We start from the raw sequence: 117,214 nt of genomic DNA on the forward strand, positions 1-117,214 counted from the left end.
ATTCAAGTGAAATGACAAATTCCTAAAACGAATTTTCTTTTGACGCATTGTAAAAATGATCAATTATCTTATATGCAATATATTCCCTCTTGTCAGATTTACTCCACGAAAATGTTCAGTGTGAGCTCAAAATGTTTTAGTTCATGAATTGCAAAACAGACTACTAGAACACATTTGTCAAAAAAATTGAGAATAACTCTTTCCATTTAGCTGTAAATTTTTGACGTCTTTCTTTCGAAAATATCCGTGAAAATATAATAGAGCTCTTAATGTGAAAGCTTTCAGCAATAAAAAAAAATTGGGAATTTGTCTGATAAAAGAAATATGAGCGTCCATGTAATTTATCATAATGCTTATCACAAGCAACATTTTTAGACTTTTGACCTAAAAATGAATAACTGAAAATTTGGCATTACAGCGTCATTTCATTTTTATTTCTAAAATAAAATTTCTATTAATGTATACACACCCTAATCTCGACATATGATCTATGGAATTTATGATCATGTAATACTACAAAAAAGCTTCAAATTTCAAATTAAAGCATAATTTTATTTTGTATTTTGTTTAAAGTACATGCAATAGAGAAAATTTTATGATTATTTCGCATTATGTGCAACAATTATGCGAACATAGATTCAATTTTTGAATATTTAATTTTATGCGCACTTTTTATAACTCGTCTAAATGAAAATAATTATGAAAAATGTAAATCCAGCATGCTACCTATCAATCAGAACGGAACTCTGTCGTATGTTGACAAGGACCTGTACTGCCAATTTTAGAATCAGCTGAAACAATATGAGACTGTTTTGAAAAAGCTGTATTATTTTATAAATGAAGATTTATTTGACAAAAAGATTGAGGTATTTACAAAGTTTTTTTTTGAAGTAATATCTGATTTAAACTTAATTGGTGCTTTCCAATGACAAAAGGAATTAAACTGTAAATTAAATTTATTCTTAAAAAATAACTTGATCTTCACTAATTAAATTGTCTTGGTATCAAAATTATAAATTTTTATTAATATTAATTAACATAAATAAAATTTCTCAGGTTTAAATAAACATGGAATTTAATAATATAAAATACCTTAAAATGTTTTCAGATTTTAACTATTTTAATAAAATTTTTCCAAAGTGCTACAGCGCCATTAATCTTATGACTAAATGAAGTCCCCCCCCCGTGTATATTTTTGAGGATTTTTCTAGAAGTTACATTCTGATTATCCGAGAAAAATTGCTAATTGTTTTTAGAAGATAATATTAGATTTCGGATTTATCCAGGTTTGAAAATTCTGTAATTAAGACGATTAGATTAATGCAGCAAATTAAAGGAAGAAATTACATAAAATCTCCACTGAATAAGATTCAACAAAATTCCTCTGCTATTTATTTTGAATAAAAGAAAGAAATTGAAACAAAATAAAAATTATAAGACAAACTGAAACCAAATCTAATTTTTTTCAGATTTATACCAATAGAATTTCAATGTTTATTTCACTTGCAAATTAACAAGTGTCATACTTTCCTCTGATTTCTTATAGAGTATAAGTTTGTAAAGTTTTAAATATCACTACAATAACTTTTTTATTGAATGACATTCTAAATTCCTTATATGTTTTGTCAAAATTTATTTTCTTTTTTGAAAGATATAGTTAAAAAAATCAGAAAACCATTTTAAAAAAGGAACAGCACGTAATCTTTTCCAAGAAAATTAATATCAGTACTTTCTTGCTAATTCAAGAATCCATTTCACGATTTAAAAACCAGTTTTGTTTTTATTTTTCGGAGTATATTTCCGCAAATTTTAGTTTGACTTATCAATAAAAAAAGGCATGCCATTGACATAACATCAAAGTGATGTATGTCAATCATTTAAAACTATTACATTACAGATAAAATATCAAACAACATATGGAAGCAATCATATATCACATATAACAATTTGAGATTGGATGTTGTTAACCAATACGAGCGTTTCCATTAATAAAACGTTTAAACAAAGTTAATAAACCATATTTCGATATAACAGTGATAATGTAAGATGTTTCAAAATACCTTTATTTGAAATTTTATAAAATAAAGCCAAAAATGCAAATCGAATCGTTCAGAAGATTCTAACGAACAATAAATCACCAATTTTCATGAGGAAATTGAATCATTATGAAAAACATTTTATTGATTATTCAACAGCAAAACAGCTTTCCGCTCTAATAAATTATGAGCATATGATGGCCTAAAACAGCCCGAACTTTTATTATAGGGTCAATCATTTCTGCATGTCTTTAAACAATCTATATCTTAGGCTCCCTATTTACAACTGGCCTATCGGGACATCCATATTTTAATATCTAATAGAATGATTGTTTTAAAAAATACTAAAGATTTTATTCGGAGGAAAAGAATTTTGTATACACTTCATATCTAAATCCTCTTTATTTCTTAAATCTTCATATATAAGTTAGATGCTATTCAAAATCAATTTATTTAAAAAAAAATTCAGTTGTGAATATTAAGAATGTCATCTGAGTAGAGGTAGGAACACATTACCAAAATAAATGTGAAATTCACGAGGGAATTTCAAAATAATTCGCTCGCGAATATTAAGAATGCCATCTCAATATAGGTAGAACACATATTATCAAAATGAATTTAAAATATACGAGGGAATAAAAAAAATCACTTGTGAATATTTAGAATGCCATCTTAATAGAGGTAGAAACACATTACCAAATTAAATTGTATCTTATGACGGAAAATTTTTGAAAGAAATTGAATGCGTCAGTCTACTAAAATTTTAAAACCCATTACATTTCTTTGAAGATTGTAAAGAAAATGACATTAGATTACATCTCAGAGTAAAAATAATGTGCAATTAGATGTTTTGTGATATGCGTAATTAAGTTTGTCATGTGACTGTAATGTCGCAAGAATCTACTCCTTCAGTTAATGAAGGAAATTCGTACATCAGAAGCTAATTAAAAGTTAATAGCTTAATAAAAGCATTCAAAATTGTATGTTCATTGCATTACTTTCCGTTTACCAAAAGCAGTTTCAAATACAAGTTTAAACTGACAGAAAAAAAGTAGTGCTTTTCAAGATTACTTTTAAATATAAATGTTTGTCTGGAATTGAGTCTTCGGAAAAGTAAAGACGTTGCTTATTAAAGATGACTGCTCTTTTGGCCTTTCACATTATCAAATTATTTTAATGTCAAGTAATATAAAAACCGTATTGATTTGTAGACATTTCCGAAAACAGAAATCCAACTTCTAACATTCATCCTTTCGAACTGCCATCTCTGAACAGAAAAGTATGGAAGTTTGCCAAATTTTGCGGATAACCAATACCTTCTTTACTTCAAAACAAGTTTCTGAAATAGAAAAATCCGATTTAGAAGTGAGCAGGGTTTTTTTCCCTTCTCGCAGAAAGCATGAAACGTGTGATAAATTAGGGACAAAGAATGGAAACGTTTTTAAAGCACTGTTAAATATTACAGAAGTTTCTTTTATACTTTTCTTCCTGACAGCAATAACTCTGCGTGAGATATTTTATTCAATAACAAACTTCTAAAGGAAAATTTTTCAAAAGACTGGCGGAAAAAAAGGTTGATTCATTATTCATGGAAGACTATTATTTCATTGATACTTATTCGGAAATAGAATGATAGAGTTAGAGAAAAAGTTTGGCCGTTTCGTATTTTCGAATATTCAGTTCCTAAGAATCTCTAGGATGGATTGAAGTTCTACAAGTAATAAGGGCACGTTATGACGAGAAGAAGCGATGAGATGACTTTTGCGAATGATCATTGCGAAACGGATTATATTTCACGTCGATATATTAACAAAAATGGTATTTCCAAATTTAAGAAAATAGAATTTGAATGAAAATATTTTTTTTTAACTTTTTGTGTGACTAAGCAAAAACAATTGTTATGCTTTTCAGATATTTTTATTTTTAATTTCTTTTCTTTTTAATGGCAAAATCATCTATTATTTTGAGTGTTTTCTTTGCTATATTTTAGACATACATGACACATTATCTTCTATATTTCTCTAGGGAGATGCGTTTTAAATAAAGGCGAAAAAGAATTGTCCCCAGGAAAATAATGTTTCCGTTAAAGGATAAATTTCTGAATGGAGTTACTAGAAAACTATAGTTTTGGAAGTTGTGTATTTAGAATTTTATTCATGTAATATACGGAACAGAAAAATAACATCCAATAACTTATAACATACTTTCACAGAATACATAATCACGGAAACAAGATGGTATCTCTATTAAATTTGAGTTTAAATAAGTAGCTGCTTAGTGTGTAGCTATAAGTTTGTGAAACACAAGTGAATTCACTAATATTTTATAGTTTTTACAGACAAATATGATAAACAAGTGATTCAAAAACTCTTTGTAGTATTTTGTACAGATTTAAGCCAATATAATGCTACAAATGTTGCTAAAAAGTGTTTCAAGATATGCTTGCTTTAAAAGGAATATATTTGTTACATTTTTACTATAATCCATAAAATTATAGGCTTATAGTGTACAGATACATACTGCTGATAGCCATTTATTCATAAATCTTAGAGTAAAATAAGAAGTTCTGGGAGGCAAATATAAGTAGAGAGTTAAATAATTTACTATATTTCGTTTTAAAACTTATTTTGGACTAATTGTACGTCATCAGTTTATAATGAAAATTCTATTTCTAATCTCTTTAAAATATAGTTGACTTAAAAAGTTTTTATAAGTTTTCCAAAAATTAAATAATTTATCAATTTAATTAAATTTTATAGAAAACTAGTGGTGCCATCTGAATTCGAGGAAAATATTTAAGATTTACGATTATTTATAATAATGAATGAGAAATTAAAGAAAGCAAGAAGCATTTTGAAAAATCTAATTCTTAGTACTGTATAAAACTGTATGTTTAAAAATGTTTTTTAATCAATTTATTCCTTATTTTATCTGCAGAGAGAAATTGTCATTTTTAGATACTTGTTTTGATATTTTCTGTTCTCTTAAAGTTTCTGCAAACTGATTAATTTCACAATGTATTTAAGAATTTTAAATACGAATTAAGATTTTTATATATCAGATGTAAAATATAAGAGCATTAGGAAAAGCTTAAAACTGATATAAATGATTAGACATTTACCAAATTATTCAGAAATTAGAAAAGATATTTTTTTTTTAAATAAGAAACGAACAGTATAAATGGTATCGAGTTGACAGGCATTACTTCATTGAAAAATGTGTATGCGTAAATTGATTGATGTGTGTTAAAGATGTTGAAACAAAGCAATAGAACTTTTGAAAATCCACCTGAAGCTATGTCAACTCAATGCAAAAGAATGTTGTAAAATGAATATATGTATCTAAGAAAGAGTTTGCACTAATAAACGCTAAAATTCTAACTATATTAAATTTAACATATACTTATATACAAGGTGATTATAATCAAAATAACAATTTCAAAAGGCTGTAAAAAAATCATTGGGCAAAATGGCCTGATATGGCCCTCATCTGAGTTGACTACACGAGAAGCAATAGGAAATTGTTTTGATAAAGAAAAAATTTCAAAAGTTGATCTGAGACTTAAATAGGCTTGTTTAGCAAGATTTGAAAATTACTTCTTCAAATAATTTAGACCATTTTGATGGCCATCTCGAAGAAATCCACCAATCAACTCACAAGAGAGATAGCCATTAACCGATCTAAAATAATAAGCTTCAAAAGCAGTCAGTTTGGGTCTCAGAAATTTGTATATTTTTTTCCCTATAAGGTTAGTGTGTCAAAGAATATTTTACTAAATATGGTCAATAGGACTGGATGACTCTTTGCTTCGTAATTTTTTTTCAGAATTGCATTTATTAGCATTGCATTAATGCATTTTTTTTAGAATTGCATTAATTCTTTAAATTCCTTTTAAAGCATCTTTCCAGTTTGAAATAGTTATCTATTTCTAACTATTTAAACTTAGGTATTAGAAAACAATCAGTGTGATAACCGTATATAAAATTTCAATGAACAAAGTACTAAACTAGAAACCGAATTTTCTATTTGAATGAAAAAAAGCAATAAACTAGAGAAAAATAGATTTATTTATTTTTTGCAACTCTTAAGATATACTAAAATTATTTTCTTTTTTTTGTTTAAAATAAAACTGTAAAAACTTCATAATCCAAAAATTTTACATGCATCCCAATTAGAAGCCATTACCATAGTTTGAAAAGGTATGACGTTAGGATAAAGTAAGGCTAAAATATGAGATATAAAGTAAGAATGAAGAAGAATTAAGTATAAAGTAAAAAGTAAGAAGAATTTACTTCCTTCAGTGAGCTTTCCCTTGTTCCCTTCATTTGGATATAGCAACTACCACGAACCGATCCTAGAAATGTGCTTGGGAATACTTTGAAAGATTTATCTTCTTTTATCCTGATAAAGAAAATTTAAGTCTCATACAATAAAGATTTTGTATTGAGCTTATTTTCACAAATTACTAAGTAATTTTTTTCTGCTATTTTCTCAAACACGACTTACTTTCCCCTTCCCCGTTTATCCGTCCCTGATTATTGGGAATCTTCATGTTTCCAGGTGTTTAATCAATTACAAATTCCCATGATCCCTCGATCACAAGGTTTGATTCCAGTTAACTTCTGATTGCAAGAATATTTGAAACCGTATGTATATTGATTACAACCTTCTACTTCGCCGAAATTGAAAAATGCTATTCTCCGGAAACTGATATCCGTGCACCTCAACAGTCTGAACACTGTTGTTACTGGTACTGTAACTCGAATGCAATGCCCTATACCTTGTGGTGGAAACAAGTCTAAACGTTTGTTACAATAAAAATGTTAAATGTGATATTTGTTTTGAAAAACCATTCATTCGCTTTTGTTTGCACCATCTATAAGTGATTTTGTGTTCTAATATTTTTTCTTCAAAAAATAATATAAAAAATAAACTATGTGTATATAATGCTCACTCAAAGAATACGAGCTTTCACTTCGAGAATTTTTTTATGATTCTTTTTAATTGTCTGTGGATTTACATCCACTATGTAACATTGCAATATACATTTCCAAATTGAATTTTTGAACTTTCTGGATTGAAAACTCAAAAAATTTCTCCTCTTATTCTGTTAAATGTAACCAATGAATGTAAGTACGCAGGATGTAAATTGCATGCATATTTGATGCTTCTAAAGAGCTCTCACTGTATGAACGTCTGTTACAAAAACAAAAATTCCTATGAAATAACTTAAAATAAATTTTTTCATCACATTTTTTTGAAAATTGTATTGAAATATTCTTTTTATCTATCTTTATGCTAAGAAAACAATATTTTCATTCACATCTTTTCTCATCTAATACAGAAAAAAAACCACACAAACAGTGCTTTTTTAGTTTATGATGGGATAAATATGTAAAAGCAACAATGTTGATCACTGGAAATAATGATAAAAAAAAGTATTGTGTCCCCGATAAAACTATTAGTGGCAAAACTGCTGAGAAAAAAAATGCAAATTTACAAGAATATTTGTAATCTATAGGGGAAGCATAGGAAAATATTAATCTTGGAATTCAGTAGTAATAAAAATTAAAATACAGATACGAAAAACATTCGACAGATCGGAGAATTTTTGAATAACTTTTGCATCAATGAAGCTTATCTTGCATAACAGAAATTCACCAAAGGCCAAAACCCTGAATTTTGATATTTATTCTTTGAGAAGTCTATGTTAATCACACATCTGTCTGCTGTCTTGTTGCGTCATTTCCCAACTGAATTTAATATCAAACAACTAAAGCCCAGAGAAACAGAATATGGAAAACAACACAGGATTTCTGCGGCAATTCCTATCTGAATTCTGTTCAATATTTAAGACCTGAATTTCATACTAGTTCGTTGGATTTCTTTAATCAGTGATTTACATAAATTTCTTCAATCTTTTATTAAGCGGGGACTTCTCCTTATATCAAAATCACTTTCCTCAAACCCAAAGAGACAGAAATAACTTAAGCAACACGTTATTTTCATATCTGTTCTATTCAGAAAATAAATAATCTTTCCCATGTTATCGAGAACACTGCGCAAAGAAATTAATCATCCTTTCCTGCATATCAACTTCGGATTCGTAGATGACACAGCGTTTTGTTCCGTAGGGAAAGTTTTTTATTCATTTCCTCTTGTTGATCAATTATTTATTCATGGATGGATGAATCCCTTCATAGAAAATACCATCTTTGGTAACATTCGACCAAACTGCAACTATGCATATCGAATAAAAAAATGCATTACAATTGATATGGATTTATGATATTCATATAATAATAATTAATACGCTTTTATCAAAAAGTAATACATAATTCATATTACCTATTATACTAAAATCATAAATCGCAATCAAATTCTGATCATGGGAATAAGTAAATATATTTTATTTTAAATAAACTGGTATTATATATTTCGTTAATTAGATTTATTAATAAGAACACTTATAATTTTCTGAGTTGCAAATATATTAGCTTATTATACAGATCATTACTTTCTGCACATAATATTGTGTTTCTTATGCGTTTTCATTTAAAGTTTTCAATGCATTATGATATTGGCAATATGGATATTTTCTTGCTCTCAGTTTACAGGTGATTTAAAATTCAACTCACTAACTACTGGGAGGAGGAGGGGGCAGAAAACACAAAAGCAAACCAGAATCCTTTAAGAATTCATGACAGGAAACTCCACCAAGATGGAGCAGAAATTCGAATATTTAGAAATGATAGTTCAATAACGGATTAATATTTTTTCGGTTAATGGGTTAAAAGTGTAAAATGATATACGAGTATTTATATTTTAGACTCAGGCACTCTATGCAACTATTTAGTTTAATAGTAATTGCTCAAGGTTCTTACATGCTCCACAGCAGAAGTCATGGATTCGCGAACCCATTCGAAAATATTCGAAATTGAACTCAAACCTTTTAGTTAAAATGTTATTCTCTTTAAAAACACTGAAAAAAACACGATGAAATATAAAACAAGTACAATTTAATTTTGTTCCTACATTCAGTTTAAGTCATCTACTTCCCCCTAAAGAATCTTTTCACTTTAATATTTCATTAATATTAAAGAAATGGTGCAAATTTTTACAAATAAATTTAAAATAATATAAAGTAGCGATTATACTTTATAAATCCAAGTTAAAGTGATTTGAACTATCTTGATCAATTAGTAAAATATGCAGAATTAAATTGATTATTTAACTTTTTGGTCTATTATCAACAACAAGTGGTGTATAAATTTGCACTTTTACTGTAACTTTAAACAGTTTTCAGAAAGAAAATTCTTCCACTAAATATCATTCTGAAAAAATAACAAATAAAAATATTTCTTTTAAATTACTGTTTTATTTTTATATGTCGATTTACTGAAAAAGTTTTAGGAGCAAATATTAAGAAGTCATTTTTCTTAATAATGTCCTTCTTCTTAATGGCAATAAACATTGTCATTTATCTTTACACTCTTCAATTCTTCACAAAAAGTTTTTTTTCCCCTTTCTTTCTTCTTTTTTGAAAAAAAAATACTCTTTTGTCTTCTTTCTACTTTGCCAGATAAGGTCGTAGGTTGTGCGAATTCAATTTCTCAGAAACATAATGGAAACAAAAATTGGAAATTTGCCCACCAGTAGCACAGGGAAGTAAAGAAAAAGAAAAGAATCGACAACTTTTACAAAATGACAGTCATAAAACATTTTAAGTTACTCAATACGATAACTTTCAAAATCTTTTCTAGAAACTGTAAAAGTGTTAAAGTTTAATTACAGGAACCTTGAGTTTTCCCTAGAAAGTTCGTGAGAAATTCACAAGCTGCTTTATGAAATGACAAGATGAAATATCAGAAAACTAAAACTCTTTTCAGATTGAATATTTTATGGAAAAGGATTATTAAGCAGTAACTTTACTACTGTTTGATCTGCTTCTTATTACTCAAAGAATTACGACTGATTTTTTTAAAAAATTGATTGAACACTCTGAAAAATTATGACAAAATTTAATTTTCTTGCATTTTTATACGCTTTCATTTGTTTTATATTTGTAATGATGGAATTTTGCAATCAATTTTTCTCCCACTTCCTGATGCGCTAGAGCTTTGAATTTTTTTACATTTGCGTACTCCCGATGACATTATGTTTACTATTGCAAAATATTATAATATTGTTTATATTTATTTAATTGTCAGTTAATCCTTGAATTTAATCATTTTTTTTATGTAAATGGCACCAGTCTGGAACTGATTTCGGAAAATAAAATATTTATTATAAAATTTCAAAATATTAAAAATAATGAATAATAAAGTGAAAAATATATTTACTTTTTAAGACCTAATACACTTTTTTTGATGAATCTATTTAATTATATGTTTCCTATATATTCAATTATCAAATTATTATGTTTCGTTAAATAATTTATTAATTGAGCTCTTGATATAAAACATTTGAATTAGATTAAACAATTAATGCTATTCATTGATTTATTTCTTTTTATTGATTTTTTAATTGTTTATTTATCTTCGCATCCTTTTTACCCACCAGTCTTTTACATTTGAAGTTTTATATTAAAGTTCATTATAGCCAAAATGAGGATATCAAAATTTTAAGAAGCTCTGACTAAAACAATTAAAAGTGAACGAAAATGGTATAGCATTTATAAAATTAACTTAAGTTTTAGCTACTCAGGCATCAAATTTTGAATGCTTACAGCAATTTTATTTTTCTCTTTATTATTTTTTCCTTAAATTTGTGTGCACATATAAACGCTGATAAAAGAAACGTTGTAGCACGAAAGCACATCAGTCATGGTTCAAAAGAAATGCATGAACACTAAAAAATTAATTTCGATCCAAGAAAGGTGCTGAATTAGCAGAAAATTCTAGGTGCTTTCCTCATATCAAGGCACAAAAGTGGAGTTTCTCAATGTCAATGAAAAGAAATATTAAACCTCAAAAAGATATCAAAAGATTTCATTATCAGTTTCATGGTAACTAAAACAATCCCTATGTATTTCCTCTTTTCCGATCATTACCAATGTGAATTTAATTCGAAAATTCTGTGAATAAATCTAGCACGTGATTAGGATTAAACTATCCCTTCTCAGGATTCTGCAAGGAAGCACCACGAGCACGAAAATAAGAAATGGCCCGATTCCTTAAAACAGTTATCGCTTCCCTTGGTGAAGTCATTGCCACTGATGGGACGTGCCTCCTTAAGATATTGATACTTACTTTGTAATGATATTACTATTTAAGATATATAATCATTCAGATTCTCCAAACGGCTCAGGCTAAATCAGAGAGATGTTTTGAATCATCTCTTTCCACCATGCTTTTTTTTGTGTGTTTTTTATCACCTTTTTTTTACTTCAGTGTTCTGAGTAGAGCTGTTTCAATTCTACCCACTCTGCATTTGTGAAAATTGGGCTGTACTTCTAAGCATGGAAAAAAACAACTATATTATTTATTTTACTTCAAAAACAAAGTAGCAACTTTTCTAGTGCTTATTCTTTTTCCAAACATTAAGTACCAAAAATTTATTGTAAATGTTATACAAACTCTTGATGGCGCGAAATAAATATGAAAGCAAGATCGGCTTCATGAAAAGTCTTGATTCACAAGAAAAAAGTTTAAATGTCAAAAGTTTCAAAATTAGATTTCTGAATATTAGATATAGATTTGGAGATCAAGATTTTATTATCTTTGTTAAGTTCATAAATCATCTTATTCTAATTTAGAAAAATGGGAATTTAATTACTAAAAGAAACTTCTTGTAGCTTTAACCTGAATTGAATTATCATATCTATTTAAAGGCAAAATGACAAAATAGAAGTAGGGCATTTTCTTTTGATGATAGCTATCCGGAGATCCAAGTAACACCTGAAAAGGGAATAATTTGGGAGATCAATGCTATGGATGGGATGGGAGATCCAAGTAACTCCTGTATATGGGAGTAATTTGTCTTCTTCAAAAATATTCAGGAAGATCTGGCCCACATATATTTGCAGATTAGAGGAAAATCAGGACCTTCAGTAGAAAGCCCAACAGCAATGAACTATTCATTGCTAAAGCACCGTAGTATCAGTTCTTAAATAATGCTAACTGAGAGGAGAATCAGAGGACAGAACCCATAATTTTTTCCCTCTGATTCATGTTCCACAATCATTCTGTGCCATGATATGACATGGTATCAGAAATGGCGCTTCAAACATTAGATGTCGATGAAGCATACATAAACAAGCATTTTTGCGATAGAGTTAGGGACAGGAAACGGAAAAAGGTACTTCTGCAGGGCAATCTTTGTTAACGAATTAAGTAAAAGAAAGTGATTCAAAATATAAAATACACAATACAGATTTCATGGAACACCAATTTAAAATTTCTTAACAACCCACTAGAATGAATAACAATATTATAAGCATTATATATTGCATGACAAAAATGATAATGGTGTAAGTAAGACACAGTATTCTGGAAGATTAGTATGAGCGAGGATAGAACCTGGGACCTCGTGGTTCGCAGCCCAGTAACATGACCACTATACAAAAGCAATTGCTCGTTCAGCGTAGTTAACTGGCTTATACGCTTTCACCACAGTATCAACAACAACAATTTGCAGTATTTAAAGTAAGTGTTCAAAAGACTTGCCATATAAAACGATATACATTTCGCATTATGTTATTTATGCAACTAGGATGTACTATTAAAAGTTACGGTTTCGTTAAATCTGTGTTGTGCATTTTAACTGTTATATCATTTCCAGAAACAAAGATTCTCTTGTAGCGGATACCCCTTTGCGTTTCTGGCCCCATGCTCAATTGGAAAATTTATTATTTTCTGCTTGCTTGACTTAATTATAAAATTCACAAATAAATTTTCAGACACGATATAGAGTATTGATAGCAATAAAACAAACATATCTTTTTATGATATAAAATATAATGATCTTCAATAGATTTTAAAATATATGTTGCATTTTAAATAAATAATTTTTTCAACTAAAGTAAGCATAATAAGAAAGAGAATAAACGTAATAAATGAGATTTTTTTTTTTTTTTTTTTTTTTTAAATTAGGAGATCCAGGTTTTCAATATGGTGATGATTTTTTAAACAGCTATAACATTTATCAAAAATTAATATTATATTCTCTTTTTCCTTGATTTCTGAATTCATATTCTCATAATTTTTTGTTGCTTGTTTTAAGTACAATTGCACAAAAACAATGATATTTTATCTATTCTCTGGCCAAGTAAAAATATAGGATTATATTCCTCACTTTATTAATTACTAGCCGCCTTTGGCGACCAGCCGGTTCGCCAATCTTAATGTTCGTTAAAATTTTAATAATTAAATATTTTATGCAATTCCAACTTTAATAGATTCTTCAGCAAAATATTTTAAAACTTCAAATTTTGATAGTCATATAATTCACTCATAATATTATAAAGGCATTCAGTCATAACGTGATATGTATCTCTCTCATTTTCTGTTGCCCCTCGTAGAATTTATGCTTTAAATTAAAGTGTAAATGATTAATCTGCAATTAATATAATAATATTTTTTACTGAAACAAAGCATTTTTTTTAATAATATGATTACTGATAATAGAGTCACTGAGCGTTTAAACTTTATGGGCACTAAAAAATATCTTTCTTAATTTGTATAATATCTCAAGAATTTGTCAACAAAATTTTCTCAGATTCATCATGAACGGATCGATTCATTAACAATGTTTCATTTTAAATGCATCAAACACTAAGAAAATAAAATGAATCGTTTAAAATAATCGGTCGAAAACAGATTTAAAAAACTACTTAAAAAACGATGTACTTAAAACTATAAGCATATATCAAAAAATATATAATTAACATAAATACAATTTAATTACAAAAGCATGCAACTAACCTAAAAATAATTTAAATCATTGAAAACAGGTTAAAAAAAACTACTTAAAAAACGATGTACTTAAAACTATAAGCATATATCAAAAAATATATAATTAACATAAATACAATTTAATTACAAAAGCATACAACTAACCTAAAAGTAATTTAAATCGTCCGTTGATAATGGTTGCCATGCCAACAATCAGAACACAGTGCGCATGCGTGAATTTTCTTCGCCTTTTACGGTAACGCAAATGCGTGATTTTTTCTACGCCAGTTGGGGTAACGCTATGCAGATTAGACATTTTTAATTTCCCTTATTCTGTGTTATTTTAATTCAAAAGTACTTCAGAATGAATCTGAAACATGGATTAATTAACAATGTTTAATTTTAAATGCATAAAACATTAAGAAAATAAACAGAATCGTTTGAAATAATCCGCCGAAAAATCTTAACCCTAGCCTCATTACTGTTAGGAGAAAAAAAGAACTAAAACCTAAATCATTTGGCGTTGGGGAAAATGGAAGATTATTTTGGCGGAAAAGTTGGCGGTGGGGAAAATGGAAGATTTTTTTGGCGGGAAAGTTAGTTTTTAATTAATAATTAAAATTCTAATTAAAATTTCAAAAAACGGGACCCCAGGTGCACATTCCCGACCTCTAAGGTATACATGTACCAAATTTGGTAGCTGTATGTCAAATGACCTGGTCTGTAGAGCGCCAACACACACACACACACACACACACACATTGAGCTTTATTATAAGTATAGATGATAGTATCACAGATATTGAAGCTTATTATTATAAAACAATATTGTTTTGAAAAATTCCGAATATATTTATCTATTATGTGATTTAATGACAAAATTTAAAGATTATATGACTAAAAAAAGACCAGATAGAGTGAATTTCTTTTAATATAGCATTTGTGTCATGGATACAATTTGATCGTTTATAATTTTAACAAAACTATCTCCATTCTTATCTTATACAGCAAACTTCAGATGTAAAGGTTAAATTTATAATCAACAATATTTTTTTTATTTTTTCATAAAGTACAGAAAAATAATACTTCAGAGATAATGAATAATTTTGAAAATAATATAGAATTACTTTTCTGAACACTTTTTTTGCATAAAAGCATTATTTAAAAATATTTGCCACAGAAGCTTAATGTAATAACTTTTTAATGCCATAATAATTTTATGCTGGCAAACTTTCTGTAAATTGTGTAATGCAAAAATCGTTCAAAATATTCTACAAGGCAGATTTTTGGACACAGAGATACCAAATTTGCCATGCAATCACTTCTTGGGTAGAGGGTGCTGAATAAAAATTGTTTTTTCAAAATTTCTATAGGATTTTTAATTAATAAAAATTCCTTAAAATTTTAAGGCGTTTCCTCAATAACTTTCAAGAATATTATCTCACGAAAATTATTTTCAGAACACTTAGAAATTCAAAATATTAGTTTTTCATCTTTCTTTTCACCAATATTATTTTCGAATAATCTCTTTTTTCTCTTATTTCAATAAATCTTTCAAAATTAGTTTTCAGAACTATTTGTAATAATTGTTCCAATGAAATTCAAGTCAATTTTGCGTTTTCATCAAATCTTTCCTTCGTATTTTTTTTTTTTTTTGCAAAATTTGATGCTATGATTTTTTTTTAAATCTTTTTTTTTTTTAAATATTAACCTCAAACTCGAATTTTCACTTCCGTTTTTATTTAGATGTAATATTTTTAAATTGCCATTCCTTCTGTAAATTTCGTGGCATAAAAAGTTTTACGATCAAAATGCGACGGCTAATGCAATCAAGCTAGGTAAAGACAAGAGAGATTATTCAAATCTAAAATATTATCATGTATTGGCACTTAAGACTATAGGAATATGCACAAAAGTGTAGAAAATAAAAAACAACATTGTTTGAGTGCCAGTATATTTGTTAACAATTTTTTTATTTATAAACTTTAAGGAACAAACAATAAAAGTAATATTTTATAGATATCGAGGGAAAATTGCTTTGTTTTTAAACTTTTCTATAATAAAACTAGAAAAAAAGGCAATTTCACCAAAAATAAGGGTACCAGTTTAAAGATTGATCATACTGAAAATCTGAAAATTGGATTTTGCTTTCGTCTAACGGATATACGTTTCTCTGACTGGTCTGCAAATAGATTTAGTAAGAAAAAAAGTCTCCAGCCATAACAAAAGAACTAATAAATTTTCTGCTTACTGTTCCTTGATTAATTTTAAGAGTTTTCGAAAAAATGAAAAGATTAAGCTTAAGGGTAGATAAAAGCAGACAGCTAAACACCGTATTTCTACATTAAATTCCTTGAAATTTTAAAATTCTGAAGACAATGTTAACATTGAATAATATAATTGTTAAAAATTGTCTGATGCCATATCTCAATTACTGTGTTCCTAAAGAGAAATTTCAATAAAACACTTCTTTGACTTCATTATAAATATTATTTTAAGAATTTGACAGAATAATAAATTATTCAAATATTCATTTTGTGTATCGCAATCAGTTATCACTAAATGCATCAGTGCAGTTGATTTCTTGGTAAAATTAAAGCAGATTTGATTATTTTTATTAGTAATTCTTTATATCCATCATATAAACATGCAAGCTGTCGCCTTTTTGCACATATAAGCGTGTTTTTCTTATAAAATTAGCTTAGGTTATTTTTCTGCTATGTGTTAGCAACTGTTTTTAAATATTTAATAGAAATTTACTATATATTTAATGCGCAGTGTAATGAATTTTTCTTAGATAAAATATCATGTGCTGTGAATACACAAATAATTTTCATGATCACAAGCATGAGGAAATATCTTCTAAAACAAAATCTTATTCCTGTATTGCTAAATTTTATTTATTAAAATTTTTTAAGAAAGATTTTATTTTAAAGACAATAATAGTTTCCAAAATGCTTTATTCTCTAGAAGGTGAGTGAGTTTTCGATCTTTCTAAGATTCTATTAAATGATGAAACTTTACATATAATTTCTTCGGAAATTTTTTATAAGAGAAAGACTGAAAATGAAAAAGGGAAATCCTATGTCATAAGAAAGACAAACACGTTCGATTTCGAAACTCCAAACAAATGAATAGTATTGTTTGACAACGGATTCTAAAACCCTCCGCGGTTTTGCGCATGCGTTAAGATGGGTTTAATTCGTCAAAATAGGGGTGAGAGGAAAGATAAAAGGAGGAGATGTTTACATTTAACTATAAAATAAAATCGGATTATTCGCGGATTGAATTAAAATAATACTGTCGGAAACAATATGATACTCACATACACGTGAGAGAAAAAATTGAATAAAAAAAAAGTATCTAATAGAACAAAAATCAAAGTTAAACAATGACGAAGAATTATGGAAATGCTCTCATCCTTCCGCGTCTCTCCCCTTAACGAGATAAAATCGTCGAAAAGTGGTCGTCTCAGAATACTGAAACGAACAGTAAATATTACGAATCAAGAAAAAATCCCCACTTAAACTGTCGATCTGAGGTCTTTAAAAACTGGTTTAATTCATAACATAGTATTTAAAGACAAAGCAATAGCATTATCCTTTTTAATAGAAGAATCAAAGCTCTGCTACAAACACTTCAAAAATATTTAAACGAAGGCTTGATTAAATTTAATAATTCATAAAACTGGAATTTAATACGATGAGAAACAATATCAGCTCTATGACTTCAAAACAACTGATGAAAATCAGATGATGTAATTTATATTCTTAAGCAATGATCTATGAAATCTGGTTTAAATTTCAGTTGAGAATTGAGATCTAAATCAAATGCCTTCTCTTTCAAGTAGAAAGAAAAGCATTTTCCTTGCAAAATAGGAATATTCTTTGTTGAATAATAAAATGGATTGAAAGACTGAATAGACTGAAATCAAGGATAATGTAAATTAAAACATAAAAGTTACTTTTCTAGAAAAACAAAAGAAACTTTTCATTGTAAGAAGTTACCATCTTGTGTTGAATAATAAAATAGATTTATTGAGTGAATGATGTAAATTAACGATGTTTTTGATTATATTCCATGGTATATGGTCTATAAATACTGATTTCATTCGAAATAAAGAATTTAAACCTAACCTGGTCTTTCTAGGAGAATAAAATTCTATTTTAATGCAGAATATTAGCATTTCATGCTGTGGGATAAAACGAATAGGATAAATGAAAAAGGCGAATCAAATATGTTGTATGTTTATCTTACCCAGCTAACTGGTTCCGTTAACAATAGAGAAACTAGAATTGAACGAACGTCCTTCCCGTTACAAGAGAAAAATAAAATCTTTAATTATAGAAGTTTAGTATTCCCTGTTGACTGATTCAGCGAAATGAATTAACTAATTAGTTTAATAAAAATAGGTTTTAAAAACACTCTTTCAGCTCAGTTCACACTATTGCTTTGATCAGTTCTTTATCAGTTTTCAAAAAGTTAGTTTCTTTTTAATTCCAATTATTTTCTACTTTGTAATCTTTAGTTTATAATTAATTCATTAGTTTGTATAATATGGAGTCTTGCAATATTTTTATCAAACTACCCACCAGATGGTGTCACCAGTATGGAATTAAAATTTGTTTAAAATATTCTATTAACTGATAATTAAATTCTGAAATATTATTGAATTATCATTAAGAATGCTCAAATGCACAAAATTTCAAAACTGTAGTTCACAAAGAAGACAATGAAAAATCGATTGCAAAACTACAACTTAACAAACACGAAAAAAATCCAACTGAATAAAAATAATGTGTATCAACTTTTATGTAAATTATATTCTCATAACGAAATATAAAAATTTAATTTCATTCACAAAAGAAAATTTAACTTAAATCGACAGCAATCCCTTTCTAACAGAACAAAAATTTATTTCATTATAGTTTGGCTTTCATGCTGAATGAAGCGAATTAAATAATAATATCAACCAACATTAACGAAAATTATATTACTATACGAAGGTATATAAAAACTTATTTTATTTACAATATAGAACGTTTAAACTTAAACAAACAATCTTCCCTTTCTAGAAGCACAAAAAAGTATTTCGTTGTCGAAGATTAGTGTCTCATTTTGAATCAAGGCACTCCATTTATTCTGAAGATCCTCGTCTTAATTTTCTCTATCCCTATCCATATGCTTTAATTCCTTGGTAAGAAACTTCTCCCCTGCTCCCCGCCTTTCAGTGTTTGATTTGCCCTGGAACCATTACTATCTCGCGTATTTAATCAGTCGTAACGGAGCTGCAGGACACATATATAGGATTCATTTACACAGGATCTTTACCGAGATTGAGTCGATCTGCGGTAATGCATTTATTTGTAGAAGGGGAACGGATGATCGGGGCAAAACCTATGTATGCTCACATATATGAGGCGAAATCAGATTGGGCAACTGAAATGAAAAAAATATATATCGGATTTGGAGACGCTCGTATGCATAATAAATCATTCGAGCTAGAACAAAGATGACAATTTAAGTATTTATTGGGATATTTCGGTGAAGGGTGCTTTTCAATAATGAATAAGCAGTTTAGCGGGGGCTGAAATGTTTGTTCTCGATAATTGGGTAGGAAAGAAAATGACATCTCGGCACAAGTGAATGAATTCTAAGTAGAGAAGGGCATTAAATAAAAAATTCACTTGTCTGAAACTAAAGGCGAAAACAGACACGTGGACAAACAAATGAATGTTCTTTTGTTGCACTCGGGGGGGGGGGATTCTGTGAGTATGGGTGTAAAAAAAGGCAAGAGAGAGTAGAATTTAGTATTGAATATTGAAAAAACAGTTCCTAATGGCTAAGAGACATAGCATAGACTTTTGATTAAGTTGAAAGTTAATTTCTTATTCGGTGAAAGGAATAAATCGATTTCTGACAATATAATTTAATTTTCCGAGTGAATGTCTCTAAAAGAGAATCACTAGTGACAGATCTCAGAATTTTCTCTGTTCTCATACAACAAAAACGTTGCCAAAACCAGTTGCCCACCCTCCAAACTTCCATGTCATAGAGTGCGGATATGTGAGCCATAACGTCATATTTAACATATAACAGATCCTCTTGATTCTTTAGCATAATTGTGACTCGATTTCACAAATCTCGAAACCAAAACTTTGCCACCAGGCCCGAGAATTTAACATCCTTTTCAGGTTCAAAATATTTATGAGTTTCAATATCTAAACAGATTCTTAGCTAAGATGGAAATAATGGAATAAAATGGATTTTAATAATAAAACGGAATAAAAATAGATTTTGCGATCATGACGGAGAAAAATGTAAGCGTTTTTTTTTTTTTTTTTTTTTTTTTGTTGTTGTTGTTGTTATTGTTAAAGTGGAGTGTCAATGGAGTTGGCAGTTATTCCTTCATGTCGAGTTTTCAATTATTCATTTGCGTATACAAATAATTGTAATGCCATAAACTGATTGCTTAAAAATATACAATAATCAAAAGTAAACTATTGGTTATATCTAAGGAAGGCAATGAGACAAATGAAAAATTTCATATCTATTTCATTGAGTTACATTTGATGGCATAAGAGTCAGTTGTGGTCAAACTGTACTGAGCATATGGTGGAAGGAAACCACCATTTTATAATCGGAAGAGAAACGACAGATTCATAAAGTAAATTCCTTGTTATTCATAGTTCCACATAGGTTCGTTCTAATGTATAGTTCTTTTTTTTTTAATTTCGTTTTAAAATATACTAACTTTTAATGTACTGATCTTTTCAAACTTCGTGGTCACATGAATTTGGTGACATTTTTTTTTAATTAGTAAATTAATTTCAAAGATAATATAGGTGTAAAAAGAGATTTCCTATCAGGATTTCGGGATTTCACAATTAATTTCATGAACACACGTTTTCACAAAAGTTCAGATTTATTTTAGTCAAACTATGCCTAAGACTGACATTATGAGGAAATTTATTTCAGGTCCAAGAAAAAACAAACTAGAAAAATTTCAATTAATATCTATAAAATCAAAGATACTATTTTTCCGAAATAAATCTTAGTTAAGGATACCGTCCCACATCACTTTCCCCTTTGAAATATATTTTTCAGAAAAAAAGATTCAAAAACATCTTTAAAAACAAAAAAAGTACAAATTTTAAAAGAATATAATTAGCTGAAATATCTACATAACCGATTGAGCATCAAATTAATATTAATAAAATGGCAACATAAATTTTGCCTTTAAACAACAAATTTTTACTTATTTTGTTTCATGTTTTAGCTAATTTAATTTAGTCTGATTGGCTGTTTCATTGTTATGTATGTGTGATATTGGAGTTAAAAATACTGAATATCTCCCAGCCTTTTTATATTCAATGAAATTATTTGTTATATTTAATATGCAATTATATTTAATTTAAAATTTCTGTATGACATTTGAATTATAACACATTGTTGTTTTAGAGGTTTGATTAAACAGATTTTAGACCTAATAAATATATAAAAAATCGTAGCAAGTTAATTAAAAAACGGAAACCAATTTATTTAAAAATTTCCAGTTGTATTTTGTCAAAATAATCGTAGTCCACGGTTTATGCGTTTCTCAAATGCCGTACGATCGGCAAGTGCTGCCAACAGAATAGTTTCTGTTTCATGCAAGGATGATTATCCAAATAATCTGTGCGGACATTATCGAAAATTATTTTAGTTAGCAATGAATTTTTCGGCCGAGGGAAATGATCAATCAATCAGATTCACATCAAGAAATTTAAAAAAATGGTATTCCAAAAACGAAACAACTAATCAACATGCTGAAAACTGGGGCTAAAGAATTTATGCTCATGTGCAGAACTACTACATATGCGCATTACATTTGGAATAATTAATGAAATTCGTATCTCTGTATCTCTCAAAATATGCATTTGACTTCAAAAAGCCTTAAACCGTGTGAAAGTTTTCGATGAAATTTTGTGCTTTGAAATTTTGTGCTTTGATAAATGATCGAATTTATTACAGATATCTAAACACATGTATCAAGATACATATCTAGATAATTACTTCTAAATAATATGATAAATTCACAAATTCTTTCGTCAGACTCCCTTGATTTTAACTTGATAAAGTAAACTAGATACAGTTTAAATATTGCGCAAATCTTCCCGCGTAAAAAACAAACAAACTAGTGCTATAAAGCGCTGTTACAAGGCAGACAGACAATTGGATTGACTGATAAACAGACGGATGGACGAACGAATAAATGTATTCAATCTGATATAAAACCAAAGAGCTCTACTGTCAAGGCCGATAAAGATAAAATAGAAGAATCAAGATTAATACATTATCATGTCACTATGGTTCGGACGACAGGTTTGAAACTATTTCTATAGATAAGACTTGAAATTCTCTTGTTACGAATAATGAATTTGGACTTGTTTTAAATTTAGACCATCATTCTGAAAAAAGCCTGGACCGTTCTGTACAAAAAAAATCGACAACATTGATTCCTTTTTTAAATAAAAAAAAATGTTAAATCTAAATTTTGAGAAAGTTGTTTCTGGGATCAGTAGAGTTTCCAACTATATTTTCTTTTCTCTTCAAAAGAATATTTACGGAATTACATCGTTCTGATAAAAAATAATAATAAATAAATAAATAAATAAATAAAAAAAAATTCTGAAATAAAACTTTGAAGGATTTTTTAAATTCAAAAAAATATTCACTTAGAAGTCATTGTGTTTTTATCCACTTATAATCACGAATTGACTACTCCAATTCGTCCTGAAGCACGCAGATAAAACTAAATAACCGGACCGCCGTGACAACATTGGCCATGTCCTAAAGGCCATCACCGGACGCGACACTCTCTTTCCCGCGGGCAGCACGTCCCATCATCGGTAGCAGGTAGCCGATCCTCGCCATTTCTGTACCCACCAAGGTGGCGAGAACCAACCACCATACTGGAAGCTTCTCAGCCTCATTTCTGAGGTACCCCCGGTGGAACTTCATCCACTTATGAGTTCAAGTTTTCCGTATCTTATTTGTATTTTATATTCATATGAAGAATGAGAGAATGCTTATAAATTATTTTATTTTTCATATTACAATTAATTTTCTTGTTTATTTTGTATCAAATTTTTGTTACGTTTTACTCCTGTAAAACAGACACTTTTAAGTAATTCATAATATATATTATTTTTGACATGTAATTTTGAAACTTAAACCATTTTAAAGCTTATTAATTTCAGTTTCTCTAAGAAGGTTTAGCAATTCCAATAAGAAAATCTATAATTAAAGATTCAATCATTTCTAATCTTTCAAAAGATAATATCAACATTCAATAACAAAATCATTCGGAAGGTTATTTAAAAATAAAAGCATTGTATCTGCTTCTTTGAATTTTAAAATTAACGTAAGAAAGGAACAGTTTAAAAATAAAATTCTATTTAAATCTCTTAGACGACGTTACTAATAATTCAATTTCAATTCGTAAAATGTAACAGAACGTATAGCATTTGCTTTCCATGTAGAAAAAAATACACTGTATACATAAAAAAAAGGCTATAAACTAAATTTCATGGAACTCTTAAGATTGAAAGTTTTCAGTGATAAATAACAAAATGATTATAAGAAAATTGCAGGAGAGAGTAATAATATTTCAATATCAGATCCTAAATGATATCAATAAAAAACATTCAACAATAATGTTTTATTGGTGTGCAATAAAACAATCATCGATGCCTTTGAATTGCTTTTGCCAGTGCTCGTGCGTATTCATATTTGAAAAAGCAAAGCAGTAAGAGTAAAATAATAAATAAATAAATAATATAAAAATAATATAAAAAATAATAACATAATATTAGTTGTGTATGTTTGCTTCTGCCATTTCCCCCAAAATTTGACTCTTTATTCTTTGAAAATGTTTACATATTCATGATTCAATGTAGTGTCCGTCGCTAACTACTAGTTTTAATCATCTTTTTGACAGTTGTCGGATGCCATGCCAAAAAACCGATCCATCTTTTGAGACGATGCAGGAATCAATCTATTTCCCGACTTCTTCATAAGAGTAGAAATGCTGATCAACCGGGTCATGAGCCATCGATCGAAACAAACAATAATCGGAAGGAGCAACGTCTGGAGAGTATAGCGAGTGGGGTAAGAGACTACCAAATACGTCTTGACCGGTCTCGAGACACGTGTCTGAATATTGCCATGCTGGAATATAACTTTGTCGTGTCTTTCTGGGTACTGTCGTCAACAAAACACCTCTGCGACATTTTTTATTTATAATTGCATCTTCACAAATTTAGGTGTCGATGGAAATCACTCGAGAGGACAGGTTTATTTCAATCAACAAACTGATTAACGAATTAACATATTTAATTAATTACTAACTCGAAATTTTTCTATTACGGTTATCCCCCCACCACCACTTCTTCCTCTTCTTTGCTGAATCCTCTAAGCATCATGAAATTAACCTTTCAATAAAACTTTATGGAATTCTGGAGATAATTTTGAGAGTTATAGGGCTTCGAAACATAATACTTTCAATGTTAAATGAGTCTTACGAACTTTCGGCGATATCTTGGAAACTAATCTATATTTATAAAAAAATTTGTTCACTCATTTACAGAAAATTATCGCATTTCATAAAATCATGAAATAAATCTATAAATAACACAATAACATTTTTTTATGAATTTTTAAATATGAATGGGGGGGGGGGTGAATTATAATATAGAAACATTTTTGCTCTGTTCCCATGCAGGGCAGCTTTGTTCTTATGCTGAAATGCTGGGAGTCAAAACTACTATGAATTCCGGATTGAAATTTGATACATATGTAAAAATGTCTACAGAATCGAATTATTAATAAAAAATCCCGATTTCCATAATGGAAAAATTTCGAGACAGAAATTAGTTAATTATGTTAATTAACTGCTATCTGTTGTTAATTAACATGGTTAACAGAGTTAATTAACTTGGTTAATCAATTCGTCTATCTCAACAAACTTATTTCTTTAAGCCTTCTACAGCAGTTTTGTGTAGATGCGATAATAAATAACAAAGTCTCAGAGATGTTCCTTTTTTTGTTGCTGTTGTTGTTGACGACTGAACTTTCAGCATTTCTATTTCAATGCTCAGCTCAAACGCATCACTTGCTTTCGATACCGAATCCCTTGTGATGTTTCCACTCGATTTCAACAGCTCATTATATATCACACCTACCTGGTCTTACTAAATTCAGAGTATAACCATGGCATTGTGAACATTCGGTATGAAGTGTTGAAACCACTCATGACATATTCTTTCACTAAAAGCAAACTCTTCGTAAATATATGAGAGCATTCGATGCGCTTCTGATGCGGTTTTTTACAAATGGAAGCAGAAAATTAAAATTTCCCGCAAATGACCAGAATTTGTCTCGAAAACTGACACCTTCGTTCAAGGATAATGATGCAAACACAAAATCACTAATATGGTGCTGTTGTTAAGTTGACAGATGTCCAAGCTTATTGTGTGACATTTTGATCTGCCTTCGATCTGCACTTGCCGCTGCAGCCATCTATCGAAAAACGGCGGAAACAAAACTGTACACTTAATAAAATAAAAGTAAATAAAGAAATTTAAAAAAAAAGAAATAGTAAAGTGGATGCAGTTTTAAGAAGGAATAATGCGTTATGGCTAATTTAGCTGTATTAATAGTCTATTTTGAAACAACGCAAGATTTGGCTTAGTTTAATTATATTAACGTAGCATTTTGAAGTAAGTTATTTTGTAATGGACTTCGTCATTTTGAATAGGAATTAGATAACGAAGACAACTCTGAAAACAACCTCCTCTTCAAACTTCTGTGCCACACGGGGCCAGAGAATGTTTGGCCTTCAATGTCAGATTTAACATTCATACGATCCTTATGCTTGGTAAAATTGGGTTTAAAACTTCGAATCATCTGGTACTAATGTCGAGGCCTTATCACTACTGTTGAAATCTACAGATTTAGTTGTAATTCCATATACCAAATTTCAGATATCTAGCTTAAAGCGTTTTTCAGTTATCGTACTCACAGATAGGCAATCAGACATAATGTAAAAAAATGTGTTTTTCGGACTCTGGGAGATCTGAAACTTTAAAATTCGTCAAAATCTCGAATTTGAATTTTTTGATGACTACAATGCTTCCTCTATACTTTCTATACAAGAAAAAAAAAAGACAGACAACTTTGAACAATTATCAATTCAATATAAAGATAAATTTTTGATTAAAGAAGAAAGACAAGAATTTTTTGCTTACACTTCATTGCATAAGTAAAGCATGCCAAAAAAAGATGATTGATAATTAAAGATGAATTGGCCGAATAATCTATTTCCGGCTTACCACAAAGAAATGGACATATAATGACAAACCGATTGATTCAAATTTTAAAAGGATGTCTTCAGGAGGCTTCAGTTCTTTGATATTACATGAAGATCTCTTGAAAGGTCATTGAAAGAACCCTTAAATAAGTTTCTTTTATTTGAATAAATAAATAACTTCCAAATACCATGGCAACAAAGAAGTTCTAACATTGGAGGAAACGGGAAGCTAATTAAACTACTTAATTCGTTTGCGTACAGCAAACATTTTGATTATGTACAGAAATGAAAAAGAAATTTTAATGCTGCAAAAGATGTAATAGAAGTATTATAATACTAATTTACACGTGCTCCACTAAAAGGAAATATTTCAGTACAGAGAAAATACAGAACAAAGGAAAATATTCAATAAACCAATTACGTATTACTTTTAAGTGTATAATAATTTTGGAAGTTCAGGATTTATAGAATTAGATGCATGATAATGCGGCTTATAAATTTGAATGTTATAGTAATCTTGTCAGTGTGCCTCACAGTGAAAATTAATGGCATACTATTCATGACATTTTGAATCACAACGAAAAATAATGTTATAGAATACGTATCATTTTGTATCACAGTGAAAATTAATGTTATAGCATTCGTATCACTGTGCATCACAATGAAAATTAATGTTGTAGCATTCATTTCATTTTTCATCCCAGTGAAAATTAATATAGGCAAATTATCAGTAGGCCCGCTCATAAGTTAAAAGCAAGCAATCAAACGGTGAAGATAATCAACAACAGCAGGTGCAAGGAATTTTACAAATAAAAAAACAACTCTTGTCAAAATTTCGAAAACTCAAACCATTAAGAATATTAATTTTAAACACACTAATTAATTAGTTAAAATTCCATATTAGTTATAGCATTTATCCTTATTTGTAAGACATGTATAAAGCATTCATTTCAAAATTCGTCAATAATTTGGATTTGGATAAAATAATTTGATTAATTAAATGTATTTTGATTAATAAACTTTAAAAACAACCACATTTTCTATTTTACAGCCCATGATAAAATTTTTATTTTCATTCTGAAAATGAGTAAGACTATTGACAAACATATCCCTGCCGATTTCTCGTGTATTCGATACCTCTCGCATTGATTAAATCACCATAATCAGTGAATCCTGAAAGGTAACGTTTATCGGAAGTTAAGTATATACGAAAAGAATAATGAAAAAAATTATCTCAAGACTTGGAAAAAAAAAACTTGCGTGCAGTATCATTTGCAATCCACTTGAGTTATGAGAGGATGTTTTCTAACAATTCTTTCTGTTATCCTTTTTCATCCGAGTATTTGATTTGTTTTTCTTAAAATAATAGAGAATGGCGAAAAACATATTTACAAATCACTTTTGATATAACTATTTCCGCGGTATATGTACAGATTTTTGAAAGCAGAGTAAATTCAAAGATGAATAGAAATTATAAAGCTCACAAGCCTGGAAACATCGCTGCTGTATAATGGAGTGAAGAAGAACATAAGATTATTATTAACGAATAAGAGGAATTTTACCTTCTCATTAAAAATTTTAAAAGAATTTAACGTTGAGGTTTTGTTGAATATATATGTTTTAGACCTCATTAAGTCTTAAAAAAACGTTTTTGGAATTATGCCTGTCTGTAAAGAAGATAATCTTAAAACTGCAACTTCAGAAAACTTGGAATTTAGTATCTGGTCTTTAAAAGAAAATGGAAAAGTTTTATCCAATTTTTGAAGAAATTCCGTGCAAACTGTCTGTCTACTCGCTTCATGTAAACAGAATTATTAATCAACGTAATGAATTAGATTAATCACATATGGTTTTATGACTAAAATTTTATATTCAAATCAAATTTTGAAGCAAATCTTATTAATAGTTAGCTGTCTGTAGAATTGTTTATTCTTGTGCATATTTATGTGATAACTAAAAAACACAACAAGCAAGATATGTGGTTTTTAGTATATACTCCAGACTTGTATAACTGTATCGAATTTTAAAATAAATCCATCAATGGATAGATTGTCGGATTTCTTGTAGCACATGTGTATGTCGACATAGTAAGTCAAAAACACAACAAGTAAGATAAATGAAATTTGGTATGTGATCTTGAGATCAAATTGTCCGTATTCCGTCATTTAGGAACTTATCTGGTAAATCAGATATGCATGTAGAAGCTAACTTCAGCTTGCTATCAATTCTATTTTTGCTGAATATAATATTACGCTTTCATATCCAAATTCATTTGCGAGAAAACTTCTCAAAATGAAATTAAGCATGCGCTATATAATGATTTATATTTGCATCATTAACAATTCTGATTTTGAATAAATTAACACTTGCTTAACGAAATTATTTCATTTGCTTACTATATTTTTTCCTTGAATAAGGGGAGTTTTCAAAAAAATATTTTAAATAATAATTAATTTTTTCAATTTATTAGTTTTAATTAAAATAGAAGAATTAAAGCATTTTTATTATTTCTATATTCTTTACTTTTGCTTATGTAGATGTAAGATTTTATGTTGAAATATAAAAGAATCACGCAATGTAAAGCTCAAATTTTCACATTTACTAAATGAAAAATCAGACAGTCGTATATAGAACGGCTTTTAAAATAAGTCTGTAGCAAATTCTGCTGAAGAAACAAGAAAACTCTTAAGCTTTCGAAACACCTTTGTGGGTTGAAATAACAATTTATAAAGAGAAAATGGTTTTCGAAAGATCCTGAAAAAGCTATTTCACTGAATTTTTCTGAATAAACTTTAATAAGACTTTGAATAAACATGTCTATATTTGTTTAGAAAGTTTTAGGGAAATCTTGCACTTTTTTACATATTTCTAAAGACAAGTGAAAAATAAAAATTTCAAAGGGATTCTGATAGCAATTTCCAAAGCATTAGCATAATTGCCTAACGATTTAGAATAAAACTTTCTGATGCATGTCCCACATGTTTAAATAAGCAAAATAAAAAATGCTTTAGTTTGTATGGGAAATATAATCCAAAATGAGACGAATAACGTCTTCTAACAAAAAACGATATTGCGGTGTCTCTCTCGTAGATTATTTTCAAGCAATCTTCAGTCATAAGTTTTAAACAGAAATTATTGGTGTAGGTATGTCAAAAGAAGTAAAATTAGAAATTCAAATAATTATTCATAATCAGTTATCAAATCAGAATTCTGAATATAAGAAAATCTCATACAGTCACAGACATAATTATACAAAGTACACATAATTACAGCTAACCAATTCAGATCTCTCTCTCTGTGTGCATATATATATATATATATATATATATATATATATATATATATATATATATATATATATATATATATATATATATACAGGGTGTTCATTCATTATTGTCGGAGTTTCCGTAATAACTTTCGAATAAATATTATGCAAAAATCGATTACGTATTCGTAAATTCTTTCAGTTGTAGAATTTTATTAATGATATTAAAGTGTAAAGCAAATGCGCTAAGATCGCATTGTTGCCAAGTAAAATTCTTTGAGTTGTAATTTATGAATACATAATCGCCTTCAGCTGAATGCCTACAAAGTGCAAATTGTGCAAGCTTTACACTTTAATATCATTAATAAAATTCTTTGAGTTGTAATTTACGAATATGTAATCGGTTTTTGCGTAATATTTTTTATTCGAAAGTTATGAGGTACGGAAACCCCGACAATAATTAATGAACACCCTGTATATCCATGACTACTTATCTAAAAATTATGAAATTTTTTAGATAAATAGTTCCTTATCTAATAGTTAAGGAAGTAAGTTCTTAACGAAATAAATAATTCGTTAAAAAGTACTTACTTCGTTAAAAAGTTTGGCAACAAAAAAATGCGAAACACATCAAAGCTAAAAAAAAATTAGTCGTGAAAATCTCCCAGAGAGCGTATTACGGATTGTTAAACAATTCAGTATTGTTAAAACAAACAAACAATACTGATTGTTAAAGCAACAAACAAGATTACACTAAAATATATTGCAGTATACAAAACTTTTGAGATTCATGAAACAAGAACTCTTTGAAATTTCAAAAAAGAACGTTCAGTAGTTACGCGCAGCAAATTCCCGGAAATATGGAAATATTGCGAGCATGACAGAAAATACCGTCTTTGAGTTCTGATAAAGTGTTTTGAGCACGACCAATCAACTCTTTTAAGTAGATCTAGAGCCAGAAATCACAGGGACTCTAGGAATTTCACTGACCAAAAATGGCGAAACCGGCGGCTGGTTACACATTCTTTCATAAAAACTCATTTTAATAAAAGTGGCAATGCGTAAGAGAACTCCATCCTGCATGAAAAAGGATTCTGTCAAGATAGTCATGTTTTTGTATGGAGAGAATGATGTTATTTTCTAGAGGTCATACACAACGCTTTCCAATCATGAAGCATGTCACTAAGGTTTCGAGGATTAATTTTTAGAAAAAAAAAATTGGACCGATTATATAATTCACATTGATTTCTTTAGGTAACCAGATTAATGGATTTAGATTTATCTAGATAACCTAATTACTATTTTTATACAGACTACCTTTTCTCTAAAAAAATTGATACTTTTATTACACTTAAAGCTGTACTGTCTTGAAAATAATTAGATAAGAACCTTTTCTATTAAAAAATGTATTCATTCCAACTACCTTAAAATTTATTCTTTAAAAAATTTGTAAAGTGGTATCAAAAAGTTAAAAACGAAAATTTTAACTCCATAAATAAGAAAAGCCTTTTAGAAAAGGAAGTGATGTGCTTAAAGAAGACTTTAGTTATTATGTTGATAAATAACAGGATAACACGATGGGTTTGTAGTTAAGTTTAACCAAAATGGAATGTTGCAGATCTAAACCGAATAAAACTTTTTTAAAATAGCGTATTAGTTATATCTAATAGAGTTAATATAATTAATACCTCATAATAAATTAAATACAATTGAATTATCTCGAATTCTCCGGCTCCAGTGCCTTTTCCGATTTAAAGTAAGAATTATCTTTACGCATTTATTTAAATCACAAGCAAGAGCTAAAGCAATTTAAAAAGGAATGCCATATGAGCAACGCTAGTTACACGCATATTTTGAATGATAACTAAATAAGATGACACTCAACTAACAAATAAATATAACGAGGAAAGATATTTGACGTAAAAGTCTAAAATAGAACAAATCAATATATTTATACTTAGTATAGCCTAGTTAGAATAATATTTCATTTTAAAACATCACAAGAACTATTTTGGTATGGATCTCACAATTTTAAAGAGAGATCGGATAAGGAAGACGACACTTTCCAACCTTCACGCCAAAACACCGTGACAACGTTTGGCTATTTAACTTGCACCAGGCTCACATAGACAATGAAGTTTCTGTGGAGTCGGATGTTCGAAGCCGAAATTCCAACAACAGGTCAAAAGTAAAGGTCATGAAGTAAATTCAACGATAATCGAAGCTCTTAATAAATTTGGATATTTACGTGTTTTTGACTGATACTCTTTACAATATGTTTTAAAGATTAAATATCCGGAAGTGAAGCTGCGAAAATAGAGTTGAAGGTGCAAACTAAAAGCAAAAAATTCGGTTCTGCTAAAGATTGGAGAATGAAATATGGAAGAGTGATTAGGTAAAAGTGTAGGAAAAAGTACACAAGGCTTCTCCGCCCGCCTAATTAAAGGCATTCGGATTAAATTTGAATAATCGGACCGCTGTGAGAGCAGTGGCGGGAACTAAGGTTGAGTTCTAAGGGCCAACTTTTTTTTTTAGTATACAACACTTCCTGTGGGAAACCCGTCGCGTTATCGGAAGGAAGTAACCGACTCCCTACCATTTCTGTACCCACTCGGGTGGCGAGAATCAACCACCATGCCAGAAGTTTCCCATCTTCATTTGAGGTGCTCCCTGGTGGGAGTAGGTAAAGGGTAAAATAATTAACATGTAAAAATTATAATATCTTTGTCTACTGTCAACAAATAACAGCAGAAAAATACTATTTTATTCATGAGATGTAGCAAAGATTATTTAGAAGGTAAAATTATTTATGTTTACAGGAAAGAAACCCCTTTGCTAAGAAAGGATGCCATTGATTATCAATATTCAATTAGGACAAAATAGTTTGTATTCTTATGAAAGATGAAAATATAAAGCATAGTCTAGTCAACTACTTATCAAGCTGAATTGTTACCTGAAGTAAAGTCGTAAAAACTTTCATTGTTCCTGCTTCTTTTATATTCAATTAACCTTCATAAGCAAATATTCTTCAGAAAAGCGTCTTGATTCCAAACATTTCAGTAGCCCTCCTAAATTATTAACTTACTAAACTTTTGAATTTATATTTAATTCATATATAACTTTATTAGTTTTCAAATTTAGGGCACAATTAAACTTTTTGAAATGAAAACAGGGTTGACATTTTTTTTTCACTTTCATATAATTCGGTAGTTGAACAAATCTAGCCTCTTAAAAATTATATGCAAATTAGATTTGCTATATCCCTAGTGTTTCTGAACAGAAATGGGAATAAGAGTGTATTTCTATAAACTTTTTTGGGGTGTTGAATGCTATATCTTTCACAACTGTAATGGAGATTATGCCAAACAAATTTATGTATGACCGGCAGAGAAAATGATTTTCTATTTAATTTTTTTAGATCAATGGTGCATTTTGAAGCTATTAGGAATGGGTAATAATTACATCTTGATTCTCCATATTGCTGCATTTATTGCTTAAACAATAATGGACATATTTTCTGTTCTTAGATCACAGCTGAAAGCTTTAGATGAAATTAAGACAATAGTTTCTGAAGTAGTTAAAAGAAAATAGCGCCCGCATCTCAGTATTTATTTTTGCACACACCCCTCATGTCATTCATTGGCGCTTAAAACTTAAAATAAATGCAAAAATATCGACTTTGCATCAGCTTCAGAAACTGATACCAGTGACATCTATCCCCCTTGGAAATTTAGCAAGCATTATCGAAATAAAACAAGCAGTTGGTCAGGTTAATGCGTGTGTGGATACATGCACGTGTTTAATATTTTAGCACAATTCGTGGCTAATTAAAGAAAATTATTATGTTGAAATCTCTTTCAACAGGACTCTTCTGATATCTTCTTTGCAATTTTAAATGTTTGAATTTTCAGTAGTTGGATATTTTTCTACATAGAAAGAATTTACTCCAGAATGAAAGGAAAACTGATATCAGGTAACGTGGAAGAAATCTCCAAAAACATTTACTAGAACAGAAATAAAAATGCTCTTGAAACTCTTATACTACAAACTAAGCAAAAATTTATATTTCTCTTAATTACGGATTACTGGAATTAAGGACACTACCAGGATGATCTGCCTGCGTTTCTTATATAATGCAATAGTAAATCATATTATAGTGAAATATATTATTACGAATTTGTAAATTTGCTCCCAACGCAGTTAGTTCCATCGAAAGGAAGAGTTTTACGGACAGCTCTAATGGATATCCATCAGAGCTATCCATAAAAAAAAATATCCTACTATGGCATGGAAAAGTATCCTACTATGGTATGGAAAAATATCCTACTATGGTATGGAAAAGTATCCTACTATGGTATGGAAAAATATCCTACTATGATATGGAAAAGTATCCTACTATGGTATGGAAAAGTATCCTACTATGGTATGGAAAACTATCCTACTATGGTATGGAAAAACATCCTATCCATCGTATGGATGGAAATGCAGTAACTTTGAACGAACCTCCTTGCAAATCTTTCAACATGTGAAAAATGAGCGGGAAAATATTTTGAATAGAGATAAGCTTTATTCAAATTTATCAAAAGCAATTTTAAATAATTCTTTATCACTAAGTATTTTTTCATCATTTATTTTGCAATTCCATCCCGCGAAAAAAAATTTTTGCAATGGAAAAAAACTCTTAAAATCTATTTTATCAAACTGTTAGTACCACCAACTATTGCAGTACTTTTCTTAGTTTAAAGCCATATTAAGATGCACATGCATTCTAAATGCCCAAACGCCAAATGCATTCTAAATGCCCAAAAAGATGAAAAGTGGAACAAAGGAAATTCATAATTCTCGAACAAGAAAAATTCCAGAGTAAACTAGGATTTTCCCTCGTTTCCCTTCGAAGTTATTTCCCGAGTTTCAACTAAAGCATCCATATAAAATTTCGTTAAATTTTTAATGAATTTAGATATTATATGCACAGCAAAATAAATGAGTAATTTGTATATTGCTGTTCAGAAGCTGCAGGAAAAATTCAGGAACTGCAGATCCTCGGTCTATATGCACATGGTATCCTAGATCCAGAGAATGGTACAGCCATGAAAAAAAAAAAGCCACTAAGTTTTATTTAGGCATCATTCATCATACAAAAAGTAACATTTGAAAAGAGTTAATGTGGGTTTGGTTAGATTTCAGAACAAAGTTTTGTCACCTTTTCATTTTCTTCCGATTTAAAATGAATGCAGAAAAAAGCTTATAACTTTTGTGAGCGCATAATCATGTTATGAAGGGCCCATTAAACAATACTTTTTATCCCAAATTAATATATTAATTAACCAGTCTTAGCTAAAGTAATGTTCATAATTACACAGGTATATTTCCAACTAACGCAGAAATTACTGAGTAACTGGAAACGTGTTGTGGCTTCTGATCATAATAAAGAAATTGATTTGAAGAGAATATATTTGTAATGATAGAAATTACTGCTTACTGCCTCAGAATTTATTTTTCCACCCCTTTCCCAGCTACCCAAATGTACTGTTTCTCAGTAAAAATATATTCTATTTCATAGAATATTGCATATAAACTTTCATAACTACTGAAAACCTTCCAATTGAAATATTTAATATTAATTCTACTTCCAGTTTTGTTGAGGAAAATCAGGAAACGAAAATTTAAAGAAAGAGAAACGACTGGGTATTAAAAGACTCAAGAAAAAAATATGTAAAACATAAAAACGCACTTTAAAATGATTGAGTGCTACTAATTTTATTTAGTAGCAGAATATAGAAATCCATTCCAAATAAAGCGTTATAATTAAAGACTAGTAATTCAATTTGAAACAGAGATCCCATTCTAAATAAAATATTGAATCTCATATTCAATTCTTATTTTTTTCTCTCTGACATATACGCTTCCTGGAATAAATCTATCCAGCAATAAGAACTGGTAGTATAGCATTTATCTCAATATCAGTAATCGTAATCCTTAATCACCAAAGCAAACTTTGATAAAGTCAGATTGATGATCTTCAAACATTCAGCTGACCATCGTCACCTCCATTAATCCCTAAGATGACCGAATAACGGTCATTAATTCTGGAAATCTTCAACATAATATATATATTTATTGAAAAATTAATCATATATGATTTGCGATAAGCTGTCTTTTCCATCTCCAAACCTTCGTTTCTTACTGAAAAAATTAAAATCATCAAATTTCTCAGTCCAGCACTCCCCCCCCCCTTGACGTCAATTTTCTTCTGTACTTGACACCAAACAGCATCAAATCATTATTAATGATCAACTTCCATATATGAAATATAATGTGTATATAGTGTATGTAGTGTAGTGTATATGTGTATAGTATGTAGTATAATGTATATAAAATATAATGTATGTGTGTTATATTTTTAAAAATTTCATTTCTTAATGCTTTCCACTCGGATGGTGTCTCTCACTCACCATTCAAGACGGTGCACTTTTGAAGTTTTATTTTTCATTTTAATTGTGAAAAATACCTACAAAATGGTAAGAAGATGTAGAAAATAATTCGGGAAAATATAAATTAAAATAATTATATATATATATTTCGAAGCAATGAACAAGTCCCTGTCTTAAGTGAATAAATATGCATCGAATTACTTTTCCCAGTGCAAAAGCTTAATAAAGAAAAGTAATCATTATCAACCGAATAAGACACTACCGAGCACTTAGCTTTAATATCACTTCCTATCATATATTAACTATTAAAAATAAATGAAAAAACGTTTTTCTTACATTAAAGGTCTGTTTCTAATTGCCTCAAGATGAAAATTGTCATGGGTAATTGAGAACTCTCTCCTGGTTTTCAAGAGAGCATCTAAAAGTGAAAATTAAATCATACTCGTAACCGTAATCCTTTAGACCCATAAATGTATAACTTAATAAATTTCCAAGGAAATAATCGATGTAGGGAATAAATAATAACACTCAGAAGAATTTTGGGCTCATTTTTAAACGAAATTCAATTAAAGAAAACAAACGTTAGAAAATAACACTAAAAGAAAGCGATAAAGAAATAATCGTCTTCCTTTAGAATGCCTTGAAGAGGACATATGTTTCCAAGCTTGATTAGGCTTCACTGACATATATAGTAGGATCCCAGTTACCCTTTCTGACACTACTCGTAAAGATTTTAGATCTAAAAATTACATAAAGAGCACTCCATATCTTGGATAAAAAACAAACTTCATTCAAAACTATCATTGGCAGTAGTCATTTTTCTCTATAAATTTCGAAATGACAACAAAAGTCACAGGCGGAAACCAAATTTCATTAGTCTAAGTCTATTCCTTTTGAAATTGTGAGCAAATAAAATTTGGATCCTCTAATGTTAAAATAAAATTTCAAATTTTCATTCATATCTTGAAAAAATATATAGTTATCCTTTGGGGGGAATACAGGGTACTTAATAAATTTTGCTCACTTTTATTTTAAAGTAATTTTTCAGAGGTGAAAACAAAACCAGAATTTAAAAATTCTGGAATGACAACACATATTACATTTTGGCATAAATCGATTCATAATGCAAATTTATATGGACATTCCAAATTTTAACGCCATTCCCGTGAGTAGTTTTTCCATTATTTTATTTTCTTAGTTCCCCTAAAATGATGCATTTAGGGAGCATTCCCAAATTTCAAACTATAGACAATTTTATTTTTTATTATTTGACATTCAAATATTGTTGATCATGCATTATTTTCTACTTAGTTATGTAAAAATGCTAAAAAAATTTCGACAGCGACAAAAAATATCACTTTCCATTACTATAATACTTAATCAATAGTCAGTACTTATAAAGTTAATAGTTTCTATCCGTTTTACTCGTCTGATTAAGGATTTTCATTCAATGAATGCAAGTCAATGAAAATAGAGAATTATACTTGTTGCTGAATACTTTAATGGATTGCAACTATGTAATTTTACAAATATGTAGATCAAATTATTTCTATTTATAATTGATGCTTAAAAAAATCCATATTTTACAATAATTTCTAGTTAGAAATTTTCTTGTTTATTTTGTTTTTGATGTTTATTTCATGTGTTCCAAAATTTCTAACAAAAATTTCAAATATTCTAAAATAATTATACCTTCACTGTAATTATTATAATGCATTATCATAAACAGAATTAATTTCAGGCATCAATATATCATTAGATGCATTAAGCGTTAATTTTCTGGCATCAGCATTATTTTTTTAATGATAAAAAATCTTAATATGATATCACACATGATCCTATACACATACGAAAACTATTAAGTTAAAATACTTTTGTCAGTGTAAAATCATGCATTTCTTACTTTATGTCAAATGAAATAGAAGTGGATCAAATAAATTTTTAAATTAATGCATTCTAATGTGCCTGAATGTCGAGATGAGTAAACTTCATAGTAAAAGAAATTTTGCAAGATGTTTTTTTGAGATATGCAAGATTATCGAATGTAATTAATTTTAAAATTATTTCTGTTTAAAACATTAATTATTTATAGAGAAGACGAGGTTATAAGTGACTTTCAAATTTTAAATTATTTGTAGTTACTTTTTTATTTGACCTCAATTAAATGAATAATCCTATTTGTCAAATAATTCACTAACGAATTAAAGCGAATTTCTTATTATCTTTGAAAATGAATTTAAAGCTTTTAAAAACCAAAGTAAAATTTAAATTTATATCTATTCTTAAATTTGAGTATAATGCTAATACTTCTTGTAAACTACATTTCCCCCTCTAATTTAATATTAGTAGTTAATATATTTTGAATTGATAAATGTTTTAATTTTCTATGTCAATTTAAGTGAATTTTTTGAGTGTGTTTCTCTTAACATAATTAAAAAATATTCAAATATAATTTTTCAAATATTAAGGTAGTTGTTTTTTAAAGACATCATGCAGAATAATTATTCTTATACCCGATTCTGAATTTCTCTTGATATCTGAACTTGAAAAATATGTGGTAAATTACTAATTTAACTGCTTAAAACAGTGTAGCATTCATTTATCCTTAATAAAGGCTGCACAATAAATGAAAAACATTCAGAGTGACGACCTGCGATCTACATTCAACATTTGTAACACTCATTTATCCCATATCATATTTTAAAAATATCTTCATATTATTCAAATATTTTCATATTTAAAAAGTACTTGCATAGAAGATTGAATAATCAGTAATATAAGGTGAAAAACTGGTTCGCATTTACCAGTGAAAGAGGTATACCACCACTTTATTAATACGCTTGCAAATTAAAGTGGCGTATCGTATCGTAAGTGTTTCAATAAACAAGTACTAAGCAATAATAATAGAAATATGATGCATTGATAAAGAAATGCAGAAATAAAGTGAAAACATCGGATAAATTTATTTCTCTATCAGTTAAGTTATTAATTTTAAAACTAAAGCGAATATTTTTTTAAACAATAAAAGTTCCAATTAATTTTATTTCATTCATTTTACAACTAAACTTACTATAAATTTTTGTACTTTAAGCATAATGACGGCTCAGACACGGGCACCATTTTGATATAACTTGCAATGCTCTTGAATATCTTTTGGTAAGACAGAATGAAACTTTTGCCAAAAATTTACAAAGCAATAATACTTGGCCATGCATCAAGTAATAATCTACATATTACAATCGATAACAACCATAAAAATACCTTTAATATGTCATGAAAAATGAAAATGCTGTTACACATACCTAGAGAAAAACAGAGATCTTAAATATCTTAATAGGAAACTGTCTCTCAATATAATAATAATATTAACCAAAATTTGTATTCTGATAATTTATTTTCCATTAGAAATTTATGACATAAAAAAGGGTGTTAATATAGGAATATTTTTGAAAAGGCATGTGATTTTAAACATTTATATATGTAAAATAATAGACTTATACAATCTTAATATGTAGACAATATCTTATGAGCATTTTATGCACAAAATCTTTTAATAGATGCTTTATATTTAAAATAGTGCTTTCAATTTCCATATAAGATGAATGACTGCAAAATCAGGCAGGGTGGTCCCCCCTCCCTTGAGACAACAACAACAAAAAATGCAATAAAGGTGAAAATAGGCAAAGAAGTGTTTTCACATTTTAAAAATTAAAACACATTTTTATTTAACTTTTTAAATAAAAATCATTAATCATGAAGTAATTATGAATACAGATTTTTGTTCACATGAATAATATCACACATAAATGTCTTATAATTGCAAAAATAACAACAAATGGTTTATAAAATGAAATCTTAACAAATGGCACATAATTTACAATTATGGAAAAAAAAATTTCAGTCAGAAGTAGTGTCATTTCTACAAATAAACATGTCCTACTCTTTGGTATAAATATAACAGAATAAGTATTCTCAATATTACATCGTATATGATAGTTAATACATAAAATTTTTTACACAAACAGTTTTAGCACATTAAACACAAAATATTACAGGAATGTACAGAAAAATTATACACACTTTCTAAAATCAATCATTAGTTGGAATCGGGAAAAGTAGTTGAATTTTTGTCAGCATCGGTTGTAAAATCTTTTTCAGTATCAACAGGACGAAAGAATTTATCTTCTTCTTTTGCGGAATAATGACTAGATGAAAAGTCAAACATAAGCCCAAGAACTACATTTAATGCAGACATATCATATCTATGGCATCCTGAATAACGATAAAGTGGTTTTTTATCAAATCTACAACCAGAATTTTGAGCACCAATAGGTGCAATGCAATTTGGAACAAGAGCACATTTAACCCAATGAAACATTATTTTAAAATGAACTGTGTCTGTGTTGTATAATATAATAAAATTTGGCTGAACCATTCGGTGGAAAAAGAATTTTTCTTGTTTTGTATTGAAGAAATCAAACATTCGAGGATGTGTTAAAGCTGATGTAGGTTGGTTTATAGGCCATGCAACAATTCCATCCTTTTCAGCTCTGCTGACAATACTGTGTATTTCGTTAGATGTGAAGACATACTGGACATCAATCATAATTACAGCACCAGCTTGATTAAGAACTTCCTAAAATAATTTTTTTAAATTATTAAATTACTGTACATTAATAAATTCCAATGTAAAAGAAAATATCATTAAGAAATTCTAAATTCTTTCTATCATTTCATCAATACAAAAACAAGACATGGAATGAAATATATATACACTACAGGTCAAAAGCATTGCATGTTTGAAAAATTTCACGCTTTTTCAAGAACAAGCCCCCCAAAAGTAATATTATATATATATATATATATATATATATATATATATATATTCATTTAAAGTGATATTTTCTAGTATAAATTTAGTGGAAAAGTTTCAAGCTACTGTGTCATCCATTGTGAAGCAATGTAATGTAATGATTGGGTTATCCCGGTAATTCATTATTATAAAATTGCTCCGACTGCGAAAAATTTCATTTCGTTTGTTGCACTGTCGAAGTGCGTTCGCTTTGCATTGCTTTTCAACTTAAACTATTCATTTCTTTTTAAAATGTGTGAATTAACTCTTGAGAAGCGTCAGACTATTATTTAAATGCATCAAGAAAGCATTTCAAATGTTAGAATTTTTCATTGGTGAGACTACAATGAGTCGTCTGTTTCACGCCTCATAAAGATTCAAAACCGAAGAAACCGCAGATAAAAAGCTGAGAAGTAGTCGCCCAAGGTTATCTTCTAAACGTGCTGATGTTACATTGACACTATTATGCCGTAAAAATAGATTTGTAAGTTCTGCTACACTTGCAAGAGAATGGAATGAGTCCACGTATGACATTGCCAGTCCCAGAAAATTTCGCAGGAGACTCTTTGAAGCTGGTTACACAACACAAGTTCTAGAAATAAACCAGTACTCACGAAAATAATGCGGTAAAAACTATTGGAGTGGATCAAGGTGCACAAAAATTGGAGTATTTCGGAATGGAGAAAAGTTATATTCAGCGACGAAATTCACTTTTCCTTAATGTCTCACAAGCTTGATCACGTTTGGCGTAAAGCGAAGGAGAAAATGAGACCAGAATATCTGGTTCGTACATCAAAACACCTAAAAAACGCAATGGTGTGGGGGTACATGTCATATCAGTGAAATGGACGAATTTATTTTGTACAGGCAACCATGAATGGTGACAAGTATGTTGATGTGCTGAGGGATCAATTGCTTCGTAGTGCTCGTGATATGTTCCTAAAGCAGAAATGGACATTTCAGCAAGATCTAGCACTATGCCATATATCGAAAAAGGTAATATAAACTTTATAATTAATTTTAAATTTCAGTTCAGTTCAGTTCTGACCTCTATATCGAAACATTCGTTATTTTAGGTTAAGGCTGCATTTGCAAAACATGGTATTAGTGTTCTCACATGGTCAAGAAACTCTCCAGATTAAAAACATATCGAGAATTTATGGATTATAAAGGGAAAGAAAATAACTGAGAATCATACCAGAACAAAACAAGAATTTCAGGAAACAATAATTAAAGTTTGGCACCATGAAATACTGAAGGAAGTGTTGCAAAACCTTATGGGTTCCATGCTTAACAGAGTGGCTGCTGTGATCGAAGCCAGAGGCGGCCTAATCAAATATTAAATGCTTTTCAGTTACTTGAACTCTTTTATTATCTTTTCTGATCAAAAGAACTTGAAATTTTATCTCTACTTCATTTTATTCTGGGGAACCAAAATGGATTCCGATACTGATAACCTGTACATTTTATTTGTGTTTTATTCTTTTTGAAATTAAATATTTTTTTGTTCAATAACTTAATTATATCTTGCCTTTAGACTAATTGAACATATTGATATAAAAAATATTATTTTAAATGAAAAAAATATTACTTTAGGGGGGCTTATTCTTGAAAAAACATTAAATTTTTCAAATCTGCAATACTTTTGAACAGTAGTACATATTATATAATGATATTTTAAACTCTTAATTTCAATTTAATTAATTTCCAGGATTTTATCTTAATTTAGTCCATAGTAAGTTCATTCTCTTATTTCTTGATCCAATTCCACTTTCTCTACTTAATTAATTCAAGAGAAGCTTTATAAAATTGCTGAATGCGCTAAACGCCGACACATTCTCAAGGTCCGCTTGAAGTGATAGGAAAATGTCTAGTAAGAACATTCTTTTTTAAAAGATCCCTGTGTTTCCCTTACATGTGATTGCCATGCGTCAGAAATCCCTATCAGAATCTTAGCACTGTGAAGAAATATTTTCCCTATCAAAATCTCAGGTTATATAAGAGGAGGGATAATTTATTTCGCGCTTCTTTCCCACTTCCGCTTTTGTGCTGCGCTGTGTCTTTGCTTGTAAATAATTATGCTTTCCCGATGGATTAAAAAGAATTTAAAAATGTAAAAAGTCTTTTCACTGTCTTCAAAACTGAATCCTGCTTCACATAAAATAATGCTTATATATATATATATATATATATATATAAGCATTATTTTATGTGAAACAGAATGCAGTTTCGAAGACAGCGAAGAAACTTTCGATTTCGTGACGTTGTTTTATTTCATCTTGGAGAAGCAGGCATTATCTACAAGCAGAAGCGACGAGCAACACACACCACAGAAAGAAATGAGGAAAAATCTCTTGAACATTTTATCCCTGGTATTATATATATAACCTGAGAATTTGATAGGGAAAATATTTCTTTAGAGTGCTAATATATTAAGATTTCGATAGGGATTTTTTTTAAAAAAAGGAATGTGCTTATTGGACATTTTTCTAGCCCTTCAAGCGGAGTGTGGGAAAGTTAGGCTTTTAGCCAATTCAGCAATCTTACAAAGCTTCTCATGAATTAATTAGTGAAAGTGGAATTAGATCAGGAAATAAGAGAATATTTTAGAACGAAGTTACTATGGACTAAATTAAGATAAAACCTTGGAAATTAATTAAATTGAAATTAGAGTTTAAAATGTCATTACATATATACATACAGCTAAATAAATCAACATATCACTAATTTGACAATATACAGTTGCATAATATCATATCAACAACAAAAAATTAATTCCATGTATATCTATTGATTGACAGCGAATGCAGATATATAAATTTTAAGATTCTGACTACTTCAAAGAAAGTACATTCATTCAAAATGTGCTTGGTTGGTAGAATACAAAATATTAATTAAATAATCCAAGTTTTAACAAGTGACAAATAAAAATTGGCATTGACTTTATTACATTCAGCAATATTTTTTACCACCGGATATTTTTATATTAGCTATTTTTTTTTACACATTTTAGAATTAAATATGAAATGAAGAAATCTCGTTCCTTAAGAATATATTTCGAATTAAAACTCTTTTCACAATAAATTCCCCTTCCCCTCCATTTTGCTATTATATGGTGATGTATTTAGAAACTGCAAAGAAAGAACACAGAATTATAGACGACACTAGTATGATTTACATATGCAGTTGTGAGTATTTTCATTGCATGCGGCGTTCAGGAATGGTATCTTTCGTTAAAAAGTGTCTCTGCCTAAGTTGGTGTACTGAGGCAAAACTCATTGCTTTAGTCCTACGAAAATTTTATTTCCCATTCATCTTTGAATAATTCAAAGTGACATAGAAAATTTTTAGAAGCTGAAAAGTATTGTGTACAGAAGAAATAGTGGCTGGTTTACATGTATATATGTGCTGTACATATTCAGCATGCATTTGCTGCAATTACCACATCTGAGGATCATGATTATTAAATAACCCTGCCCATGAGTTTTTCTTTTTAGTTGTCACAGAAGATATGGATCATATGCAATCCATAATGAGTTCTAATGAATACATCAATTAAATTGGGGTACTTTTTGGATGTGGCTCTAGATACAAGATGCTCATAAATTAAAATACATTAATGGACTGTACAGGACAAATGTTGTGATTTCTGTTTTGTGCAATAAATGTTCTGTAATTAAACATCTTGAATTTCATGCTATTTTTAAAGTATATCTGCGAAGCAATATGTTTGGAAAAAATTATAAACTTTTTTATTAATGGGACTTTTTTTATTGTCATTTTATTTTTATCATTTTAACAGTACCAATATTAGTTCTCTCCTATGCAAATTACTTGATTTCATACTTAATTTTAAAATGCATTAAGAATGCCCATCCTTTACCTTTGGATGTAACCTTAAAGAAAAGAAAGAAAAAAAAAAAAAAAAAAAAAAAAAAAAAAAAAAACGGGCTACTCTGTCATTTATCACTGACTGATCAACAGGAAATAAATTGATTTATTTCATAATTATATTCACAAGTATCCTAAGAAAATTTGAAATTTAATACAATTTCTGAATAAAATTCATTTGAAATATATTGTCAAATGTTAATCATATTTAAAATTTGTAAAATCCATTTAATTTCAGAAAACTCTCTCACACACATCATATATACACAAAAAGATCTTACAAGAATATTTCTGCAGTCACTTTTATTTATAAAAAAATAATCTAACATATTTCTTCAATAAAGTCACTAAAAGTGACTGAATAGATATCAAATATCAGGTAGCAGAAACATGAGAAAGATTATCGATTTTCTTAGGCACCAAAGTACAACAGATACTCGTACATCAATTTTGAATTATTAGTTGTAATGCAGGTCAATGTATAAAGTAAATTCAAAACAGAAAATTTTGAATTCCTATAGCATAATAATTTTTAACCGGTATCTTAGTTCAAGCAAACTTCCTATTGTATTAGTTATATAAGCATATACTAAAAATTTTAACAAGTTTTCCTAAGTTTATTTTATGTTGATATGTTTTTATACTAAATTTATTGTGTAACTATAATTCTAATCTCATTTATCAAATAATATACTCTACAAATGGAGTACATTATAAATCAACCGAAAGCATTCTGTAAGAGGAAACAGCACAGTCCACACCAATATGTTTAAAAAATCGACAATTTAACTCATACATGTATGTTTTATCTTTAAATAAATAAAACAAAAGTAGCTCAATATATTACCGAAGGATATGATTTGAATTTGTGAGACAATATCGAATTCCTTTTAAGAAATTTGGAACAACCTAATCAGCAGTTTCAAAGGCCGAAATCTAGTTCGATAAGAATAATCTCTTTATCTTTGCTTTTCAGTAAAACACATTTAAAAGAATAAAGAGAAAGGGATTTTATTTAAAAGTTACAATCAAAAATATATGTTTTTCATTCATGAATATGAAAATATACAATAAAGCCATTAGTAAACGACGGGAACGTGCAGCTTGCAAAAGAAATGCAAAATGCAGATCTTACAATATATAAATCTACATAATGATGCACATCGATATGAATTATATTAAATTGTTGGACTGCATCAAGTAATAAGTTAATTCAAAATTCACAAAGCATTAAACCCTTGGCTGTTGTTTTATTCCATTAAACCATAAAGACTAACTTTTACAGATAAGCACAAGCATAAGTCATTATACTTATTATCTAAATGCATAGTTATTTAACATTAAATTACCTGGATTATAATTGGTCGATAAGCAAAAAGTTGTAAATTCCGAACGTGAGAAGGATATGCATCAAAATCGAAGGTTCTTAGGTTGCAATTAGTTGAATTGCAAATACCACTTATCTGAAACAGATCAGAGCTTTAATTAACTAAAAAAAATAAGAATTAAGCTTATTGACATTTTAATTTTAAAAAGTTTTTTCCAAAACATGAAAAATCTAAGGGAAGAATAATAGATTCCACATTTGCTAATAAAAATTAAATAGAATTAGAATTAAAATATTGCATTACCAAATATGAAAATATTTAGTTTCTCACTTTCTGTTCAATACTTTATATTTATATATATATATAATCACTATATGAACAAAAGGAATAAAGTTCAGAAACTAAATGTATCTCAATAGCAAATTAAATCTGAGTAAACCATTGGAAACATATTAGTTTTTGAAAAGGATATAAATTTTCAGAAATTAAACTCAATATTTAAATTTAAAATAATTCAAACCATTTCTGTTTTATTGAAAGCTGTTTAGCTTCAGTTCAATAACATGTAAGTTGAACATGTTTAATTTCATAATTTTGACAATTATTTACTTATTGAAATTTCCTTTTAAAATAAGCAGCCTTTTCATGTCATTTTAATATCCACACAGATTTATCAAAGTTAGTATTCATTTTCTAAATTAAATTTTCAAAAAACATAAATATATATTCTTAAAATACACAATTTTTGAAGTAAAGGAAATAAATATGCCTTTAAGAATCAGTCTTTAATATTATTCATCAGTTAATGTTGACTATATTAAAACAAGCATTTAGCTAACTGCTCTGAGAGCAAAACAAAATTTGCAATTTAACAACAGTAATAAATCAGCATTCAAAACAAAATTTTTTACACCCTATATCGGTGACCAAATGGCAATTTTGAGAACAAACAAGCAAATTATTAATTAAGCAATCAGGGTTCCAGAAAAATCCCACCACATTTTTTTTTAATTAGCAGCTTAAAATTCATTTGATCATTAACCTATGTTTTTCCTATGGACTACTACCAACATCCAATTCTTAATTTTACTATCCATTATCTTCCCAACTTTTTCTTATATAATTATTTGAAAATAAATACATACCGCTGAATACTCTGAAGGATTTAATCCTAAATCATAGATTATGAGAAATGAATTTCCAAAGAAATGCTGGAAAGACTTCAGGAATCCATTAATACAATGACTGTCACATTCATATAAAGCTGTAGCAAAAACAGGTAAAGTAACATTTAGCCATCGATCAGCTGGATATATCCGAGGTTTATCAATATGAAATCCAAGACGTTTTAAGTATTTTTCTTCTGGATCTGGTCCTTTGGCAACTTCTTTATTGACCTAACAAAATATAAAAACATGATCATAATACTCAAAATGCTTTGGCTACTATTTTTATTAACCTAAAAAAATATAAAAATATGGTTATAATACACAAAATTACACATATTGCAATATAGCTTTTTCACTTTTCCAGTGTTTTAAATTGGACAGGAATCATGACTAAAACATGGGACAGAAATAACTGTGAAAAAGAAATCAATAAAGGACTTATACTTTTACAATTACTAGTTTCACTTATATATGACAATAGTATTTTCAAAAACATAAAGCAAACAAGTAACCGTAGTATTTAAAATAAACTACAATATCACTAAGCACAAGCCATCCAAGCTTCAAATACTAACAAACACACAAACGAGAAAACTTTCTAACAGCCTGTTTTCCTCTTAACCTGGTATTAAAAGCAGATTCTTTTAGCATTTTCTTGCAAAATGTCAAAATAACACTATTCACTGCATCTTATATTTTAAGTTGCTTTGGGCTAAATATTTATTTCGGAATTGTTACTGCAACACCAATTAAATATAAAACTTATAAATGAATGACAAGCTCAGTAGTGACATCAGCAAAAAATATTTCTCAAGGGCTGAAATATCTACCGAATCCAAAAGGAATCTTCTTTTTTTTTCTTCTTCCTCCCACTCTTCTGAATATTTACACAATCTGAAACGTTTCTTTTTCTTTAAATCTTATACTGTGAAGAGAATCAAGTATGCATTTCAGACCTTTTCTTATCATCTTAATGTATCCAAAATTAATGATTTTAATGTCAAGATCCCATATCAAAATTCAAGTACCATGCTTAGAGTATTTTGTAGTTACCATTTTCACATACACAGTGACAATTTGTCCAATTAATGGATATGATCAAAAACTAGAGAGATTAAGTCATTCAGCTTAGGATTACAAGTTATTACATTCATTTATTAAAGAATCGATAGACTGGCAGACAGTCCAGCAAATTTGGTCCAAAATTTGAAACAGATATTGAATTCTAGTAACAAAACAACATGGAGAATTTCCTCTACATAGCTCACGGTATCTTTGAGTTATCAAACTGGCATAAACACTGACAGTTATATAGACAAACTTTCCTTCAAAGAATTTCAATCAAAATTTGCTGGAAATGTATAATCTTGGTTTAAAAATCATACAGCAAATTTCACCTATCCACTTCACAAAGTTTCTGAGTTATCATTTACAGACAGGAATCTTTTATATTATATATATATAGTTAATCAGCAAAACAAACAGATTTATCAAAATCTCAAAGATGAACATTTTAATTACTGCAATGCTCTTTGTAACGAGAAAGCAAAAAATGCTATTAATTATTATTAAAAATTCTTAAATTCAGTTTAAAAGAATATTTTGCAATTTAAATAAGCAGTTCTAAGGGCCAACTTTTTTTTTTAGTATACAACACTTCCTGTGGGAAACCCGTCGCGTTATCGGAAGGAAGTAACCGACTCCCTACCATTTCTGTACCCACTCGGGTGGCGAGAATCAACCACCATGCCAGAAGTTTCCCATCTTCATTTGAGGTGCTCCCTGGTGGGAGTAGGTAAAGGGTAAAATAATTAACATGTAAAAATTATAATATCTTTGTCTACTGTCAACAAATAACAGCAGAAAAATACTATTTTATTCATGAGATGTAGCAAAGATTATTTAGAAGGTAAAATTATTTATGTTTACAGGAAAGAAACCCCTTTGCTAAGAAAGGATGCCATTGATTATCAATATTCAATTAGGACAAAATAGTTTGTATTCTTATGAAAGATGAAAATATAAAGCATAGTCTAGTCAACTACTTATCAAGCTGAATTGTTACCTGAAGTAAAGTCGTAAAAACTTTCATTGTTCCTGCTTCTTTTATATTCAATTAACCTTCATAAGCAAATATTCTTCAGAAAAGCGTCTTGATTCCAAACATTTCAGTAGCCCTCCTAAATTATTAACTTACTAAACTTTTGAATTTATATTTAATTCATATATAACTTTATTAGTTTTCAAATTTAGGGCACAATTAAACTTTTTGAAATGAAAACAGGGTTGACATTTTTTTTTCACTTTCATATAATTCGGTAGTTGAACAAATCTAGCCTCTTAAAAATTATATGCAAATTAGATTTGCTATATCCCTAGTGTTTCTGAACAGAAATGGGAATAAGAGTGTATTTCTATAAACTTTTTTGGGGTGTTGAATGCTATATCTTTCACAACTGTAATGGAGATTATGCCAAACAAATTTATGTATGACCGGCAGAGAAAATGATTTTCTATTTAATTTTTTTAGATCAATGGTGCATTTTGAAGCTATTAGGAATGGGTAATAATTACATCTTGATTCTCCATATTGCTGCATTTATTGCTTAAACAATAATGGACATATTTTCTGTTCTTAGATCACAGCTGAAAGCTTTAGATGAAATTAAGACAATAGTTTCTGAAGTAGTTAAAAGAAAATAGCGCCCGCATCTCAGTATTTATTTTTGCACACACCCCTCATGTCATTCATTGGCGCTTAAAACTTAAAATAAATGCAAAAATATCGACTTTGCATCAGCTTCAGAAACTGATACCAGTGACATCTATCCCCCTTGGAAATTTAGCAAGCATTATCGAAATAAAACAAGCAGTTGGTCAGGTTAATGCGTGTGTGGATACATGCACGTGTTTAATATTTTAGCACAATTCGTGGCTAATTAAAGAAAATTATTATGTTGAAATCTCTTTCAACAGGACTCTTCTGATATCTTCTTTGCAATTTTAAATGTTTGAATTTTCAGTAGTTGGATATTTTTCTACATAGAAAGAATTTACTCCAGAATGAAAGGAAAACTGATATCAGGTAACGTGGAAGAAATCTCCAAAAACATTTACTAGAACAGAAATAAAAATGCTCTTGAAACTCTTATACTACAAACTAAGCAAAAATTTATATTTCTCTTAATTACGGATTACTGGAATTAAGGACACTACCAGGATGATCTGCCTGCGTTTCTTATATAATGCAATAGTAAATCATATTATAGTGAAATATATTATTACGAATTTGTAAATTTGCTCCCAACGCAGTTAGTTCCATCGAAAGGAAGAGTTTTACGGACAGCTCTAATGGATATCCATCAGAGCTATCCATAAAAAAAAATATCCTACTATGGCATGGAAAAGTATCCTACTATGGTATGGAAAAATATCCTACTATGGTATGGAAAAGTATCCTACTATGGTATGGAAAAATATCCTACTATGATATGGAAAAGTATCCTACTATGGTATGGAAAAGTATCCTACTATGGTATGGAAAACTATCCTACTATGGTATGGAAAAACATCCTATCCATCGTATGGATGGAAATGCAGTAACTTTGAACGAACCTCCTTGCAAATCTTTCAACATGTGAAAAATGAGCGGGAAAATATTTTGAATAGAGATAAGCTTTATTCAAATTTATCAAAAGCAATTTTAAATAATTCTTTATCACTAAGTATTTTTTCATCATTTATTTTGCAATTCCATCCCGCGAAAAAAAATTTTTGCAATGGAAAAAAACTCTTAAAATCTATTTTATCAAACTGTTAGTACCACCAACTATTGCAGTACTTTTCTTAGTTTAAAGCCATATTAAGATGCACATGCATTCTAAATGCCCAAACGCCAAATGCATTCTAAATGCCCAAAAAGATGAAAAGTGGAACAAAGGAAATTCATAATTCTCGAACAAGAAAAATTCCAGAGTAAACTAGGATTTTCCCTCGTTTCCCTTCGAAGTTATTTCCCGAGTTTCAACTAAAGCATCCATATAAAATTTCGTTAAATTTTTAATGAATTTAGATATTATATGCACAGCAAAATAAATGAGTAATTTGTATATTGCTGTTCAGAAGCTGCAGGAAAAATTCAGGAACTGCAGATCCTCGGTCTATATGCACATGGTATCCTAGATCCAGAGAATGGTACAGCCATGAAAAAAAAAAAGCCACTAAGTTTTATTTAGGCATCATTCATCATACAAAAAGTAACATTTGAAAAGAGTTAATGTGGGTTTGGTTAGATTTCAGAACAAAGTTTTGTCACCTTTTCATTTTCTTCCGATTTAAAATGAATGCAGAAAAAAGCTTATAACTTTTGTGAGCGCATAATCATGTTATGAAGGGCCCATTAAACAATACTTTTTATCCCAAATTAATATATTAATTAACCAGTCTTAGCTAAAGTAATGTTCATAATTACACAGGTATATTTCCAACTAACGCAGAAATTACTGAGTAACTGGAAACGTGTTGTGGCTTCTGATCATAATAAAGAAATTGATTTGAAGAGAATATATTTGTAATGATAGAAATTACTGCTTACTGCCTCAGAATTTATTTTTCCACCCCTTTCCCAGCTACCCAAATGTACTGTTTCTCAGTAAAAATATATTCTATTTCATAGAATATTGCATATAAACTTTCATAACTACTGAAAACCTTCCAATTGAAATATTTAATATTAATTCTACTTCCAGTTTTGTTGAGGAAAATCAGGAAACGAAAATTTAAAGAAAGAGAAACGACTGGGTATTAAAAGACTCAAGAAAAAAATATGTAAAACATAAAAACGCACTTTAAAATGATTGAGTGCTACTAATTTTATTTAGTAGCAGAATATAGAAATCCATTCCAAATAAAGCGTTATAATTAAAGACTAGTAATTCAATTTGAAACAGAGATCCCATTCTAAATAAAATATTGAATCTCATATTCAATTCTTATTTTTTTCTCTCTGACATATACGCTTCCTGGAATAAATCTATCCAGCAATAAGAACTGGTAGTATAGCATTTATCTCAATATCAGTAATCGTAATCCTTAATCACCAAAGCAAACTTTGATAAAGTCAGATTGATGATCTTCAAACATTCAGCTGACCATCGTCACCTCCATTAATCCCTAAGATGACCGAATAACGGTCATTAATTCTGGAAATCTTCAACATAATATATATATTTATTGAAAAATTAATCATATATGATTTGCGATAAGCTGTCTTTTCCATCTCCAAACCTTCGTTTCTTACTGAAAAAATTAAAATCATCAAATTTCTCAGTCCAGCACTCCCCCCCCCCTTGACGTCAATTTTCTTCTGTACTTGACACCAAACAGCATCAAATCATTATTAATGATCAACTTCCATATATGAAATATAATGTGTATATAGTGTATGTAGTGTAGTGTATATGTGTATAGTATGTAGTATAATGTATATAAAATATAATGTATGTGTGTTATATTTTTAAAAATTTCATTTCTTAATGCTTTCCACTCGGATGGTGTCTCTCACTCACCATTCAAGACGGTGCACTTTTGAAGTTTTATTTTTCATTTTAATTGTGAAAAATACCTACAAAATGGTAAGAAGATGTAGAAAATAATTCGGGAAAATATAAATTAAAATAATTATATATATATATTTCGAAGCAATGAACAAGTCCCTGTCTTAAGTGAATAAATATGCATCGAATTACTTTTCCCAGTGCAAAAGCTTAATAAAGAAAAGTAATCATTATCAACCGAATAAGACACTACCGAGCACTTAGCTTTAATATCACTTCCTATCATATATTAACTATTAAAAATAAATGAAAAAACGTTTTTCTTACATTAAAGGTCTGTTTCTAATTGCCTCAAGATGAAAATTGTCATGGGTAATTGAGAACTCTCTCCTGGTTTTCAAGAGAGCATCTAAAAGTGAAAATTAAATCATACTCGTAACCGTAATCCTTTAGACCCATAAATGTATAACTTAATAAATTTCCAAGGAAATAATCGATGTAGGGAATAAATAATAACACTCAGAAGAATTTTGGGCTCATTTTTAAACGAAATTCAATTAAAGAAAACAAACGTTAGAAAATAACACTAAAAGAAAGCGATAAAGAAATAATCGTCTTCCTTTAGAATGCCTTGAAGAGGACATATGTTTCCAAGCTTGATTAGGCTTCACTGACATATATAGTAGGATCCCAGTTACCCTTTCTGACACTACTCGTAAAGATTTTAGATCTAAAAATTACATAAAGAGCACTCCATATCTTGGATAAAAAACAAACTTCATTCAAAACTATCATTGGCAGTAGTCATTTTTCTCTATAAATTTCGAAATGACAACAAAAGTCACAGGCGGAAACCAAATTTCATTAGTCTAAGTCTATTCCTTTTGAAATTGTGAGCAAATAAAATTTGGATCCTCTAATGTTAAAATAAAATTTCAAATTTTCATTCATATCTTGAAAAAATATATAGTTATCCTTTGGGGGGAATACAGGGTACTTAATAAATTTTGCTCACTTTTATTTTAAAGTAATTTTTCAGAGGTGAAAACAAAACCAGAATTTAAAAATTCTGGAATGACAACACATATTACATTTTGGCATAAATCGATTCATAATGCAAATTTATATGGACATTCCAAATTTTAACGCCATTCCCGTGAGTAGTTTTTCCATTATTTTATTTTCTTAGTTCCCCTAAAATGATGCATTTAGGGAGCATTCCCAAATTTCAAACTATAGACAATTTTATTTTTTATTATTTGACATTCAAATATTGTTGATCATGCATTATTTTCTACTTAGTTATGTAAAAATGCTAAAAAAATTTCGACAGCGACAAAAAATATCACTTTCCATTACTATAATACTTAATCAATAGTCAGTACTTATAAAGTTAATAGTTTCTATCCGTTTTACTCGTCTGATTAAGGATTTTCATTCAATGAATGCAAGTCAATGAAAATAGAGAATTATACTTGTTGCTGAATACTTTAATGGATTGCAACTATGTAATTTTACAAATATGTAGATCAAATTATTTCTATTTATAATTGATGCTTAAAAAAATCCATATTTTACAATAATTTCTAGTTAGAAATTTTCTTGTTTATTTTGTTTTTGATGTTTATTTCATGTGTTCCAAAATTTCTAACAAAAATTTCAAATATTCTAAAATAATTATACCTTCACTGTAATTATTATAATGCATTATCATAAACAGAATTAATTTCAGGCATCAATATATCATTAGATGCATTAAGCGTTAATTTTCTGGCATCAGCATTATTTTTTTAATGATAAAAAATCTTAATATGATATCACACATGATCCTATACACATACGAAAACTATTAAGTTAAAATACTTTTGTCAGTGTAAAATCATGCATTTCTTACTTTATGTCAAATGAAATAGAAGTGGATCAAATAAATTTTTAAATTAATGCATTCTAATGTGCCTGAATGTCGAGATGAGTAAACTTCATAGTAAAAGAAATTTTGCAAGATGTTTTTTTGAGATATGCAAGATTATCGAATGTAATTAATTTTAAAATTATTTCTGTTTAAAACATTAATTATTTATAGAGAAGACGAGGTTATAAGTGACTTTCAAATTTTAAATTATTTGTAGTTACTTTTTTATTTGACCTCAATTAAATGAATAATCCTATTTGTCAAATAATTCACTAACGAATTAAAGCGAATTTCTTATTATCTTTGAAAATGAATTTAAAGCTTTTAAAAACCAAAGTAAAATTTAAATTTATATCTATTCTTAAATTTGAGTATAATGCTAATACTTCTTGTAAACTACATTTCCCCCTCTAATTTAATATTAGTAGTTAATATATTTTGAATTGATAAATGTTTTAATTTTCTATGTCAATTTAAGTGAATTTTTTGAGTGTGTTTCTCTTAACATAATTAAAAAATATTCAAATATAATTTTTCAAATATTAAGGTAGTTGTTTTTTAAAGACATCATGCAGAATAATTATTCTTATACCCGATTCTGAATTTCTCTTGATATCTGAACTTGAAAAATATGTGGTAAATTACTAATTTAACTGCTTAAAACAGTGTAGCATTCATTTATCCTTAATAAAGGCTGCACAATAAATGAAAAACATTCAGAGTGACGACCTGCGATCTACATTCAACATTTGTAACACTCATTTATCCCATATCATATTTTAAAAATATCTTCATATTATTCAAATATTTTCATATTTAAAAAGTACTTGCATAGAAGATTGAATAATCAGTAATATAAGGTGAAAAACTGGTTCGCATTTACCAGTGAAAGAGGTATACCACCACTTTATTAATACGCTTGCAAATTAAAGTGGCGTATCGTATCGTAAGTGTTTCAATAAACAAGTACTAAGCAATAATAATAGAAATATGATGCATTGATAAAGAAATGCAGAAATAAAGTGAAAACATCGGATAAATTTATTTCTCTATCAGTTAAGTTATTAATTTTAAAACTAAAGCGAATATTTTTTTAAACAATAAAAGTTCCAATTAATTTTATTTCATTCATTTTACAACTAAACTTACTATAAATTTTTGTACTTTAAGCATAATGACGGCTCAGACACGGGCACCATTTTGATATAACTTGCAATGCTCTTGAATATCTTTTGGTAAGACAGAATGAAACTTTTGCCAAAAATTTACAAAGCAATAATACTTGGCCATGCATCAAGTAATAATCTACATATTACAATCGATAACAACCATAAAAATACCTTTAATATGTCATGAAAAATGAAAATGCTGTTACACATACCTAGAGAAAAACAGAGATCTTAAATATCTTAATAGGAAACTGTCTCTCAATATAATAATAATATTAACCAAAATTTGTATTCTGATAATTTATTTTCCATTAGAAATTTATGACATAAAAAAGGGTGTTAATATAGGAATATTTTTGAAAAGGCATGTGATTTTAAACATTTATATATGTAAAATAATAGACTTATACAATCTTAATATGTAGACAATATCTTATGAGCATTTTATGCACAAAATCTTTTAATAGATGCTTTATATTTAAAATAGTGCTTTCAATTTCCATATAAGATGAATGACTGCAAAATCAGGCAGGGTGGTCCCCCCTCCCTTGAGACAACAACAACAAAAAATGCAATAAAGGTGAAAATAGGCAAAGAAGTGTTTTCACATTTTAAAAATTAAAACACATTTTTATTTAACTTTTTAAATAAAAATCATTAATCATGAAGTAATTATGAATACAGATTTTTGTTCACATGAATAATATCACACATAAATGTCTTATAATTGCAAAAATAACAACAAATGGTTTATAAAATGAAATCTTAACAAATGGCACATAATTTACAATTATGGAAAAAAAAATTTCAGTCAGAAGTAGTGTCATTTCTACAAATAAACATGTCCTACTCTTTGGTATAAATATAACAGAATAAGTATTCTCAATATTACATCGTATATGATAGTTAATACATAAAATTTTTTACACAAACAGTTTTAGCACATTAAACACAAAATATTACAGGAATGTACAGAAAAATTATACACACTTTCTAAAATCAATCATTAGTTGGAATCGGGAAAAGTAGTTGAATTTTTGTCAGCATCGGTTGTAAAATCTTTTTCAGTATCAACAGGACGAAAGAATTTATCTTCTTCTTTTGCGGAATAATGACTAGATGAAAAGTCAAACATAAGCCCAAGAACTACATTTAATGCAGACATATCATATCTATGGCATCCTGAATAACGATAAAGTGGTTTTTTATCAAATCTACAACCAGAATTTTGAGCACCAATAGGTGCAATGCAATTTGGAACAAGAGCACATTTAACCCAATGAAACATTATTTTAAAATGAACTGTGTCTGTGTTGTATAATATAATAAAATTTGGCTGAACCATTCGGTGGAAAAAGAATTTTTCTTGTTTTGTATTGAAGAAATCAAACATTCGAGGATGTGTTAAAGCTGATGTAGGTTGGTTTATAGGCCATGCAACAATTCCATCCTTTTCAGCTCTGCTGACAATACTGTGTATTTCGTTAGATGTGAAGACATACTGGACATCAATCATAATTACAGCACCAGCTTGATTAAGAACTTCCTAAAATAATTTTTTTAAATTATTAAATTACTGTACATTAATAAATTCCAATGTAAAAGAAAATATCATTAAGAAATTCTAAATTCTTTCTATCATTTCATCAATACAAAAACAAGACATGGAATGAAATATATATACACTACAGGTCAAAAGCATTGCATGTTTGAAAAATTTCACGCTTTTTCAAGAACAAGCCCCCCAAAAGTAATATTATATATATATATATATATATATATATATATATATATATTCATTTAAAGTGATATTTTCTAGTATAAATTTAGTGGAAAAGTTTCAAGCTACTGTGTCATCCATTGTGAAGCAATGTAATGTAATGATTGGGTTATCCCGGTAATTCATTATTATAAAATTGCTCCGACTGCGAAAAATTTCATTTCGTTTGTTGCACTGTCGAAGTGCGTTCGCTTTGCATTGCTTTTCAACTTAAACTATTCATTTCTTTTTAAAATGTGTGAATTAACTCTTGAGAAGCGTCAGACTATTATTTAAATGCATCAAGAAAGCATTTCAAATGTTAGAATTTTTCATTGGTGAGACTACAATGAGTCGTCTGTTTCACGCCTCATAAAGATTCAAAACCGAAGAAACCGCAGATAAAAAGCTGAGAAGTAGTCGCCCAAGGTTATCTTCTAAACGTGCTGATGTTACATTGACACTATTATGCCGTAAAAATAGATTTGTAAGTTCTGCTACACTTGCAAGAGAATGGAATGAGTCCACGTATGACATTGCCAGTCCCAGAAAATTTCGCAGGAGACTCTTTGAAGCTGGTTACACAACACAAGTTCTAGAAATAAACCAGTACTCACGAAAATAATGCGGTAAAAACTATTGGAGTGGATCAAGGTGCACAAAAATTGGAGTATTTCGGAATGGAGAAAAGTTATATTCAGCGACGAAATTCACTTTTCCTTAATGTCTCACAAGCTTGATCACGTTTGGCGTAAAGCGAAGGAGAAAATGAGACCAGAATATCTGGTTCGTACATCAAAACACCTAAAAAACGCAATGGTGTGGGGGTACATGTCATATCAGTGAAATGGACGAATTTATTTTGTACAGGCAACCATGAATGGTGACAAGTATGTTGATGTGCTGAGGGATCAATTGCTTCGTAGTGCTCGTGATATGTTCCTAAAGCAGAAATGGACATTTCAGCAAGATCTAGCACTATGCCATATATCGAAAAAGGTAATATAAACTTTATAATTAATTTTAAATTTCAGTTCAGTTCAGTTCTGACCTCTATATCGAAACATTCGTTATTTTAGGTTAAGGCTGCATTTGCAAAACATGGTATTAGTGTTCTCACATGGTCAAGAAACTCTCCAGATTAAAAACATATCGAGAATTTATGGATTATAAAGGGAAAGAAAATAACTGAGAATCATACCAGAACAAAACAAGAATTTCAGGAAACAATAATTAAAGTTTGGCACCATGAAATACTGAAGGAAGTGTTGCAAAACCTTATGGGTTCCATGCTTAACAGAGTGGCTGCTGTGATCGAAGCCAGAGGCGGCCTAATCAAATATTAAATGCTTTTCAGTTACTTGAACTCTTTTATTATCTTTTCTGATCAAAAGAACTTGAAATTTTATCTCTACTTCATTTTATTCTGGGGAACCAAAATGGATTCCGATACTGATAACCTGTACATTTTATTTGTGTTTTATTCTTTTTGAAATTAAATATTTTTTTGTTCAATAACTTAATTATATCTTGCCTTTAGACTAATTGAACATATTGATATAAAAAATATTATTTTAAATGAAAAAAATATTACTTTAGGGGGGCTTATTCTTGAAAAAACATTAAATTTTTCAAATCTGCAATACTTTTGAACAGTAGTACATATTATATAATGATATTTTAAACTCTTAATTTCAATTTAATTAATTTCCAGGATTTTATCTTAATTTAGTCCATAGTAAGTTCATTCTCTTATTTCTTGATCCAATTCCACTTTCTCTACTTAATTAATTCAAGAGAAGCTTTATAAAATTGCTGAATGCGCTAAACGCCGACACATTCTCAAGGTCCGCTTGAAGTGATAGGAAAATGTCTAGTAAGAACATTCTTTTTTAAAAGATCCCTGTGTTTCCCTTACATGTGATTGCCATGCGTCAGAAATCCCTATCAGAATCTTAGCACTGTGAAGAAATATTTTCCCTATCAAAATCTCAGGTTATATAAGAGGAGGGATAATTTATTTCGCGCTTCTTTCCCACTTCCGCTTTTGTGCTGCGCTGTGTCTTTGCTTGTAAATAATTATGCTTTCCCGATGGATTAAAAAGAATTTAAAAATGTAAAAAGTCTTTTCACTGTCTTCAAAACTGAATCCTGCTTCACATAAAATAATGCTTATATATATATATATATATATATATATATATAAGCATTATTTTATGTGAAACAGAATGCAGTTTCGAAGACAGCGAAGAAACTTTCGATTTCGTGACGTTGTTTTATTTCATCTTGGAGAAGCAGGCATTATCTACAAGCAGAAGCGACGAGCAACACACACCACAGAAAGAAATGAGGAAAAATCTCTTGAACATTTTATCCCTGGTATTATATATATAACCTGAGAATTTGATAGGGAAAATATTTCTTTAGAGTGCTAATATATTAAGATTTCGATAGGGATTTTTTTTAAAAAAAGGAATGTGCTTATTGGACATTTTTCTAGCCCTTCAAGCGGAGTGTGGGAAAGTTAGGCTTTTAGCCAATTCAGCAATCTTACAAAGCTTCTCATGAATTAATTAGTGAAAGTGGAATTAGATCAGGAAATAAGAGAATATTTTAGAACGAAGTTACTATGGACTAAATTAAGATAAAACCTTGGAAATTAATTAAATTGAAATTAGAGTTTAAAATGTCATTACATATATACATACAGCTAAATAAATCAACATATCACTAATTTGACAATATACAGTTGCATAATATCATATCAACAACAAAAAATTAATTCCATGTATATCTATTGATTGACAGCGAATGCAGATATATAAATTTTAAGATTCTGACTACTTCAAAGAAAGTACATTCATTCAAAATGTGCTTGGTTGGTAGAATACAAAATATTAATTAAATAATCCAAGTTTTAACAAGTGACAAATAAAAATTGGCATTGACTTTATTACATTCAGCAATATTTTTTACCACCGGATATTTTTATATTAGCTATTTTTTTTTACACATTTTAGAATTAAATATGAAATGAAGAAATCTCGTTCCTTAAGAATATATTTCGAATTAAAACTCTTTTCACAATAAATTCCCCTTCCCCTCCATTTTGCTATTATATGGTGATGTATTTAGAAACTGCAAAGAAAGAACACAGAATTATAGACGACACTAGTATGATTTACATATGCAGTTGTGAGTATTTTCATTGCATGCGGCGTTCAGGAATGGTATCTTTCGTTAAAAAGTGTCTCTGCCTAAGTTGGTGTACTGAGGCAAAACTCATTGCTTTAGTCCTACGAAAATTTTATTTCCCATTCATCTTTGAATAATTCAAAGTGACATAGAAAATTTTTAGAAGCTGAAAAGTATTGTGTACAGAAGAAATAGTGGCTGGTTTACATGTATATATGTGCTGTACATATTCAGCATGCATTTGCTGCAATTACCACATCTGAGGATCATGATTATTAAATAACCCTGCCCATGAGTTTTTCTTTTTAGTTGTCACAGAAGATATGGATCATATGCAATCCATAATGAGTTCTAATGAATACATCAATTAAATTGGGGTACTTTTTGGATGTGGCTCTAGATACAAGATGCTCATAAATTAAAATACATTAATGGACTGTACAGGACAAATGTTGTGATTTCTGTTTTGTGCAATAAATGTTCTGTAATTAAACATCTTGAATTTCATGCTATTTTTAAAGTATATCTGCGAAGCAATATGTTTGGAAAAAATTATAAACTTTTTTATTAATGGGACTTTTTTTATTGTCATTTTATTTTTATCATTTTAACAGTACCAATATTAGTTCTCTCCTATGCAAATTACTTGATTTCATACTTAATTTTAAAATGCATTAAGAATGCCCATCCTTTACCTTTGGATGTAACCTTAAAGAAAAGAAAGAAAAAAAAAAAAAAAAAAAAAAAAAAAAAAACAAAACGGGCTACTCTGTCATTTATCACTGACTGATCAACAGGAAATAAATTGATTTATTTCATAATTATATTCACAAGTATCCTAAGAAAATTTGAAATTTAATACAATTTCTGAATAAAATTCATTTGAAATATATTGTCAAATGTTAATCATATTTAAAATTTGTAAAATCCATTTAATTTCAGAAAACTCTCTCACACACATCATATATACACAAAAAGATCTTACAAGAATATTTCTGCAGTCACTTTTATTTATAAAAAAATAATCTAACATATTTCTTCAATAAAGTCACTAAAAGTGACTGAATAGATATCAAATATCAGGTAGCAGAAACATGAGAAAGATTATCGATTTTCTTAGGCACCAAAGTACAACAGATACTCGTACATCAATTTTGAATTATTAGTTGTAATGCAGGTCAATGTATAAAGTAAATTCAAAACAGAAAATTTTGAATTCCTATAGCATAATAATTTTTAACCGGTATCTTAGTTCAAGCAAACTTCCTATTGTATTAGTTATATAAGCATATACTAAAAATTTTAACAAGTTTTCCTAAGTTTATTTTATGTTGATATGTTTTTATACTAAATTTATTGTGTAACTATAATTCTAATCTCATTTATCAAATAATATACTCTACAAATGGAGTACATTATAAATCAACCGAAAGCATTCTGTAAGAGGAAACAGCACAGTCCACACCAATATGTTTAAAAAATCGACAATTTAACTCATACATGTATGTTTTATCTTTAAATAAATAAAACAAAAGTAGCTCAATATATTACCGAAGGATATGATTTGAATTTGTGAGACAATATCGAATTCCTTTTAAGAAATTTGGAACAACCTAATCAGCAGTTTCAAAGGCCGAAATCTAGTTCGATAAGAATAATCTCTTTATCTTTGCTTTTCAGTAAAACACATTTAAAAGAATAAAGAGAAAGGGATTTTATTTAAAAGTTACAATCAAAAATATATGTTTTTCATTCATGAATATGAAAATATACAATAAAGCCATTAGTAAACGACGGGAACGTGCAGCTTGCAAAAGAAATGCAAAATGCAGATCTTACAATATATAAATCTACATAATGATGCACATCGATATGAATTATATTAAATTGTTGGACTGCATCAAGTAATAAGTTAATTCAAAATTCACAAAGCATTAAACCCTTGGCTGTTGTTTTATTCCATTAAACCATAAAGACTAACTTTTACAGATAAGCACAAGCATAAGTCATTATACTTATTATCTAAATGCATAGTTATTTAACATTAAATTACCTGGATTATAATTGGTCGATAAGCAAAAAGTTGTAAATTCCGAACGTGAGAAGGATATGCATCAAAATCGAAGGTTCTTAGGTTGCAATTAGTTGAATTGCAAATACCACTTATCTGAAACAGATCAGAGCTTTAATTAACTAAAAAAAATAAGAATTAAGCTTATTGACATTTTAATTTTAAAAAGTTTTTTCCAAAACATGAAAAATCTAAGGGAAGAATAATAGATTCCACATTTGCTAATAAAAATTAAATAGAATTAGAATTAAAATATTGCATTACCAAATATGAAAATATTTAGTTTCTCACTTTCTGTTCAATACTTTATATTTATATATATATATAATCACTATATGAACAAAAGGAATAAAGTTCAGAAACTAAATGTATCTCAATAGCAAATTAAATCTGAGTAAACCATTGGAAACATATTAGTTTTTGAAAAGGATATAAATTTTCAGAAATTAAACTCAATATTTAAATTTAAAATAATTCAAACCATTTCTGTTTTATTGAAAGCTGTTTAGCTTCAGTTCAATAACATGTAAGTTGAACATGTTTAATTTCATAATTTTGACAATTATTTACTTATTGAAATTTCCTTTTAAAATAAGCAGCCTTTTCATGTCATTTTAATATCCACACAGATTTATCAAAGTTAGTATTCATTTTCTAAATTAAATTTTCAAAAAACATAAATATATATTCTTAAAATACACAATTTTTGAAGTAAAGGAAATAAATATGCCTTTAAGAATCAGTCTTTAATATTATTCATCAGTTAATGTTGACTATATTAAAACAAGCATTTAGCTAACTGCTCTGAGAGCAAAACAAAATTTGCAATTTAACAACAGTAATAAATCAGCATTCAAAACAAAATTTTTTACACCCTATATCGGTGACCAAATGGCAATTTTGAGAACAAACAAGCAAATTATTAATTAAGCAATCAGGGTTCCAGAAAAATCCCACCACATTTTTTTTTAATTAGCAGCTTAAAATTCATTTGATCATTAACCTATGTTTTTCCTATGGACTACTACCAACATCCAATTCTTAATTTTACTATCCATTATCTTCCCAACTTTTTCTTATATAATTATTTGAAAATAAATACATACCGCTGAATACTCTGAAGGATTTAATCCTAAATCATAGATTATGAGAAATGAATTTCCAAAGAAATGCTGGAAAGACTTCAGGAATCCATTAATACAATGACTGTCACATTCATATAAAGCTGTAGCAAAAACAGGTAAAGTAACATTTAGCCATCGATCAGCTGGATATATCCGAGGTTTATCAATATGAAATCCAAGACGTTTTAAGTATTTTTCTTCTGGATCTGGTCCTTTGGCAACTTCTTTATTGACCTAACAAAATATAAAAACATGATCATAATACTCAAAATGCTTTGGCTACTATTTTTATTAACCTAAAAAAATATAAAAATATGGTTATAATACACAAAATTACACATATTGCAATATAGCTTTTTCACTTTTCCAGTGTTTTAAATTGGACAGGAATCATGACTAAAACATGGGACAGAAATAACTGTGAAAAAGAAATCAATAAAGGACTTATACTTTTACAATTACTAGTTTCACTTATATATGACAATAGTATTTTCAAAAACATAAAGCAAACAAGTAACCGTAGTATTTAAAATAAACTACAATATCACTAAGCACAAGCCATCCAAGCTTCAAATACTAACAAACACACAAACGAGAAAACTTTCTAACAGCCTGTTTTCCTCTTAACCTGGTATTAAAAGCAGATTCTTTTAGCATTTTCTTGCAAAATGTCAAAATAACACTATTCACTGCATCTTATATTTTAAGTTGCTTTGGGCTAAATATTTATTTCGGAATTGTTACTGCAACACCAATTAAATATAAAACTTATAAATGAATGACAAGCTCAGTAGTGACATCAGCAAAAAATATTTCTCAAGGGCTGAAATATCTACCGAATCCAAAAGGAATCTTCTTTTTTTTTCTTCTTCCTCCCACTCTTCTGAATATTTACACAATCTGAAACGTTTCTTTTTCTTTAAATCTTATACTGTGAAGAGAATCAAGTATGCATTTCAGACCTTTTCTTATCATCTTAATGTATCCAAAATTAATGATTTTAATGTCAAGATCCCATATCAAAATTCAAGTACCATGCTTAGAGTATTTTGTAGTTACCATTTTCACATACACAGTGACAATTTGTCCAATTAATGGATATGATCAAAAACTAGAGAGATTAAGTCATTCAGCTTAGGATTACAAGTTATTACATTCATTTATTAAAGAATCGATAGACTGGCAGACAGTCCAGCAAATTTGGTCCAAAATTTGAAACAGATATTGAATTCTAGTAACAAAACAACATGGAGAATTTCCTCTACATAGCTCACGGTATCTTTGAGTTATCAAACTGGCATAAACACTGACAGTTATATAGACAAACTTTCCTTCAAAGAATTTCAATCAAAATTTGCTGGAAATGTATAATCTTGGTTTAAAAATCATACAGCAAATTTCACCTATCCACTTCACAAAGTTTCTGAGTTATCATTTACAGACAGGAATCTTTTATATTATATATATATAGTTAATCAGCAAAACAAACAGATTTATCAAAATCTCAAAGATGAACATTTTAATTACTGCAATGCTCTTTGTAACGAGAAAGCAAAAAATGCTATTAATTATTATTAAAAATTCTTAAATTCAGTTTAAAAGAATATTTTGCAATTTAAATAAGCAGCATTTAATGCTTTTTCTATCAAATTAATTTCTAATCAATTTAATTATTATTTAAATTATAAAACTGTTTTTAGGCAAATGCATTCTCATAAGGCAATTTCACTAGCATTTGCAAACCATTATTCTTGTTCTCATTAACAACAACAAAAATCTTCAAAATATTTTCCCCAGTTACATTAAATAATTTTATGAGATCAACTGATTAAAGAGATATAACACTTTCCTTCCTAGATATTACAATGGAATTTTTTTAAAAATCAAGAGAAACAAGATAGGTTGAGGGAAAAGGAAGCAGGAAAAAAAGATGCCTGGTTATTGATTTTTCCTAAGGTCAGAGCTAAGGAAGTCTTAAAAAAAAAAAAAAAAAAAAAAAACTCCCAAAAGATCCTCTTCAAAGATCCTCCTAGTTTAGAGATATAATTTGCACTGGACATATATGATTATTCAATGCTGGAAGCCTGAGGATCCTATGGTTTCAATTTTGAGACACTGCAAGGCTTCAGGAAGAGATAGATTTTCTTAACTGTGATAATGATAACTCATTCAATTTAATTAATTTACAGTTGGTCAAATCATGAATTATCAAGGGGAGATTGATAAAGTTAACAAACAGGTTAATAAACAGTGTCTTGAAAAAAAAATTTAGAGTAGGCTGCAGCTCCTCTAACAGACAAGCTGCTATTGTTTAAATAGTTCAAAGTCTCAAAAAAAAAAAAAAAAAAAGAGCAAGCATGGAGGCATTTCTTGAAATGAAGGAATTAAATTCTTTAATTTTTAAGAAATTAAAAAAGAAAAAAAAAATCAATAAAAATGTACAATAAAAACAGGAATGAAACTCATAAAATTCCTTTTATTATTTCCTTAAAGAAATTTCAGTACAAACCTGAGCTGCTTTCCAATTCGAGAGACGAGAGTGGGTTTCTGAAACAATATTTTGAAGTGAGGGCTGAACTGATGGGTCTCCATATAGGAGAACAACAATAGTAGTACATAAAACACAAGCAAGAAGAAGAGCAAACCGTTTCGTTTTCATCTGTTCCATTCAAATGAACCAAAGATCAAGCATAACAAGAAGTGGATACATGACTCAAATATTAACAGAAGATAGAAGAATCATGTCAACTTCTTAAATACCTAAAACAGAAGTATTTATATAATCATATACTATATTGTCAAAAGGAAGAAAAATTTTAAAGGATGAAATAAAAGTATTTGAAAGTAGAATATTATAACAAATATTAATTCATAAAAAGAGCATAAATCAAAAGGTAAAATTAAAAGGATAATTTATTATTTTTAAAGAAAATGGCCAATAGTTATATACTCAGCACTAAAAATAAAGGTGAAGATACACCAACTATAAATGTTCCATAAATAATTTCTTTCTGTACAAGTAAAATATAAATTTCAGTTAAACAATTGATTCGGTTAAATTCAACGTAGTGTACTAAGAGTTATATACATTTACTTAATATTGATCATATTATGAGAATTGCCTAATTTTTATTTAGAAAATTCACCTAAAATGTAATATTAACTTTTAATTTCAACTGACTCATCTTTGTTAAAAATAAAATCTTGTAATCAATTCTTCACTCACTAACTAGTGAGCTGCAATTCTAAAATTTCAACAATTGCATCTTCTTACAGTTTCCACAATATTTTAAGATTCAATTAAGAATTTACATTTAGATTCTCTATAATAAGATTTGAAAATACTCCCAAATTTGTGTGAAAAGGAATATAAACTTCTCAAAAGAAAACATCCAATTAAAAAAATCAGTTAATATCTTTCCAAATTAGGTCCTAAATCAGTTAATGCTTTTCTAAATACGATTCCAGAAAAATCTACAATCAATTGCATATCTTTTTTTTATATAAATATTTTGAATATAACTTTTAACTAAATTAAAATTGATCACTTGTAGAAATCGCTACAAAGGCTCGATCCTTAGAAAAGAATTTTATTATTACTATGCATGTGATTCTAGGTGTTCTAGTCTTGTGAAATCCACAATAATTATTTTTTAAATTTTTTTCTTACCATTTCAGTTTGAAAATTCTAAATGCATCTTTTGGTGAATCTAAAATTTTAAAAATTTATAAAAAAACTATTAGGAAACTTTTTTTCCATGCAGCTTTATTAGCATACTACAAATTTGAAAATAACAAAAATCTGGAGGTTCAAAAAAGAAGGGAATAAAAGTGAGGCACTTTATACAACATGATAAAGAAAGTAAATCATATTAAGGTATCAAGAAAATTTTTAAACATTCATTAAAAATTTGATTAAAATTCCAGTTTGCTTAAATTATTTTTATCATGCTTCATAACTATATATTTTAGTTTTATCTTCTATATTTTTGATAATATTATTCCTTACTTTTAATACTCTAATGAAAATATGTTTTTAAATTTTTATTAATTTTCAATGATCATTTGCATGACTTAAAATAACATTCCCCCATTAAATATTCAGAAATATCTGTATTTCATATATTGTACAAATTTTTTTATGCATTTCTGAATCATAATAAGTGGATAATCATAATAAGCAAGACTTTTAAGACATTTCAACAAAAAAATGTCAAACTCCAAGTCTAATTATTGATGAAAAGGATATAACTAAGGATAAAGATAATAACATTTTTATAATATTAACACTTAATTTATATTGTTTTCGTAAGAGTATTATTCTCTTTCTCATCCTTAATCATGGTATGTAAAAGCATTCTAGACAAAATTCTGAGAAAAAATAACAGTTTTAGGGAAATTGATAAAATCTAATTCTTTGAAAGTGAAAATATATTATTTGAAAAGTTAATATTACATTGTAGAGCTTCAACTTTTTGTATTAATAATTCTAATTTTTAATTTTATATGGTGGCTATAGAAACTGTGAAAAAATTTTCTTGACTTAACTTGTACAATTTCCCTTTTACAGTTACTAATTATATTAGTGTCCTGGCTTTTTCCCTACTCACAATTACTGTATTTGCACAATATACATTATGAAAAACTTTTATGAGTTATTTAATATAAAAAAAACAGTATATTACATTTATATATATAAAAGTACAGGAAATTTTAACAAAATACTTTGCTCCTAAAACTGCATCTATACAGCGCAAGTTATATTATGTTAACAGTAAATATTATTATGTTTGTTCAAAATTTTTAAATTAGCTCAATAATTAATTAGAACTTTTTGCATAAGTACGAAAATAACATGTTGCAGAATAAATATAAAAACAGTTTAGTTATAAAAGAACCAATCCTACTCTGCCTTAAGTCAATTAAAAAGTTTTAAAAACTTCTTTTACAAAATTTTGAGGTCTGAAAATTCTTTCTAAACTCTCAAACTCTCTTTTTGAACTTTTCAAGAATTTTACTTATTTTATTTTATTACTATTTCTTTTGCTCTGAATTTTTTTAAAATTATACTCTCTTTTTCTTTTCAAATAGTTCCTTTCCTTACTTTTGCTTCTTCTCTTTATACTTTTTCATATCTAGCTTGTGAATTCCTCGCAATAAAAATCAATAGCTTTTACAATTCAATACTGATTATTCCACCATTTACTTGAATGCAGTCATAAGTAATTCTTGCAATGAGTGATTGCTCTTTCATATTCTCCTATAGACAATCTTTATGGATCGAAAATTCTCTCTCAACATTACTGTTACCATGGTAAAGTGCCATCATCATTTTTAACAATTATATAACATCACTGTAAGAACAAGTCGAACCAAAATTATTAATGCTCTCTGTTCTTTGTAAAGTGAGAACCAATCTTTTGGAAAGTTTCATTACGGTTGTTGTTAGTCACATTCATTAGCTTATTGTTTTTCTTATTGTAATGAATTTCCAAAAAGTCACTATACCCTTGAAAGCCAGCTGCCACAGGTTACTGCTGCTATGACTGTTTTGGCAACATTAGGCTTCAGATACAGAGAAATTACTGATCACACCCATGCTTGATGTTAAAATTTCATGATCTTCCCCCAATATTCTAGTTCTGTAGCCAACCTGTTTTAAGTTTTATCACAGAATCAAAACTGGAATTTAAAAAGTGGATGAAAACTGTCTCAAAATAAATACAAATAACTGGATGAATAGCTACTCATCCACAATTTTCAGATTAAAACAAGCCTAATGATAATGAAATACGAAAATAGCAGTGTTAAAAAGAATTCATGCAAAATCTTATTTTATTAATAATTAATCACTAAAACATGAATTTTTATAACATTATCTTAATTTTTTAAAAATATTTCTTTTCCAAAATTAATATCAATTCCTTCCAAATCAGAAAAAGTTACTTAAAACTAATTATTTAACCATTCATTAAACAACCAGTTTATATTAATTATATTATTTGAGGAAATTATTAATATATATTTTCTACTTCCAACTAAAAAAAAAAAAATTTCAGTCAAGCACAACTGATTCTGAAGTAAAATAATGAAGGAATAAAAAACTAATATGGTTTCATTTAAATAATTTCAAAATATATTAAACAAACAATTTTATTAGTTTTATAAAACTTTATGAAACTATAAGATTTTAAGGCTGGTTCCATACATTATATTTTAGCAATTTTGCAAAAAAGCCTTCCTTCATTCCAGCAGAATTATAATATTTTTTATCTCGTGGCAAGTGCACATTTCAAATTAGAGACAAAGCAGCTGAATAAAAAATTTCAAAGTTCAAAATTTATCTCAAATTTATATTATAAATATTTTCAAGTATATATACGAGTAGTTTTTTTACTGTGCATTCTATGAAATATCAATCAAAAGAATAAATTATTTAAAAAATCTTTTTAAACTGAAAATCATCAATATGAAATAGATACTGGTGACTTTCACACAAAAGGCAAATTCCTTAAGCAATAACCAGCTTAATGGTTTGCCAGCATAGCCTCCTCAACAAAATATCTTTAAGCTGCAAATTTTGATAGATACATTGGCTCCCAAAATTGAGTATACACTATACTCTTTTTTCTTTAATTTTATTCTTTTTGATCTTAACATTCCTATTTATGGCTAATATTTGTAAGAATGACAAAATATACATTAACAAAAGTATTAAGCTAATAAACAAAATGGAGGAATCAATAATATTTTTATTACAGTAATTTTTATGTTAAAGTTGCAAATTCCAAAGCCACAAAATTGAGTATATATCGAGCAAAATCTGTCAACAAAAAGAGAAAAAGATAAAATATTGTTACATATCGTTTTGCACTTAGAACAGCTTGTAAACGGTGTGGCATTGAGTTGACAAGAGTTTGAGTTGTTTCGCCGGATATTTTCGACCATTCTTCTTGTTATACACTTTTTAAGCATTCCTTGCCCCCAATATCGTGTTGTTGAACCGATTTTCCTAATTGTGCCCACAAATTTCCAATCACATTGAGATCTGGAGATTGAGGAGGGTGTGTAATTGCATTTTACAACTATACAACAACCATAACTTAATTACTTTAGCTGTATGTTTCGGGTCATTATTTTGTTGAAACAGAAAACTTGACCCTAAACCCAAATTCTGGGCACTTTGCTTTAAATTGTTCTTCAAAATATCCAAATATTTAATTTTATCCATGATTCCATCAATGAAAACTAAATTTCCCACTCCTTTTGCAGACATACAGCCCTATACAAGAAGTGAACCACCTCCATGCTTGACAGAAGGATTGGTATTTTTAGGAAGAAGTTCAGAATTGGGCTATCTCCAAACATAACATTGACCATCACTATCAAAAACATTGAACTTACTTTCGTCACTGAATATTACTTTATTACAGAAGTCAGGAGGCTTTGAAATATGACTTTTAGCAAATGAAATTCTTTTCTCTTGATTTACTTTTGAAATGAATGGTTTTGTTCTGGCTACGCGACAATTATAATTTGCTTTTCAGATTACTCTTCGACTTGTTTCTGCAGAAATATACATTCTAATTGTTCTCGAAGTAGATGTAGCATTTTTTGTAGCTCTCACCTTAGGATAGTTTGCTACCTCTCGAATAACTCTTCTCTTGATCATGGCACTGAGGATTTATTTTCTTCCTCTTCCAGGTTTATTAGCAATTTGCCCATACATTTTATACTTCTGGATAATTTTTTGAACGCATCCTTTCCTCTGTTGAATTTTCCTTGCAATTTCTTGTAGAGATTTACCATCGTCAGACAATCAAATAACAAGTTTCCGAATTTCAACATTTGTTTAATTTCTAAAGCTCATTATGATGACCAAGACGTTTGTTTTCGCTTGGAAATCAATAATTGCTAATTAAAGTAAGAAAATTGTTTTACTTATTCATTTGGAAATAAATAATGGTAGTCAAGTCGCATATTTTATAAGGTGTATACTCAATTTTGCGACTTTGGAATTAGCAACTTTGACATAAAAATTACTGTAATAAAAATATTATTGATTCCTCCGTTTTGTACCTAATACTTTCGTTAATGTATATTTGGTCGTTCTTATAAATATTAGCCATAAATAGGAATGTTAAGATCAAAAAGAATAAAATTAAAGAAAAAAGAGTATAGTGTATACTCAATTTTGAGAGCCACTGTATACAATTCATACTATTTTTGAAGTTTTATGGAGTTTTGTTCATTTTATTATGCATTTTTTTTTCTGCCAGCTCTCACAAAATTCATAAAAATATTGATGTACTTTGCTATTTTTAGTCTTTTTTTTTTTTTTTTCTTGTAACCTAACTTCTAACTTAAAACAATATAAATTTTAGCATTTTTCCCCCCTTCAAGTTTAAATATTTTATATATAAATTTAAATCTTTTACAAATACTTCTCAGAATTAGCATATATCGCATGCTTTCCCAGTAAAAAAACAGAAATTAAATTTCACTATTTTTCATATTTGGAATGTTTTGCATAAATATTAATACTGGACTGTAAAATAAAGAGAGAAAAAAAAATATTTGCAACTTTAATGACTTTTGTCAATGCTTTTAGTGTTCTTCTAGAATTCTAGTGTATTTGCATTATCATTCATAGTACACTTAACATTCATTAAGAATTCTTCAGTATATTTCTATTCTTATTGCAAAATATGCTTAAAATTCGTATCATTGAAAATATATTATTTAAATTTTAAGATGATTTTAAAATTATTTTTGTGCTGCAATATTTTTGTTAAGTTATCAAGATAAAACACTAAAATTTTTCACTAGTTTTCAATTAAAATTTTAAAAAGTTAGTCACTCCAAAATGCACATTCCCATTCTCCAAAGTATACATATACTAAGTTACATAGCTCTAGGTCAAATGGTTTAGCTTTCAGAATGTCAATACACAGATACACATCCATCATTATTATAAGTAAAGATTAGACAAAGCAGGTAATGTTTTAAACTGCATCCATCAATACATATTCTATTTTTATGGAAAACTGGTACTTTAGCTCACTAAACATTATCTCTGAATAATTTACCATCTCATAGCGAAACATTGAATTAATTCATACAATTATCATTGGCATTTAGCAGAAACTTGTTATTTACCATTCACAACCTATTAATGTGTGTGGTTTAAAACTGTTTTTCTACATAAAATGTAAAATTTTTAAAGAATTATTTTGTTTACAAGCTTTAAGAATAGTTTAAGCATTTTCACTCCATCTCAATTTATCTATTGTAATTTCATACATAAAACTACATGGAGCTAAGTTCAAACATAGTTTGGAAATATTATCAAGAGTTAGAATTATGAACTGTCATCTTTTTTATCATGGATCACTGATGCGAGATTATAAAATTAGTTATCCTGGTCTTTTCTATGTTATATGACTACACATGAAACATGATGATGGAGGGAGGAAAATAAAAATATTAACCCAAAAGCTATAAAAATGCAGCTGAAGCTGTATGTTTTGAAGCAGAAGAAAAAATTTCAATTAGAGAGTTATGTAAAGTATCTAACGTAAAATTAACAGCATAAATTGGTATTTGATTGTTTTCAAGAAATTTGAGTACAAAAAATTCAAACATGTTGCTTGATACACCACAAGGGAAGTATTCCCGAAACAGAAGAATCCTGTTTAGTAGAATACATAGATGAAAATGATAAAGATGAAATATGCATTAATGAAAGGAATCTGGCTTATAATTTTGCAGTGGCCACTTAACTAGTCAAGTGAAAGAAAGATATTTTAAAAAATAGCCAATGGCAAATGAACTGAACCTATTACAAAAGCAAGCTGCAAAATTATCTTTTAGCAAGCAAAAAAACACAAGTTTGTCATGAAAAAATGTTTTCAACTTTAACAATACTGAAAACTTCTTTAAAAACCTTAAAAATGCATAATTAAAATTAAATGCCCTTCCTCTTCAATGCATATGGAATATGGAGGGGAAAGGAAATAATAACAGTCCAGAAAACAATATGATTCAAAGTACAAGAGAGCATGATATCTAAGGTACAAGACCTCATACAGTGGATCACTTTGTGTGCAATTATAATTTATTCTAATTAATTTTCCTTATTTCACTATTTATAAATAATGGATATTAATATTGAATATATATCACATAAAATTAGATACTTATTACTAAAATAAAAATGTAAATTTGACAGTTTTTAGCTGTATAATAGAGAAAGTAATCCAAATACAAGTCTTCCCTATCAAATATTTGAAGGTTGTATACATTTATGATTGCAGTTTTCTATTGTGTATTATGTTAAATATCAAAATAAATAAAGAAATGTTTTAATTGAAAATGACCAGTAACACAGTTTAAATTTTCTCAAAAAATATAAGATCACTGCTCATATTAAAATTAATGAGATAGTTGGAAATTATCTCATTTTAATAAAGATAAATAATTACCATTACATTTTTACAATATTATTTAAAGTTTTCCTAGTTCCTAATTCCTAGTGTAAATGATTTGGCAGAATCCTCTTAACATATTTTCATTAACAATCTAGAATATAATAAATTACACCTCAATTAATGCACACACCTGGTCACAAAATATTGCATATTTTACATGAGTACGAATAAGTTATTATAACAAATTATATCACTGCAGTAAAAAGTAGTATAGTAATAAACGTCAAAATTCTTTTACATCATTTTTTTTTTCTTCATTCTCTCTCTTCAACAAGTGCATCATTCAAAAACGGACAATTTTTTTTTTTAATGGAAAAAAAAATATTTTCACCAGGAACGTACAAAGGGCAATGAATATTGTGAAAGGATTACATGCATGTTATAGGATGGTAGGGTCTTAGAAACAATTCACTTACATGAAGGTGAGTCCAAAATGAAAGATTTTAATATTTAACAGCCAGTATCTCTTCCTACTATCAATTTAAGGATACTAACATATAGGAGGCCACGTAATTAAATATGACACAAGTCTTAGAAGTTTGACTTATTCTAAAAGTCACATAATTTGAACTTAAGAACCTTTATCCTGGATATAAAATATTACACATATTTTTTAAAGCACATAACATTTTAGAACTATAATTCTGATTTAAAACGATTGAATGAAGGCAGTATAAGAACCTTCATTCCACATCATGCAAATTTCAGATTGATATAATTAGATAAATGCAAATATGGAGTGTAAAAGAATTTAAAATTCCAAAGCTAAACATTCACTCTTGTTTCCATTCTCATCAATTTTAATTTGTAACTACTTTGATCCAAATAAAATATTATACATAAATTACATTCTTAAAACAGACTTTAGGAATCTAAAGTTCTAAATTTCATTACTAAGTTCTTTCCACAACTCTTGAAAAATAAATTGGGGAGGGTGGGACTCTTAACAATGAGCAAATTTATTGTACTTGTACTATTACATATCATTAAAAGTACATATATAATGCTAAGATTTAAAAAGAAATAGAGAAAGTATTTTTTAATACCTTTTTAACCACATACATTATGTGACTAATGAATATGGATAAAACTATTCTATTCATTTTTCTGAATTCTTCCAGAAATGCTAGAGAAACTATATTTGAAATTCAGCCATGTAAAACATATTCTTGAATTCACATTTTACCCCTAAAATCCCTTGTCTTTTAGCTTTCTTTAGAGAGCAATTGAAATTAAACATCGATGAAAAGCCAATACCTTTCTGAATTTGAATGGTAATCAAGAAGAATTTTTAAATGAGTTGACCTTTATACCTAGTTTATGAAAGGAAAAATATACTATATTTTACACATATACAGTTAAAATTTATTTACTAAAAATGCGCAAATTTCCTTACATATTAATAAAAATTACCTTACATTTCAACATAAATACTTCAATACTATTTGGTCTTACTTTCTATATGCTTATGTGCGATTTTATTAAATCCGAATTTTATAAGCAGAAATTTACAACAAAAATTTTAAGAATTTTTAAAAATCGGCTTTTTACTTTTCTAAATATGCACTTAATTTTTACAAAATTGCATATAATTACTATCCACAGCAAAACAAAACAAAAAAGTTAAAGTGAAGATTAGTGTGCCAACGAGTTTGTCACAAACATGGCAACCTAACCGGAACATTCTTCTAGTATCCCTAATGCTATTTTGTTTACTACTTTTTACAATGGTCGAGTTGTACATGAACTACAACTATCTTATGAAAAATGTTAAATTAAAAATAATAAAAAAATATCAATTCAAGATTTTAATTTTATTCTTTATTATAATTAAAAGTTTTTTTACAACTAATAAGACACTGCAATTTTATTTTTAATGAAAATACGAACAAAAAATATTCTTTTGAAACTTTTAATTGTCAGTATGCGCTTTAAGAAATCGCCAGAATTCTAACTTTACGAAATTATCTGCATTCCTTTTTTAAAAATCTTCTCAATGGAATTCTTCGCAGTTTTCAAATTCTTTTGGCGCTCTCATGGTTGGTTGCCTTGATAATTTATTGTATCATTAAATGTGCAAGAATAGATGTCTAGTGAATGGATAATAGTAAGTATTTTGAATCTGCAAAATGGATGAAAGGCGAGTGGAATATATATATATATTTTTACTTTTCTAATTGGAATATATATATATATATATATTTGAAGTTAGGAAAGGATGTTTGTTTGTATGTACTGTTCCTGTTAGCCACACAGTCCTTATGTTCAATTTGCTAGCAAAGCAACTAGGTTCCCGCTCCCGCCGCTATCAATGCCGTAGGATGGGTTTTTTTTTCAAGTTAAAAAATTCTGCCCGGTGCCTTCTTCATATGCCGAAAGGTATTGCATGCTCCAAATTTTGTTCTTTACACAACAGGCTGGTACAACCGGTTTGAAAAACTTCAAAATTGTTAAGATAAGCAGCGATACTGATCCCAAAGGTTAAAAAAAAGTGAAATAAAAATCTTAGATACAGATTAAATAAATCTCAGATTAAAATAAAAATTATAATACTTATCAGAAAAGATCATAATTTTAATGCATAAAGTAGTAGCTATAACTGTTTCACAGAAGTGTTTATTTTGTTCGCCATCTTTATTGGTGACTTGGCTTCCTTGGCACAGCAAGGGGCACACTAAACTTCACTTTTACAAAAAAAAAAAAAAAAAAAAATGTTCAAAATTTTAAATATCTGCTTTCTGTAAAATGTGAAAGGGGGGGGGCAGCAAATTTTTTTTCTTCATCATCAATTTCTGATGTCACCTAAATGCCTTCATAACTGAATTCACAATGTAAAATGCGAGTTCAAGCAAATTTTTCAAAATTCAACAATTTGTCCCATTTTTCTAAAGAAATTTAGAAAAGTTTGTTCATCTAAAATTATTTTATTACATAATGTATCATATAATATTTCCAAGAAGATGAATATTTTATGGAAAATATGGTTTTAAACTTTTAAAAGATTACATATTACTGCTTTATACAAACTCATAAAAGTAAATTTAAATCATACCATCTCTTCTAAATTAAGAGTTTATAAACTACACAAAAATTGACAATTCTATGCAAGTTTTTTTTATTAATTTCCACGATACTACTTTATACACTTATTATACTATTTTGTATCTGTGAAAAAAAAAAAAAAAATACTGAATTTTACATTATGCATTAAATAACAATTTTCAACCAGGTAAATGGATTGTGGTCACAAAGAACGTATAATGCTAGATGGCACAACCTGTTGCACAATGTCGTTAAATAAATTACGTTATGCAATATTCAACAATATATGGTAAAGCAGGAGAATCTAGTACCAGGCATCTTGCCAAGGTATGAAAAATTTTAGCCAAACCTATCAAAATTCTCTAAACTAATATAAGAAATTAAAAAAAAACATTTAGCAAATTATCTTTAAAAAATTACATCTTGGCACCATTTGCCGCCATATGCTCGATTCTCCAGTATGGACAATATTATACAATATTGTTTGCTATCACTGAATATTATACAAATTTGTGTGTTACTAAGGTTGCGACACAAAAATTCTTATTTGAAAAAATATCTATTACATTGTGATTAAAAAAAACTGAATACCTCAGTTCAACACATCCAACATAATCAAAACATTTCAATTCGCACATATCATCCTATAGCTTTTAATCATATATGAACAGCCAATTTCATGCTCATAAAGAAGTAATTACTTTTGCTTCAATAATAAAAGCAAGATAAATTAGTACAAATGACTTTTTCCGTCACTTTTAAGTTTCATAAAAATAATCTCATTACTAGAAGGCAGCAATTCATACTCCATAAAAATTTTAAAATTTATCCATTGAAAAACTAAGTGAAAGACGATAACTGTATTTTTACGGGGATGGGGGAGCACACATGGAAACGAAACGCAAATACGAAGCACCATAAAAGATAAAAGTTACGTAGTTAACAATAAACTCCGCTTACATTTCAGAAAAACACATAAAAATAACAAATCAACATGACCGTGTTTTCCTTGCATAACGCTAAAAATCCACCACTTCAGTGATTCCATGTAGAAACTACAAATAAATTACATGCACATCTCTTAAATATAAAGGAAACGAGGTAGGAAACAAATTTTACCACGACCCATGTTCTTTTACAATAAAAATCATGATGTAAATTTTCATGATTCGAAATATTATTAATTTCAATTTGTAATAATATAAAAGAAAAAAACCCCTACGAAATGAAAACTATGTATTACGATTTTTTACCTCATAAATCATTTTCTATTTGAATTCAAGCCGCGAAGGACAGAAAAGTTCTTTTATCACAACATTTTTAATAACAACAAACCCCGAGATCACAATTTAATAAGTACTCAATCCATTATCTTTCTGTTTCTTTCAGATTCAGATTACTCTTATATGTTGCCAAGTAGAAATTTAGGGGCTAAATAATTTCGTTTCTTCAAATTTTAGCTCATCCAGTAACATTTTTGTGTTTTATATAATTTTCAAATTAGAGAATGGTGTTGAGATTCGCTTTAAAACAATCAGGGAGATTGAAAAAGCATGATCTGTGCCTTTCGTTTCATTAAACTAGTATTGTTGCATTATTACAAAAATTGACATCTTTTTTTTCTCGAAGGTTTCCTTAAAGATCAAATGGTCACAGGAAAGACAATTTAAATGATTTATAAAGCAGTAAAAAGATTTCATCTGTTTTCAGAATACTTATTTTTAAAATCCAGTCATTTAGAAAGATCCAGAAAACTCATTTGGAGGCTTTTAAGATGTGGCAACTGTAACTGTGATAGCGTCGTTTGTTTTATGGAGAGTTTTTGTTTCGTGATGTCAGTATGAGAATTTAGGTTCTCATTTTATTATTGCGTGAAGAAATAGCTTCGTTCTCTAAAATCTGCCTAGTTGATTCAGGTATTTGCTAAGGAAATTTTCTTTCACGGTTGTGGTGTTTTTTAAAAGGTAAAAATGAAAATATGTTGCGATTAGTAATGTCTAGATGTTATGCGACTCATTTCTCCAATTTGTGGAGATAGTTTTTTTTTCCTTCTGTATTTCATTCTACGGCATAATGAAATCTTACCATTGATGTAAATTTATTGTGAGCTTTTGTAATTATTAATTTATCTTGTGATGCATTCCTTAGAACATGTTTGTTTAAAAGTACTTTTATAGACATAGTTGACATATGTTAATTATAATTAACGTATGTTGCCTTCAATTGCATAATTTTTTTCTGCTATTTTTTATGGTTAAAATTTTAATTTTTATAAAATATTGTATTATTTCTCTTTACTTAATGGAATTTGGATGGTATTTGGCTTTTCAACTGGAATTAATTCTAAAAATACTATAGTTTTTTTTTTTTTTTTTTTTTTAATTTAAAGGCTATGATAGTAACTGATCAAATGATGAATTAACTCGATTTCCTAAATCTTCTTTCCTTATCCTTGAATTGGTTATTAATTTTTATTTTATTTTATTTTTTCTTGTAAAAAATTACTTATATGATGATAAACTTTTTATATGCATATGGTGTCATTTTACAATGTTTTGAATTGAATCACTTCAACCTAATCCTATTAAAGCAGAGATTAAATTTAGAGATAATTCACTACTGAAGTATATTTAATTTTGAGTTTTTATAAGTATGAGTAGTAGTGTGAAAAACCTTGTTAACAGAAATCTTTCTGGTTTTTTTTTTTTTTTTTTTTTACAAAACATGTACCTAAATGTTAATTAACATATGGTGCATTAATTAGATTGCTTTCTTCTCAATTTTTTATAAGTAAAATATTCATTTTAAAGAAAAAATATTCAAATCTTCTCCTCGCTGTATTAGAATCAAAATGATACTTAGCTTTTGCATTTTAATTTGTTCTCAAAAATTATATTGTTTTGATTGTGCTAAAGATTTTGATAATTATTAATTAAATTTGGCCATAACTTCATTCGGTAAATCTTCCTCTCTTATTTTAGCATTGACTGCTAAAATGTCAAGTTCTTCTATTTCATTTATTTAGTTTATATTAAATTTTTGATATGCATAAGCTAATGTATATACAGTTATGCTTATGTTATATTTTCACATTATTGTCATGTTGGATAATTTGAAATATTTACACTTTTTTCTTAAAGTTAAATATGAAAATTTGTTGATGATATATTTTAATTCCTTAGTTATCATATTTATAAGTCTCTAAGTATTAATACTTTTCATCCAAAAAATTTTGATATGGTGTTGTGACTGAATCATTCTTATTGTATTTATTGTTACAATTTTTTTTTTTTTTTTTCAAATTAAATAGTAATTTTTCTCTTGACTGGATTAAAAGAATTTTTATAAAATGCTTTATTAAGATGTTTGTTATACAATTTTATTAATATAGTTTTTCATAATTAAAATTTTAATTTCCTTATGCTTGTTAGTATGGATTATGTTCATTAATATCAACTAAACGTGTACAATAAATAAATGATCTCAAGAATTTGTTACCACTTAAGGATCTTAAAATTAGGGCAAATTATTAAATAATTTTATTTAATTTTCTTATTAGATGAATTATAAAGAGGCTCTGGTGAATATTACTTTTTTAAATGAATATTTTCAATACAGTGAATTTTCTTTCTAAGTTTAAAAATTTCCACTTTGGGTGCATTTTAATTTTTGTTTAAACTTTTTGTGATGGTTTTTTAAAATTACATAAGTATTCTGAAAATGATTTTTTGATTTCACAACTTAGTTTAAATAAAGTTTAAAAATAAAAGCATGAAACTTCAATAGATATTTGTTTGCTTCCTGACAATTACCTGTCATTGACCATTGGTAAGTTGAAAAATGGGTATAATTAAAGAACAATACTAAGCTTTTTCTTTCTGCACCACTGGTATAAATAAAATAACTATAAGTTGAAATTATATTTTGAAAAATTTGTGATACAGAAAAGTTAATGTATATATTTATCAGAATCACTAGAGTATATTCTTTTTTTTTTGTGATTTGACCATTTTTTTTACTGCAAAACAAGAAAACATGTGCTTTAGTAAAAAAATTTGTGTTTCTGTTATGTTTCCCAAACTTGATTGTTAGTTCAGCAGTTTATAGTGGTCTAATAGAAACTAAATAACCAAGTATGGAGGGCTGTCATTATATGATGGTACATGAATTTTTTGACTTTATCATTTGTACCAACTGTTAAGTGTTTTATATTGCTGGAATAATTAGAAGTAGAGTTTTGAAAAAGTAATTCAAACACAGGATTGTTTACAGCTGAAAGAAATGAATAGTGATTAGGTTTTATTTCTAATGTGAAACATTTGGGGAATAAAATTTATTAAATTAGTTTATTTTCTTTGAGGCCTTATAAAAACTTTGTGAAAGTAATATGTTTTGCATTCATATTCACTTCTCTTGTATTTTCTGACATTTGTTCAACATTCTTCGCTTCATTAATTCATTAGCTCTTGAAATCCCTGGCAAAATTGAAAGGAAATAATAATATAATAACTTTCATAATTTTTATTTCAATGCATAAACTGGGCCAAGAAGATGTTTTTACTGAGGAATTTCGTAATTATTATTAAATATCATATTTGAAGAAAATTTTATACATATTTTCAGTTTTAGGAAAGGGTGGGGGGAGAAACTACAGACTCAACACTTCTATATTTAAAATTCATTAATTCAGTTTCAAGGAAATTTCAAAAGGAGAGTCACTGTCCTCAAATTTTTCAAGAGTCAGCATTTTGACAACATCAGTCAGCAAATTTAAAAAAAAAAATAATAATAATTGAAAATAATATTTTATTCTACAAATGATTAACACTTGGAGAAATATGATTACAATGTTAAAACAACAATGGTAATTTTATTTTAAAACAGTTTTTTAACATGCTTGAAGACCATTGTTATATATATATATATATATATATATATATATATATATATATATATATATATATATATATATATATATATACAATAGCTCAAAAAATTGAGAGTACACCTTACTTTTACTTGATAAATTTGACTTTCAATATGAATAACACATTACTGGGAAGTGCAAACATGTTTTTATTTTTACATATAACAAATGGTTTAATTTAGAGTAAAAATAAAGAAAAATCAACAAAAAAGTTATAAATTGAAAAGTTGCAGAAGCATTTTAAATAAACATATGCAGTATTTTGCCTCAAAAAATTGAGAATACACCAGTGAAATTTTTGCAATATCGCACATAGAAAGAACGAGTCAGTATTTAGTTGCATGTCGTTTGGCTCTTATAATGGCCTCTAAATGTCATTGTACCAATTTGACCAATTTTTAGTGGTATCTAAAGATATTTTACCCTATTCTTCTTGCAACAATTGTTTTAAATGGGTTTTGTTTCTAATATTGTGCTTTTGAACCACTTTTTCGAGTATGACCCACAAATATTCAATGGCACTGATGTTGGGGTACTGTGCTGGTGTGTGTAACTGCTGTTTACAATGAAAAAGATGCCTTATTTTGATGTTACTTGCATTCTTTTTGGGATCGTTGTCCTGCTGAAAAATGAAATTTCCAGCTAAACCCAAATTTTTAACACTTTCCTTTAGATTGCTGCGACCATATGGTTCTTCCAACTTTTTGCAGAAACTTTTCAAATCATGGGCTGAAGTGTAAGTGCGAAATGTCATTAGACAAGCTGGATATAAAAGTCGCATTATTAGAGAGAAACTGTTCATCAGCTTGCAAATTCAGAAAAAGTATGAAACTGCAGTTTGCAAAAACTCATCAATTGAAGACCAATAACATTTGGAAGAAAGCTATATTTAGCAATGAAAGAAAACTCAGCAATTTTGGCAGCGACAGCCATCGTACTGTTTGGAGAAAGCCTAATCCTGCTTTGGATCCAAAAAATTTACGTCCTTGAGTTAAATATGATAGTGACTCCATCATGATTTGAGTTTGCATGGTTTCATCCGGGATAGGAAATTTAATTTTTATAGATGGCATTATAAACGATATGGTTTACTTGAATATACTTCACAGCAATCTAAAGGAAAGTGCTAAAAATTTGGGTTTTAGGTGGAAATTTCATTTTCCAGTAGGACAATGACCCCAAACAGAATGCAAGTAACGTCAAAATATGGTGTCTTTTTCATTGTAAACAGCAGTTACACACACCACCACAGTACCCTGGCATCAATATCATTGAATATCTGCTGGCCACACGTGAAGCAGTGGTCCAAAAACACAAAATTAGAAACAAAACCCATTTAAAACAATTGTTGCAAAAAGGATAGGTTAAAATATCTTTAGATATCACCAAAAATTGGTCAAATCGGTACCACAACATTTAGAGGCCATTATAAAAGCCAAAAGACATGCAACTAAATACTGACACGTTCTTTTTATGCGAGATATTGCAAGAATTTCATTGGTGTATTTTTAGAAATTTCAGAATTTTTTTAGGCAAAATTCTGTGTATGTTTATTTAAAATGCTTCTAAAACTTTTCAATTTAGGAGTTTTTCATTGATTTTTCTTTATTTTTACTCTAAATTAAACCATTTTATGTGTAAAAATAAAAACATGTTTGCACTTCCCGGTAATGTGCAATTTATATTGAAAATCGGATTTATCAAGTAAAAATAAGATGACTCTCAGTTTTTTGAGCCATTGAATGTATCACTGGTCTTCAAGCGTGAGTGTGCATATATATGTATATATATAGTTTACTGTTGATATCGGAAATTGGCAGTCAAGGGAAACTTCCCTACAGTCATAAAATAAATAATATTAAAATTGCAACAACAGGGTATGATGCATTAGGTTACGAGTGAAAGGAAAATAAGTTGTGGCATTGAAAATCACTCATCAGCTCTATACCAAGGAGATGATATTGTTTTGCAGAGGAGGACAAGGTATTTTCATTTTCTGTCTGAACCCAGTTGGAGATGTTTACAAGAAACTTTCTCATCTACTTCCTAATTAAGGTACTATCCCCTTCCTATCTGCATGAAAATTGTGAACTCTGGATAAGGTCATGTATTCTATGATTACTCAGATTTCTATTATCTTCAGAATATGAGAGTGAGCTAAGACAGGTGAATGGCAATATAAGTGAAGTGTCCTACTTATTGCTTCTGGTAATCGCATACAATAATTGAGTCTTACTCGTAAATATTTTGCAGTGTATTGTGTAACTAAGAAAACCAAGTACATATTTTTGACTTTTTTTCTTCTAAATTTAAATGAAATTTGATGCAGATCTTCAATTTTATTAACTTGATTATATATAAAATTTCATTTGTGAAAATATTTCTGTTTTTGAAATATAACTTGATTTATTTTTTTGTTAAGTTTTGAAGACAATCAGTTTCTGAGATTCGAGTAAATTATAGTAGCTTTGTTTTTATTAAAGAATGTAATTAATTTCAGTTTCTGTATGTTTTTATTATTTTTTATTTTTCTTATAATTCTGTTTCTTAGAATAATTAAGTGTATAAATCATATAGTAATAATTAACCATCAGCTTATTTTTATATTTTTAAAATTCAGAAAGTATTTACAAATTTTTCTATTTTTTTTTTCTCCTGGAAATATATATAATTTTTAAAATATCTCATAATGAAATTCACCAAATTGCATGTATAAGAAACTTAAAGATAACTTTTTTATTAATAACACTCATTTCAACAACTTTAATGATTGTATGTATTTTGAAGAAATTGTTTGTTTCTTGATGCTATTTTTATGCAACAGATGAACAAATTTAATTCAGTGTGAAAAAATCTTTTTAAAGTTGTTATACATATATTTTAATTATGTGGTTTCTAAATTTAATTACAGCCAATTGTATAATTATATAAAAATCTGCACCTTTTAACTTTTTCTTAGTAGTTCTTATTTGAATAAGTTAATTTCTTTCCTCTCCAACTTTATTTGAAAAATTTTCTTCTGTCAGTAAAGCTTTAAAAAAAAGAAAAAGAAACTGACTGACATCATGAATGAATTACGTTTAATTATTGAATGCTAATAATTACATTGTGCAAGTCACAAATTGTATTAGGAAGTTTAAGAATTGTCACTATAGTATGCCGCTAACCTAAATAACAATGTTGCTTGATTTTAAAAAAAAATGAGATTTATTAATTTTTTTGTATTAAAATTTTGCATTCTGTGGATTTAATATGCATTAGATCACCAGAAAAAGTATAAATGAAGAAAAACATTTTGAAGAATTGCTTATAATTTTCAGTTTTTCTATATCGTCTTTTTAGTTTTTATGTATCTAATACTAGAATAATATATTTAACTCGGATTTTTATGGATATTTTTTTCTTTTATGAAAAATGTAAAAATTACTGTTGCAAAATTCAGAAATATGGAAGCCAAACAACTGTAACAACTGCATACATTTATTTCTTTTGGAAACATTTTTGAACTGGACATCTTGTGATTTGACGATGCCTTTTCAGATTACAGCATTGAGAAAGCGATTGCAGCATTTGAGAAAGCGGAAGTAGTCTGATCCTAAAAAATTATGAACAGGGGAAAGAGTAGTTTTTAACATCACAAAAGCCCCCAAATTCTGATTGGACAAATATCAAGTCAAGATTAAACAAATTCAAGATATTTAGTCAAGGTTCAACAAAGAAATAATATCAGAATAGAACAAAGATAATATATTCTTTTTCTAGCATCTAGAAATTAGCATCAGATTAGGAAAGAATATTGCAATCTGTATTGTGATTAATGAGCACTAAACATGCTTTGTAGAAGTTATTTATACTGTAGATCATGGGAAATTCGATAATTTTTTTATATGAATTCATCAGTGACTTGAAGAAATTTTTACTGGGTTCCTTGAATTTCCTTTTGCTGTCATTAGTTAAATATACCCACGCTTCGTGTCCTGGGTGATTGCAGCAATACAGTTCTAATAATAATACAGTTTTAAGTCTATTAATTTGCTTAACTGCTGCATGACATATTCAATCAAAACAATGTTAAATGTTTCACTTTTGACAATTTTTTTACAAATTTAAAAAGAAAAGTATAAAGTATTTTTAAATAAAGTTACTTATTTAAAAATAACTTTATGGAATTTTTAGCAATAAATATTATTACTTTATTTATGAAAATTCTATATTTATTAATCATGTGTTAATTATTAAAAATATTAAGTTTTAAAAGTAAAGCTTTGCTTGCTATTTTTTGTTTAAATATTGTTGTTTACTACAGCTTATTCATTTTTAGGCCTTTTTTTTTTAAAAAAAATTAAAATTTGGTTCAATTAAGTTCTTATAATCATCCTACTGGTTTCCAATTTTTCAATTTTCATTACAGTGTTTTGTCTCATTAATTATTAGTTTTTAAAAACATGATTTGTTTTACATACAGAGGGAGGGCACGGTGTTGAAATCTGAGTTCGTGTTGAGATTTAGTATAAAGATAGTATATAGATAGAGATACATTTAAAATGTTCATTCATGAAATTATTAAAACGCATGGCCAGTAAATTTCGAGAAAATGGTCCTCAGACTTTTGGTAAAGCTTATATACTGATAACTTAACTCCCGTCCGGATGATCCCAATGGCGTGGTTGTTTGGGTTACCATCTTTTATGCAGAAGTTCAGGGTTCGAACCTGGCTTGGATTTTTTTTTTTAATAATTCTTATTCAATTAAAAATTTACAAATACTTTTAGTTAATATAGTTTTTTCCAAAAATAAATATTTATTATCGAAATACATAATAATAAAATTTAAATTTAAAAAGAAAAAATTATAAATACAGATGCATTAAAAATTATTTAAATTTAATTAACTGTTTACATATAGTTTTAATTAATATGCTACTTATTTTTATGGAAGGATAAATGCTTATTCTTTTAATACTTTAATTACAATTTAATGTTTAAAGGAAAAATAATTAAAAACGTAACGTTAATAGCTACAGATAATTTAACTTGCTTGCATCATTTTCAAACAATTAAGTTTCAAATTCTTGGATTTTAATAATAATAAATTATCAATTCTAACTCAACAAAGCTTTATTTATTTCAAAAACTGAAGGGAGCAGCTGATATTTGTTAAATATGTCAGCAAATGTCCCCAACTGCAATAATAAAAAGAAATGGTAGAGAGCAGGTGTTAATTTATTGACTGCGCATGCAGATGATTCAAATTTTAATAATCATTTAAATTCGAACAAATGCAGAGAAAGTAAAGATTTTGGTGCGTTTTATATCGCCCTTTAACTAATTATAAATAATAGAGATATATTTTGAAGTTTAAATGTCTGTGAATACAGATACTGCAAATGTATCGGAGACTGAAGATGAAATTCCGTTGGATTCACTATACAGTGAAGTGTCAAAATTGCGATTAAAAGATGCAGTTATTATCAAGGATTGTTAACTGAAAATAATCTTATTGCATCGGAATATTCAGCTTCAATTTCTAGAGAAGCAGATTTGTTGGGTGAAGAAATTTATCAAAATTCTCTTGACATGCTCTCTTAAAAAATTGTGTGTGATGATGAACTTATTCATGCAAATGAAAGATGTGACGAAGAACTTTTTGAATTGAAGATAATGCTTCATCAGATGAGTATGGACCTGTTAAAAAAAAAAAGGAAAAAAAGTTTAATATATTTCTTTGGACTATAAAATCAAAGCCGTAAGCATCACAAGACTACATGGAATCTACAGTCATTACATGTAGTCGTTAAAAAAGGAAAGATTATTTATCCAAATGGGAAGAAGATGTAAGAAAGGGAGGAAACATATTTTATAAATATGCAATTATCGATTATTGGACTTTGCGATTATCGTTTCGTTGAAGCGAGAGAGTGTATTTTCAACAAATAACTACCAGGAATTCACAGCAGTGGGGTTTAACTGCTGCCGGACAATTTGCAGATTTTGAATTCATAGCTTCTGAAAGATGGGTCAAGAAGTTCAAAAACAAGCATAGCGTTTGACAACGAAAAGTGACACAATTTGTCTCGAAAAAAGAAACAGTTACAGTCGAAGAAATGTTTGCTTCTGCAACAACTTTCAAATGCAAACATTAAATCTTAGAAAAAAATTTCAGCAAAGACTATGTTTTTAATACTGGCCAGATAGGTAAGTTAATGCAATTAATTTTTAAATAGATCCTTAATTTCAATCTAACACTTACCCGTCCTATATATCTCATGTCATTCTCCCTTTTGCAGGATGTCAGTACCAATCTATATATAACAGAACTCTTTCTGAAAAAAGAAGCAAAATTGTTTTCGTCAGAAAACACGATTTGAAGAATGTGACCCATTTTTACATGGGGCAATATGCGCTCACATTATCTGGAAAAATACTGCCTAAAATATTTGTATGCCTTCATGAGGCAACCGGCAACTTTGGTCCTCGTGTTGAAAAAATAGTAAATCAATTTGCTAAGAAATATAAAAATGTGATTATTTAATCTTCAATGTCTGGAAAACTAACAGTAGAATTATATATTGAATACCTTAAAAATCGTTTGAAATCTTACATTGAAAAAGAACAGTTTCTTCTAATTATAGACTCTTGGACGGGGCTTGCAAAACCTGAATCATGCGATGAAATCTTCCAAGTTGACCAGAAAATGCCAACTTGTAAAATTAAAGTAATTTCTCCAAAATGCACTCCCCTTGTTCAGCCTTCCGACGTTTATTTTTATACACAAGTAAAAAAAATCTTATTAAGCATATACAAAATTCTTCTTATTTAATCGAACATGATCAAAAAATAAATTCTCGCGAAGATAGCATAAAAATTCAGTCAATTGTACACCTTCAATTGTCATTACCAGTTTTTAACAAGATAAGGTATGCATGGAACGCCGTCCAGCTTTTTGATGAAAGAGAAATATTTTTAAATGTAAATGAAGTTTGTTTTTCCATAGATCTCTTAAAAAAACCTTACTTTTGTGGACAATCATCATTTATCACTTGTGCAAGATGTGGAAATTTATTTTGTTTCCAATGTTTTTACTATAGTTACTATTCTGGTTCTTGTATATAATCGAAAATAAATGTATATAGGATAATTTTTTAGAAATATTGAATATTTTTTTTTTTTTTTTACTATGTGAGTATTTATAATGAATAATTATCACCATTTGTAATATTTATTACTATTTTTTAATATTAAATTAAAATTTAAGTATGAAAATAATAAACATTTATCTTTGCATAAAAATAAGTAGCATATTAATTAAAATTATCTGTAAATCGGTAATTAAATTTAAATAATTTTGTTTTTTTTAATGCATCTGTATTTATAATTTCTTCTTTTAAAATTTTAATTTTATTATTTATTTCGATAATAAATATTTATTTTTGGACAAAGCATTAAGTATTTGTAAATTTTTAATTGAATAAGAATTATTAAAAAAGAAAAGAAAAATTTCCTAGCTAGGTTCGAACCCTGACCTTCCGCATACGAGATGGTTACCTAGACAACTACGCCATTGGGATCATCCGAACTGGAGTTAAGTTATCAATATATAAGCTTTACCAAAAGTTTGAGGACCATTTTCTTGAAATTGACTGGCCATTGCGTTTTAATATTTTCATGAATAAACATTCTAAATTTATACTATCATTATACTAAATCTCATCCCGAACTCAGATTTCAACCCTGTGCCCTCCTCTTGATAGATCTCAATAAGTTCTGCAAATATATTTGGATATAAATTTTTAGCAGATACTCCTGATAAAATTTTTCAGAAATATAAGTATTGTTTTTGTTTGTATATTACACCAGCTTGCTAAATCATATTACTGATTAATTGTACATTACTGATATATATCAGACCCTTCAAAAAATAAATGTTATGTTGGTCGGCTAGATACATTATTAGAGTTGCCATTTTAGTTTTGTTTTATATTGCCGTATGTAACACTCTTGTCTGTTCAATTGATTTAAATTTAGATGGCAGTGTGTTGAATAAAATTATAAAATAAACTTTTTTTTTAAAAAAAGTTTCTTTATAAAATCTTTGATAGCTAAATATATAATGTGCCAATGTTTCACATTTTCTAACATTTGTTGTTTATTTACATTATTCTTCCTGAATGGAAAGATTTGAAATTCTAGATCTAAAAGAAAAATACATTATTGATAACATTTGGTGATGTCAATGGTGGAAAATTCAGAAGGCAAAGCAGATTTAATATTTGCTATTGTTCTTAAATGATTGTGAAATGTACTGTTCTCAATTTACACTAATTAGGAAAAAATGTTCACTTTAAGTGCTGTATTTTAGTGAAAATTTGCTGTGTTTGAGTATTAAGTTGTTTAGAAGCTGTAGTTAAAATTTCACTTATTTCTAGCTCAATAATTTTTTGATGGTGTCGTAATTTATGAAATTTCTAATTTTAAAATGTCTAGTTTTTAAAATTTAATAACATAATATATGAATTTATATTTCACTGAGTTGAGCATTATTTCAGAGTTAATAGCACATAGATGTTCCAAAATTCTCATCATGAAGACAACTTCAAAGTTGTTAGCTTTCCGAATTAATTGGATTTATGGATTTTAATTTAGGCTTTTGAAAATATGATTATTTTGATGTTGCCATTAATTGAATAAGACTTACAAAAGATTCTTCTAGAATTTTCCATAAAGAAATTTCGTTTGATGTGGTATGTTTTTCTCCCTCAGATTGTCATGGATAGTGAAGAGAACGTGCCTCCTTCTCAATCCAGGAGTTCTCAATCTGCTCTGAAGCCTCAGAAGGATGCACAAAAACCTATAGATTATTCCTATGAGGAAGAGAGAATAAAATCTTTTGTAACTTGGGAAGTATATTATCCAGTTGATCCTGTTCGCTTGGCCAAAGCTGGTTTTTATCATTCTGGCCGTGGCGATGAAGTTATTTGCTTTAGTTGCAAGGGTCATGTAAAAAATTGGAATTATGGTGATGTCGTTTTGAAGAAGCATGCTGAATTATTTCCAGACTGTGATTTTGTGAATAACAGGTCAAATAATATTCCTATTATTCCGCCAAAGAAATTTCAAAATCACTTGAGAGGCAATAATGGGAAAGTGCCTGTTTCCAACCAGGCAGCTAAAGTGTCTCAAGGTGTTGGCAATATTGATTACAATAAAATGCGATCTGTTCAAGAAAGACTAAAAACATTTGCTTGTAACTGGCCATTATCTTATGTTGATGTATCAAAAATAGCCCAAGCTGGATTTTTTTATCTTGGACTTGAAGATAAAGTTCAGTGTCCATTTTGTAAAGGTATTGTAAGTAACTGGGAAGATGCAGATGATCCATTAAAAGAGCATATGAAACACTTTCCATGGTGTGACTATTTGTCAGGGATAATATCAGGTTTCAATCATAAAAAAATGCCATGGTTCAAAGTTGATTCTGAAGATGTATGTGGCAATACAAATAAAAGCGTCAGTATAGCAGAAAAATGCAAACTTCTTGATAAGAATCAAGAACACATGAACCTTACGAGATTAGGGGTACACTTATACAGTGATCCAGCACATCCTCAGCAAGCATCTTATAGTGCTCGATTACGATCCTTTTCCTCATGGCCCGATACTGCTCCTATTGCTGGAGAAGAGTTGGCAAAGGCTGGATTTTTTTACATAGGTATTTCTTGTTTAAATTAATGTTGTTTTTAAATTTTAAGCTAACTTTTTTGTGCACCTAAAATTTTATGTTTTGTCAAAAAAAATTTTTTTTTATTTGCTTTATAAATTTAAATCTTTTAAGGATGTTGATGTACTCTGTGAAATGTTTTTTCCTAGCATGGTAATAGCTATTTAACTTTTCTCTATTCTTTTTATCCTGATTAATCTATTATAAAACAAATTTCTAACTTTTGGCAAACAATTATTTTGGTCAAAACATGAAAATTAAAAAAAAAAAATCAGTAATTTATTTAATAATGCACTTTATATCTAAATTCATCAACAATTTATTATAGTTTTCTTTTTAGAAATTTCAATTTTTAATCGAAAGCCCAAATATAAAGAACCCTTAAGTGCTGTACCAATTTTCAATACAGCATATATGCATTAAGAAAACGTATTTGCTTCAATTACATGGTACAGTAAGAGAAGAAATTGCTTTCAGAAAAACAGTCCCAGATATGTTAGAAGTGGTGTTTAACACATTTTTCCATTCCATTAAAAGTTTTCACCTAATTTATATGTTTTATAACTGTACTAATAAATTCCTAATTAATTTCAAAAGACAGAAAGTTATCTCAAAATTCATCCATTTGCGATGTAGTATAAGTTATAGCACATCTACAATACATGTTGTCACTGCTTTTAAGTTAGTTATTTTTTATATAACTTTATTTATCAACTTGTGGTATTTATTGATATAGAAATGGCAAAGGACTCCCACTGACAGCAGCACCAATATGGCATTTGAAAACTATAACATTGCTATTTTACTATCAGTTGTTTCTTGATATATGAAAAAGACATTTTTTATTTTAAGTGAGTTATAATAGATTGCATTTCTGAAATTAATTTCTCCGGATATCAGACTTTTTTTTTTTTTTTCAATTCTTATTATAGTCAATAATAATAATAATAATAAATGATTTAGGCAAAATTTCAAAAAATAAGAAATAAACAAAGAATCTATTTAAAACATATTCAATACATTGAAAAGAAATCACTGTTTGTAGCTGCTCTTCATTATTTTTGACCAATAATTACATATCCCTCATCTTTTGAAGATAAATTATTTTAAGACCACTATGCAAGCATTAAACATTTTGAAGTGCTTTCTATTGTTAAAAAATTTCTATTCTACTTTTTGTTGAAACTTTATGTATAAATATCATTGTTATGACAGCAAATAAAGAATCATTTAGCAAAAGTTTTCAGTTTAACATTAATTCATGTTTCTCTAATTTGTGTCCTTATGTATTTTTTATAAATGGATATTCATTACATAGTATAATTTATACATTTTTTTCCTCCAAAGCTGTTTTTTTTTCTTATAATAAAAGTTATTAATTTCACTAGTATTTTTAACTTATGATCTTCAAAATTTCAGGAATCAGTGATCACACAAAATGTTTTCACTGTAATGGTGGATTATGCAACTGGGAACAAGGTGATGATCCATGGATGGAGCATGCGAAATGGTTTCGCAACTGTGAATTTTTGCGATTCAATAAAGGAGAGGCTTTTATTGCAGCTTGTGTAGAAAAACAGCACTCAACTGAGAAACTTGAGGTATCTTTGATGATTAAATATCATTTTTTAAATGACTAATACATTTATTCTTCTGCATTTATTCTAATTATAACTTGATGTTGTCCTTGTTACCATAGATTTCAAATTGTGAGATTAGTTTTCTATTGTCCTCATGTAGCATTGAAACATGTGATGAACAAGCTAAATCAATCAAAAAGTAAATCTCCTTTTGAGATATTTAATTCTCAAAAAAGTATAAATGTTTAATATTGATATATATCATTTTAATTGAACCCATATTAACTTCATGTAAAAATGTTCTCTTATTTCCTGATCCAATTCCACCTTTTTTTATTTAATTAATGTTGTATGAGCTCTGTAAAAAAATGCTTAAATCTGCATTATACAAATCCTTTTAAAAGATATCTAAATTTGTCTCTCCTAAATCAACACGTGTAAAGATACCCCTATCAGAATCTAATAATATGTAATAATTGGGGAAAAACAATTTGCTCTTGTGTTGCACTGTAGATTGTTGTACCTCATCGTTTCTTGCTTGTGTATTAATTATGCCTCCTGGGATGGAGTAAAAGCGAAGTTTTAAAATTACTAAAGTCTCTTCTCTCATGGCCATGACTGCTTCAAATATATGTATTTACATTATATATATATAATCATAATTTTAATTTTTGCTATTCATTTATTCAGACATTTTTATTCATTTGATTCATTAAAAAGCCAGTTAAAATTTTTTATAATATTTCAGATAAAATGTAAATTAGTAATTTATTGATCTATTTTTTACCTAACATCATAAGTGAATTTATAATAGGGCCTAATATGAAGCTTTGAATTCTCTTCATATTTTGATCTTTAATCTTTTTTTAATTATTGATTAAAGTACATTTTAAAAACTGATGTGACCTGATTTAAAGTTTTTTGAATAGGGCATTAAGACTAATATAGAGCTTTCTTTTCTTTTCTTTTTTTTTTAATTTTTTTTTTTTTTTTTCAGATGTGAATTGTGTTATTGTAAAACTAAAGGCATCTTTTTACAATATTAATGTGAATTAAAATATTTCTTCTTTAATATGTTTATGATTCTATAAATTTACATGGCAGTAAAGAATATTGTATAATATAATGCCTATAATTTAACTGAATGTTAAAAAATTTAGAGAAATAGTTCAATTATAGTAATAGATGCTTTATTACTCTACAAACACAATGAACATAATAATAATTTCCTTTATTTTATGGGTTTTCTTTCTTTTATCTTCTGCCTTGTTAAATTTCTTATGCATTCCCTTCATTAGTTGGATATTCCTACACAACAATCTTCTTTAACAAGTCCCGAGTCTCTCTTGGCCAAAGTGGATGAATTGATGAGTTCGAGTATTGTAAAAAAAGTCCTGGAAAGCAGTGTTTTCCCTCCTTATATCATTAGAGCTGCTATACTCCGACAGTTGAGAGACACGGGGAATTCATTTTCTACTGTGGATGAATTGTGTACTGCTGCATCATACCTAAAAGATGAAATGTTGCAAGAACCATCGAGACAGTGAGTTAAAATTTTCTGTGTTTTTTTGTATTGAAATACTAACAATATATTTAATATAACAGTTCATATGTGGAAAAAATCTTAAATTTATTTATTATTCACTCAAATTGTTTGCTTTTCAAATTTGTTTACTCCAAGTTACATTTGAAAAAAATTTAACAATATTAATGAGAACTATGTATTTTTGTATTTTGTTTTTTACATAAAGATTTCATACTTTATCTCTATTTTTATATTATTATTTCCACATCATGCTGTCTTTATTCATGCCATTTCATGTAATCTTTTGATCATAAATTTACAAAATTCTTTTAATAGTGATGTTATCGATTGAGGTATCACAAGTCTTCCTAATTGAATTAAATTATAAATTTCTGAGAATTTTTAAGTTTAAGGCGAAAACTAAGTTAAGAATAATATTGTTCTTTTCTGATATTTGCCAATCATTTTTCTTTCAGCTGTATGAAATTAAAATTATTTACTAATGAATTGTAAAGTATTAACAAAGAGATTATGAAACTAATATTAGATAGATATGAATTTATTAAATAATAAATTATGTATCTAGTAAAGATATTTATTTGCTAATTTCTTGTTATTTCTTTGGTTTAATAATTATCGTGTTTATCGAAAATAATAAACTGAACAGACAGAATATTTCTCGTAAAATTCAAATATGTGGTGATGGATGTTACTCAAGTTTTTAATATCATACTTCTATTAAGCTTTGCTATCCTAACCTTCAGAACGTTTTTATAGATTTTTAAAATCCAGTCATTACATACAGCAATTCAGTTAGTCTTTGATGGTATGAAAGAAATAATTTCTTTGTATGTATATATATACTTCAAGTATTCAGTTATTTAGGTTTTTATTACATTATTTTATCAAAGAACCATTTCATATAACTGTTATTTTTTTAGTTCTATTTTAAATTGAAGATAGTAAGGATATTAACTTCACTTATTTCCTTTAATTTGTAAGGATAGCTCAGTAGACATTTCTTGTACTTAGCCCCATTTTTCAAATAAAGTTTCTTAAATCTGACACTGAATTCCTTATTTGTTGGTTGTTCTTTCATCATTGGAACAGCTAGATAACTTTGGTCAGATTTTATTTGACATCAGTGGTGTGTCATAAAGTGTTACGAAATTTTATAATGTACTTCATTTTGATGTGCAAAATATCTATAAATAATATCCTGAATTTTTTCAGCAAAAATACTTAGTTGTTAAATAATTATCAGTGCAGATAAAAATGAAAATTGTTGATGTTGTTAACTGTTCAAGCATTAAAATCTCTCGATTCGTGTGATTTTTTTTAAACATAAAAACACATCAGTATTCACTAATCTTTACAGGTGGAAAACTATTTTAACTTTACAACTGGAAAATTATTTTGTTTAATGCATTAGCAAAACTTTGAAAGTTTCTTCATGTTTATTTTTGTTTAAATGTTGTAATTTAATGATTGTCTTAAAGATAAGTCACTTATTCATTGATAATTTATTTTATTGAAGCTTAAAAAGTAGGAACAGAACAAAAGGAACTTTGTTTTTAGAACTTTGGAAGTTAGAAAAAAAATGTTTTATGTAAGTTAAAAGAACAAATTAATTAGTGCAAAAAGATTTAGTATGTCATGTGTGGTATGGAAAAATTAATGATCATTTTGTTTTTCATTTATGATCCTTTTTTACCCCTTATTTATATATCTTTTCCAAAATATATTATTCTCCTGAAAATAAGTGGACATTCTTTTATTCTAATAACTAAAGTTGTTGCTGATCATATTTTAATTAAGTTATATTTTTGCTATACATGCCTACTTAAAAATATGTATTCTGTCCCATGTTCTACATATAATATCACTTTCATTTTTAATAGAAATTGTGATCCGTCTGATCTAAATATACAAGGTATTGACATGAGCAAGTGTGCTATTGGTTCTGATGGCCACGATGTTAATATGGAGAGTAGTGGAGACAATTTGCATGGGGCATCAAATGGTAAGCCAATTTTACCATCTAATAAAATAATTTTCTTACTTAAATGTTGAATTTTTAGGTTTTTTTTTTACTCTCAAGGTTGTCCTGTTTTAGATCAAGCTATACTGTACTTATTCAACTAATTATTTTTAATAGTTTTGAAGTTTTCTGTATAGTATAGAGAAAATATCAAATTAAAGAATCAAATATATCTCGTTACTTGCTTTTTATGTTAAGGCAATTCTTTTCTTGTTGCATCTTTTGTTTAAGTGATTAATGATTAAATATTTTAAGAATCATACTAATTTCTTATATAAGAATTTAGGGGGCTTCAGAAGTGTTCTGAAAATTAAAAAGAAGTATTCTGAAAATTATTCTGTCGTTTCAATGCAATTCAAGGCGTCAGTTCTATCAGATTATGTAGATTATCACTCATATATCTTTAGAAAGAAAATTAACTGTCTTCTGTAGCAGTTGAAAGCTAGTATGTTTGCTACAAATATCATTTCAATATTATTTAATTGTTATTTTCTTATTTGCACTTGTAGTGTTACATTTAATATACATTTGGTTATAATTATCTCAATCATAAACAGTGGATTGTTTTCGGATTACTTTCTCAAAATTTTTCTTATTTCTTTAATCTCTGAAAGATAATTTATTTTCATAGATAATACAGGAAATATTCTTAGATAGTATTTTATGTGAAAACTGATATTAATGATATTTGCACTTTATTAATATAATTTTATTTTGAACCATAGCGCTACCGAAGGTGAATGGAAAACTCAAGGAATATGGAGGTACTCTTCCCAAAGACCAATGCTTATGTAAAATTTGCATGGATAAAGAAGTTGGTATTGTGTTTCTTCCATGTGGCCATCTTCTTGCTTGCACTGATTGTGCACCGGCTTTAAAGCTGTGTCCTATGTGTCGAAAAGCTATACAAGCCATCGTCAGGGCGTATTTACCATAAAGTTTTGCCCTACTTTGTATATATTTCTTTGTATTATACATAAATGTGTGTTTCATGTGAATTGAAAAAATAATAATAAATGTTAATATCGGATACGAATTGTCTCTATTGAATTCTGATATTTAGGATGCTTCTTTTCAGAATACATCATAACCATTCAATATCATAACATAATTGAAAACGGCTTTAAAGCTGTGTCCTATGTGTCGAAAAGCTATGCAAGCCATCGTCAGGGCGTATTTACCATAAAGTTTTGCCCTACTTTGTATTTATTTCTTTGTATTATACATAAATGTATGTGTGTTTCATGTGAATTGAAAAAAAATAAATGTTAATATCGGATACGAATTGTCTCTTTATTGATTTCTGATATTTAGGATGCTTCTTTTCAGAATACATCATAACCATTCAATATCATGATAACATAATGGAAAACCTATTTAGTGTTTGACTTGATATCTTTAATTTTAATATCTTAAAATTTCTAATGTGTTTATTGCTACAATTTAGTTAAACTGTGCAAATTTTCAAAATCATATTTTTATTCTGATATAATGGGTGGATAATAGATTGAAGAAACTAAGGATTGTTGAAACAGTAATTAACTTCAGTCAAGTTCTCTGTAACATTTTTCTGCGAGTTTCGGAAATTTTCCTCGCTCAAAATATATCCTTATATGGATAATTGGTTAATTTTTCATATGAAATTCCATATCTTGATTTGAAGAACCAATAAATAAAGAGTGCTGTCAAATTTTTAAGTTTGAGAGACCTAACATCAGAATGTGTGATTGTTACCAATAGTTAATCTCAAAGTCATTCTTAGTGATAAGGAAATACCAAACTGGATTATTAAAGATACCACAATAGTTATTACGGAATTACTTTGCCTCTATGTCGATACTATTTAAAAGGAAATGAATAGGGTTGGAGCATTAAATAGATTTTAGAAAAAGAATTTATCGCTCATACTCCAATTTTGACACTCACATTTTGTTACCCTTAGTCTTTATTTCTTGTTTTAATTCTAGAAATTAAAATTTGAATATATGGGGAAAAAACTCATTTTTGCGAAATTATTGTAAAGGTTAATAATATTCAGTTATTTCATTTGCAAATGTTCGAATTTTGCTAGGCACAGACTGTACGAATTTCAGACTTAGTTGACTGTCTCTCCTGTAACAACAACAAAAAAAAAAAAAAAAAAGTGAGCTTCTTCTTGTGTACTGATAAGTATTCATCTCATAGAACAAGCCTACATTCAACCACCAAGAAATTTCTTTTGTAGTTTTCATCCAAAAAACTGATTTTCATTAGCGCTATCTACAAATTTGTCTTCGTTCACTGAAGCTTTTTGATATCTATTAACTGTGACTCTCTGGTATTAGGAAATGACAGCTTTCGCTGCTGAAAATCGCAATTTATCCATTTCAATAATGATAATAATAATTCAGACTTTTTCATTGAACGTTTTTACAGCCGCATTAAATTAATCGATTGATTTAGGCATTCGCCAGAGGTTTACTTAAACATCTCGCTAATCATTTTATATATTCTTAATATATGCTTATGTGATAAATTATACAGATAAGTTCATTGATTTCCAATAGTCGGCAAAATGGACAGAAAATGTGATAAAAACTTATGCAAATCCTAATATTAACTAAAATGATTATCTACAGTGTTCTAGAAATGAAAATCGACTGACCCAATGTTTTAAAATAAAATTTAAAAAATATAATAATTTCATAGTATTTTTGTTTCATCATCATACTAATAATTTCTTATCTAGCCAAGAGCATATAATTTGAAATTTGTAGTCGGTTGTAAATTTTTGTATATAGAGCACTTAAATAAAATTATGGAATTAAGAATGAGGGGAAGAGAAAAGAATGATTTTGTCTTCAAGGTATAAATTCCAGTTTTTTCCCATTCATTGATTTCTAGTCATTTTAACTCCCACTTTCATTGAAAGCTGGTAATTTGGACATTGTGTGGTGCATGCATTAAATTTCTCACAACTACTACTTTAATTAAATAAAGGAAAGTGATTTTGATTAAATGTTAATGAATATCATGAATTCAAGTGCCTTGTGTAGTATGAAACTAATGCTATATATATATATATATTTGAGGGAAAAAGAAGACAATACTATTTTTGATCGTTCTGATAGGCGTAAACTCATACATAGAAAGGAAAATGTAAGTAGATGGTATATATGAAAATTCTCAAGATCACATTCAGCGGCAATTGATGCATATACATATATTACTTTTCGTTCATAAAAAATATGTAACTTAAAATCATAAAAACATACACTGCTGACCATTAAAATTACAACACCAGGAAGGAATGATCAAATATCAAAATCGCATTGGGATATTAAAATGATCAGTATTTCAGCGCATTTAGATGACGTAGTAGGGAGAAACGACATCTGAAACACTGCACAAAAGAAAAATTATGTAGCGAATTTTTTATTAGGAAATCGCTTTGTAAGGTTGCTCAGAATATCGTGTTATGCCTCGAATAATAAGAAGAAATGCTTACCAGTCTGACCCCCGAGGAGACTTGCGTTCGATATCTGCACAGGGGTCCTGCACCTGGTGTGATAGTTTGGGTAACCATTGAATACACGGCACGCATATCTCTAGTTCGGATCAACTGTAATTTGAACGCTGATCGGTACATTTCTGACATCTTAGTCCAGTGGTTGTGCCCTATCTTCGAGGCCTTCCAGATGACATCTTCCAACAAGATAATGCAAGATCATATGTTGCACATCGAGTTCTGAGTTTCTGAACACAGGGTTTTCGATTGTTGCCCTGGCCTGCATGATCTCCAGATTTGTCACCCATTGAACGCATCTAGTCATGGGTCGCTGAGAGACTGGTCTGGCACCCTCTGCAGCTAATACAGTTGATGAAGTGTGGCATAGACTTGAAGCAGCGTGTAATGATTTCCCGTTTCTGTCATCCAAGCCCAGATCCACTCCATGCCTAACCGGGTAAAGGCCGTTTTAACTGCCAGGGGTGGCAGCTGTTTCTACTACTTGTAAACCCCCGAAACTGCTTTAATCATTTTGTCTTCATGTCATACTGGTTACGTACAATAAATATCTTTTATGTATTTGCTTTCCTTCATGGTGTTGCAGTTTTAATGGTCAGCAGTATATTAACACTTAGACGTCGGGAAACAGAAACTTGTTCTTTTTTTATTTATTCAACATCGAATTTTAATTCAAGAATTTGAATTGCATACCATTTTAGATAAGTTGAACATGTAAATAAATGTCAGCACAATACGTTCATTTTTTTTTTCTCCTCCTTTCTCCCTTCTTTTATGTTATATAAGTTGCCTGGAGTGAACATTGTTGCTGTTTGTCTTTTTGGTGCTCTAACCTAATTCGGGCACTGCAAGCTTAATTTTAAGACATGATTCAACTAATATATTTCAAAAGAAAACTGAGCATTTAATTTCTTTATTTGTCATCAGTCAATATAACTTCTGTTCTGTCGATGAAAACTTGTTAAGTTTATTACCTTACTCACTCCGATACTCACTTCGCCAGCTAATAGTTTGCAACCATGGATTAAATTTTATCAAATCTAGTATCACTTTCCTTCATGGGATGGTGAAACTTTTCAGATTGTTCATCACTCGCTGCTCCAAAGGTTTTCTGGAAAGCTATTTAAATGTGAATGAAGAAAGTGTAGTTTCAAATTCATTCTACATTATGAGGTTTTATACGCTTTTCCATAAAAAAAATTTATATACAAAAAAGTAATATCTTAAATAATAATATATTTATTTTGATGAAATTTTGTACACATGTGTCCATTACTATGAGACAATTTACATTAAAGTAACGTAGTAAAATGGAGTAAAATTTTTTCAGTTCATTCAAGATGTCCTGATCGAGTGTGAATAAGACTGTGACAAAGTACCTAATTAGGGCAGCGGAAATGGTTATTCCAAAATCCTCGAAAAATCTACAAAGACTATTCAAAGATCTTCAAATCTACAAAGACTATTCAAAGATTCAAAGACCTTCGCGGAATCAAAACTGTATTGCTGCTGAAAACTGGGGGGGGGGGGGGAAGAGCTGGGGAAAAAAATTTAGAGAATGTTCTATGCAGCAAATCATATTGCCTTCAAACGTGTTAAATCATTTTTTCGATTAGCCAGCAGAGTCAAACTCCCTCTTTCCAAAAAGCTGTTAGTTTAGTACAAGGGCATTTATCATCAAAGTGCATATGGAGAAAAGTTACGTAGAAACAAATCATGTCAGAAACTCTCATTTTTTTATGCCAATAGTAAACTCATCTCTGGCGCCAAATGCATAATACTAAAATCCTTGGCATCCCAAAGTTTTTTTTTTTTTTTTTTTTGTAGACCTTTGTAATCTATACAGACCAAAATTTCAAATGACGCTAGTGACGCAAAATTTCAAGTGACACAGTTATCCTTTTGTTTTTAGCACAATTAAATTATATTTTAACTTAATAAATTGTAATTTTGACATTTTATTCTGTTGGATTTCAGGACACCTTGGTATACTTAGAAATGACTAGGTCGATGTTGCAACAAAAAAACAGCCAGCTTTAACGTTGACACATTTCTTCCTTTTCAAGACAGAGTTCTGTAACAAAATTAATTCCTTAAATGGATTCAGAATTAAATAATAAATTCATTACACTTCATCCAGCCATCTGTTATTGGATTTAAAACTGATTGTCTCAACCGTCGGCAGTGTGTCACGCTAACAAGACTTCACCTTGATCATACATATAAACATTTGCTTTATTCGGATCCTGCTCCAGTATTCTCAAGATGTGAAATAATCTTCTCTGTTCAACATATTTTAGGTGAATGCCTTAATGCCTTAAATACCAATTCTTAAGAATAAAATATTTAGGGAAGTCTTGAGAGAGATGTTAGTTCTCCTACTTACCCATGTTTTCTCGTTCGCTCGTGATGTTAGTTCATGCATAGTATTTAATTTCTCATTAAATTCGGGCCCCTTTTTTATTTTTCTTTATTGTTCTTTTATATCAAAACTGCTTTGACATTTGCAATTTAAATTAGCATACGCTTCGCGTAGCTTACCCATGAAAGGACAATTAATCAATCATTATAAATGTTCAGTTACCAACTTTTCCCGACAAAATCGGAAATATAGTTATTAGAAATTTTTTCAAATTGATATGACCTGTATCATGATAACTTGTATATGATATTCTACATAATAAAAAATATTTTTGTTGAAATACAGTACTTTGGGGCAATTGGGATTAAGCAACAAATTACCATCTGAGATGATATGCAGTAGTTTCAAGTCATTATATGTATTTTCTTCAAATCAATCATCAATTAATAATCAGAAGGAGTAACACATATTATTCCATCTTTTCTTTGCTAATTGGATACTTTCTTGTAAATGAGGATAGTTAATTAAAACATTATTTTGGAAAACTGGGATGGCTTAATGAGTCCTTCAAAACGTGATCATGCCCTCCCAAAATTAGACCACTTTTCTATTTCATATTAGCTTTTTAAAATTGGAAAAAATGATAGGAAAAATTCTTTCCAAATTACCTCAATCGACTTCATATTGTAATAGAAAGTGTCTCACATTTATTCTGTTCTAATATATTAAATATAATCATTACAGACTTGATATTAGCAGAAAAACATATTTATCAATACAAAATACATAATTTGGGTGTAATAATAATATCAGAATTCCGACAAAAGTGGCCATCAGAGTATTTGATGACTATTCACGTTTGCATATGCAAGAACATTTTTAAAGGACAGAAAAATTTACACGCCGATAATTTTCTCTTTTTTTCTTTTCTGATCATAAAAAAAATGCAGGTTTTAAATTTAAAATGAAAGTTATTATTTCGTAAGTGCTTACGAGGAAAAATGGAAATTTTCACCCCTAGTATGCTGTGTACCGATGAATGCTCTGGTCGGGCGATTGCAAATAGATGACTAAAAATGATTGTTTCTTTTCTTCAGAAAATCGTTTTCTCACAGAAATCAAGATTGTGAAACGTATGTAGTTTTCACGGCGATCATTTATATTACTCTTTGTGGGCATTCTTCTAAATCATCAAATTACTTAGCACGAAAACAAAGAAATTCAGTTGTAAGTTGCCGTAATTTGAGAATTTCAAATGAAAGCTTTAAAACAATGACTTTCACAAGATCGTTTGTCATAAATTTCCTCTGTTAGCACATTATACGATATCTATGATGCCGTTTGTTATTCTGAATGCTGTTCAGTATCGTAAAGATATTATAAAATATTATTTGGCGTTTTGTGCTAAAAAGTTTGAACTCTTAGAAAATGTTTAATAATGTTTTTTGTTGTTCTGTGCTTATTTTGATAACTTGATTGATATAGTAATTCATCATTAATAATTTTAGCTGTCATTTGAAATGTTTTCATTTTATGTCGTTTTTAATTAAAATTCATCCGATTCAAAATATAAATCTCTCCAAATGTCAATATAATTATCAATAAGTAAATATTTTTAAAGAGGTTACAAAAACATATTAAATTGAATTACGAAACAAATCGCAATTTGTTTATTAAAATGAGCTACCTTTAGCAAAAAAGTAGCTGTATATAATGCTTGGAAAAAGCATACAAAATGGATGAAAATATCTATCTTCCAAATGTAAATTTTCATTATATTCTCAAATATATAATTATTCATAACATTTTTAGAAATTCTGAAACAATATTTAGAGTCTAAAATAATGATGATTTTCTTCAATTTTTTTTTCAGTGAAGTTTTCAATAATTAACTAAATCATTTCTTTGAAGTATACGATTGATTTTGCGACCTCCCTTCACATTCATAAATATTTGACGTGTGCCAATACACATTTTTATTTCCTATACTAGGTATAGAGAAAGTACTCTAATTATCGAAAATTCTAACGAGATTTTGACGAATCTCCACGATTCAGATCTCCTTGAGTCGAAAAACGTAATTTTAGGATTATGTCTGTCAATCTGTCTGTGAACGTGATAACTCAAAAACGCTTTGAACGAAAAGGCTGAAATTAGCTGTAGGGAATTACGGTCAAATTTGTTGTTTTCTACGAAATTTTAAACGAAATTCGTTCAAAGGAAGTCTGCCCGTCTGGCTTTTCGAATACAAGTGAACTCTATAACTCCAAAATCATTTTTATCGAAAGCTAGGTAAATAATATTTGGTATGCATATTCAGCATATAGATATTTATCAAATTTTGAATCACATCAGTCAAACGGTTGGCTGTGTGTCGGTCTTGTATTGTGGTGGTAACTTCATAAACCAGATAACAACCTCCGGAAAAGAGTGTACACTTTTGTCTAGTAGCTTTGTTACTCGGCTATGAACCCAAACGTTGCGAGTTCGAACCTCAAACTTGCACACAATATTTCATTTCAAACTGTATAAATGTTAGTCTCAGAATGAGGGTCATAGTTCCTTGAGGATACTCAAAGACAAATTTTAAATTAACAAATTACTGTCAGTCGCCAATATATTAGTACTTATTTTGCACTAAAAATAGAAACATATCCTGAATAATGTGCTGAAGTAAATGCCGAATGATGAGAAAGAGAAATTTTCAAAACTTCATCTGTATATTCTCACAAAAATCACAATGGCGTATTTTTGTGGATTTGAATGCTGTTGAGTGAAAACTTCTTTACTTTTCTTGTGATTTATATCAATTTTAACATACAATTAAGAACTAAAACATTATCCAGCATTTAAAAAAATAAGTATTTTGTTTTTGTTATTTTTCATAACATTTTAATGGTACAGTTTTTAAGTAAATCGCAAGGTCAGTTGCATAACTTGACACATACGATTTCATTCATAGAAAAATACTACTACTACTACACATTTTAATAGGACCATGCAATATTTTTCGCTGTTCGATGAAAATTATTAAAATTGAAGGGATAAAATTGCCATATAAAAACTTTTTCATAAATGTAGTTGCTTATTTTGGTATAGACTCGTCGGTGTTCAGTTTTAAATGGATGATATTTTTCTATTTAAATGATATGATCTAATTCTACAGAAATTGTTAAACGTTTCCTAGACGTGGAAGTCAATTTAGTCTTTCAAAAAAATCCTCCAAAATGTTTCGACTTATGTTTTTTATATATATTTCTTACAGTTCATGCAAATTTTTATCCAAATAGAAATTCTTAAGAATCTCGATTCTTGTTAAATATACTCTAGACATATATGCATAAAAATCTTAAACCTTGAATATCAATTTCTGAGTAAATATCAACCTTGTTTAAGAGCCTGATATCATTACATCCGTTTTCACCAGTCTATTTACTACATTCACTCAGTGGAAATTACTATATTCTCTCTTCTATTTGCTAAATTCTTTTCTCTTACTGCCTTAATCGATTAATGGAATTTGATATCTTGTTTGGCACGCTTGATTTGATGCATGATTTATTTATTTAGGTTAGAAAGAACATACTGTTGTTTTTCAGAAGAAAAAAAGTTGCAGACAATCAAAAGTATTGAAAAAGATATAAGTTTAAAGAGATTCAATTGCTATAAACTAATAATAACAAAATAATAAGGAAAATGTTTAAAAAGTAATTGTTCCTGGTGAAGAATGGGGGCATATGTTTTATTTTTAAAGGTCAAGGCCTTCTTTACTACTATCATACTAGCGAATTATGTACTTATATATTGATATGTGACTCAGCACTAAGATTTTAAGTTTGTATTTTTCAAATTATTCTTTTTAAACCTTTATATCAAGAGGTTTATAGCAGCTGACCAGCAATTCCCAAAATTCTGTAATCAATTACATTTGCTACAAAAGACAGCATTAACAATGAATGATATAATATACATTTCAATGCATCTTAAGGTTACAGAAACGGCACCACGGAACTAAACAACTTCCAACAAAACATAAAATTTTATTGAATAGAATATTGTTTAAAATGGCATGCAAATTTAACCTTGATGTCTTGGTGTTAAATGTGTGCACTCTACAAGGAGTGTTCAAATGAAAAGGTGCGAAACAACACTGTGGGTATAAATGAAGACTTTATTCAAATTATATACCATAGGCCTGAGCACAACGATCCCATTGATTAACGAGCCGAAGGATTCCTTTTCCCCATAATTCCTGTGGCCGTGACGAGACCCGTCCTTCACAGCGTCCTTGAGTTCGCCGTCCAACGTCCGCTACTTGATGAATTCCTCGAACACAGAAGAACCATTAACTCCGGTGTATACTGTGAGACACTCCGAAGACTACACAGATCCATCAAGAACAAAAGACCGGGACTACTCACGGAGCGTGTGGTTCTACTCCATGATAATGCTCCAGGGTCACACTCGGAACTGGCCAAATCCAAGTGGGAGCAGCTCGACCATCCGTTCTACAGCCCTGATATGTCGAACTGCGATTTTTATGTGTTTGGTCCTCTGAAAAAACATCCCATGAAAAAGGGAAGAGCTTCAATTCGGACGGCGAACTGAAGGACGCTGTGAAGGATTGGGTCTCGTCAAGGCCACAGGAATTCTGGGAACAAGGAATCCTTCTGTTCGTTAATCAATGGGATCGTTGGGTTCAAGCCTATGGTGTATACTTTGAATAAAGTCTTCATTTATACCCACAGAGTCGTTTCGTACCTTTTCATTTAAATACCCCTTGTAGTTAAACTTTTCATCAAGAATGATTTCCAGATATTTAATCGTGTGTCTTCTTTTAATGGATTGTGTTCCTCGTTTGATGATGGGACTTCGTACTGGTTTTTCAATCAGTTTGCGGACTTTGAGGCAGAAATTTAATTCTTAATTTTTTTCAAAATTTAAAAATATTGAGTGCTTGTTGAATCAAGATTTCGAAGCAATTTTTCCGGCCAACGGATAGAAAAATTTCAGAACGAATTTCATCAGCAATAAAGTTCTAAACCTTAGATCTATAACATGAGGCCAACTTTATTTGTATGACCAGAAAACTGGTCTGTCATTGATTTGGAAGATATTCTGTCTGTTGTTTGGCGTATCTAAAATAGTTTATGATGCAGATGTTTTCAAATTTGGTTTCTTAAATGTTTAAGTTCTTTTCATATTGAAAAAAGGCGGAGGCCTCTTTAATATTTATTGAAAAGGCGATCAAATATTTATTATTTTATTTTTCTTGTAGCATTTCTTGGAGCTCCAGAAAAGATAGCTGGATGTACTTATCGATATCGGGAGCTAAATTTGAAAGTGTTCAGTAGATGTTATGACTGATGCTGAAATTGAACTTCGTCAGGCTTAACTTTTTAATTACTTTGCCTGTTGCTGTGAGCAAGATTATTGGTATACGTGAAATGAGAAAAGATTTAATTCTGTCCTTTGCATGGAAGTAGATTATCTTTAGTACTTCTGAAAAGGACTGTTTGGCGAGGTATTATTCCAATGCACTATATGGAATTGTGAGAAGCTATTGTAAATTATTCTAAGTATTATTCGTCCTACCAGGTGCCTTATTTTGAGGAATGTTTAAAACCTTCATGATATCTGTGTCCTGATAAGGAGGCTCTTCTACAATCAGAGTTGGTCAATTGTTTGTTGTTGTTGAAGGAGGGAATATGAATCCACAAAGATTTTTAATACAAATGATTTGAATGAAATGTCTTTTGTCTGACCTTGTTGTTTGAAGAGTTTGGAAGAAAATATGCTGCCTTTAACTATAGTTATTGTCTACAGTATTTTCTGATAGCTGAGCTTGAAAGAAATCGAAAGGAAGTTTGCTCAGTCTTTAAATCTTAATCTCTTTTCTTCTTCGATGTTCGTTATGCAATAATAGTGTTGTAAGTATTAATGCATGTTTTAAATTCAATATAATATTTGATTCAGAGATTGTTCAGCATTCTTTGGTGAAGTCAATTCATTAATTTAATTATATTTAATTATTCATTAAATAATTGTTTAATTTACATTCGCACTTTTACGAATTGTACGTGTTTCTTAAAGAATTTGCAAATTCAAAGAATCCAAAAATAAAACTCATTATTTTTATCTATCACCTAAAGTTTTTCCTCAGAACGATTTCCTATTTTGGGAATTAAATTACTTTTAAAATATTTCTAAAATTTATCAAACCTCTAGTAGACTGTCAAAACTGTAGGCAGTTGTCTACTTTGCCTATTTAATAATCCTATTCTATTCCTATTTATCCAGGTTTCGAGCAGAGTCTTTCGATACATTTTAAAACACTGTTCACAAATATTTTCCTTGCTTAAAGATGAATAAAAATTTTATGATGATTCTTTATTTAGAGAAATAAATATGCCTGTTGAACTGGTTAAAGTAGCAAAGTTCTTAGAGCTGTGTATATCTTAAAGACCGCATGCAGATATTTTGCTCTAGGTTCAATGAAATAATAAATGAAACTGATAAGTTCAATGAAGATTGTATTTCAATATTTCATTGTGGAATTCAATGTGTCTAGCAATATTTTCCACATTACTAAAGTCAGCAGGTATGAAGAATAGTATAAAGAAGAGCAAAATATAAAGCTCCAAGCAACTGTGCAGTTTTCATGCCTTAGTGCAAACAGAATCGAAAGAAAACTGCAGTCTGTTGTTCACAAATTGTTATTCCATCTTACCAGCAGCGAGAAAAACAACGCAGAAGGGGATCCTAACGAAATGCATCGATTCCGATAGTTTTTCATACCGGTCCTAAAACGAAACCCCCCATAACATTTTCCTCTGCTTCTGCTGAAATTGTCTCACATTATGGCGTGTACCATATAAAGAGACCAGAAATCACTAAGGGATACGACTCGCCATCCAGATTAGCAGCAGTTTTAGCCACTCGTACTCTGCCATTAGAACTACTGGGAACCCAAGTATTAAATATATTGCTATTCATCAACTTTACGATGGTCACCCTATACATGCAAAATCCAATGGCTAATGACACAGTATATGAAGCGCAGGTTATTGAGATCGGACTGAGGAGACAATTTATCTACGGAATCCGATATGGATATTCCGAACTGCAAGAAAATAGATTGTTTGTGATTCTGCAATTTATAGGACTGATATTTTTTTTTTTTTTTTTTTTGGAATATTCTTAAAAATTTCCAATTTAGAATTTTTAATCCAGGAGAAAAATCGTAGATAATATCATGATTTATGGAAGTTGTACTACCCAAAGTCAGCATTCATACAATTGTATCCACGTAATAACATTATTAAGGTAACACGACTTTCGCATTTTTAGGTTCAATAATTTTTTTTTTTTTTTTTGAAGTTTTGTTGATATCCTATATTTTAACATAATATCGAACTAACAGAAAATTTATTCTACGGCTAGCTAATTAAATAAAAAGTGCATAACAAATAATATGAGGGAATTAGACAGCCAGAATTTTAATATTTCTCTGCCAGAGACTGCATACTATCATCTGTTTCCTTATTAGATCTATGCCTCCTTGAATGATGCCATTTGATAATTTAAAGAATATTCATTACCTCATTTGATAAATGATTAAATCACAATGGATTTTATCTTAATGTAACTTTCATATTTTCTTATGTTAATTAATAAAACCTATTGTGCTGGACTTGCGATGTCATTTTTAAAGAAGTCTTGTACACTTCAGAGATTTATATATAATTTTTTTCCCAAATGCATAAGAGCCAGGACATCAAAATTGAAGAAAATATTTGGAATCATTACTGAAATCTGGATGATACTTTTTGAAATTAATAAATATTACTGAAGAAAAAAAATGTAACTGTAAAAATGTAAAAATGCACTGTAAAAAATGCTAAAGAAAATTCAAGATGAAAAAAGCTGAAAAAGCTTTAAGCAGAAGATAATTTCAAAAAGTTGAAAATATAAAGTATCTGCATTATTCAAACAAATTCCCTACTTGAATGTATGAATTCCCTCCTCTCTATGTATGTTAGTCATTAAATGCATACCTTTGCAAAAAAATTATGAAATAGACTTATTTTTACTGTTTGCTTTTATTTATTTGTCCCATCTAACGCCATTTTATGGCCCCATTTATTTATTTTGTTTTCAAAATTATTATTTAAACTACAACTATGTTTATTTTCTATTATTTTTCCAATTAATAACAATAGTCCTTTGCATAATTAGTCCTTGCATTAATCGATGCATAATTATTCACCTAACACAAGGACTTGTTTATTGCTCCGATATATATATATATATATATATATATATATATATATATATATATATATATATATATATATATATATATATATATATATATATATATATAATTGTTTAATGCTTAATTTCTCCGAAGAATTAAATTACATCTTTTTACCACTCTGTATGTATTTTTTTACCAAGAAAAATTAAAAATAAATAAATAAATAAAACATCAATATGATGCGCTATCTTGAATGGAACCTCAGAGGAGACATCCAAGTGCAAAGGGTTCAGAATTTAATTAAATAATAACATCTCAAAATATAACTAAGATTTTTTTTTGTTATTTCCTAGTTAATATACGGCTAAACTTACGTAAAAAAGTTTTTTAACAAAATATAAAGGAATTATCCATTTTAGGACTAATAAGGAAAAATTTAAAATTTTTTATATTGATTCGTAAATAAAGTGGTATTAGTTTACAGAAGTATCTTTTATCTCTTTATTTTCTTTTAGAGGCTCAAAACACCTAAATTGCAACAAATTTGCAATTAAAGAAATTGCAGTTTTGCAAATTTACTCAAATATCAAGTCAGAAAATAAGGTAATATAAGTTATTAAGCTTCCGCATTTTAACAAAGACATTTTTGATTTCAACTTTATCAATTATTATGTTAATGTTTTATTTTATATATATTTTATTCTTTTTTAAACAAAAACATTCAATTATTAAACTAAATTATTAACTATCATCTAAAGAAAAGAGTTGATATAATTTATCAGACATAATTATTATTAAGTTCTGATAAGTTTTAAACTTTAATAAAATTTATAAAATCGAACTTTTCCATAGTTTATGTTTGATGGCGTTTCTCTAAATTGCTTTCAATTACATTGTATTATTTGTTTACATTTCAGTTACATTTTATTTACTTATATTTACTTATACCAATTACTTTTACTTACTTATACCAATTAATTCAAAAATACTTTTTTTATACCTATCATCTTTTGCTTAAAATAATAGCCAAAACTTCAGCTAAATTACAATTTACGAAGTTTTCTTTTCAAATACTCCAGTTTTTTCAGAAGCGCTTCCATTAATAAGGACACATTTAAAATAAAGTTCGCAAATGGAAGCCTTAATGCTTTAAAACTATTTAAAAGATATTTTTTATATTCTTAAAATAGGAACTGGTAGGACTTTTTTTCTTAGTAAATCAGACATACTAACTGTTTTAGTAATATGTTATTGAAGAACTCAAACACTTATTCGCAGCTTGGTAAATCTCATAACAAGCAATTTTTTTAGCTTTAATTTTATTACCACTACATAGTCCTGCATCTAGAATTGTGAAAATTCCCATTTCCATTTAATGGGAATGGATAGGTACAGGAAGAAAAAGCAAACCTTGATCGTTTTAGGAAACATGAGAAAACAATTATTCCGCGGAACAAGGAAAAAATAAGGAATCAAACTTTCATGGAAACATTGGGACTTTGCACAAATATATGCAGGTCTTAGGGTCAAATCTTGGTTAAAGAACGAACATGGTTAAAGAACGAGATTTATAGCAGATATAAATAGAATAATAAAAATAAAAAAAAATCCAGAGGAACAAATGCTAAATGTGCAATAAAAAGAACAAACGAAACAATTTTATACACAAATCAAATGCAAAATATGGCTAAACGGAGTGGAAAGATGGCAAATACAAGCAATTTGTATAAGTGAACTTCGAAAAATGTGAGGAAAAGTCCATTTGTGTAAGTGCCATTTCCATAATAATCATAGAATATAAAAAGAGCAGTTCTTCGGAGAAGAAACAGTTCTTGGAAGGTCTCACTGAATTCCTTGTAAGGGAATCAGGTTGTCTTTCAATGAAGGTACCACTAAGTTGGAGAAAGTGATATCTAATGTTGAAAAAATACGGAAAATCTTATTCCTACTTTTTGTTTCAAATGAGCTAATGAATAGTTTTAAATTATAAAAGTTATTTTCATCAACTATCACAGCACATCAACCCTAAACATGATCCCTATTTTACCACTTTCGATTCTTCAGGCTGAGTGGTAGAATGACCTGTGTTTTCGCCATATGATTTTGTGACAAAACTTTCTCTGTCATACAAAACTCGAGGATATCCAGTTTTACATCATATAAAGATAATTGATTCGGTAATTAGAAAGTAAAAAAATATTTATATCATTACTATTAAGAATGTTCCTCGTTTAGCGATTTTTTTTCGATTGATATTTTTACTAAGCTGTAGATGCGCCACTGCAGATGAATTCATCGAATTATAAATCAATAGATGGCTATGACAACAGCTAAAGGGATTCCCCTCTTTCTAATTTTCCACAAAAACATATGGACATATTAAACGTGACCGAATTCAGTACTGTATATAAATACATATAAGACCTGTCTTTGGAAGAAGTGAGATTCAAACCTGCGTTTATCTGAATATGAAACCAAGACTACCACCAACAAAATACTGCATAAAATTGCTTAAAGAAAAATAGTAAAAAGCCTAAATTACCAAAAATTGAAAATTTTTTGGAATACTTCACTTTGTGGTAAAACTTTCGGTGAGTATAATATTTACATCATGAAAATAATAAAATGCAATTAATTCTTCAATATAAAATTTAAAATTAAAGAAATCAATTTAGTTTAATATATTCTATTATGTTTTCGTTTTTGATGCAGTTTTTTTAAATATACTGGGATAACTAAGTACTGTCTGAGAAACGAACCAAAATGTATTTTTGGTTATTATAAAGTTTAAAAAATCTTAGACAAAATACTAGGTATCTTCCTGCTCATATTTTAAAATTATTTATTATAAAAGATTAAGTTTATTATTTGATTTTACTGCATATAAAATTTCAAATATCATCGCTGCTATGTCAAAATATCGTATGTCAAATTTGTCAAAATATTTTATTGATGCAAAATACTTGTTTATGTTGGCTACATCTGCTCTTGAATTATTGTATATGATATATGATTATTGCATGTTGTCACAAAAGGATGTATGTTTCTTTTAGTTTTAGCTGTTAAAATAATATTTCATACTTTTGCTGTATTTAATTTTTTCATACGACATTTTGATATTACAAGGACGATAAATATCAACAATTTTATGTTTTTATATGTGTTGTATCTGAATTTCGATTCATCGTAGCTCATTTTACACCAGCAAGAATTTATTTAAATAAATGCATAGAAGGTAAATATTCAGTTGCTTTTCCGAAATTAAACGGAATTTGCTAAATACATTCTTTCCAAAGTTTATAAAACATTTGTTTCCTCAGAAGCAGAAATAAATAGAATCCACTTGTTATTGATGAAAAAAAAGAACAAACAGTGGTCATAAAGCGAAAATAATAACAGTGATTTCAAACTATTTGAATTGATATCCTATGATTTATTATTCAACAAGCATCACTGAGCTAGGAATTGAATTTGTATTAAATTATTCAGAGGTTTACGTAATATTCAATAAATCATATCAATGAAATATAAATGTTTTGTTGTCTGATTGTGCGTTTTTCACGCATTCAGTTTATGTCTGTTAAGAAAATAGATTCTTCGTTGTGATAAAATTTCAAAGTTTTTTGAATTGCATTTATATTTTCAGACAAACATTTCGAAAATTTTCTTATAAATTTTGTTATTAGTGATTTAAGTTCGTTCGGGTATGTGATTTCAAAAAATAGACGGATATAAATAACACTTCGAAAATTGTTCACTTATTTTGTAAATTTATCAGCGACATTTATCTTGGCATTTTAATTTTAGAATCGCTAAGATGAGATCACAAAACTATAGATACCTAAGAACAAAAAGAAATTTCTTTGTTATTTGGAGTCTTATTTTTTCTTCTTTTTTTACATTTTACTTGTCATTTTTTTGTGGTTTTTCGAACTATACTGAAGATATTCGTCCAACAATGACAAAAGATTTAGTGATGAAAGTGACATTTACAAAATTTTAATAAATAACTAGGATTTCTTTTATTATAATTCCTTTTTATTTCAAACAATACTGTAAAATTTAAGAATAATCCATGAGGAAAGCTCACTTTATTAGAAAATTGTGTTCAAAATTGACGCATTAAAAATTCCATAATATTTATCCAAAATTACAAATTTACGAATTTATATACAAATCCATGACTTGAAATCAATTTCATAAGACAGTTATTCAAGATCATCAATACTTGGGATCAATAAAATTCATTTGCTTGAGTGGAATAATAATCAAGGAATGTGATTTCGTTATACTGCATCAAATAATAATTATTTCATTCGAAAGGAAATAAAGATTCTTTAATTTCCTTACGAATGAAAAAAGTCCTGTTCTGAAACTAGATAAAAATTACTGGACACGTTTCTAGAAGTTTTGAACTGCGTCTGATCATCCCAGAAGAATCCAATATTACAATGATTGACTTAAAAAAGGAGATATTTAATATACGAAGGCTTAACCAACAACAGATGCGGCCTAATTAGGTATCGAATTTGCTGTCCCTTCCGTTCAAGGCCGAGAGACTGCCCTTTGTTTACTCGTGTATGTAAGTAAAGAAGCAGTTTGCGGCCAAGAAAATGTTAAGCAGTTCCAACTTTTCATTTTAAGAACTATAAGAGCAAATGCAAAAGACTGGGGAATTACAATAAGTAAAAATGAAATGACCTGATATCTGTATGTTCAAGGGCAATCTTAGATTTCGATTATCTGCTCGTTATGGAAAAAATGATCCAGGATTATCTGGGAAAAAAAGGATTACCCCAGGATCTCATGAAATGTCTCAGATTCAGTTTTAACTTATTAGGAAACAGTTCATATCAAACAAGAAGTAAATTATATATTACTATTAAAATGTTAGTATTTGAACAATTTTCCATCTGAATTTGTGCTTATTATATAATCACCATAACATACAGAAAATGGTCACAATATAACCAATGTGGATAAATTAGTTCAAAGAAAAATGCAGTAAAAATGATAGAAATATGAACTATTATTGCTCTTTGACCTCTTCCTACTTTTTATAGTGATTTATCATTTTATTTATCATTTTATTTATGAGCTTATTTTGGAAAGAATTACCAATACCCCCCCCCCCTTTCTATTCTCGTCATCTGACCGCAGTTCAAAATTACGAGGTCCATCCCAAAATAGCCCTAGTGTTGCTTCAAAACGGGACGCTAATATAACTAAACTAAACTAAACCCACCTTTCTAGAGCCTTTTGTGTTGCTTTCAGGTTTTAGAAGGTCGCTGATTGAAGTTCAGAAAATCTGGTGTCTTAAATAAAACTTATTCTGATGGACATGTGCAAATAAGAATCGAAAAAAATTAAAAAAATAAAACGGGAATTAAAAATTTCAAAACAAAAACGGATTGTTCAACCAACGTCTTTGAATCGAAAAATATGTTCGTTACAAGCACTGAACTAAATTTCTGTTTTGACTACAACTCCGTAAACTTCCTGCCATGAAGCAACACCTGGGGAAAATGAATGATAAATAACTTTCCTTTAATACAATTATGTGCTTTAAGCTATTTTCTCTTTTACGGTATGCATATATGCATAATCGCTACCGCAGTTAAAAGGGCGATGGGTATGTATTCAGATCGATTTGATTTATTTCTAAATAAAACTACAATTACACCCTCAAGGAACGCTTTTGAGAATTTTTTTAGGTACTTTGCTGAAATGAAACAAAATTAGGCGGAAATAAAAAAC

The 117,214-nt window shown here is 28.5% G+C and overlaps 3 protein-coding genes across 5 annotated transcripts; 1 reads left to right on the forward strand and 2 right to left on the reverse strand.

The window, feature by feature from the left end:
• Nucleotides 1-39,406: 39,406 nt before the first annotated feature.
• On the reverse strand, nt 39,407-49,812 carry LOC129959331 (uncharacterized). Its single transcript, XM_056072149.1, has 4 exons — nt 49,798-49,812; nt 47,200-47,451; nt 46,076-46,189; nt 39,407-40,619 (listed from the first exon to the last, which is right to left on the reverse strand). Exons 1-4 carry the CDS (start codon nt 49,810-49,812, stop codon nt 40,080-40,082), a joined length of 921 nt encoding a protein of 306 aa, XP_055928124.1. The 3' UTR covers nt 39,407-40,079.
• A 6,394-nt stretch (nt 49,813-56,206) lies between these two features.
• On the reverse strand, nt 56,207-78,943 carry LOC129959464 (uncharacterized). The gene is made up of 5 exons (XM_056072304.1): nt 78,794-78,943; nt 66,518-66,768; nt 63,991-64,242; nt 62,867-62,980; nt 56,207-57,405 (listed from the first exon to the last, which is right to left on the reverse strand). Exons 2-5 carry the CDS (start codon nt 66,674-66,676, stop codon nt 56,866-56,868), a joined length of 1,065 nt encoding a protein of 354 aa, XP_055928279.1. The 5' UTR covers nt 66,677-66,768; nt 78,794-78,943; the 3' UTR covers nt 56,207-56,865.
• Nucleotides 78,944-79,323: 380 nt separating this feature from the next.
• Nucleotides 79,324-98,611, forward strand: LOC129958584 (baculoviral IAP repeat-containing protein 7-B-like). Of its 3 annotated transcripts, none has more exons than XM_056071165.1 (6): nt 79,324-79,456; nt 91,227-92,175; nt 93,604-93,785; nt 95,063-95,307; nt 97,191-97,312; nt 98,056-98,611. In XM_056071165.1, exons 2-6 carry the CDS (start codon nt 91,233-91,235, stop codon nt 98,265-98,267), a joined length of 1,704 nt encoding a protein of 567 aa, XP_055927140.1. In that variant the 5' UTR covers nt 79,324-79,456; nt 91,227-91,232; the 3' UTR covers nt 98,268-98,611. The 3 variants fall into 3 exon arrangements, with proteins under 3 accessions (XP_055927140.1, XP_055927139.1, XP_055927138.1); XM_056071164.1 differs by having other exon boundaries at nt 79,338-79,504; XM_056071163.1 differs by lacking the exon at nt 79,324-79,456 and adding an exon at nt 84,399-84,522.
• Nucleotides 98,612-117,214: the final 18,603 nt, after the last annotated feature.

Source organism: Argiope bruennichi, chromosome X1 (assembly GCF_947563725.1).
Source record: "Argiope bruennichi chromosome X1, qqArgBrue1.1, whole genome shotgun sequence".
NCBI lineage: Eukaryota > Metazoa > Arthropoda > Arachnida > Araneae > Araneidae > Argiope > Argiope bruennichi.

Bases quoted from the DNA above. Each gene is read 5' to 3' on its own strand.
- LOC129959464 (XM_056072304.1), bottom strand. From the start codon at position 66,676: ATGGAACAGATGAAAACGAAACGGTTTGCTCTTCTTCTTGCTTGTGTT. The intron at 62,981-63,990 runs GTATGTATTTAT...GATCTGTTTCAG, and splicing joins ATCCTTCAGAGTATTCAGCG to ATAAGTGGTATTTGCAATTC. The intron at 57,406-62,866 runs GTAATTTAATGT...AAATTATTTTAG, and splicing joins ATCGACCAATTATAATCCAG to GAAGTTCTTAATCAAGCTGG.
- LOC129958584 (XM_056071163.1), top strand. From the start codon at position 84,484: ATGTTTACAAGAAACTTTCTCATCTACTTCCTAATTAAG. The intron at 92,176-93,603 runs GTATTTCTTGTT...TCAAAATTTCAG, and splicing joins GGCTGGATTTTTTTACATAG to GAATCAGTGATCACACAAAA. The intron at 93,786-95,062 runs GTATCTTTGATG...TCCCTTCATTAG, and splicing joins ACTCAACTGAGAAACTTGAG to TTGGATATTCCTACACAACA.
- LOC129959331 (XM_056072149.1), bottom strand. The intron at 46,190-47,199 runs GTATGTATTTAT...GATCTGTTTCAG, and splicing joins ATCCTTCAGAGTATTCAGCG to ATAAGTGGTATTTGCAATTC. The intron at 40,620-46,075 runs GTAATTTAATGT...AAATTATTTTAG, and splicing joins ATCGACCAATTATAATCCAG to GAAGTTCTTAATCAAGCTGG.